The 103,545-nt window shown below is 39.2% G+C and overlaps 3 protein-coding genes across 5 annotated transcripts; 2 read left to right on the top strand and 1 right to left on the bottom strand.

Annotated features, from left to right (window-relative positions):
- The first annotated feature begins 23,369 nt into the window (after positions 1 to 23,369).
- On the top strand, positions 23,370 to 29,419 carry tmem230b (transmembrane protein 230b). Its single transcript, XM_057832055.1, has 3 exons — positions 23,370 to 23,634; positions 28,189 to 28,311; positions 28,392 to 29,419. Exons 1-3 carry the CDS (start codon positions 23,539 to 23,541, stop codon positions 28,530 to 28,532), a joined length of 360 nt encoding a protein of 119 aa, XP_057688038.1. The 5' UTR covers positions 23,370 to 23,538; the 3' UTR covers positions 28,533 to 29,419.
- A 2,591-nt stretch (positions 29,420 to 32,010) lies between these two features.
- Positions 32,011 to 89,128, top strand: igsf9b (immunoglobulin superfamily, member 9b). 3 transcript variants are annotated; one of them, XM_057831881.1, is made up of 23 exons: positions 32,037 to 32,110; positions 32,261 to 32,400; positions 42,505 to 42,597; positions 46,361 to 46,567; positions 63,184 to 63,330; positions 68,342 to 68,493; positions 68,617 to 68,734; positions 69,882 to 70,023; positions 72,366 to 72,511; positions 72,586 to 72,728; positions 72,826 to 72,966; positions 73,044 to 73,160; positions 73,265 to 73,415; positions 75,577 to 75,688; positions 75,776 to 75,951; positions 76,026 to 76,264; positions 76,424 to 76,508; positions 77,129 to 77,299; positions 77,386 to 77,422; positions 77,565 to 80,834; positions 80,985 to 81,157; positions 81,313 to 81,524; positions 87,136 to 89,128. In XM_057831881.1, the coding sequence occupies exons 3-22, from the start codon at positions 42,540 to 42,542 to the stop codon at positions 81,510 to 81,512; spliced, it is 5,985 nt and encodes a 1,994-aa protein (XP_057687864.1). In that variant the 5' UTR covers positions 32,037 to 32,110; positions 32,261 to 32,400; positions 42,505 to 42,539; the 3' UTR covers positions 81,513 to 81,524; positions 87,136 to 89,128. The 3 variants fall into 3 exon arrangements, with proteins under 3 accessions (XP_057687863.1, XP_057687865.1, XP_057687864.1); XM_057831880.1 differs by having other exon boundaries at positions 32,011 to 32,400; XM_057831882.1 differs by lacking the exon at positions 81,313 to 81,524 and having other exon boundaries at positions 32,011 to 32,400.
- A 703-nt stretch (positions 89,129 to 89,831) lies between these two features.
- Positions 89,832 to 95,080, bottom strand: gatd3l (glutamine amidotransferase class 1 domain containing 3, like). Its single transcript, XM_057831883.1, has 6 exons — positions 94,950 to 95,080; positions 94,832 to 94,884; positions 94,650 to 94,763; positions 94,437 to 94,568; positions 94,282 to 94,374; positions 89,832 to 92,278 (listed from the first exon to the last, which is right to left on the bottom strand). The coding sequence occupies exons 1-6, from the start codon at positions 95,061 to 95,063 to the stop codon at positions 92,086 to 92,088; spliced, it is 699 nt and encodes a 232-aa protein (XP_057687866.1). The 5' UTR covers positions 95,064 to 95,080; the 3' UTR covers positions 89,832 to 92,085.
- Positions 95,081 to 103,545: the final 8,465 nt, after the last annotated feature.

Below are 103,545 nucleotides of genomic sequence, written 5' to 3'. Positions count from 1 at the left end.
CTGTGAATGCTCATCTTCAAACTTATTCGCCCTCCCAGTCAAAATTGATTGGACCTGGATATGCCCTACAAAAGGATTAATCAAGATACATGCAGCCTGTTACAGCAAACACAAAAAAGAGGGCCATCTTGTTGTGAAATATTGTTTACATTTCATTTCATGCTCCCGTGTTATTTTAAAGGTAGCGACGGATAGAAAGACTTTTAGTTCTTAAAAGATAAGCGTTATTATAGGTTAAATAATTTGATATTGAAACCCCTCATGATGTTATCGTTTTTATACAGTTTGTAAAATTAGTTTGACAGAGGCGTCGTGTCCCATTAGGCAAACCAGGCAATTACCTAGGGCCTCCAGCCAGCAGGGGCCCCCAGAGGGCCAACAGATTTAGCACACGCAGCTTTACTGCACTGTCGCAGCGACAAGTGTAGGGAGTGTTTCAATATCATGGAATTATTTGGCGGGTTATCTATCAATTCTTTTATCAATCCCAATCAGCACTAACCATGTCACGTATATTATACATGTTTAAGAAAGTCCAATCAGCTATTAACACCACATAATTGTTTAAAGAGTGACTCACTAAGTACTCTCTGGATAAGTAATTGCCGAGTTGTTTTACTTTGATTTTCACAGGCCACCTCATTATTGCTGTGACTACTTAAAGAAATGGTGATTTTTCCCAAAAAGTGTACTATTGGGTCTATCGTATTCCTCGCCGAATACTCTATAAAAAAAAACATATATGCATCTAAAATAATCCTAAACAAATTTATTTGCAAATTTAATACTCATTGCGGTCGGCAGTCCACCAATCGGTGGTTTTTGCGGAATAATTTGAATTTGGCGGGTCGTAGGGCCAATCTGACTACTGATTTCACACAAAGGTATATACCTCAGCATCCGATGGTGGTATTTTTGTTTTGCTACTCTTTCTTCTATTGCTCCAACTTTAAGTCCAACTGTCACCCTTACTTGCACACACTCGAAGGGCCCCATGTTGCTTGTTGACTGGGGTCCCCCGGGGACCCTTGCTACGCCTCTGCTAGTAGGTCACCATTGTTGTTGACGTCGCAGGACAGTGACGTCACATGCTTACACTGCGGAGCTTCCAGAGTATGACTTTGGCGACGTAAACATGTCATCTGTTCAACCCTTTCAAACATTAATGAGCATGACACCACTGTCGATATTTCACAAAACGAGCAGCAAAAGGAAAATGAACAGGAAAGACTGGATGAGATGAGACGAGAGTAGGGAAAAAAAACGGTGTTCTGCCAAAATGTGCTACACCGGCGAAACGCTTTCAGCTTGTTTTGTTTAGATGCATACAGACAACATACTAAAGATGCCTGAAGAAAATACTTCAACTTAGTAATATCAAATAGGGGTGGTTTAAATATGCTACCTGACTAATGTGGTCAACAGATCAACAATCTGCTTTAAAGCTAACACAAGAAAACACAATGCTCAAAAGTATGAGAGGGAAACATGCAAAAAGTATTTTGAGGCAATGAAGAGAGAATAAAAGACTCAATAAAAACACAAATAGTAAGTAATCACCGCTTTTAACCGATGTGCGCGTGTGTTGGATGTCTCGCCGCGTAAAAAACCAAGGCAAGCAACGAAGGAATCGAGAGTGTTCGTCTAGTGACAGTGACAAACTATGTCATCACCCCGGGTGTCCATTGCGCGCATAAAACATGGCGCGCTAAGTCGGTCAAAACATGTACTAAATATCATAGCTTTTTCAATCAATGGCAATATTTTGTGTGTCTCTAATAACATATTTTAGAAAGAGAACAATCGTGGCTTATCAGAGCCTATAAGTCAGAGGTTCCCTTCAAAGCATGATACGAAGAGGACATGACAGTAGTGGACTGATGATCAGCATATCTTAACATTCTCCCTTTGCATGCACTCCAGCATCTCCAGAGAAAATGCAGAATAGGTTAATTAAATAGTTTAATTTGTCAACTTGTGTGATGTGTGGGTTTAAATAGAATGAGAGAGGTGCACCCTGCCTCTTGCCTAAATTTACTTAATTTGCTGGCTCAAACTCTAGCACAACATAGCATGGATGAATGGACAATAGCATGAGGACTTCAACATGCAAGATATGAGCAGAGGCAAGGCATAGGTTTATTTGTCAAAGCACTGTTTACATAAGAAAATCCACTACGCTTTCTGGAGGATAATAAATAAAAAGCAGGGGGAAAGAAATAAAAAAATGTAAATGTAGATAAACCCCAATAGATGAGAATAAATGAAAATAGAGGAATCAAAATGACAAAATTCCATTAGGAATCACAAAAATGCAAACAAGATGATGAAATAATATGTTGAGAACAATAGACTTTATTGTGTGAAGAAAATCTCGGACTCTTCATTAATAAGTGGAGGATTTTGTTGACATATTAAGTCTAACATCTATGGAGATTAGTTCCCACTATACTGCATGCATGACTCCCTTGCAAGCACACACCCAAGATGCTCAAATGTGTTATACATGAGCAGATCAATTGCTGTGAAACAACAACTGGGTAAATATTCCAACATAAAACACAAAGGAATAATCTGAATCTTGAAAATCTGTGGTATAATATGTATAGCATAGTCAGTATAGCTGCATCTTAAGGTTTTATCGTACTATCTCAGACCTGTTGGAAAAGCAATTACCTGTTTGTGCCGGCCCGGCGGTAGGGTGGGCTGACGACTTTTGAAAGATACCCAAATCAATATCACTGCACTGGCGGATACGCTCCCCACCATGGAGACAACCTGAGCCAACATTAGTGTGAATGCCTCACACTAATGTTGGCATTTACAGTGACGTTCGACTAATTGCATCAATTAATCAAATCTCCGATATGAAAGATGGATGAACATGTTCAAATTTCCATCTCTGAACAAATTTGTTTGCCACGTGCCGGACCAAAACAGAAAGCAAAAATGCTATCCAGTGTCACCTTTGTTGAGATTATATTCTTGAAGCCACTACTCCTCGGGGGTGTGACATTTTTTATAGAGTGCTCCGAGAGGCACTGGGCTACATCAGTTGGTTTATGAAGCTCCTGATATCGTGACAGCTGTCCACCTACACTCACCTGCTTCCTTCCACTCTGAGCCAAGCACCTATAACAGTGAACCACTTGAAACATATTTTACATATAATGGATTTAAAAGAAATTACAATGTAATTAGCTGCAACCAAACTGCATAATTATTAAGGGTGTAACGGTACATGTATTTGTATTGAACCGTTTCAGTACGTGGTCCTCGGTTCGGTACGGAAGCGTACCGAACAAGTTTCGGACGTAATGTAAAGTGCTGTCAAATTTAGCGCGTTAACGGGCGGTAGTTAATTTTTCTGAATTAATCACGTTAAAATATCTAACGCATTTAACGCAAGCGCGGAATGCCCGCTCATGCTTCCCATAATCCCACTGTTACGTCCCACGGACGGCTGCTAAGGACGTAACATAAAATGAGCCACGCACACAAGTTGCAAGTGGACACAAATTTATTCACACAAGTCGAACTCGCAATGAACAAAATATACAAAATGCGGAAGAAGCTGGCTTCAGCGTAAGCCCAGGCCAAAACAACAAACAAATAAAACTACACTTGAACCCCACCCGCTAAGTAAACCTTGATCGTAAAAAAGAAAAAACAATACAGCCACTACCCTGGCTTCTACACTAAACAAAACGGGTTGCACGAAAACGACAGTTTACCTCTACTGCTGCGGTGCTCTTATTCACAGTGGTGAACAAAAACGATCCAATAACGAATGAACACAAAATACCTCACCGAAAAAGCGGGAGTGTAACAAAATAGCGATCAAATGCACAGGTGAATGAATGGCGAGCAAACAGCTGGCGAGGAGGTACGCGGCACGTATGCTGTCAAATGCGAAGTTGCGAACTCTGAGTGTCGACTGTAAAATGACGAGCGGTCAGATGACTTATGTTAACCCCGCCTAACACACACGCGGGTATGCAAGCTCAAACAACGGCCTAATAGTATTAGCCAGAGCCGTATTACCGTGTATCAGATTAGCTGCCGTAAAGCAAGTGTCGTTATTGCCGCAAATGTAAACAAAGCGCTGCATAATGGATACATGTCAGACAGCGGCTAGTTCGGGTGGCCCGTCAGCGGCGGTGACGTCGTCTGCCCGTCCGGCGTCAATCAGAGTACGCCACAGTGGGATGGGAGGCAGCCAGCTGGCGGACGCGGCGATAAGATGACTGACAGTCTCAAAAAAGATAACAGTTAAACGGCCAGGGCCGTCACACCACTCAGAAGTGCAGTGAGCAGCGTGGGTAACGGTTAAATTTTAACATGAAAGATGGTTGGCCCTTTGGGTGGGGAATTCAAATGAAAAAAGAATATAGATGGAACAACTCTTCGCTTCAGTGTTGCAACTGTTCAGTTTTGCACATCAGATATTTATTTTAAAGAAAAAGTCTTATCCAAAGTTATTTTTATTTTGTTTTTCCAATTATCTTCATTTCAGAATATTGCATTTTCTATTTTTGAGCAGAATTCTAGCTTTGTGTAGGCTAATGTTCCTATTGTTGAAAGCACAAAAGTGTGTAATAAACAACTAGCACATTTATATTTTGCGTTTTGTTTTCTTACTGTACCGAAAATGAACCGAACCGTGACCTCAAAACCGAGGTACGTACCGAACCGAGATTTTTGTGTACCGTTACACCCCTAATAATTATTGAAAGGGCTGCTAAATGAATTGAATTTTCTTATGCACCGAGTGTGACAACGGTATCAGTAAAGTACCACAAATATTTCTTAAATTGCTTTTGGTACATCTTAAAAACATAGGATTCTTTTTGTCATTTTCTTTTTCACATTGAAGCTGCATAGATTCAATAAAGGGGCACATCCCTCTGCCAAATGATTTATTGTCTGTGTCTGTCTCACTGCCTAACAGAGAATAAAGACATTTTCTCTGCATTTGCATGTCTATTTTAAAATCTGTAAGACATTGCTCAGCAGCACCTGGGTCTGTACCACCCACAGGTTGCCGGCTTTAAAATATTTTTTCGGATGTTCAAGTGCTATAATGGTTCAGGCTTTTGTTGGGCTCTAATCATTGTGGCTTTGCGCAATCACTGTAATGAAGGGGGACCTCATTATCTCCGCAGACAGAACTTCACTCTGAACAGGTCTCTAATTATGGTCTAAATGCTATTCTCTTACTGCGAGGTGTCACCCCAAGGCTGTTGTTTCTCACCACTAACACATACTAAAAAAAAAAAAAAACACACATACACAGACGTGTTTAAAAGTTTGTTTCTTCAGCTATTGCAGAGTCAGAGATGAGCTAACATGACAACGTACAAGACTTTGTTCCCCTTTGACCAGGGATGACTTGTCTATCACCTAATTAATTAATCACACCTCCAGATGGCACCCCAGCAGTGTTGTTATGCCACATATGCAGCATCGATATTCACAGACCGATGATTACCAGTGAAGCAGCAACCTATGCGAAATGCAAGATTTCAAGAGACTGCGGCAATCAATATTTGGATGGGATATAGACACAACACAAAACAGCTGCAGGTTAAATAATAGGACAATTCGGGGGTCAGCAACCCGCGGCACTTTAGCACTGCCCTGGTGACTCCATGGAGCTTTTTCAAAAATGTTCGAAAATGGAAAAAGATAAGGGAGGGAAATACTGTATACTGTTAGTTTTAATATGATTTCTGTAGGAGGAAAAACATGACACAAACAATCTTATGATTTATTACTATTGTCATGAAGTTAAACTTGAGGTGGCATCGTACAATGGAGTCATCACGTAGTGCGTCATTCTCTATAGGATTCACTGCAGAGAAAATAAACATTTACTGTATTTTCCGCACTCTTAGGCGCATAGGAGTATACGGCGCACTTTCAATGAATTGCCTATTTTAAAACAGTTTTCATGTATAGGGCACACTGCATTATAAGGTGCAGTAGTAGTAGTAGTAGTAGTGGTTGTCATTGTGTTATGCATCCACAAGGTGGAGCTGAGCCCAACGGAATGTCATGCCATGATTAAGTAATATTGATCCATATAAAAGGCATATCAGATTGTAAGGCGCACTGCTGTCTTTTGAGAAAATTGAAGGCTTTCAGGTGTGCCTTATAGACCCTACTCACCAACGTCACAGAATGACGTGTCGCTGTATCCGGCCGCCATATTGTCCATCATTGTTTATCCGCATTCTCAATGGTTTCAATTTGTCGTGCAATTTATAGTGCAATTCATGGAAGCCCCGGTGCTTTCAGACGCTGTAAACTCATTGGATGCGTTGCATAAAAGGCGTTATGTGGAAAAGCTTCAGTCAATCCATGCGCCAGATCCATATTTGATGCCTAAATCGATATTTTTCGCTGTCTTCGCCCTCTCTGCCTGACATCTGCTACCCTGATATCTACAACTATCTTGTCCACAGAAACTTAGCCTATTCTCACGAAAGTTTGAAAAACTTTAAGAACACTCTAAGCAACATTACCCCGTGTGACCCTTTACTTCCAATTTTCTAAAATGGCGACAATCAATTAAAAAAAAAAGTTGACTGTGATGGCTTCAAGGATAGGAGGATATTGGACTATTTCTTCAATAAAACACGCAACAACTGTGTCTGCCTCATTTGCAAAGAGACAGTCGCTGTTTTCAAAGAGTTTGATGTGACGCGATAATGATATTACCGAACAAGACACGCTGACATGTACGACAACATTACAGGGAAGATACGCAGCGAGAAATTATAGCAACTTGAAGCTAGTTTAATTTCACAGCAGCAGTATTTCGCAAGAGCCCGAGTGTCGAAAGAGAACGCCACAAAGATGAGACTGTTGAAATTATGAATTAAAAAAAATAGTAAAGCAAATGTGACACACAGAAGTGCTTGCTAAAATTTGTTTAAATATATTGTTCTATGTAAATCAGCCAAGGTATCCCCCCGCATTTTTACCACACCAAATCTGGCCCCCTTTGCAAAAGGTTTGGACACACCTGTTTAACTGATGATCCGTAGACGAGGCCAACTTCTTTCACTTGGTACCAGCTGAATATTATTCAAAATGTAATGATGGTGGAAGAAATAAGCATCTTGAATTTGAAACTGTATGTTGTCGGCGATTAGCCTCGCAATGATCTTAATCGTGGTTGTCAGCCCAAAACCCTCTAAATATATATTAAATGCATCTTGCCAGATATAAAATGACTACGACACAATCTATGGTAATCGTTTGGAGCCCAGTTTTCTCGTCGAATTGCAGCAGTCCATCTCGCTCTCCTCTCCGGGTCTCTCGGAATACGGTAGAACTTCCAAGTCTCTTCGTCTATCTTCTCTGTTATTGCAACCAACCGCCACACACGCCTTCAACATTTTAATTATTAATGTTAACGAGCAGAAAAACATGCCATAATAGGAGGAATTTACGTAGCGGTAATGCGTCAACACGACGAGTTGACGGACAATATGGCGCGGAGGCGTGGTTGTGACGTCATGTGAGTAGGGTCTATAGTGCGGAAAATACTGTAATCATGAAGGCTGTATTTGTAACCAATTTAGTTATTTTGATAGTAGGCTAATGAAGCTAATATACTGTAGATACATACAGCATGTGTTGCTTTCATCATAAGACTTTCAATTTTTTGCGACTCCACACATATTTGTTGTTTTGGTCCAATTTGGCTATTTCAACATTTTGGGCTGCCGACTCCTGGGATAATCTATCCAGGTTAGTTGTAATATTTAGATAAATACATGACGACCTGGAACAAACATTAGAAACTGCACTAGAACTGTCAAATTTTACTAATTGGAATTATCAGTCCATTATCTGCAAATTAATGGACATCGTCATTGGTAGGATGTACTGTGTTGTTATTGTAACTGTGAAGACTTTTCAGATAGCTGTACTTTACTTGAGTTTCTTTTGACTACACTTTTACTCCCTTCATTTAAAAAAGTATTTGCCCTTTCTTCTTATGTATTGATTGTTTGATTGAGATGCTTGGTGCTTACATTGAAAAAAACCTCATCATCTTACAAAGTACATTGATCTTATTTCTTAAGCAAAGTTCTCGATAAAGGCTATACTGTATAACCATACAGTCTTTACTGGTTTTAACGCGATAAAATAGTATTTGAAAAATCTTATTGATCAATATACCAGTGTACTAGTTCCAGTGATAAAAATTTGAAAACTTATTTTACTCACAAAATGTCTTCTTATAAGAGAAAATACCTGCCGATGGAAGTAGTATGAATATGGGATGAGGCAGAAACATATCCTCTGTTTAGCCCTTTCAATTTGAACCAGAGAGGAACATTAATGACCATGACAACACTGTCGATATTTCACAAAACGAGCAGCAAAAGCAAAATGAACAGAAAAGACAGGATGAGACGAGAAGAGAGTAGGGGAAAAAAAAACTGTTCTGCCAAAATGTGCTACACCGGCGAAACGTCTACAAGAGGCAAATTTGATGCCCAAAGTACCGTGTGCTTTCAGCTTGTTTTGTTGAAATGCATACAGACAGAACATACTAAAGATGCCTTAAAAAACTACTTAAACTGAGTAATATCAAATAAGGGTGGTTTTAATACGCTACATGACTAACGTGGTTATCAGATCAACAATCTGCTTTGAAATGCGTTTGACAGGAAAAAAAAGTCTTAAACAGGATTATTATGTGAATTAGAATCATATTTTGAGAAGATTCGACTACATACAACAATTTAGCAAAGCGCAGATGACGAGAAATTAGTCTTTTAATCTGCCTGTTAGCCACGCCTATCATTATAGGGCTCTAGCGTCCCCAACAGGTGGATGACGTCAGCGGAGTCACGATTTCATCTGATTTAGTATGCAGCCCATTGAGGGGGAATTATTCACAACGAGGAAAACGTGATGAGGAGAGCCGCAAAATGTCATTGTTTTAGTCTCTCTACTCCAATATTTTTACAGGATATTCTTTTTATCCAAGTATTTTTCCCCAATAGCTAAATAAATGGCTTGAGAAGGACCAGTGAGCCGTTGAGGGGGAATTCTTCAGAACGAGGAAAACGCGACAAAGAGAGCCACAAAATGTTATTGTTCAGTCTCTGTACTCCAATATTTTTACAGGATGTTCTTTTTATCCAAGTATTTTTCCCCAACAGCTAAATAAATGGCATGGTCATGACAAATAACAGTCTTGTGCCAAATGGAATATGAAATAATACAAATGCATTTATTCAGGACGACATGGCGAAATTACTCCATAATGGTCAATACTGTCGACTTCACCTTTACTGTTGCACCTCCCGAACGATATTTTATGCCACCTAAATTGGGTTTATGTCATTTCCCTTCCCCGGCTTCGGAGAATGTAAACAAACCAAGAGGTGTGACAGCTAGGCGACATGCTTACCCAAACCGAGTGATGTTTCAAAGTCTCCGAAGCGGAAAATAACACATAACTAGCCCGGATCATTTCACATGATGACTTGGGTTGTCCATTGTCTTCACCGATCGCCAACCCAACCGGCGGAGAGCAATTTACAGCTCGTTCCCTTGCTACTACGGACAGGAGAGCTCACCAGTGAAGCAGCTGGACAATGACCGCTGAACAAATCGGCTGACGTTGGAGGAGCGTGTTGCTGCCAAATGGTCAACACGAATATGGCAAAATAATGCTTTAGTACACGGCGAAGTTGTAACCAGCGAGACTCAGTGGAGGGCGGCTGCAGTTGTTGTGCAGCTAACATGTGCAGCTAATGTATAAGAGGAGAGCTTTTTACATGACGATCCATGATCAAACGTAAGTAGTCCTTTATTTAAAGAAAGTTTGTAGTGTTTACTTTGTAATTGCTGTATTTGCAGCTATTTTTAACACAAAGTTGCAATTTCTGAAAATTTGACAGAACACCGAGCACATAAAGAGGGCAGTAAGCTGAGTATAGTGCTCTCCCGGCGGGGGGATGTGTGACAAGCCGCCGGTTGTCTGCAGAGGGGACAAGGAGCATGTCAGCCATAAAATGCAAGCCACTTACATATTAAAATGATCCCAGTATTTGACATAATACAAAACACGATGTTTACTCAATTCCTCATAAGTCCCATGGTCCCACAGTGGTAGCGCTTGATTTGGCCAATATCCACCGGTGAATGGGAACCTTCTGAAACCCCAAAAAGGCACACATGCCTCTCCCTCCTACAGCAAGATTTTTCTGCAGCCGTTTGGCTGGCGTGATGTGAAAAATAAACGTAATCAGCTGAATCCTTAGTCCTTCCAATACATCAGTACAGCTGTATAGTGAAGAGGACTCCTTCCACCGTACACGTCACAGCGCGCTCTTTCTCAACTCGAGACTGTAGCCAGAAGTCACTCATTTTCATGGCGCGGGATTAAAAAAACTAAATAAATATAGCGATCGTTTCCACACACATCCAAGCGGTCCATTTCATTCGGGAGTATAAAATACCGCGTGTATTACGAAATAAACATGCTTTTTCGTGTCACAGGCACTTTAAAGCAGATGCATCCAGTTGACTGTGCCTTAATACAGTACACAAATATGGGGATTTTTGTGTTCATGAAGGCAACAAATATGTTAAATTTGACTACAATTCTGTGTTGTGTCACAGCTGAGACATCATTAGCTCTGCATTAGCTTCAACTATAAAGAAATGGAAAACATTCATCGACTACAAGTCATCCACGGGCTTTTAACCCCAAATGCATAAATTCAAGTGTTACACATTGTTTATTCGTTTGTTTACAGGTGGAAAATGCTGTTAGGCAAGGGAAGACAACTTGATGTGCCTCACAACAACACTTACGTTGATGGATACGTATATATCGAGACTACGTGCATTCTACCTTGATGATGGAAGGCTCAATTTATGCTCCACCTTGTTAATATTTTTCTGATAATTTTATAAATTGTGATTTATTGACTTGTACCAATTGTTTCAAATAAAACAAGAAATGGAATCATGTTGTCCAAAAGTGTTATTGCGATCAATATCTGCAATAAAAAAAGAATGACATACTATTTGTGTTATTGGTCCATGTGCAATGAGCTCATAATACAGGACCATAACTACAACCTAACGAGATGGAAATTACCTTTTAGTATTTCCTTGTAACAATAAAATCCGTGTCAGCTCTTCTGCATTCGGCAACTGTAACATTGTAATTTCGCCTCATTTTGGTCACTCAAGTGGCCGGCGTATCAGTCTACACCCCATGTTAACACAGGCTGCACAGGTTGTTAGAATTTTGTCTACGAGCGATTAACGAAGTGATAAGAACAAACATGCAAACTTTTGGGTGGATCCTTTAGCTTTAAAGCACACCCTTAACTTATTATCTGCTCGATTAAAAAAAAATAATAATAATTATTGGAATTTTATTGTCATCATCATCGGTATCATTGACAATTATTGACAATTACAAAATGTGATATGATTTGCTCGAAGGAACCGAAGAAGAAGACAAAGGCGGACGGGATGAAGCATATGCTTATCAGTTTCCCGTCCCCCATACAACTAAAGACGCACATTCAGGCATGGAACATACATCAAAACTGTACAATAACACAGTCAACAATCTGGGTTTAGTAACTCATCGTCCAGTCAAGCAGCTCGATTCATTTCAGGGCATACAAGGTTATGGCTTTGTCATGTCCCTTACATTTTTGCATCTGTTTGCTGTGGAACATTTTGTTGTGGCTATGTGTGTGGCAAAAGTGATTATGTGTAGGGCTGTCCCAAACGACTAATTTTCTCCCGATTAGTCAGCCGACTATTTTTACGATTAGTCGACTAATCTAATAATTTATTTATTTATTTATTTATTTATTTATTTATTTATTTATTTATTTATTTATTTATTTAACTAATTTAGCAATGAAATTTTTGTTGACGCTTATCAATTTAAAAAAAAACATATTGGAACACTCAAATCATTTATTAAAGTACAAATAAACACGTAAATAACAATAATAAATCACAAATAAACAATGAGTTCAAATGCTGATAGAATTAACTATTGTAGCATCCCGATTGAAAAGATGGTCTCTTAAACTGATGGTTTACAACTTTTATTCCATCCTTGATGTAAACACACCGTAAGAGCTACGGCGCACACAAATAAAGCAACACAATTAGAAATTAACAAAAACTTTTCACCTTTTTCCTTTTAAACCTTATTTATATATCAATGAATTGCCTATATGAATTGCCTTTACCTTATTACCTTATCATTGACAATCTCTCCCTTGAGTGCAATCACTGTATATACTGTATATATTTATGACCTTTTAACCTTATATAATTTTCTATACCATAAAAGAAACCATAACATGAAATAAACCTTTCAATTAGCATTAAGAACAATACTAATAGCACTTATAGGCCCATTGTCAATGAAACATTATTATTTAGTAAGGCGACAGCACCCTCTGGTGTACAAAAAATGAAAGGGAAAAAAAAAAAAAAAACTTACAAACTGCGTGAAGGCGCTTGAGGTGTTTATTCACGGCCGACGTGCAGCCAAGCTTGGCACTGAAGAGACAGGACAGAAGAGTGTACTCTCCTTTGTTTCTTTGAAATAAGTCAATGTTTTGGACACTCTGGTGCGCTTTTTTTGGCTTTGTGCCGCTTTCCCTGCTTGCAAACAGAGCATCCGACATTCTAACTTTCCACGCATATATTTTTTTAACCCTTCATTAACCGTCGACGGCATGTTGTGCTCGTCGACGGATTTACGTCATCGATGACGTCGACTACGTCGACTAGTCGGGACAGCTCTAATTATGTGTTATCACAGCTGGTGTGAGTAGCGACTTAAAATGCTTTTCTTATAAGTCTCTTAAAAGGATACATTGCTACATGGTGGCAACAACTGGTGCACACAAAGGTCACGGTAACAGTTTCATCAGACATGAATGTATGAGAAAAAAATCAAACAACATGCTGTACATATTTTATCCCAAGATTAATGTCTCCACAACGAAAACAAGCTTATTATTCGTTTTATGCAGTATATTTTTCATATACTCAGTAAACTAGACATTTGAATCAGGAGCTCGGTAGACACAGCAGATAATTATGTTTTTACAATTGGGGATTAGGAGCTTCAATTGTAATACAATCCAGGAGATTGTCAATCATAATTGCAACACCCCCTCCTCCTTAGATGCCCGATTCATTTGTGTCATGTTATATCCGTGCAAATTAAAGTCAGAGCCTTTGTTATCTTTAGTAGATCATCCTTAATGTGTTTGAGATTCTTGTAGAGACTCCTGCCGTTGATAAGTTTCAGCTTACCGTCCACATCCACGAGTTGTTATACTGGTCGGTTGTGTAGCATTTACAGTTATCCAGCTATTGTAGTCAGTAGGTCAAGACTCGTAATAGCTTTAATCTTCATATCTTGTGTCTTGACAAGGATCCTGCAATCCGAGACCCAGGTGTTGGCTATTTTCCCAGCTTTCTTGAGTTGACGTGCTTTTCTTGCAATTTCGGCATTTCGGCGAGTCAAGTTGTCATTCAAAAAAATCTTCGACCCTTTCACGTGGTGGCGCTGGTTAAGCAGGGCAGTCTTGGTCTTGTGGTCTGCCAGCTTCATGAGCACCGTCGCCAGTCCTCTCCCCCCATTGGGAGCAGAAGGCAGTGACGGATGTCCAGCGGTTCCATGTTTATTCCATACTCTTTCAGCTTAGCAATTATCAGTTGCGCCACTGTGTCCCCTGGGCCAGGCGTCAGTTGTAATCCAGAAATGATGAGCTTATTTGCGCGTCGGCACTGGTCGAGATCGTCAGCCAAAATTTCCAGCCTCTTGATGCGAACATCTCTCTCCTCGACCGCTTGCTTGAGTTTCTCGTTTTCAGCGCGAATTAACTGGAGCTCTCTGACAATTTCTTGATTTCTAGCTTAAGATTTAAGGAGTATGGCAAGGTAGAGCCACACTGGCGCTTTGAAGCTGGATGCTGTTCAAAACATTCCACTTCAAACAATGGCGTAGCTTTGGTCAAAACATTGGTAGGGACAATATAACAGCATAACCTGCATGTACACTTTTTGCTGGTGTAGGGACATTTAAAAGACCAAACAGACTGGGTGAATGCGCTATGAGCAACATTTCTTGACATTATGAACCTAATAAATTGATAGGCTAAATGATCAATGCAAAATAAATCTGTATTGACTTATACTAATTTTCATGCGTATTGGTTCAGGTGATACACCGTTCGATTCAAACCTTTGTTTTCAAAAACTACTAAAGAAACATTTTGAAACCTTACAGAATAGATGCCTGGATTTTATTAGAAAATTTAAATTGCAAAATTTAACACAAATTATATGAACATACAAAAGAAATACAAACTTGTTCATCATCAATTAACTATTTATAAGGTGTTCATCCTTAGTTCACTACATTTCTTAGTTTAATTAACATTAACAGTAGAAAACAAACAGGAGGATATTTCTCTCACGCAGCTTCCTCCTCAAGTTCGGGAAATTCACATAGATTAATGTTATGCTAACTCTAATGCAGGTCGGACTTTCAGTAGCAAAATTAGTGGTGTGTTCCCCACCTCCACAACATTGGCGCCTTTTTACATTACATACAGAGCCTACTGTCAGCAGAAAAAATACTTCTAATATCCCTCGTCTTCAAAGGGGGCGGAGGAGGTTGTATTTCTGTTGGAATGTGAACGCCTCTGTTTTTGTGTTAGGGGCGAAGGGGGTGAAGGCATCAGCCAATCAAACATGCGTTTAAGGGAAAAATGGACTGGCACATGCAGCAAGTGAAAAGGGGGCAATGTAACTTTGAACATAATGAAAATACTGTAATTCACTTAATAATGGTCGGGTCAATTATATCCTTACAATGTATGGGAAGACAATCTAAATGACCTATATATCTGAAGTCATTATATAATGCAAATAAGGTTGCTCAAAAGTTGGTGGGGACAATTTGAGCATCCTGAAAAGTTGGTAGTGTTATGTCCCTACCATCCCTATGCAAACCCACGCCCTTGACTTCAAAGCATATGTATAGGCGCTTCCAGGAGTTCACACAACCAAGCACAGCACAGAAGGTCGCCGAGTCTCATCTACGGATGCTGAATCATTTTTTGGAGATTCGGTGGGTTCCTCTGATTTGATTTGGCAGTTTCAAACTTAGTCTACTTCAACCGCAATTCATGGGTTTCTGTCTAAATTGGAACTCTGTAGCAGAAATTGTCAAAGATGCCGCCGCCCGCGTTTCGCTCAGGAAATACACTGGATTTCACAGGGCACGTACAGTAAAAAGACATTAACATCCACAATCTCATAGATTGGGCAGTTAATCAAGTTGCCTGCAAGGAAGTAACGTGAATGAATGACTTCTAATTCAGAGACCCGAAACGTATCCATTTTACAATATTTTCGTAATTGTGTTTTGTTTCCATTGCTGCAGAGAGACAATGTATCATACTTAGGGCTGTGTTTGCAAAACATTAGAAAAAAACTGATTGTGAATTATTCGCTTTAAACTACAACCACAACAAAAACGCATTTACCGTATTGGAATATCTGTGACAGTTATAAACAGACCTTTTATTAATACATCTGTATTAGCTTAAAGTCAATTCTTTTTGCAAGTGGTCATAATGTTGTTGCCAGTCATTTTGAATGGAAACACATTTGTCTTGCAGAACATCAGATAAAGGAAAGACAGTGCTTCAGTTGGCTGGATGGCATAAATGATGATGGACTTGGACAAATGAAGCAACAGGACTGATAAGGTTGGACTTGGCACACAAAGGAGGGTGTGCCCCAGCAACAGTGTTTGGAGTGTATATTTGCATTGCAGATGTAGATGGATTTAATAGCCAATTAACACCCCTGCCACCAAAAAATGCAAATACTGTAATATAATCAAAATTCGGAGGTTGATTTATTGTCTTTTAGAACATATAAGTACTTACAGTTGGGCAAATAAGTATTTAGTCAACCACCAATTGTGCAAGTTCTCCTACTTGAAAAGATTAGAGAGGCCTTTAATTGTCAACAAGGGTAAACCTCAACCATGAGAGGCAGAATGTGAGAAAAAAAAACAGAAAATCCCATTGTTTGATTTTTAAAGAATTTATTTCCAAATTAGAGTGGAAAATAAGTATTTGGTCACCTACAAACAAGCAAGATTTCTGGCTGTTAAAGAGGTCTAACTTCTTCTAATGAGGTCTAACGAGGCTCCACTCGTTACCTGTTTTAATGACACCTGTTTTAACTCATTATCGGTATAAAAGACACCTGTCCACAACTTCAGTCAGTCACACTCCAAACTCCACTATGGCCAAGACCAAAGAGCTGTCGAAGGACACCATAGACAAAATTGTAGACCTGCACCAGGCTGGGAAGACTGAATCTGCAATAGGTAAAACGCTTGGTGTAAAGAAATCAACTGTGGGAGAAATTATTAGAAAATGGAAGACATACAAGACCACTGATAATATCCCTCGATCTGGGGCTCCATGCAAGATCTCACCCCGCAGCGTCAAAATGATAACAAGAACGGTGAGCAAAAATCCTAGAACCACACGGGGGGACCAAGTGAATGACCTACAGAGAGCTGGGACCACAGTAACAAAGGCTACTATCAGTAACACAATGCGCCGCCAGGGACTCAAATCCTGCACTGCCAGACGTGTCCCCCTGCTGAAGCCAGTACACGTCCAGGCCCGTCTGCTGTTTGCTAGAGAGCATTTGGATGATCCAGAGGAGGACTGGGAGAATGTGTTATGGCCAGATAAAACCAAACCAGAAGTTTTTGGTAGAAACACAGGTTCTCGTGTTTGGATGAGAAAGAATACTGAATTGCATCCGAAAAACACCGTACCCACTGTGAAGCATGGAGGTGGAAACATCATGCTGTTTTTCTGCAAAGGTACCAGGACGACTGATCTGTGTAAAGGAAAGAGTGAATGGGGCCACGTATCGAGAGATTTTGAGTGAAAATCTCCTTCCATCAGCAAGGGCATTGAAGATGAGACGTGGCTGGGTCTTTCACCATGACGATGATCCCAAACACACAGCCAGGGCAACAAAGGAGTGGCTTCGTAAGAAGCATTTCAAGGTCCTGGAGTGGCCTGGCCAGTCTCCAGATCTCAACCCCGTAGAAAACCTGTGGATGGAGTTGAAAGTCCCTGTTACCCAACGACAGGCCCAAAACATCACTGCTCTAGAGGAGATCTGCATGGAGGAAAGGGCCAAAATACCAGCAACAGTGTGTGAAAAGCTTGTGAAGAGTTACAGAAAACGTTTGGCCTCCGTTATTGCCAACAATGGGTACATAACTAAGTATTGAGATGAACTTTTGGCATTGACCAACTACTTATTTTCCACCATGATTTGAAAATAAATTCTTTAAAAATCAAACAATGTGATTTTCTGGTTTTTTTTTTTCACATTCTGTCTCTCATGGTTGAGGTTTACCCATGTTGACAATTACAGACCTCTCTAATATTTTCAAGTGGGAGAACTTGCACAATTAGTGGTTGACTAAATACTTATTTGCCCCACTGTATGTATACATAGCGCTGCCTGGTGCACATATGATTCATACTAAATGCACTACCTGCAGTACCATGGGGATATGAAACATAAATGGATGATTTTGTGGCTCTTTGTCCCCTTGAGAGTGCGGTGTGAAAATAGCAGATGTCTTTCTTTATAACATCATTTATAGTGTTGTTTATCGCTGCATAAAGACCTTCCTCCCCCGACACGTTTTGTCAGACATTGTTAATATTTTTCAGAGATGAGGTCGTTTGGCCAGAACCTCTTGATCACGCTGAGGCCATTCTGGCAAAGTCTGTTCAGAGTAATAGCAGACAGTCTCTTTCATCTTCATACGTATCAGAGTATTGTTTATGTTCTGTTAGTCTGAGGCCATTTGGAAATATTCATTTGCCTTCACAACAACAGAAGGGCTCTAAAAATGTACAAAGGGCCAAGGTCATCCATGAGCACCCTCTTGGTCACTCAAGACTCACTGTGTAGAGTGCAGTGCTTTTAGAGTTTGTTTTTGAAGCCACAAGCACTTGTAATATAAATGCGCATTTGGCACATTATCTCCATTGAGGAAATAGTGGTGTGTCTCTTTCAAAACTGGACATTTATCATTGATTGTAGACCTGCCAGAGAGTTTGGTTCATAACAATGGCCCCTCAAGGGCTACGCAGCAATCTGAATTCTGCCTACAGGGGAGCCTATATTTGTCCATCTGACAGCCCAGTTTTGCAACACACAAGCTGGGCAAAGGTGTGTGGGGGCAGCAGGGTCAGTGCTACAGTGACCTCAGCGGCAATAATTATTCTTTAGGGAAGAATTGTGGGCAAAGGTTATTTTTGTTGAGATTTATACCGCTGGCTGTATTTTTGGGGGGATGATGACGATGACAATAGCAATGGTAATATTTTAAACTGTGATCATATTTAGTAAAATGTAGCTCTTGTGAGCTATTCCCTCACTAATAAGTAATAATATTTTCACGGTTGTTATATTTTACAAAATGATAAGACTAATAACTATAGATACAACTATTTTGGGGATTCACTGAAAATGAAGAAAATTAATAGAAATAATAAAACCCATTACAGGCCCAAACAAAAACAACAACAAAATTGGGGGGGAGTTTTTTTTTTTTTTTTTTTTTTTTTTTTTTAAGTCAATACGAGTTTCACTTAAAAAATCAAAAAATGTCCTTTCGTGTGATATTTCAAATATTTGAAATTTCTGCATGTATTTATTTTTACTGAAAGTTCTATATTTTGTTATACAGGAGTGTCCAAACTTTTTTCCCTGAGTGCCATTTTCAGAAAAATTAAAGGATGCAAGGGCTAACTTGAAATTAATCATTCACTCCCAGCCATTTTCACCGGAGCAAGGCCCTTCGCTCCTGGCAGTTTTACTGGATTTTGACTGATTTTGCAAGGCCCACAGAAAATTCTTTTCTATTGCTATACAAACATGGAACCCACCAAAAGAAAGATTGGACTATTTTCTTTCAGCAGAAAAAAAAGTTAGTTCATATCTTTTTCCATTCTTTGGAAATCAGCATTAGAAAATAGCTTAGTTTGAGCAATTCTCCAATTTCTGATGAGAAAACAGAGAAATTGAGCTTTTTGTAAAAGCATACATTTCAAACATAACTTTGACTTTAACACAGCTATTTTTCGCTTTTGTGACATCCCAAACATCTGAATAACGTTTTCGTTCTACAAAATAACATAAACAACAAGACAAATAGAGCTTTTGATCGCAAAATAACAATTTATTTACACGTAACTAAACTATTGAACTGTTGAACTATTTGCGCACATAACAACGGGGAAGGCTCTCGGCTGCTCCCGGTTGAATGAGGTGGCTCCAAGTAATCTGATGAGTACGGATCAAGATCGGTCTCATTTTTATCATCATCTTCATCGTTGGTTTCAACCTCGGGCTCAGGAGTAACGCAACGTGAGCTCAGCAAAACGCGTGTGGAACCTGACGCTGTTGTAGCCGTCACCGTCTGTCTCATCAAGATAGATTTTTTGTAATCCTTCTTTGACGATGGTTTCGTTTTCTTTTCAAAACACTCCTCCAGTGTTGTTTGCCTTTTTTTTCGATCGTTCTCCACATTTTCCCCAAATTCTCACGCATCTTCACAAGATCCCTCCAACTTCCGTTTCCTGACTATTTTTCTTCACTTCCTTTCTTGGCCCGAGATGAGTTCTTACAAAATGCGCAACTGCCTTCCAGTGGCCAGTTTTATTGCTTTAAAATGAGTTTTGAGCATTGTGCATTGCAGTTTAGGTGCAACAGAACCTAGAGATGACTCTTATCAAAAAAAAAACAAACAAAAAAACCGTAAAAGACGTATAAATACGTTTTTGGGACACTGAAACAATTAAAAATAGAACGTATTTTTACGTTTTTGGGAGCAAATGGGTTAAGGGCGTAGGTAGGGACATAACACTACCAAGTTTTCAGGATGCTCAAATTGGCCCCAGCAACTTTTAAGCAATTTTATTTGCATTATATAAAGAGTAATGAGGTAATTTAGATTGTCTTCCAATATATTGTGAGGATAGAATTGACCCTACCATTATTTAGTCAATTGTTTATTTTCATTATGTTCAGACTTACATTTACCCCTTTTCACTTGCTGAATGTGCTGCTCCATTTTTTTCCCCCTCAAACGCACGTTTGATTGGCTGATGTGACTTTACACTTTTGAAACCAAATACCTATTAGTGCATCTATAGACATTATTAATTAAAAGTATTTTTATATTTTCTACATTATTTATTTAAAACCACTAATGCACTTTAGAGATGAAAATAAGGGAGAAGATGAAAGACACAACCAAATAAAGTAATGTCTTGTGGTGAACGACAATGGAGGCTAACGTAGTTTACAGGTTCAGTTAAATTCAGAAATTTATTCTGGAAGTTTTCAAAATGTGTTTTTTTTAGTAGTTTTGAAAACAAAGGTTTGAATCGAACGGTGTATCACCTGAACCAATACAGATAAAAATTAGTATAAGTCAATACAGATGTATTTTTGCATTGATCATTTAGCGTATTAATTAATTAGGTTCATATTCGTGAGAAATGTAGCCCTGACCCCCGTTCACCCAATCTGTTTGGTCTTATTAATGTCCCGTTCCCAGGAAAAAGTGTACATACAGGTAATGCTGTTATGTTGAGACCAAACCTACGACCTTGCTTAAAATCTTTCCACATTCTTTTGTTAAACAGAGGACCGAAATCAGTTAAAAAAGATTGATTTAAAAAAAAAAAAATTTTTATGTATTTATATTGAAGTCTGAATTTATTGGCTGCCACTGACAGCGACTGGGGGGGCAACCATCCCAGTCGAAATGAATTGAACGTCTATAATCTAGTGCAGTGTTTTTCAACCGCTGTGTGTGCCGTGAGAGATCGTCAGGTGTGCCGCGACAAATTTTCCAATATTGCTTTTTTTTTTCATGTCGTTGGGCGGAGTTGCAGTTGGAAGGAAGGAGTAGGTAGAAGGTTGCGGTCGTGTGCAGATGATTGAGGCATTGCTCGTGTCGCGTTCAAAAACTGCTCGGATTTCTAGCCATCAGCCACCTTGCTGTCCGCGACCATGTGGGCCCCAGCACGTCTAAGGTGCATCATTTGATTAGAATCATCAAGTGTCGATATGCACGGAAATGTCCTTTCCATTTTATCCATATGTGACGGCCATCAATCCTCCCCGTGTTTTATTCTAATGCATTGTCGAGGACGGCATGGTGGCTGATGGCTAGAAATCTGAGCAGTTCTTGAACGCGACACGAGCAGCTACCAACAGCGCCGTGGTGCCAAGCAAGCTTAAACGTCATTTCCAAACGAAACACCGATCGCTTCAAAACAAGTTGATGGACTATTTTATTCGCCTTGGTGAGTAAACAGAGAAACAGGCAACTTTTTACTACTTTAAACTGCAAAGGTATATGAGAAAGCCTTCAAAGTCAGTTACTTTGTTACTGAAGTTGTTGCTAAATCCAAGAAGTCCCACACTGCGGCAGAGACATAATATTACCTGCCTGCAAAGCCATTGTCAGCGACATGGTCGGCCCTGATGTGGTTAAAGACATTGCCAAAGTCCCCGTCTGATAATTCTGAGCTTTTCAAGCCTAACTGCTATAAAAAATAAATAAATAAAAACAGAGAGAGACTGAGAGCTGTTGAAGAATATTCCTGCCAGCATATTGGCTTTGTGTTCATCAAAACAGGCTCAAATTGCACACCGGGGAAGTATAAATATTGAGAAATAATGTTATAATTAAATAATTTGTAGAGAAAGTAATTTTTGAACATTTTTGGTTGGTGGTGTGCCGTGAGATTTTTTTTTCCAATGTAAAAACGTGCCATAACTCAGAAAAGGTTGAAAAACACTGATCTAGAGGTATAAGGATATTGCAAAATACATTACTGTATATATATTTATATTTACACGAATGAAACAAATTTTGCAGAACAAAGAGAAAATACCTAGCAACATAAAAAAGTCAAGAAAGTCACAACCAAGACAGCTCAATTTATCACATTGGATTATTTATTACGAACATTTATTAATTTCAAACAAAATATTTATTTTCGACAGTTTCTTGCATTGATTTCAACATGTCGCCAGGTTTTGACCCCTGAGCTAATGGAGAGGCACAGTTTATGTGACTAGCTCTATATAATGTGAAAGCTGAGAAGTGCAACAGAATATAAGAAAAAATAAAGTTTCTTTTGCAGGCCATATTCAATAATTGGGTGACCATATTTTGAACATTTGTTCATTCGCTGCCATCCCTCCCACTTCAAACGGACTGAACGTCTATGGCCGTCAGTGGCAGCCAATGCCAGGCAATGAGGTAATTTTGGGCCATTTAAGGTCATTTACCTGTTGATGTTCAGTTACTTCCTGTTGATTTTGGGGTATTTTATGGGTCACTTCCTGTTTATTTTGAGTTACAGAACAGGAAGTGACCTGGGAATCACCCAAATGAATAGGCAGTGACTCAAACTCAACAGGAAATGACCTGTAAATGCCCTAAAATGAACCGCAAGTGACCTGTAAATGCCCTGAGAATGACTGTGAATGCTCTGGTTATGAATGAACAAACGTTCCCAGTCTAAATGGACTGGGATTCGTGCACCATCAATGCAGCCTTAGAGTTAACTGAGACACTATTATGGTGGAAGATTTTGGTAAAAACTTGTCGGTTCCTTTTTATTTTTTACATTTTTTTCGACATTGACAACTTTTTAAAACGTTATCTCGATTATTGGCTGGAGCATATCGATAACCTTTTGGGATACAAAGTATCACGATATATCACCATTTCGATATTTTTTCACACTCCTAATTGAAACTGTAATATTCACATATTTTCAGACAAAATCGCTGGAATATGATCATCTATCATAGGGTTTATTAGCAAAATGGCAGCCTGGACGGAAACGTTATCTTGTGAGACGGAACCCATTGCGATAACAAAGCACACCAGAGAGATCCATGCGGAAATGAACACACACATACGGTATACTGTAAATCAAAGCTTTTGAATTCTCCAAGGCATTGTGGTATTGCTGCTGAAAACTCGACAGCGTACTCTCGTGGTTGAGCTGAAAAGCTTCACAGAATTGGGAATTTTAAATGTTTCATGCAAATTAATGCTACTGTTAGAAAATTAATTTATTTTTTCATATATTCAGTGAATTACTTGCACGATATGTCAAAACATATTTGTAAACAATATTTGCGATCCATTGCATTTCTGCGCATGCGTCCTGAAAACACGGAAGCGCCGCACAACAACTCGAATTATCTCATCCGTTCATGTTTGTATTTTTCTAGGCTGCGTTTTGTTTGTTTAATGCTTGCCACTCCACCGAGTTGATTTCCTCGATGTTCTCGTAGTAAGTAGCCGACTCTATTAAACAAGCTGTCAACAGCAAACCAAAGATGCCAGCTCGTAGCTTTGTGTCCAACGGCGCTCCTGCTAGTAAAGTGAAGTATTCCAGGTTGGCCACTCATGACGACGGCTACATTGATTTACAGGTAATAAGGGCACAGAAATTAGAAATATTATATTCTTATTTCAAACTATCTAGGTCACCACGTTAGTCAATGCAGTGACCTATTATAAAACACTAAATTTCCCTTTAATATTTGCAGTTGAATTTCATTTGACCTTTCAGTTTCTGAGTGTACTTAACCGTTGAATTAATTTTTGTAATGATAATCTTTCTTTTACAAGGAACAGAAATTCTCAACAGGTTACAGATGGCATATTGGAACTAGGGCTGCAACTAACAATTACTATCATAATCGAATAATCAGTCTTAATTAAACTATTATTCGATCAATCAGATAAATATTTTCATTTACCTTGAAGTTTTTTTAGGCATGTTGTAAGTAAAAATGAAAACAAAATGGACGACTATTTCCTTCAAAATCAATATCTTATAACAGCTTCCAGACTTGGAACTGTAGTCTACAACTGTATCGATCATCAAATTTGTTGGCAACTAATTATCAATCCATTACTTGTTGCAGCCTTATTAAGAAGCTAGTTCAGACAATAAGATGTCTGAAAATTTGCAAAAAATGGAATTGTTTTCCAAAGTAAAAGCAGATTTCTATTAATATCCTACTTTGACCTAACAAAAATATAGTTTGTTATTAAGGGTGTAACGGTACACAAAAATCTTGGTTCGGTACGTACCTCTGTTTTGAGGTCACGGTTCGGTTCATTTTCGGTACAGTAAGAAAACAAAATGCAAAATATAAATGTGCTAGTTGTTTATTACACACCTTTGTGCTTTCAACAATAGGAACATTAGCCTATACAAAGCTAGAATTCTGCTCAAAAAGTAGCGGGTATTTAAAGATAATCCAACAACAATTTGCTTTTCAGACCCCGCGTATTGGTCAGCTTTCTTTCTGAAAGAAAGAAGAAAAAGAAGTCCTGTGCTAAAGAGAAAAGCAATCCCAATGACAAAGATTTTAACATGTATTTTACAAATGAAATGCCTCAATGAATCATTTTTTTTTTCTAATGAACGGTTTTCAAAAGATTTATTGGTGGATTTTCTCAAGTTAAAGCGCCACGCAGAAATTGATCCATTTAATTGTGTAAGCAGGATCTGTGTATTCTTATTATTTTAGCTAGTTTTAGCTAGCTAGTTTTAGTATTAGTTTTAGCTCATTTCAATTTATTTAAATGGACTATTATTTATTTTATTATGTGTTTATATTTTACAAATGTGATGTAGTATTCATTTAAATTGTATAACTTTAGTTCCTATGTGAATATAAGTTCCTACTTGTTTTGTTGTGGTAGTAGGGTTTTGTATTGAACACGGGGCCATGTTGGTTATTATTATAGCAGAGAAGACAGCAGTAAATCAACAAAGACAAGTCAACTGTGCCCTGATCTACCACTCAAGAGATCTGATGGACTCAAAAGCAGTGTTGTTAATCTTACTGAAAAAAAGTAATTAATTATAGTTACAAATTACTTCTCCCAAAAAGTAATTGCGTTAGTAACTCAATTACCTGAATGTAAGAGTAATTAGTTACTTGGCAAAGTAATTGGTGATAATTACTCCCCCCCCCCCCCCCCCCCCAAAAAAAAAAAAAAAAAAAAAAAAACATTGGCCACACTATGTGAAGTTTTTTGTGGAGGTTTTTGGTACAATTGGCCCGAGCCCAATTCTTTACCCTAATTTACCCTTTACCCTGAATCAACTGTTAAAAGTTGTTAAAATTGCTCCCATTATTGCATTAGTTCCCTTCTCTCTACTTTCGACATATGAAAGTTTTAAAACTGTTTCATCATTTAGAGATAGATTCAAGTCAAGATTTTGCCGATTTAGAAGTATTTTAGATAAAAAGTTACTTAGGTTCGCTAGGAAGGTTCTCTACAACAGAGCCGTCCTAAAAAGCCTACTGCTTTAAGATGGCGGCTGTCTACTAACTCATTTAGTGCCATGTCTGTCATTTTGCATCTAGTTTTATCTATATACAGTACAAGTGATATCTACCATGTCTAACATATCTACCATAACATGCGGGCGTAGTTTGTCGGCTATCGGCTACAACATGTATTATTGGAGCTACCTAGCATCGCATTTGCTCGGCGTCACAACTTTCTTGCCTCCTCCCCGCTCCTGCTCTGCTCTGTCGTCTCGGTGAGTCCGTCTCCCTCAGACTTTTCGACCAATATAGTAACGCATAGTAACGCATGCCTTTCCGTCCTCAGTAACGGTAACGGCGTTGCCAAGATGAGAAAAGTAATTAATTAGATTACCCACTACTGAAAAAAATAACGCCGTTAGTAACGCCGTTATATTGTAACGCCGTTATTAACAACACTGCTCAAAAGGTGGATTACAATTGCATATTAGTTTGAAAAGCGACCGGATCCACCATATTTTTACACGAGTGACTTCCGGTCTGCCCGATCCTAGCTACCGGTAGTAATATTGACTAGAGGCGTGCGAAATTTCAGATTCTCAGATTATTCGCGATTCGGCCGTGGAAGATTCGAGAACGATTCACAAATATCCAAATTCCAATTATTGAATTATACCAGGTAAAGCGGAAGTAAAACACAGTCAGCGCGGTCTTTGGGACGCAATGAGGAACGGACCGAGAGTAAATATCATGTTCAACTCATGCCGCTAGATAAAAAAACAATCATACCTGACTGCGGCCGACAGCCGCTACAAACAACACCGAGTTGCTAGTTGCTACAAACATTGCTACAGTAGATATCATATATATGTAGAACTAGATGCGAAATGACAGACGACGTCGGTGTTAGAACATGTATTATTGAACGGAGATGCGAAATGACAGACTTTCCGGTGTAAGTAAACAGCCGCCATCTTAAAGCAGTAGACCTCTCTACAAGGCTCTGTTGTAGCGAACCTAATTAACTTTTTATCTAAAATACTCCTAAATCGGCAGAATCTTGTCTTGAATCTATCTTTAATTGATGAAATAGTTTTAAAACTTTGACAAAAGTAGACAGAAAGGAAATTATGGAATAACGGGAGCAATTTTAACAACTGTAACAGTTGATTCACAACGTTAGATTAATTGAATGTAGTTTAAAGCTGCTGATACAGAATGGGGACTGGAGTTTTTTTATTTACTGTTATTTTTGTATATTTGTTTACTGTTATATGTTAACTTGATACTGAAATAGTAGTTTGGTTTAGCCTGAGAGGATTTTTGAACAATTTTGGAAATAATGTACAAAACAAAAACAAAAAAATAATTTAAAAAAAAAAAAAAAAGGAGGTGGGTGCATCAATAATCGTTTTATAATCGAATCGGAGCCTCTGAATCGTAATCGAATCGTTAGGTGCCCAAAGATTCCCAGCTCTAGTAAGCAGGATCTGTGTATTCTTATTATTTTAGCTAGTTTTAACTAGCTAGTTTTAGTATTAGCTTTAGCTCATTTCAATTTATTTAAATGGGCTATTATTTATTTTATTATGTGTTTATATTTTACAAATGTGATGTACTATTCGTTTATATTGTATAACTTTAGTTCCTATGTGAATATTAGTTCCTACTTGTTTTGTTGTGGTAGGAGGGTTTTGTATTGAACACGGGGCCGTGTTGGTTATTATAGCAGAGAAGACAGCAGTAAATCAACAAAGACAAGTCAACTGTGCCCCGATCTACCACTCAAGAAATCTGATGGACTCAAAAAGTGGGTTACGATTGCACATTAGTTTGAAAATCGACCGGATCCATCGTATTTTTACTCGAGTGACTTCCGTCTGCCCAATCCTAGCTACCGGTAGTAGTATTGCCGCAGGAGGGTTGCGTCTCGCGTCAAATAATAAACTATGCCGTTCTTTTCGCGTGCGTCTGGGACCACCCTAACACGCGGCCGCACTGCGACTGGTGTGCATTGGCTGATTGACCTTAACGCCCGCGTTTCACTGCGTTCTCGCGGCGGCCACGTTGTCGCACTGTTGACGTTTCTGGGTTATACTGTCCTACCGTGTGGGTCCTCATTATAGTAGAGAAGACAGAGTAAATCTACACAAAGAAACTGTAACCCGATCGATTCACAGCCTCGAAAAGTAAGGGTTACATTACGTCAGAAACTCGTTCGGTATGCCTCTGTTCCGAACCAAGCACCACGTACCGAAACAGTTCATTACAAATACATGTACCGTTACACCCTTATTCGTTATATAAGTATAGTTAGTTGTTGATTAATCGATTAATTGTTGCACCTCTAATTGGAACAGCCACATAAAGTACATCACATTGTGATATTGAAACACAAAACATCACATAGGGAGATCTTACGAGTTAGTCATACATTTTAGAAATCTGCAGAATCCGATCAAATCAGCTACTGTTTGTTACTAATTTTGACTCTTGTTAAATGCACAAAGATGAGTTTGCAATGAGTAAAGTAAGCTATAAATATCTGTACTACTGTATTATTACTGTATTATTTTTATTTATCAGATAACACATGCAGGCCATTATCTGCATTATATTCCAAGGACACAAAATTCTAGTGTCATTCAGAGTATAATTAGGAATTGTCATTAATGCAACATTCTCATGTTACAGTTCAAAAGAAGCCCACCCAAAGTCCCATACAAAGCCATAGCACTCGCCACAGTCCTTTTTTTGATTGGCACTCTGTTAATCATCATTGGTTCTCTTCTCCTGGCTGGATACTTTGGAGTCACTGTGAGTAACAAGTTTTCACAGCACACAATGATATTCCAATACCATTTCGATGCATTGAAGTGCTTTACTAACTGTTTCAGCACTCTGACCGCACCGTTCCCGTCCTGGTGATAGGAATCCTTGTTTTTCTTCCTGGAATTTACCACCTGCGGATAGCTTATTACGCATCGAAAGGATACCCAGGATATTCCTATGACGACATCCCAGACTTTGATGATTAAATGTTTTATTTGTAACAAAATGATGTCCCCACATTTCTGACTTTCATCTCTCCATGACAGAGTTATTATTGTGTTTAAAATCTAAATTTTTACATTGTGTTGTAGCTTCCCTTGCCGCCGATATGAAGCACCTGATATGTACTTGTTTTGTTTCTCAGTAAATGAAAACGGCTACAATTTATGACTTTCTTGGTTCACTTATTCCTGAAGCAACCATTTTAGAATGGGTCCTACCCTATAATATTTCAGACAACATTTTTCCACAGCAGAAGATGGCTGTGCTAGAAATGGTGCGGGATAATGTAAAACTTAAGGATAATTTGTTATTAGCCCAAACGAATTGTGTGGCACAACCATTTACTTTTTGGTAGAGTGGTTAGCACGACCGGCTCACAGTTCTGAGATCAAGAGTTTTTGCTGCTTCGAGTATTCATTTAATAATGAGAGTGGCGTTGTAATGATATGTTTTGAAAGTGTTTAGTTTTACTGATTTAGGTGGATACACTCCCCTCCAGTGGCAACAGTGAATATTACATCACTCATTTAACATAGCTGAATCCAGCTTCTCCCTGTTAGGACCCACATAAGCCAATATGTTTTTTGTGTATTCGTAATTTAGTTTATAGGTATATTTAGCTGTTTTTTGTGGGAATATGTATGAATGACTTAAGCATATTGTTTTTGGAAGTGCAATCTTATTAGGCCTTTGCTTTCCTTCCAAAATTTATTCTACAACGCATTAAATGTTCCTAAACAGATTACTCGATTATCCAAACTAGTTGATGGATTAATAGACTACTAAAATAATAGATTCTGAAACCCTTACTACAAGTACTTAAGCATGATTGAGTGATGTACTGTACTCTGATGTACAAATTAGCTGTTGTGGGCAAAATAAACACTTTGTTACTGCACTTACATGGACTTTTTAGGTATGTTTTGAGTACTAATTTCTTTCCTGACCTCTGGTGTTACTTTTCCTCCCTATTTTTTAGATATCTAATGTTTACTCCTTTATCAAACTCCCTGTAATTTTTATCAACCTCCATGGAAGATGACCCATCAAAAAAGAAAAGCTAGTGATTCCTTTGTCTTTAAGCAACACTAGGTAACTTTTCAGTTTTGGTCGATTTTAGCGACGCCGGTGGACAAAATTGGTAGTGTTTCACCTAAAGGAAGACTGCGTTTCCCATGAGGACCAGCGCACACCCGCACAGTGACGTAAAATCATGATCTCCCAGTCGCCTGCAGATGGATTAAATAAGGGGTCCCCAACCGGTCCGTGGCGCATTTGGTGCCAGGCCATGCAGAAATAATAATTTATTAACGACTGCATTCTGGCCGATTGACTTTGGCCTGTGCCGCTTAACACACCAATATCCCTGTCTACTCTAAATATACACTTTCAGGATAGGAGGTCGTCATAGAAATGCATTGATTGGACTGTTAGCAGTACATCTTGTTTTGTATATCTGTACGCTTGGCCTCGATAATAACGTATGACGTAGGTCGTCGCTCATCACATTTGTTCCTGGATATAATTAGCTCCCACACTAGAATGACTGAAAAACAGACGTCTTTGGACAGATTTTTTACGGGGAAAAGGGAACCTGACGAACCAGAAGATGAGCCTACAACCTCGAAGAAAACAATCTATGCTACTTCCTAATCACTAAAGACCCACGAACTGCAAAGGAGTGGATTCGTGACCCGTACGTGAATAAACCGAGTGATTTGAGCATGTCTGTGCAACAGGAGGATCAGCTTGTAGAGATCGCAAATCACTGCGACCTTAAACGTACATTTGAGACAGCAACTCTACTGAGGTTCTGGATTAAAGTCATTTCGGAATATCCTGACATGGCTAGGAGAGCAATGAAAACTGTGCCACAATTTCCAACATCGTATCTTTGTAAAGCGGGCTTCTCGCACTCTCCCATCTCGGGAGCATCTCGGCCTCCCACTGATTCAGCGGATGAGTTGTATTTTCCCTGCACTTAACACGACGGGGCTAAAAACAAATGTTATTTTATATTTGCTGTATTTTTCTGCCACACATTGCCGGTGTTCTGACAAATTTGGCATGCGCGTAATGTTAAACATGACCGCGAATGCAGCGATTCCGAAGTAAACACTACAAACTTTCTCTAAAGAAAGGACAATTAACTTACGTTTGCCATGTTAGCTGCACACAACAACTGCACGCAGCTCTCTCACTTAACGACTTCGCCATGTCGTTAAGCATTAATTTACGCCATTTTCGTGTTTTACATGTATGTTTATGATGTAAATAGTTTTTTAGCACCGTTGGATAACATTGAAAGTCCAACTGAATATAAAAGAGGGCTTTTTTTCACCGCCACAAAAGCTTTAGGAGCAAAATTTTATAAGGGTGCAAAATTTGACAGAACACCGGTCCGTGGTGCAAAAAAGGGTGGGGACCCCTGGATTAAATGACATTTCTGTTTCCAGTGTCTGTGTGAAGGATGAATAGTAATAAGGTAATGAATCCAGTTGTGGCTAAACAATTGCATATGACGGTTAGCAACCGTCATATGCTATTGGGGGCATCACGCCAGCGAGTGAAAACCAAGCAAGTGTTTATTCTTGAGTGTCCTTTTATCCTTCTCAGACAAAACTTTTTGTCTTTTTTGTTGCACTGCCATCTTTGCAGAATTCGCGCGAAAGCGTTCGCATCGACTTCTCTCTTTATGATGAATACAGAATGGGGGAAGTGACTTAAGCTGTAAAGCAGTCAGCACATTTGTATTTTTTTTTGTTTGTTCCTGCCATCCTCCTCAAAGTTAATTAGTGCAGGTGAAAGCAATACAGACCCCCTTAAGATATAAAAGAGGTGTCATTCAACTGGTTGCCAGTTGACATATCATCACAAATGTTATGAAAATATTTTATAAAGGTCTGGTTTTAACGGCAACTTTAGTGTTTTTAAATAGCAAAACAAAATTGATTCATAACTTTGTTTTTTAGGGGCGTTTGGATGTTTATTGGGAAGCCTGGCCTGCGGCAAGTTAGTCCTTTTAGTGAGAGTTTACTTATTGTTATGTTCAAACTTCAAACTACGGCTCTTTGTAACGAAATGCGCTTTTGTGTACGGCGCCCAAATAGGCGTTTCATAAAATGTATGGTGATTAGTTGGTATTTAACGAAACGGACTAGTTCTCTTCAACGTAAAAGGCGTTTTGAGCTAGACTAAAACCTATATCGACGACGAACTCGCTTATGAAACACATAAACATATTGAGCATATTCGTAGTATGTATAAATCTGAATCTTAATTGAATAAATGTCCTTCAATTGAGTATAAAGTTATTTCATGGCGACGCTTAAAATTATTTTGAAATCTCTAACAGGAAGTACTACGGAATATGGGTATGAATACAGTAATGTAATGGGAGGAGGGAACTTGCTAATGGGAGGGGAGACTCCCAAGTATCAACATCCGGATTTGGCTAAAACGTGCTGGGTGCTTTTTCACCCCCTGCTGTTGAAACGAGCGGCCATACGAAGGGAAGGTGCACCGAGTAGTGATTTTTCGTCTCAGAAATCGCAGATATCAGGTTGGGTTTATGGTTTGGGCTACTTTTCAGTCAGTTTGAATGAAGAAGAAGTTTAAATCGACTTTAAACTGCCCGAGGCTGGACTCCATCGTTGCTTTTTGAATTTGTATCCTGAGCATCCTGAAGGATTCATTTTGGTTAATTTTTCAGGGGCTGAACATGTGACTACTTTTTCAACTCGTCTAAAATCTTCGAGGTGATTTCACTGAATGATGAAGTAAGAAATGAGGTGAATCTGCAAGAATGGATTGAAAAATTCAACTTCCAAGTGCTAAAGTGCCTCAAGCAAGGTAGGCATGTGCGTGTAGCATCCTCGCGTTCATTGACTTTATGATTAACTTAAAAAACAGAAACAAAACAGCTTGAATAATTTACATAAATTCTAACGATATTTGGGTTCAATATCATCTGCACTTCTGTAGCACTGTGGTTCTCAATGTGCCACAAGTATGCCAAACATGATTGTTGTTGGTCTTCAATAATATTTACAAACATTCAGATAACACATTATTTTTGTATCCGTGTCTGAAAATACATTGAGTCACAGCACCTTTATTTCTGTTGCCCTTATGTGATCCACTTGTAATATCCAATAATTGTATTTTCTAATATAACTGTAGCGTTTGAGTGCCTTACAGAGACAAGGTTCCTTGGATTTAAATAGTGAGAAACAAGTCATAGCAATATTGTGTTTTATTGCTCCATTTTTTCCAGTCAACTGAACAAGACAAAAGATGCGCCTGTTATGATTTACAGGAGGTCTTTAAGGGTGGTGCAAGGAGCACTGCACAATGGGTTGTAGGAATGCAGATCTATAGGGTTTGTTGCGTGTTGTCATGTTCACATGGACTGTAGTCATCTGTCTGCAGTAACAACGGTGCTATTACTTCTATTTCCAGTCTGGCTTTTTATTTCAAACTAAGGACACTCACAAATCAGTTTTTTCCCTTTGTCCATGGGGAATGTGCTATAAAGAGGCTCACATCATTCCGAACGCCTGTAATCCTTTGTGTTGTACCACAGGATTTTAGGGGGGATGCTGGCTGCCTGCTATATCTAACATATTACCTTCAGGTTCTTACTATCTGTAACACATCCTGCTACAAAACAGGAGAAAAAGCACCACATATTTAAAAAAAATCTACACTCTTTATATGGACAACAAGGTGACAAGCACATTAGTCTCACCATTGGAGTTTGAATGTTGACTCCAGCTTTCCTTGTTTGGTGTTTTTGTGTTTTCCTCGTGCTTGCATGGAATTTCTCAGGTACTCCGGTTTCCTCACACATTCCAAAAACAAGCACGCTAGGTTCATTGAACACTTTTAATTGCCGTTTAAAAAATGCTGAAATTTAGCACTTGTTTATAGCTCTGAAGTGTCCTGTGCAGTTTTTGCAGTTGCAGTTTTCAACCCCAGATTCTCCTCCTTATCTTGTCTGTAAAGTAGCTTAATGGGACTGAGCTGACCCCCGGGGTTTGGAAGCAGGTGGGACAAGGAGTTACAACTCGTGGCATTTTGTACTCTGTGATTTAAATTTCAAAAAAATGTGATGGTAACATACAAATATTTATATAATATACACTCTATTTATTTTGTAGGAAGGTAAATCCTGTCAGTGAACCTAATATTAAAAACTTACAAGCATTTCTCATCAGCCAGTATTGATACACCCCGTGGCGTCATGTAGAAATCATTACGTTAATCCATAAACAGCAGGCTTTCCCGCTCACGAGACCAGGCTTCCACGCATGTGCCCATTGCATGCCAAGTTCATTTCCTTTTGCGCTAGAAAATGTCAATACAGTTACAAAGTAGGTTGCTGTGCCAGGGTTGAGGGCCCATAAATCGACTGTCGTTTATTGGTCCAACTAGTAATGGCATGAGTGGTTGTTCATAGTAAAAAAAATAATAATAATAATAATAAACAAACTTTTTCTAAGTGTATGAGTTTTGAAAGTTAATTTTGACTTAAGGGAACCATGGACAGAAGGACTTGTAGTTCTTAAAAGATAAATGTTAGTATGAGTTATAATAATTTGATATTCAACCCCCTCTTAATGTTTTCGTTTTTATAAAATTTGAAAAATTAGTTTAACTAGTAGGTCGCCATTGTTGTTGATGATGCAATGCACTCTGGGCTGGATGTCACTGGGCAGCACTGCCGTACTTCCACAGTGTCATTCGTTAGCTACATAAACATGCCTTTTCAATTTGAACCCCAGCAGAAAATTAATGAGCAGGACAGGACTGTCGATATTTCACAAAACGAGCAGCAAAAGCAATTAAATGAAGGTCTCCAGTGGGATTTGAACCCACATTTCCCTTGCGACAAACGAAGGCATAGACCACAGGACTATACTTCCATGAGACATTAGCGTCATGATTTTCCTTATTAAGCAATCGCAACCCACATGCGTTGTATGTCTGTGCGGTAAAACCTGTAAGGGAAACGCAACTGAAAAGAAGTTCCGGCTGGCTTGACCACCGAATGAGAAAACGCGGCTAACTTCAGACAGCAAGCAGACAACAGTAACATAGGGATTGCGTAGAAGGGGTTTATTGAACAGACAAAAAAGCACGCGATCGCGAAAAGGGAGACACAAAAAGGGTCCGTGACAGTAGGTCGGGATCAATTAAAAAAAAAAAAAAACTCGAAAAACCGCAGTGAGAGGCAGACTAACGGAAAAAAAACAAGACAATGATGCTACTAGCGACGAAGGGATATACAAACTGTCAAATGGCAGCAAGTCAATATCTCGGCAAGCCGCCTAGGATCGGTTTAAAAAACACTGCTGATGAGCTGGAATTGGATGCAGGTACGACGTTGGGAACTCATGCCACATCTCTGCAGTATGTGACAAAATCATGCCAGTCGTCATACTAACTTCTTTTGTGTGGGATGCGCGCGTAAAACATTGCGCCCTCGATAGGTCAAAACAGGTACTAAATATTATAGTTTTTTAAATCAATGGCAATAATATATATGTTTCTCATAACATATTTTTATTAAAAGAGAACAATTGTGGCCTATTAGAGCCTACAAGTCTTTAAGTCCGAGGTTCCCTTTAAACCCATTTTGGGTTTTTTGATTCTGTAGAGCAAGCTCATAGAAACAAGTCAACCCAAAACATGCTCACGTGATGTCTCTTACAATTACGATTCGAGACAGTCATATTGTGACCTTAATAGGTCACAATCCAAGTCTGAAGTTTGTGTTTACCACAGTGCTGCTGGATGATTTATGCTTTCTTGAAGTGGAAGAAAAGATAGATAAGCGAATTTGACAAGTTTTGGGACCATTATGTCCTCATCTGTTTTACCTACCTTGAACGTGGCAATTGATATTACCCTTTCATAACTCCTTATCGCTTGTATGTGATAAGGCTGCATTCAAGAATGCTGGGAAGTTTGAATTTTCTACTTGGAGCTTACAAGGTTGACCTCAGATAAAAAAGTTGACTTCAGGTATAACATACTTTCCGCAAACAAATTAGTAATCAGATTCAAACTGCTTGCAACTCTCAGAATACTTGTGTATGTAATTGATGATACTTACTTGCCTGACTTGTGTGCAGGCAGTTCTGGTTCAATTCCAACACAGAGACAGAGCATGCGAATAGTCGCGCTTATACATATGCACTGGTACTGGTGAGTCGTGAACACCCCAGGTTTTACTCTGCCTTTTTCCTAACATCAGATGGGATAGACAACAGCCCCCCTTTGACCTTGATCTATGTTAGCGGTATAGAAAACAGATGGAAGAATACTTTGGAGTAGAATTAAAACCACAATCCCAATGACAATAGAGCTTTTAACATCACATCTTGGATAGGTCTGGTTTGAACAAATGGCCCTTGGATATTGATGAAGATTTCACAATTTTAGAATCTAATTTTTTGAGTAAAAAAACTGACACTTCTTACGTCAAATCACATCCGCGTTAACGATCATAACGATCATAAAAGCAGAAGAAGGTGCTGTGATTTTTGTCTTTGGTTGCCTTTGTGTGGCATCTTTTTTGTGCACCTGTGAAAGTGTTTACTGAAATGACACTTGCATTTCCCGACAGGCTGGTTTACTAAAACTACAGTCTCTTTCAGGATTAACAAGGATTAACAACAGAGTATTGCTACTGCTTATCATGCCTGAATCTGTCACTAACATCAATCATGGTCCTGTCTGACACATTAACTACACACATGTAAGCACCAGAAACTATACAGTCAAAGCAATTTTTCACTTATTAGATTTACAAATCAGTTTTAAAACACTTGACTTTTAGGATAACTCCATTGTAGTAGCCTATTGTATGGTCCACTGCAACTCTTTGCATTATTCAATTCATGAGTTTATTCAAGGGGAGATGCGTATGGACAGATAAAGCGCGCCATCTGTTATGACTACAGCAATCACTGTCATATAGTACACCACTTCATGGGAGTAATTGTTATGCTTTTTTTTTTTAACTATTCTGGAGCACTGATTCCCATCCAACAGAGGTGGGTAGCAAAGCATAGCCAAAAATTTTACTCAAAAGTAGCATTACTTAATATGACTCAAGTCATCCAAAAAATGTACTCAAGTACACGTAAAAAAAAGTATTTGGTGAAAAGGATACTCAAGTAATGAGTAACATTGTGAGTAACTGCTTATAAAGTTCGATTTTTTTTTTCTAAACAATGGTATTTTTTCTCAGCACAAATCTAGTTTTATGAACTGTTATTATTATACTTTGAAGGTGAATCGGATCAAATTTATTTACACAGCCCTTTACAAAAATCCGAGAGGTCCTCAAAGTGCTTTGAAATAAAGCAAAATATAGTTATTGATAAATACGCTGACCTCTTACATACTGCATTAAACCAATAAAAAAAAATGCAACAACAAAAATCATTGAATTTCGGCGAGAGAAAAAAAAAATACAGAAATGAAGCATCATTTGTCCAAAGAGCATGAGTGCCCGCTAGTGGAGAAAATATTATTTCCTATTATGAAACTAAAAGGATCGTATCCCTGGTTTTCCGTTGTCAGTCAGTGCCAAATAAAAACTGGGAGAGAGGTTAAAATCCGCGCTTTCGAGTCATGTTGATGGCAGAATTCTATTTGCCTGGCACGGCCAGACTGTTCTCCCTGTATTTTTCAAACACTGAGAGAATAGTCTGGGACCCAGCCCATTAACGGCCTCTCGAGCAAGTACAAAATCAATCGTCAAATCAGATTCGTTTATTTGTGTTACGTGTTCTTAATGAGCGACGTCACTCTTCCGCGTCGGAAGTTGTCTCCACAACAACACAGATGGCGAACAGGAGAGCCGAGAATACGTTCCAATCCACGGTAAAATCAGTTTTAAATTACCAAAAACACATCGACACAAGTCATTGACAACAGTCTGTCTCGCGCTAGCCATGTTGAATAAACTCCGCTCTCCTCGTATGCTTACTTCCACGTGCAAGTCCCTCGTCACGTTTCTAACATCACATCCGCCTGTCGCTGATTGGTCCACTCCGCTGTCTGTTTGCTGTGGCTTGCTCCGCCCTGGAAATTTTATCCGCTTAATGGTGGCCAGACTCAATAGCTGGAAAAGCGGTGAGTCTGGAGTACCAGGCTAGAATTTTATGTCAAATATTTAATTTTTTACAATGCTTTAAAGACGCCACATGATTGAACAGGCTGGCGTTATCATAGAACGGCAAGCTTCAGTCTGATTGGTATAATGGAGTCATGTCATTATTATTGCGACGTCTCATTGGTGAACCTCTGCCAACCAAGGTGTCATGAGATATCAAGAGGGGTCCAATTTAATTATATTTGTCTGAAAATTATTATTTATTAATTACTTACAGTACAGGCCAAAAGTTTGGCCACACCTCATTTAATGCAACACAAATGGAGGTAACAACCCCATTGTAAAAGCAATAAAATCCACTAATCAACCCTGAAAAGGCATAACTGTGATGCCAAAAACCATTTTAGGTGACTCCCTCTTGAAACTCATCAAGAGAATGGCAAGAGTGTGCAAATCAGAGCAAAATGTGGCAACTTAAAAGATACTTGAATACTATACATGTTTTTAGTTATTTCACCTTTTTTTTTAATGCTAAGTACATAATTCCACACATATTCATTCATAGTTTGATGACCTTCATTGAGAATTTACAATGTAAATAGTCATGAAAATAAAGAAAACACACAAATGAGAGGGTGTGTCCAAACTTTTGGCCTCTACTGTATATAGCTCTGTTCATCTGCTTCACTAGGCAGGGGGACACTATTCCATTAGATGCCAGATGGTAGAATAAACCCACTGAGACAACAGAATAAGTCATGGTGTCCTGCAAGTATACAATATCAGCTTTGTGCTTGATTCAGAAGCCCCAGGTTTTACACTGAGTAAGTCCCTTTTGAGTAAATTGAGACAAGATCATCATTATTTCAGTATTCACACGTTTTGTCCAGTGGTGTGCCATGAGATATTCCTAATTTAAAATTGTGTGTCTTTTCACATCAATGCGGAAGTTCAGAATTTTTGACATTAGGCCTAATCTTCGAGTTACTGAGGTTTTAAGTAGTTGGTGGAGTTGATTTCAACACATTCCGTGCAGTTTGTAAGTTATTTGTTAGTTTCAGGGCTCCGGATTGGCTAAGCTAGCGTGAGTCAATGGAGCCAATTTAGCATGCCGATAAATAAACGATACAAATCTACGAACAGATCCAATCATCCAACATAGTCAAATGAATTCAAAATGCAGGTCATTGTTCCAAAACACCTAAGAGGCCAAAATAATGTCACAAAACACTGCTGTAATTCATTTAATTCTGCAGGACTATGTTTTTAGATGCGTAATACGACCACAAAAGTGGCCACGCTGCATTCGAGGAAGGTGGGAAGTCGGATTTATTTATCCCGCTCGGAGGGTACCAGTTGCGACCTCAAAGCGTTCCAAGCGAATGTAAACAACAAAGATGGCTGATCGCGACAAGTGTTTTTTTTTTTCATTTTGGCCATCAAAAAACATTTTGACCTCCAGCAAACCTGCTTGTAAGCGATGAAATAGCGGAGGCATTCAAATCCAGATAGGAGGTTAGAACCTCTGACTTCCCACCTTCCTCGAATGCAGCATCAGTCTGCTGAGTTAACTGGCAACCGGCAACATGGCGAAACGTGCAATCAGAAGCAGTGGAAACAGACAGAAGAAATGGGCACTAGAAGGTTTCCACAAACTCCCAATGAAGAATGAGCAACAATATAAATGAATGTAAAAATAAACATAAATAAAATATAAATAAATGTATAAATGTATACGTAATATATGGTTACTTGCTACTGACTACGACATTAAAAAAAAAATCAGCGGTGAAAAAATCGATGTGATATCACTCTGCCCTGCTCCTCTGCAGAGCTTCTGGATTCAAATGTTGCTGTTCATACGACAATTATTGACATGCAATAGTAAGTTCTAATAAATTTATCCTGAAAATAAAGCCAACACTTAATTGCATGGGTCATTGATGATTTTCATGTGTGCATATATTGTTTTTTATTAGCATGCAAAGTCGGCCCAATTAACTGGTGCAAGCCTAGCCTCTCCGGAGCCCTGAAACTATGCAGAATTTGTTGAAATTAACTCCACCGACTAATTAAACCCTCGCTAAGTCGAAAATTAAGCCTGATGTCAAAAATTCTGAACTTCTCCTTGAAAGTTTGCCCTGGACAGCAAGGCTTAAACGCAATCAGACTGTAGATATTAGACATCTGCAGAAGCAGAATGCCCAGTTTGCCTATAATACAGAAATTAAGCCTCATTAATGAATGCAGGAAAAAAGCACTTTGTGAATTAATTCAATGCCCTTGATTGGTTTCACTATTTCATCGCTAATTTGATTAGACTATTAACACTCAGAGCAGCAGGTTAGGATTACTCGAGGTGCCACAAATGTACAATCCAGAAGGCTAAGTCATGACTAGATCCAAAGCAATTTGTGTCAGTGAAATCCAGTGAAACATGGGAGCACACTTTGCACATGCTGCAGGTGTATTAGCTGTTTGGCTTATGTTACTTTTTTTGGAGAAAGGTACTTAGGGTTTGGAGTTGTTTGTGGCACCAAAATGTCTATGAATGCATTGTCAGGTTGAAGTTCGAAATATAATATACAGCTACTTAACTAAAAGGTCTGGCATCAAACACTACCGTTGCCGCTTGCCATGATGCCTGAGGAAATGGCATAGTTTGTCTTCTTCATCTTGTCTGTCTTTTGCACCTGCAGGTTTGTCTGTTCACACGACAAGGGTACGGCTGTCTCACTTTGTAGCTTTGTGAGCGGTTTAAAAGTTTTTTGATCTGAAATTTTTTATTGTCATGACTCTTAGAAACTAACCTGACAAATAACAAACACCTAACTACTTTTCATGAATGACAACACTCTTTCGTATTGTGTTTGTCCGGTTGTTATTTTTACCGAATGATCGGAGAGGAGGTTGGGGTTGAGTTTTAGATGAACAGGTTAGCACTTTGCCCAATTTTTGTTAGTGATGCACAACTCATAATAAACAGCTGAGTCACGTTGCTAGGCTAACGTGTACAGTTTTTCTAAACAAGAACAAAAATATTTGATGATTGTTAAAACGCTAATCTGTTTATAAAACTGGCTGGACGTGTATTCTGCTCAATAAAATTCCAAGCCAGACATGCAATTTTTGTCATAATAGTTACAATGATTGAGAAGTTTGTCACGTTGAGGGTACAGTGGTACCTCTACATATGAAGTTAATTCATTCCAGGACCTCGTTCGTAAGTCGAAATGATCGTATGTCGAGCAGGATTTTCTCATAAGAATACATTATAATTCCATTATATCATTCCACAGCCCGAAAACATAAATGCAAACAAAAACATTATTAATAAAAATTGGAATAATAATATAATAATTAGGGATAGGGACTTCTTGGTACCTCCTGATACGATACAAGTTGCGATACAATGCTCATGATAACGATGATCTCATGATATGGCGATAAGACAATTATGATACACTGGTCAGGAAATCATTGTAGGATATTCTATACAAAGCGACTAATAAACAGCAAAAAACAAGCTATTTTCATACTTCTACTGTGAATTGGAATGAATAGCAGTCAACGGCAACCAATTAGTTTAAATTGGGTGCATTTCATGCCATTTGCTGTTGATTTTTTAGTCACTTTGGGGCATTTATGGGTCACTTCCGGTTTATTTTGGTTTACAGAACAGAAAATGACCTAAGAATCTCCCCAAATGAATAGGCAGTGACTCAAACTCAAACAGAAAGTGACCTGAAAATGCCCTAAAATGAACAAAAAGTGAACTGTAAGCACTCCAACGATATATCGATTCTTGGCAGGAGCATATCGAAAACCTTTTGGGATACAAAGCATCACGATATATCACCATTTCGATATTTTGTTAAACTCCTAATAATCATAGTAATAATATTAATACCTGTAATAATGTAACGAATCGGGTTCTAATGTGGCTGATTTTGCGTGGTGTGCATGAACGCACCGCGTTGCTGACTTGACATTTTTATGTCCAGCTCAGGCAGACAGTAGGCATGGTGTGTTGCACAAGTTCTGAAATAAATGATTAAAAATCTGACGAAATTGGCGATTTTTTTGGCGATGTTACCACAATAATAATTGTCACCTTAACTTATAAAGACTGGCGAATGGAGGTCGGAGGAGGACCGTCGAGATCGTAGACCAGGGGTGGGCAAACCGGTCCTCGAGGGCCGCAGTGGGTCCTGGTCTTTGTTTCATCTAACCCAGCACAGATAGTTTAACCAATGCGGTTTCAGCAGAAATGAGAAACACCTGACTGCAATCGACTGATTGTACTTGTAAAACAGCAGATTGGTGAAAAAGTGTCCTCTTAATGGGTTGCAACAAAAACCCGCACCCACTGCAGCCCTTTGTGGAATAGTTGGCCCACCCCTGTCGTAGACATTCTACGGCTGTTTTGTCAAGCCAGTTCACGGTTATTAGTTTCAGTTCAGTTCATAGTACAGGTCATATTTTTCTATCATTTCCATCTTCATTTCATTGGTAAGCTTGACCATTTTCCTTTTTCCCCACCTGCACTAAAATTCTTGGAACCCATGTTGATTTCTGTCTCAAGAAAAAAAAGAAACTGCGGCACTGTCATAAATCGTTGTAATTCGACCATGTCGTCGAATGTAAAAACAAATGGCGAGTCAAATTTTACGTCGGATGTCGAAAAGATCGTGTGTGTCGAAGCAATCGTATATCGAGGTACCACTGTATTTGAAAAGAGCATGTGACTGGCATCTCAGTGCATTGTAAAATTTTAGAGTTGAAGTATTTGTACTAGTATTTCAATTTGTGGTCTTATCTTTCAGGTCGGGAGATGTGTGAAGCAGTGTGACAGACGGCCATGGGACTGGAGAGACAGTGGCTTCAGGCGATCACTGCTCTAGCCATCTTTCTGCTAAGTAAGTATGCTAATCAGATGTGGATTTTGCACCGAAGACACAAATAGTTGCACATATTTTGCAGCTTTCATTTCGCTTCGGCAATGATTTACAAGACGACAGGTCGATAATTCAAACAGCTGGAAATGCCAACTACTAAAATATGTGTCTGCTTCATGCAAGGACTACAAAAACACAAGTACTAAACCTACAATAATCTACTTCGTTGTAAGCCGAGAACTAAGCCTTTTCCATTACCAATGAAACACACTAAATATTTTTAAGCACACTTGAAAATGAAAAGAGCATCATTTATTTATTTTGAACTTAACGTTTTAATGATTTAATGAGCTTAACATGACAAATCCAAGTCCTATTTGGATCTTTCTACTAGTTTAATACTAGGTTTTCTTGTAATTGTTGGGCAATTTGGCTTCATCACCAAATTGACCGCCATGTCAAAGCATCGTTTAGCAGTTGGCACACGTTGCTGTTAAACTATCCCTGAGCACACTGGCACAGCTCCCTCTGTAAAGAGGAAGGGTTATCACACAGCAATTTGCTTAAATGAGTGAGAATTGGGGCCAAAATGCAACTTAAATAACATCTCTGGGTGTGGAATTAGATCAATCTGGGATTTATGCTGCTCTCAACCGCAGGCACGCTTCTTTTAGTGCATATGTGTGTGCCTGCGTGCGTAAGGGGGGTCAGGGGATTGATTGTGCTGGTCCTCTAACCATGTGTGTACCCCAGTGGGTGGTGGGAGGTCGGCTAGAGAGAGCACAGAGAGGCCTGCTGCCCTCTATCAGAGTATCAACCCCCCCCGGCCCTACCCCCTGTGGGATTAAAGTAATGACCAGGCCAGATGAGCAGTAGAGCAAACACTGGCACCCAGTAGCGCACACGCCCACGTGAGCACATGGCAGCAAGGGAGTTTTCTGAGATGGGGAGGAGAGGCTACTCCAGGTGTCACTAATGGGATTGCAGTGTGTTTGCAGGCTTTGCCACCACAAGATCTTGTCACCAAATGGCACATCGTTGTTTTACATCCTCTCGCTACATGCCCCTGGCTGTTCACCGGGAGCGCAAAGGGGAAATGCGCGATCACCCAAGCTTTGCTTTCATAAAGAATCAGTTTAGACCTTTCTTTTTAGCTATTTTTTTCTCTCAATACAAATCACATTTTAAGACCACATTAATACAATACATTAGCAAGCACTGCAGGTCCAGGTCTGGCTGCCATTACGCTCTTTAACTGGCTCAGAGTCATTCGCTCATTAAAATTGTACTATAAAATGTCATGCATATATTCGCGTACATATACAGTATATATATATATATATATATATATATATATATATATATAATTATTTATTTTTGCAATATACCTCGGGATGATTTTGTTAAATGTAGTCATTAATTTATTCACTGCCATTAACAGCTGTAGACATCAAATCCGTTTCAACTGGGTAGGCTGGCATTGATTGATTATGTTTCACTGCTTCTGATGGCGATGGACGTCCATTCCAATTTGACTGTTGAAAGGGTCCGTGTCCCTTTTGGCCATTCGTTTTTCCTTCTAATTTTGGAAAACTGAAAACAAGCCCAATTCCGTTTTTGTTTTTTTGTTTTTTTTTATGTGTGTTCACAAAAAATTAGAAATGAATCCTCTCCCGTTTCCCAATTAAAAACTGCTAATTCAATAACAGAAAACAAGCCTTGATCCGTTTTTCCAATATCAGTTAATTGAGCTGAAGTGTAAAAACAAAATTCGTCCAATATTTGTATTTTCAGCGACGTTCACTTACCATGAACCATAACGCAGACGACGATGTTCTTCCGTTTTAATTAATACTATGCAGCTGCAGCAGGGTCTTGTTGAAGAAGAACATTGTCTCCCAGGTCAAGGCTCATTGTAGAAGCGAACTTGGTGGACAACAAATTTTGGGTGTACTGTATTTTGTTTTTCGACTTCAGTTCAATAAACTGATATTGGAAAAAAGATGGATTAAAGTAGGGCTGTCCCAAACGACTAATTTTCTCCCGATTAGTCAGCCGACTATTTTTACGATTAGTCGACTAATCTTATAATTTAAAAAATTTTATTATTATTATTTTTTTTTTTTACTAATTTAGCAATGAAATTTTTATTGACGCTCATCAATTCACAAAAACGTTTAGGAACACTTAAATTCTTTATTGAAGTACAAATAAACAGATAAATAACAAAAATAAATCACAAATAAACAATGACTTCAAATGCTGATAGAATTAACTTGTGCTAAAGAATGGAATTTAACAGATTCAGAACACTGACTTCACCTTTCCAACATGATTCAAAAAAATTCTTAAAAAAAATACCTAGCATTAATATTATAGTATACTGTAGTACTATATATAATAGTATTATAATAATTATTCATTGCCAATCACTTTTCATAAAGGGTGTCATTTTAAAGGTATTATTAGTGTAGAATCTGAAGTATGTGGGATTAACTCCAGAAATCGTTATTTATATGACGAACATGACATGCTTTTGTTTTGAAATTTTTGCCGGAAGTACGTTTGCTAAACCGCTAATTTAAGCTTTACACTCCGCAAAAAAGCACTTTTTGTGATTGCATGTGGTGTCAGTAATAGATTTTTTTCCTTTTGCAAATGCTGTTAACCAGCGATTTTTCATGTTTGAAGTGTCACCTTTTAACTGCAAGTTTTGGGGAAGGCTGCCTGTTTTATAGCCGGCTAAAGTAGGTCGTCTTTTTTCCCCATTCACCTCAATGTAGCAATGCTAACCTAAATAGTGTTTAATATAGATGTGTTTTCTTATTTTGTATGTCTGAACTTTAATTCTACAGCGTGTTGATGAGAGAAAAGAACTAGAGTCTCATATGCCATCAGCATGCACGCGGAAATGAACGCGCGCGCAGCGATAAAACACAGCCGTGAAAATGACCGCCCTCATTTTTATTTACCATGCGATAAATGGACTCATTGCATATCGCGACAGGCTTAGCAACTTTAATAAAACATGTCATTAGTTAGTTAAATGGACTTACAATCTACTGTCGTTATCATTCACGGCCAACGTGCAGCCAAGCTTGGCAGAACACAACAGTGTACCCTCCTTTGTTTCTTTAAAAATAAGTCAATGTTTTGGACTCTCTGGTGCGCTTTTTTGGCTTTGTGCCGCTTTCCGCGCTTGCATACCAAGCGTCCGAAATTCTGAACGTTCCACGCATATATTTTTTTTAACCCTAAATTAACTGTCGACGGGATGTTGTGCTCGTCGACGGATTTACGTCATCGATGACGTCGACTAGTCGGGACAGCTCTAGATTAAAGCTCGTTTTCCGTTATTGAATTACCAGTTTTTAATCAGGAAACTAAAGAATAGTTATTTCATGAAACAAAAAAATTGAGAAATGGGCTGATTTTTCATGATTTGTTTTCCAAAATTAGAAGGAAAACAAATGGCCAAAAGGTACACGGACCTGAAAGTCAGTCAAAATGGACTGGATCTTTGTCTCCGTCAATGGCAGCCAGTGAATTGATACTCAAAAATCAAAGTAAATAGATATATTTTAAACCCCAATTCCGATCCTCTGAAAATGATGTGATTGTGGCCAATTTCTGATCTCGACTACTAGATAGTGATTTGGAAGTAACTCTGAAAACAGCCATAGTCTTATTTAACCACTCACAGATTATAAATACGTTATGTATTGGAGTTATCAGTGCAGAATGCACTCATCTTCTTTGTATTGCATCGCATGTGTCATTCCAGGTGTGTCTCAAGGCTTGTCGTCAGTGGTTCGTGGCAGAGAAGGGGGCTCTGCAGAGCTGGGTTGCAGTCTCACACCAAAATCTGTTGACGCCACCAGCCCAAACCTCTTTCCATTACATGTGGTTGAATGGGTGCGGCTCGGTTACAACGTTCCCATCCTCATCAAATTTGGAGTGTATGCTCCTCGAGTTCATCCCAACTACAAGGGTAAGATCTGTTTATGTGGTGTTAAGTCTTATTCAGCAAACAAAGAGTTTTATTTTCATAAATTTTGTGCCTCACTGGAAACCTTGAAACTTTTGATGTCGGCCGAGATATCTTACATTACTTGTTTGAGTTTTCTTTAACACTAAGGGCACTTTCACATTATTCCAAGAGGACCAGGGTCCGGTTGGAGAGCTATCTCGCAACAACACTTGCAAATGACTTGTTGAAAAGGTTCAGTATTCAAACTGTGCCAACCGAACTTTAGGAGTAGCATCACGTGGACGAAAGGCACACTCATTGATTGGACACATTTAGAAGAGGAAATACCTTCCTCATGGGAGGGAAGGGTGCATTGAGCGTCACAGCAACTGCACGTAATGTAGCCTAAGCGTACCGTGGTCCGCTTGCATTCACCTGCGAAGCAGGGTGCACTTAAAGCGGACTAGGGCTGCAGCTATCGATTATTTTAGTAGTCGATTATTCTATGTAATCGTTAGATCGAGTAATCGGATTACGAACATTTAATGCTTCGCGGAATAAATTTTGGGCGATGTAAAGCAAGGGCTTGCTAAGATTGCACTTTGATAAGAGCATTAAATGCCAACATTAAAAAAAAAATCCCAAGTGTTTCTTCAAACTGCAGGATTGCACTTTCATTTAAAATATAAATTAAAATACCTGATCTTACCCTCAAACGTTATTGAAAAATACAGCTCAGAAAATGAATGAATGAATAAATAAATGAGCATCTGAATACAACAAAAGAACAATTGGCTAACTTGCATAGCCAAAGTCCGTTAGCTTAAATGCTGTAAAATGCTCACTTTTTTTTCACAATATGCATAACAAATGGTTCAAAGATATATTCCCACAAAAAAAACGCTAAATATACCTTTAAACTAAATTACGAATGCACAAAAAAACATCATCTTATGTTGGGCTTAACAGGGAGCAGCTGGGTTCAGCCATGTTAAATGAGTTATATCATATTCACTGTTGCCAGTAGAGGGCAGTGTATCCACCCAAATCAATAAAACTAAATGCAAACACTTTCAAAACAAACCATTACAATGCCACTCTCATTAAACGAATACTCAAAGCGGCAAAATTTGATTCAAAGCTTTTTTTCTAATCAAATTACTCGTGTTAATCGATGAATCGTTGCAGCACTAAAGCAGACCGAGAGATTTTTGAGCAGACCAGAGTTCGTTTGTTTGGTCCGAACTACAGTTCGGATGCGTGTTCACATTTACAAAATGGACTACTGAGAAAAGGAACTCTGGTCCATTTAAAAAGGACCAAATAGTGCAGTGTGAACTCGCCCTAAAATGAAGAGTGAGAATCATAGCAGGTGTTCAGTCTGTGGATTTCCTGTCTGCTTTAATAGCACAAGCACTGAGAAAGGGGCCGAGAATGCCTATGTTCCAATGGGGGCTGCTAAAGGGGGTGGGGCAGCTCTGCAAAGATCTAAGGGGGAGGGTACGAGAAGCAATGCGCATGGTAGGATTAAGTGTGCAGGTGGGGGCCCGGTTGTCCGATGACAGTGTTTTTTATTAGTATGCAGAGGGGTGACCCAGTAAGAGATTGTGAGTGGAGAAGGAAGGATGGAGCATGGCGGATAATGGGAGTTTTCTTGCTGGAGCCCATTAATCCCGTCATTGTCTACCCCTAAACAAAAGACAAAGAGGGGTATCACAACCTCCCTTTGCGTTACAAAAACCAACAGGACCACTGGAACACCCAAAATCCCATACTGTCACCTACAAAAAAAAATCAATGCAGTGTGCTCCGTTACATGTATATTGCATTTATCTAGCTAAAACTGCTTCAAACGAGAATAAAAGCCCCTGAAGTATTGTAATATGCACCTTAGTGGAATTTAATGACACTGTATTGATTGTGTGCAGAGACAGCTCCAAACAAGCTGCTTTCACTGAGCAATTGGGCTACATGTGTATGCATGTTAGGCCGTTAACCGAGCTATTGTTTCTGAGCAATCATCTGAAGCTTTTGCTGCCCTAACGGAGTAAATAACATTCTCTGACACTGTTTGGCATATCCCAGGGCTGTATTTTGGAATAGCCATCTCGTATGTGTTATCTGCTTTGAGCTTTACCGCTGTCTGCTTCAGATCCTTGTGCCTCCACTCCCATTGGAGGCAGATGGCAGCATGTGGAGCGTGTCAGCGTTGCTGCTCTAATGTATCTTAGCCTCAAATTACAGTGTTGGGGGTTTTATGATGACTGCTGACTTAGTGACAGTTCCCAGAACGTTGCCTCGTCTTGTCTGAGATAGGCGAATTAAAACAGGATGTTACTGATAGTTTCAAATTGAAAATCCTTGAATTTCCTGATTGTTTAGAGGTGGATTTGTGGAAGAGCTATATTGGCAGTTTATAGCAGGGCTATGGCGTCACATTAGACTGATAGAGTTTGCGGTCCACCTTTGGTACACTCAGTGCAGGTAAATAAAGATATGCAAACATTTAAAAGGGCAAATAAGTCTGTTGTTTTGTTGAGTATCACAGTACTCATTGCAATACCTACTGTGATTGTTTAAGGACATTAAATTTATATTTTTATATCAACCATTTGAGGAGAATGCCATCCTTCCTTAAAGACTCCAGTCATGGTTGTTTGCACCACATGAATCCGACAAGTATTAGTATCCCTCAGCACTCTCATGTTCCACACCCAGCATGCCCTGCGGGGCTGAACATCATTGAACACATAACAGAGGAAACAGCCAGATCAACTCTGACTAACATTCTATTATGATCTGTTTGAGATGAATTTGTTGAAAAAAAATGTGGGGGACGGGGGGAGTGGGTGTCAGGCAGGTTTACTGTTGCAAGGCGAGATCAAATGGCTTCTGTGTGCTGAGGAAAATCTTCAGAGACGGTGAGCGGGAGAGTTTGACCTGAGGCCTAGGGCAACAATGGGCAAACCCCCCTAAGTTTCTGTAGGCCTTCATTATACTCTCAGTGGATCCTTTGAGCATGGGAGAGGTTCTGGCATTTTCGCACGCACATAAACCTACACATCATGGACATCAGAACCACTTTAGTGCTGCAACGATTAATCGGTTAACTCGAGTAATCGATTAGAAAAAAATATTCGAATTGAATTTTGTTGCTTCAAGTATTCGTTTAATTAAAGTGGCATTGAACTGGTTTAGTTTTATTAATTAGGGTGGATACACTGCCCTCTGGTCTGCCTCTTTGCATATGGATGAATCCAACTGCTCCCTGTTAAGAGCAACGTAAGCTATGTTTTTGTTTGAGCTAATATTTTTTAATGCATTCATAATTTAGTTCATAGGTATATTGAGCCATTTTTTATGGGGGAATATGTGTCTGAACCTTTTGTTAAGAGCATTGTAAAAAAAATAATAATAATCAGCATTTAAGCTAGCAGACTTGTTCTATGTAAATTAGCCAATTTTTCTTTTGCTGTACATGCTGTAGATCCTTATTTATTTATTTATTTATTTTAAATCCCGTTTGAGGTTCTGCTCAGTTATTTTAATTTTTCATGTTCCTTGTCCGATTACTCGATTATTCGAACTAACTAGTCCATTGATTAATCGACTACTAAAATATTCGATAGCTGCAGCCCTAAACCACTTTATTGTACTAAGCACACAAAAGTGTACGACATAATTTTAGTGGAGATAGTGCAGAGTACGAGCTTCAGCTTATTAAACATGAACTGACCGCTAAAAGTGACAATAAAAGTATTAAATACATACTGAAGCTACCAGGAACTACACATGTGTTTATGTGTACACAATGTGTTAATCAATTAAAGGACACCTGAGTCAATGTGAAGCACAAACAGTATTCTTAAATCTTTTCCCCCAAAAGTGTATTGAGCCAAAGCATGTTTTACAGTAGAAAACCTCCACAAGAAATGGCATGAAAAGTTTAAATACCGAAATAACAACAATCTGGTCTCTTTTGTTTTTTTAATAAATAGACGAATGATAAAATATGGACGTGTTTCATTGAATACAAAGTATGATCTCATGAAGCCATTCTGAATGACTAGCATGCCGTGGACTCATTTTTATGATGTCTCCTGCCAACTAATGAGCATTTACTTTGTTCTGCTTGTCACTGCTTGCATAGACACAGTGAATTTGATGCACTGTATTTGTAATTCATAAATAATAATTAGGAATGTCCTGATCGCAAATTTTTGCACCCGAGTTTGAGTCTGAGTCACCTGATCTTGTGAATCTGTCAATATTGAGTCCCAATTCGACACCGAAAAAAAACTTAAAAAAAAAAATAAAAATTTTTTTTGAACAAACATTTCAAACATATTTCAGTACTTTAATTTATACAGTACTTTCTCTTTTTGCGTAGTATAAAACGTATACATTTTTGTATCCTTTGGCAATGCCATTTTATTTCTGGATTATTTTGTTACTTTTTAGCCCTTAAAATATATACTACTATATAAATGAGGCCTGAATGAATGAAAGAATATTGGAAAAAAATAACATTGCATAATACAGTAATAACAGTATATTGCCAAGGCTCCACACTTACTTTTTGCATTGGTAACACTGGTGCACCTAACTATTTTCTAATGGTGCACCAGCACAAAGTGTAGGCGCACCCACACTTTTCATTACATCACCTTTAGCGCCATACTTTACACTCAAATTCACTCACGCTGCCGGGAACAGCCTCTAGACAACAAAGATTGAATAAATGATGAGTAACACATTTGTGCCTTTGATCGTAGAGCTACAGAGCCTTCACTCGCCAGATCAAAGCTACAAACCTGTCAATCATCGTTAACTTTATGTAGGAACCTCCTTGCCTGGTACCGCGAGACTATTCTACCTGTATTTTGCAAACACTGTGAGAAGAGTCTGGAACCCATCTCCGTATTGGCGTCTCAAGCCAGAACGAAATCATCCGTGCAATCAGATTCATTTATTTGGAAGTCGTCTCCACAACAACACAGATGGCGAACGGGAAAGCCGAGAATATGTTCCAATCTGCGGTAAATTTAGTTTTAATCTCGCTCTATCTTGCGCTAGCCATGTTGGATAAACTTCTCGGTTCTCCGCTCTTCTCGTGTGTTTATTCCCTCGCGCTAGAGTTTCTTGTGCTTTATCAACGGCACGTCCGCCCGTCGCTGATTGGTCCACTCCGCTGTCTGTTTGCTGTGGCTTGCTCCGCCCTGGGAATTTGATCCGCCGAACGGTCGCCAGACTCTATAGCTGGAACAGTGGTGAGTCTGGTGTACCAGGCAAGGAACCTCCAGCTGCCTGCTGACCAAAAAAAGCAGCAGGAGGGAGAGTGAGAGTCTGTACGAGCAGTGTTGTTAATAACGGCGTTACAATATAACGGCGTTACTAACGGCGTTATTTTTTTCAGTAGTGGGTAATCTAATTAATTACTTTTCTCATCTTGGCAACGCCGTTACCGTTACTTAGGACGGAAAGGCATGCGTTACTATGCATTACTATATTGGTCGAAAAGTCTGAGGGAGACGGAGTCACCGAGACGACAGAGCAGAGCAGGAGTGGGGAGGAGGCTAGAAAGTTGTGACGCCGAGCAAACGCGATGCTAGGTAGCTCCAATAATACATGTTGTAGCCGATAGCCTACAAACTACGCCCGCATGTTTTGGTAGATATGGTAGACATGGTAGATATCACATATACTGTATATAGATATAACTAGATGCAAAATGACAGACATGGCACTAAATGCGTTAGTAGACAGCGCCATCTTAAAGCAGTACTTTTTAGGACGGCTCTGTTGTAGAGAACCTTCCTAGCGAACCCAAGTAACTTTTTATCTAAAATACTTCTAAATCGGCAAAATCTTGACTTGAATCTATCTTTAAATGATGAAACAGTTTTAAAACTTTCATATGTCGAAAGTAGAGAGAAGGGAACAAATGCAATAATGGGAGCAATTTTAACAACTTTTAACAGTTGATTCAGGGTAAAGGGTAAATTAGGGTAAAGAATTGGGCTCGGGCCAAGTTTACCAAATACCTTCACAAAAAACTTCACATAATGTGGCCAATGTTTTTTTTTTTTTTTTTTTTTTTTTTTTTTTTGAGGAAAAAAAAAAAAGTAATTATCACCAATTACTTTGCCAAGTAACTAATTACTCTTACATTCAGGTAATTGAGTTACTAACGCAATTACTTTTTGGGAGAAGTAATTTGTAACTATAATTAATTACTTTTTTTTAGTAAGATTAACAACACTGTGTACGAGCATGAAAAAGAAAAACATAAATATAATTTTTTAATTAAAAACACGATCCTTTTCACCTGATTCCGATCCTCTGAAAAATGGCGCGATCGGCCCGATTTCCAATCACGTGATCGGTTCGGGACATCCCTAATAATAATCATTTTTGGACAAATCTAATGCAGTATATGCATTGCGTGGACAAAAGGTTATTTGCAGGGTAAAAGTGATCAAAGTGTGATTGAAGACCACACATTTGGTTTTACCCGTGATTAAAAGTTCTCCAGTGTTTTTTTGCCCCTCTGCTAAGTAGTCAAGCTTTGGGTTTCATAGGTGTTGGAAACTAATAATCCAAGTCTCGTGAAATGAATCAGCCTAATGTTCTGTAAATACTGTAATGCTAAAAGTGAAAAAAAAAACATTGAACAACTTATGATCTTTAAAAGGTTCAATCAGACCAACATCATTAGACATGTGAAACTGATTACCTTTTTTCAGCAAGAAACTGTTTTTCACACTGAAACTATATCAATATGATAAGTGGGAAGAATATTGTGTACTAAACCATGTAGCAGCTGCCAATTGCTCCGTGGTTTTTGTTTGTCCCTGATTATGTTTTACAGTGCCCATATCAAGTCCATCCTCCCTGTTTGCATACATTGTTGATATGGAAATCTTGCTATCAAGGACAACAACTCCCTCGGGAGAATTGTACACGCTGCTTCCAGGGTGACTGGTGTGAATTTTATCTGCCTAAATCAGGTTTTTAACACTCAGATGCTTAAAGGGATCCACTGATAGAAAAGCTTGTAGTTCTTAAAAGATAAACGTTATTATGAGTTAAAATATTTGAACAATTAAGAATATTTGATATTGAAACACCTCTTGATGTTTTCGTTGTTATACAATTTGTAAAATTAGTTTGACTAGTAGGTCGCCATTGTTGTTGACGTCGCAGGGCAGTGACATCGAATGGTAACGCTGCCGGGCTTCCAGCGTATGACTTTAGCGACATAAACATGTCATCTGTTCAACCCTTTCAATTTGAATCCGAGAGGAGCATGACAGCAATGTCGATATTTCACAAAACGAGCAGCAAAAGCAAAATGAACAGGAAAGACGGGATGAGACGAGATGAGACTAGGGGGAAAAACATGGTGTTCTGCCAAAATATGCTACACCTGCGAAATGTCCTACAAGAGGCGAATTTGACACCCAAAGTACTACCGTACGCTTTCAGCTTGTTTTAGTTGCATACAGACAGAACATACTATCGATGCCTTAAGAAAATATTTAAATGCAGTAATATCAAATAATGGCTGTTTAAATATGCTACATGACTAATGTAGTCAGCAGATCAATAATCTGCTTTAAAGCTTCCACAAGAAAACACAATGCTTAAAAGTATGAGAGGGAAACACATGCAAAACATATTTTGAGGTCATGAAAAGGTAATAAAAGACTCAATAAAAACACAAATAGCAAGTACTCGCAGCTTTTAATCGATGTGCGCATGTGTTGGACGTCTCGCCGCGTAGAAGGAATTGGAGTAACCCGGTAGGGTTCGTCTAGTGACAGGGGCAATCTATGTCGTCACAACGATCCTCCATTGCGCACATAAAACCGGCACCCTCTGTAGGTCAAAACATATACTAATTATTATAGATTTTTAAAGCAATGGCAATATTTAATGTGTTTCTAATAACATAGTTTAGTAAAAGAGAACAATTGTGGCTTTTTAGAGCCTATGAGTCTTTAAATCTGAGGTTCCCTTTAAGAAAGCAGCAACCATCGGAGGAGGTAAGTCCCACCCCTTGAATGCCAGATTCTTCTTTTTCGACTTCATTTAACTGTTCCCACAGCTACAAAAAATGATATAAATTCTTATTCAGGCCTCTCTCCATCTTGGCTATTAATACTATGGAGAAGAGGCGGTAGCCTTTTTCTTCGCTTTCGTATTTTATCCTATTTATTTTATTTTATTATTGTATACATGCTGACCAGCTACGATTTGTTTCATGTATTAAATTTGACCCAATTCATTTTATTTCTTCCTTTATACTCCCTAATTGTCATTTCATGAATTTCATTTATTTTATATGCAGCTTCTGTACATGTGTTGACCAGAAGTACGCCATACTACGTTGCTACAAAATAGGACCCACTTTATTTTACTATGTGTTTGTGTAGCATATCTAATGCAGGGTCCTGCTATACATTAGTATTTCTGTTGTTATTTTTGTACATATATGTACATGTTGTTCTGTGGTGTGTATGTGACCTGCAGCAAAAAAATTGCCCATCAAGGAACATCTAATTAAAAAAATGAACTCAACTGAATTGTTCCGACAACAATCATGGATCCAAGTCATGGAAGTTGAAACGGATAACAAATATTTTATATCACGTTAGAGTGTCAATGCCTGTGGTGAAAGTTGGCACGTGAGGCGGGTGTGCTTAATGGCGCAGGGGTTAACAGAGCTGGACAGAGTGAGAGGGGCAGAGTTAACTGTAATCTATATCACGACAAAGAGCTATTCATAAGAGGCTTAAACTGATTAGGGGGACAGGAGGATTGAACAGGGAAATTTGGGGGAACGCGAGGGGGGAGCTGTCAGAAGCATGGGGCCAGGACCCAGACTTATGATTGTATTCAAATCAAAACATATCCCACAATGCACCTCTGCCCGCTTTCTTACACACATACGGATGGGCAAAGAAAAGCAGTGCTGATGCTATTCCTAACTAAATAAACTTTCTTCCTCTGTTACTATTGTGTATGTCATAAAATTATCTCACAGGACCACATGTAAGATTTGGGTAGTAATAGCTCAGACTAATTAACTTATTTGTTTACTTCATTTTGGTTTTATCAAACATTTCCAAGTGCATCTAGTCAATGCATGTATTTGGTGAATTGTACAGTGCTGGCCAAAAGTATTGGCACCCCTGCAATTCTGTCAGATAATGCTTAATTTCTCCCAGAAAATGATTGCAATTACAAATGCTCTGGTAGTAGTATTGTCATTTATTTTGCTTGCAATGAAAAAAACACAAAAGCGTATGGGGGAAAAAAAATGAAATCATTATCATTTTACACAAAACTCCAAAAATGGGCTTGACAAAACTATTGGCACGCTTTGAAAAATCATGTGATGCTTCTCTAATTTGTGTAATTAAAAGCACTTGTTACTTACCTGTGGCACATAACAGGTGCTGGAAATAACAAAATCACACTTGCAGCCAGTTAAAATGGATTAAAGACTCAACCTCTGTCCTGTGTCCTTATGTGTACCACATTGAGCATGGAGAAAAGAAAGAAGACCAAAGAACTGTCTGAGGACTTGAGAAGCAAAATTGTGAGGACGCATGGGCAATCTCAAGGCCACAAGTCCATCTCCAAAGACCTAAATGTTCCTGGGTCTACCGTGCGCAGTGTCATCAATCAGTGTAAAGCCCATGGCAATGTGGCTAACCTCCCTAGATGTGGACGGAAAAGAAAAATTGACGAGCGATTTCAACAAAAGATTGTGCGGATGGTAGATAAAGAACCTCGACTAACATCCAAACAAGTTTAAGTTGTCCTGCAGTCCGAGGGTACAACAGTGTCAACCCGTACTATCAGTCGGCGTCTGAATGAATGGGACTCTATGGTAGGATACCCAGGAAAACCCCACATCTAACCCAGTGACATAAAAAAGCCAGGCTGGAGTTTGATAAAACTTACCTGACAAAGCCAAAAACGTTTTGGAAGTATGTTCTCTGGTCGGATGAGACAAAAGTAGAGCTTTTGGGAAAAGGCATCAACATAGAGTTTACAGAGGAAAAAAACGAGGCCTTCAAAGAAAAGAACATGGTCCCCACAGTCAAACATGGAGGAGGTTCCCTGATGTTTTGGGGTTGCTTTGCTGCCTCTAACGCCGGTAACACACTAGAAACGTCAACGTCGCGTCAATGATCCCGCCGCGATAACGCACCAGTGACGCTCGGCGTCAATTTCCATAGGACGCGTTTCACGAGCAGCGCGTCTGTGGAGCGGCTCGATCGGTTCACGCGAGGATTGCAAGATCGCGCGAGAATAGCGGGTATTTAAAGGTAATAAAACAACAACACTTTGCCTTTCAGACCCCGTGTATTGGCCAGCTTTCTTTTTGAAAGAAAGAAGAAAAAAGAAGTCATGTGCTAAATTAAAAAGCAATCCCAATGACAAAGATTTTAACATGTATTTTACAAATTAAATGCCTCAATCATTTTTTTTCTTATGAACATTTTTCTAAGCTTTATTGATGTTTTTTCTCAAGTTAAAGCACCAGACAGAAATTAATTGATTTAATTGTGTAGCAGGATTTGTGTATTATTGGTATTAATTACCGGTGTTTTAGCTCATTTCAATTTATTTTATTTATACAGTAAGTTACGATTGCATATTATTTTGAAAATCGACCGGATCCACCGTATTTTTACACAAGTGACTTCCGGACTGCCTGATCCTGCCTAGTAGTATTGACCCAGGGGGGCCGTGTCTCGCGTCAAATAACAAACTCTGCTGTTCTTTTCGCGCGCGACGCGTTGAGCACTTCTGGGATGCATCCAACACGCGGCCACACTGCGACTGGTGTGCATTGGCCGATTGACTTTAACGGCCGCGTTTCACTGCGTTATCGCGGCGGGATCGTTGACGCGACGTTGACGTTTCTAGTGTGTTACGGCCTTAACACTGGACTGCTTGACCATGTGCATGGCATTATGAAGTCTGAAGACTACCAACAAATTTTGTGGCATAATGTAGGGCCCAGTGTGAGAAAGCTGGGTCCCCCTCAGAGGTCATGGGCCTTCCAGCAGGACAATGCCCCAACACACACTTCAAAAAGCACTAGAAAATGATTTGAAAAAAAAGCACTGGAGACTAAAGTGGCCAGCAATGAGTCCAGACCTGAATCACATAGAACACCTGTGGAGAGATCTGAAAATGGCAGTTTGGAGAAGGCACCCTTCAAATCTCAGAGACCTGGAGCAGCTGGCCAAAGAATAATGGTCTAAAATTCCAGCAGATCATTGTAAGAAACTCACTGACGGATACCGGAAGCGGTTGTTCGCAGTTATTTTTTCTAAAGGTTGTGCTACCAATTATTAGGCTGAGGGTGCCAATCTTTTTGTCCGGCTCATTTTTGGAGTTTTGTGTAAAATGATAATGATGATTTTTTTAAAATTCATTCTCTTTTGTATTTTTTCATTGCAAGCAAAATAAATGAAGATATTACTACCAAAGCATTTGTAATTGCAGGCACTTTAACGTTTACATACCAAGGTATACCTTGAAAAAGGTAATCGGTAATCTGACGAGAAAAACAATACAGACAAAGAAGAGCAAGCGTATGAGGCTTTGCTCGGGGGAGACACATCTATCCTGTCTGCCATTTTCTCTGTTGTCCACCCTATAGTCTAAAGATGTTTGTCCTTTGAAGCAGAGGGAGTGATGAATGTGTCTGTGGGGGAGTGACGCAGGATAGAGGTCAAAAGGGTCCACGCCTTATTGGTTGTCAGTGGATTATTGATGCTCACAATTTAAGTAACCTCTCCATAACCTCACATTCACTTCCTTGGTTGTTGTTGTACTCATATGATGGATGATTGTTATTGCTTGTGTTTAAGTATTTCCTTCAAATGTGGGCATCAACCCATAAGTAATGCATCCTTCTAACATAGCACCTGCCAAATGCCAATTTCAGTTCAAGTTCAGAGACTAAGCCGCGAATTGTGAAGAAAACATTTGTCACTCAGTGTCAGTCTTTTGTCTGTCCGTAGGCTGAAAAGAAAAAGAATTCCTATCTCTCTTCCGCTCTCTTCCAATGTGCTGCTGTGCAACAATTTGGGGGTTTTGGCGGGTTTTAAATCCAAACACGTGTTTTCCCTTTTGTAATTCTCCCAATTTTCACCCGTGCGGTCAATACTCCCCTACCCGCACAGCCACGGTTCTACAGCAAATTAATTCAAATCTAAACCTACTGTCCGGGGTTTCCTTGGGCTCGTCGCTATGGTAACAAGGGAGAATGCAGCGTGGGGGTCTGTCGTCCCTTTGTAGTGATAGACAAGACTAAGGCAGCGGGAAAGGGTTAAAAGTCCAATAGAGGAACAGCAGTTTCTCAGCGGTTAGCATATGCAGGGAGTAATTTTTGAAAATCAACATGCTACCACGTGACGCCTAACCTGTGAGATCAACACGGTTTTTAGCCATTAGGAAGCTTAGTGGTGTTTTTGTGATTTTCACATTATTCCTCTCAAAGAGCATTTAATTTTATATCCAATTAGAAGGGGGCACCTGGGAAATGAACAGTTGAAGTGAGGAGCTTCCTTTCTGAAATAAGAGGAGCATGCCTGAGGTTATGCTCTCACCTTCTCTCTGTGACCTGCCCGTTTGTTTGGTCAATACTGTTATTCAAGGTATTTGATGGAGCATCTCAGAGAAGTATTACCCGTCCAATATTTGACGAAGTAAGGTCAATCATTAAACGTGACCATTAAGCACAGCAACAGCCCCTGTCTGGAATGTGGGGTTAATTATAAGCCATTGTTGCCTGTCTATGCTCACAGCATGTGCTTCACCCTGTCTTGAGGCCGTGTCTAAAGTTAAATGAATTTCATAGCTTTCAGGCTCTGTTCCAGACTGTGCTGTCTGGGAAGAGAAGGCTAGAGTAAAGATATTCTGATCCTTTGAGCTACACTCTTCATTTTTACACCCAGAAAATGCCCTCACATAATGATGTGTCAAGATATTTTATTAAGTTGATATTGCAATTTTTGCTATCATACCTTTTATGAACGAATAAACAAGGATAAACAACAAATAAACGTGTGTGAAACAACCCCTCCCCCTGCAAACAAGGGTAGCCCATTGATGGGAACTTCCCAATATTGTCCCTGTTTACTTTCAAACTGCTTCAGCCACAGCCTGGTATGAACAACGTGTGTGTTTCCCCCTCCTGCACACACCCTCCTGTCGTTAAAAGGGCTGAGATTGAAGGGGGTAAAAAGGAGTTCATTGAGAGACGGAATAAAAGAAGAGAAAGTGAGGAGGGGGGTAACTTCAGGCTGCAGTCACCAGGCAACCGGCAGATCAAGTTTCAAAGCCTAAAACCGGCATTTTTTTGGGGGGGGGGGGGGGGGGTGGATTACAAGGAAAGGTTAGTAGAGTGGATACTGGGCATTATGATGGAGAGATGAAATGTGTGTCAGAGTGTGTAGGCACGCACACCTGCAACCATGATTTTAAACATGTGCATTCACTAAACATCACAGTCATCACACAATTTAATAGTACACTCAAATGTGTGCAAATTTTGTCCTCTTAATAGTCTATCCTTTTTTCTACCTCTCTCATACCAATGATTATTATTTGCCACCAGTGTTGTAAATCTTTGTTTAAAAAAGTAATTACAGTTACAAATTACTTCTCCCAAAAAATAATTTAGTTAGTAACTTACCTCATTTTAAGAGTAATTACACTGCTGGCCAAAAGTATTGGCACCCCTGCAATTCTGTTAGATAATGCTCAATTTCTCCCAGAAAATGATTGCAATTACAAATGCTTTGGTAGTAATATTTTCATTTATTTTGCTTGCAATGAAAAAACACAAAAGAAAATGGAAGAAAAAAATAAAACATGATCATTTTACACAAAACTCCAAAAATGGGCCGGACAAAACTATTGGCACCCTTTGAAAAATCGTGATGCTTTTCTAATTTGTGTATTTAACAGCACCTGTTACTTACCTGTGGCACATAACAGGTGGTGGCAATAACTAAATCACACATGCAGCCAGTTAAAATGGATTAAAGTTGACTCAACCTCTTTCCTGTGTCCTTGTGTGGACCACATTGAGCATGGAGAAAAGAAAGAAGACCAAAGAACTGTCTGAGGACTTGAAAAGCAAAATTATGAAGAAGCATGGGCAATCTCAAGGCTACAAGTCCATCTCCAAAGACCTGAATGTTCCTGTCTCTACCGTGCGCAGTGTTTTAAATAAGTGTAAAGCCCATGGCACTGTGGCTATCCTCCCTAGATTTAGACGGAAAAGAAGAATTGATGAGAGATTTCAACGAAAGATTGTGCGGATGGTGGATAAGGAACCTAGATTAACATCCAAACAAGTTCAAGTTGTCCTGCAGTCCGAGGGTACAACAGTTTCTACCCATACTGCCCGTAGGCGTCTGAATGAAAAGGGACTCTATGGTAGGATACCCAAGAAGACCCCACTTCTGACCCGGAGACATAAAAATGCCAGGCTGGAGTTTGCCAAAACTTACCTAAGCCAAAAACCTTTTGGAAGAATGTTCTCTGGTCAGAAGAAACAAATTTAGAGCTTTTTGGGGAAAAGCGTCAGCATAGTTTACATTAAAAAAAAACTATGCCTTCAAAGAAAAGAACATGGTCCCCACAGTCAAACGTGGCTGAGGTTCCCTGATATTTTGGGGTTGCCTTGCTACCTCTGGCACTGGACTGCTTGACCGTGTGCATAGCATTATGAAGTCTGAAGACTACCAACACGTTTTGCAGCATAATGTAGGGCCCAGTGTGAGAAAGCTGGGTCTCCCTCAGAGGTCATGGGTCTTCCAGCAAGACAATGACCCAAAACTCACTTCAAAAAGCACCAGAAAATGCTTTGAGAAAAAGACCTGGAGACTTCTAAAGTGGCCAGGAATGAGTCCTGACCTGAATCACATAGAACACCTCTGGAGCGATCCGAAAGGGCAGTTTGGGGAAGGCACCCTTCAAATCTCAGAGACCTGGAGCAGTTGGCCAAAGAACAATGGTCTAAAATTCCAACAGAGCATTGTAAGAAACTCATTGATGGATACTGTGGAATTCAACTGATATTTTCCATTTCCCCCCAGCATAGCTCACACTTTGTACATTATCTTTTTTTAAATTTCACCTAATTAAGTGTAACGGTATACAAACATTAACTTTCCATTGCTGTGAGAAAAAGCCCTTTTTGTTTTTCCTGTTGTGCTGAACCCGCACGAAACCTTGATCTCCGTACCGAGGTACATACTGAACCGTGACTTGTGTCACTCCCCTTAAATATATATAGATATATTTTTCAATATGTAGGTGAGGCTCTGAATCTCCTGCACCTCCTTTCTTTGCTCTCGTTGTTTTGATTAAAAAAACATCACACAATGTTCATGGATACATCATTCAAGAAAAGTTTTGGGCAAGTGATTATTTTTGGTAATTAAAAAAATATATATATATTATTATATTGTAGCATCTACAAGCACCCAACTTGGTGAGGATAATGCATACTCAGAAGGAAAACAGTGCATTATCTTCAATTTATTGTATCCACCTGGACGCCTCGAACTGTATGCAAAAAAGAGTTGCCCGAGAGTTTAAGATGACGCTCGCCATGCTAAATGCTAATGGTAACGAGAACGTGAATGCTATGCTAATGCTCCAAGCTACCTAGCATCGCCTTTGCAACGGCATCACCTTGGCCCGTTATGATAACAAATTTTACTTGCCGATATATTATCTCATGAATTTTTGCCGATATGCGATATTATCATTTTTTTAAACCAATTCAATCAAGGATGTAGTAACAATACATCCTAATAAATCACCTCTTTCAATGTAATAAATTGCTATTCTTAAATAAAACACAAATTGTCTTTTTTCCATTAGCCTCAACGTAGCAATGCCACCGTTTTGCAATGTTTAATATAGGTAGATGTATTTCCTTATTTTGTATGTCTGAACTTTAATTGTACGGTATGTTGATGGCCAATAAACATCTGTGAAAAGAACCAGAGTCTTTTGGAGTCATATGTAATCAACACGCACGTGTGCCGAGTGCACGCACGCACAAATGTATGCACGCGATGATAAATCGCAGCCGGGAAAATTACCGCCCTCATTCTTATTTACAGTGCGATAATTTGACCTGTTGCATATTGGGACAGGCTTAGCATCACCACCCCTTTACCTCTTCATCCCTCCGAGGCAGCTGTGACAAAATCAGACAACTCACGGTTCATTTAACCAAATAGTAACGCCTCTAACGCGCCCCTTCACATCCTCAGTAACGGTAACGCCGTTGCAGAGATTAGAAAAGTAATTAATTAGATTACTCACTAGTCACTACTGAAAAAAATAATGCTGTTAGTAACGCCGTTATACTCTTAACGCTGTTATTAAAGCAGTGTTTGCCACTGCATTTTGTTTGTGGGCAACTGGGCATTAAATTTATGACTGGCCAAGGCCTTTGTGTAACGATCCTGTGTCATCGAGACCGTAAGCTCCATTCCTGCATATGCTGACTGTGGTGGTCTGACTGCATGAGTGCACTGACTCCCTCATATCTCTGTCCCTCACCCCTCCTCTCACAGGGCGTGTCTCCCTGACCCGCGGCGCCTCCTTGCTGGTGGAGCGGCTGACCCTTGAGGACGAGGGCTGGTTTGAATGCCGCATCCTGCTCCTGGACAGCAAAACGGACGACTTCCAAAATGGCACGTGGACATTCCTCTCCATCACAGGTGCGGCACTGCAGGGTTTTGGAAGATCAAGTGCTGCTCATTTGCTGGGTCATCACTGGCACTTTGATTGTTGACATCAGCGGTGGCATGTGGCTAAAAGGCACTGGCAAACCAAATTCATACAGTTACACCAGATGACATTCTGTGTACACAATTGGCTCAGCTTGTCTTTATACAATGCAAATTTATAACGTCTTAGTCAGATTTTTTTCCTGAAATCTAGTCAAATAATTTTCTCCAGATTGTTTTGAGTGTTAAAAGACTAGTAACACATTACTCTGTCAGATTATTCCTCCTACTTTAATCAAATATTACTATTTATTCTTATTAAGCCCATACATCTAAAAGTAAAAAGTAATTTTTTACCTAAATCAAGAAAATTTTGTGCTTTCCAAAAATGTTTTGAACAATGTCTATTCTTGAAATAAGAACATTTGACATTTAAAAGCATATACAGTGGTACCTCGACATACGATCTCACCGACATATGAGCCTTTCGACATCCGACGTAAAATTTGACTCGCCATTTGTCTCAACATATGACGACGACATGCTCGGACACACGGCGGAATTTCTTGTGAGAGAAATCAACATGGGTCCCAAGAAGGTTAGTGCAGGTGGTGAAAAAAAGGAAAAAGGTGATGCTTATCATTGAAATTAAGAAGGAACAGCATGCAAGACACAACTGCCACATCTAAATAAAATTTAAACAAATACAACTTATAGACTAAACCCACAGCCACAGCTGAAGTTGCTAAACAATAGAACAAAAATAATTATTTTATATAAAAAAGTGAAAACACTTCTAAATAAAATTTAGAATATATGTATCCGGAACTTCACTGACTTTAAAGCTCCATATCAACATTTCTAGGAGACTTGCTCATTGTCTACATATTTCTCTCTCAGTCCAAGTTATTATGCAGGAATATGAGTATGTCAACCTTCTCTGGTTTAATATTCTATGACAACTATTAATATTAATTAGTTGAATATTAATGGAGAGCGAGTGTTAAGAGATGGAGCGCATGTGTATGACTCGTGTATCATTATTTACACATTATACACATACACACACACACATACACACCCTCTCTCAACAAAGAAAGTCACCAGAGAGAAAAAACACAGCTCTGTTATGAAAATGTTATTCTGAAAAGATGTTTACAATGGCCAAAGACTTTACAAAAGTACGCTTATAGTGAGGTTAGGGAGGAAACAAGTTAGCCGTCTTGGCACGCTAACTAGCCACGTCAATAGCCTCGTTAACAAGCTTACGTTATAGCATTTTTTTTACCGTCGTTAGACACACGAAACATGCTGAAGTGAACTCTTGTAGCTGGTGGAAAATGTTCATGACAGCGTTTACTTACCTTCAATTTTGTGTAAAGTGACGGATGATGGTCACATTAAGGTGAAATTATGTTGGAGGTGTAGCCTGCACGTCGTATGTCCTTCTGCCTCTAAGCTGCAACCATGTGTTTCTTTTCGGTAGCCGAAATACTCCCATACTAGATTTTTGAGGGTTTTTTGAAAAAGCTCAGGTGTAGTTTCAACAGCAACAGCAACGTCAGTGACAGAGCAACAACTGGAGGGGAAAGAGTGAGCGCTGCCGCTCCAAGCCGTTTCTCGTTGCATTTTGGAGACATAAAAAATAGCTAATACCGCACTACGGTATGACTGAAAATGAGTGGTTTTGTATCCGTGACGTTTTCATACCATGGTAAACCTTGAAACCGGTAACCGGCACATGCCTCGCTATGACATTACAGGTTATACGATGCTTTTTGATGGCCTCCTGGATCCCTTTTAAATACAGCAATCTTCAACATTCCCAGATAAAACCAATTAGCTTAGATTCAATGGTATTATATGAATACAATGTGGTCATGGTGAGCCTACCAAACGGAGGTATTCAAGTCATCTGGTGAAATTTCTTTCAGTTTTAATATCGCAATATTTATCATAATATATTGCGAACCCCCACAAAGTCACAATATCAGTTTTGTCCAATATTGTTCAGCCCTAACCTACAGTATTTATGAAGGATTTAGCCTAGGTTTTTGGGCTGCGGAACAAATTAATCGAATTATAATGTATTCTTATGGGAAAATCCCGCTTGACATATGATTATTTCGATTTACAAACAAGGTCCTGGAACGAATTAAATTCGCATATAGAGGTACGACTGTACTAATTTATTGCTTAAAATAAGTCTGGTAAGCATATTTTCAGCTAGTTAATTTTCATATTTCAATAAATCAAGAGGGTAACATTTTCTTGAAGCACTGGCAGATAATTTCACTTATTTCTAGAACAGTGGTGCCTCTTCTTAGGAACGTCTCTACAAATGGTATTTTCAGGTTACAACACGCTCAACGAGAAAATATTGCCTCTTGTTAAGAAAGAAATTTCAGGTTACGAGGAAAAAAATACTACAATACTGTAAAAGATACATACAGTTTGTACTTCACTTCCTGCTTTCTGCTTTTAAATGTTGCGCCATAAGATCCTGCTGCCCTATTGGTCATAATCTTTCCCATCATGCTTCAGAAACGCAGTTCTGCTATCCTGTTGGCCTATTGTTGATAACATTTCAGTTTAGATGTCACAATATGATGACTTGCACAGGCGCGAAGGTGTTGTTGTTTTTATAGCGGGTCGATGTCTTCGCCAAAAGAGCTCAAGTCTCTTCACGTTTTTGTCTCACAAAGAGTTTTTGGATGAGATGGAGAGACTTCTCCTCTGGATTAAAGAAAAGGAAATCGCCAAGGAGTCTGCCACAAAGCTAACGCCATTTTAAATTTCGTGATAGAGGAGGACATCTCCTAACCCGAAAGCTAAAATATGATTTTTTAAAAACTTTGCATTATGTTCTATTACCTACTTCACAACAGATATTAACAGTTAAGTTAGGTGTATGGAATGATTTAAATGTGTTGGGCTGTTGTTTTGTTCCAGTTTAACCCTGATTACAAAATTTAATATGGCGTTTCAGTAGTGCATGGAACGGATTAGGGCATTTGTATGGAAAACGCGTCTGTACTTACGGAAGTTTCAGGTTAAGAGACACCTTCCAGAACCAATTAAGTTCGTAAGTAGACGTACCACTGTAGATTTACACTGAAAGCAATAAATAATTTTAAGGAGGTGCGTTTTTGCAGTGTATATGTCTTCATTGAAGCAATTCTGGCAAGGGAACATTTGCCAAAACTGCTGTACAAATGAGTGAAGGAAACACTTGCCATTGTTACAATTGTGCCACTCTTAGAAGCAGATTTTATTCACCTTCAGTGAATGAAAAGCATCATTGTTGGGCATCAGGTTGCAAATAGAACTGGGGACTATTCATTTTTGTAGATAATAGTGGTGCATGAGTGCACATATTGTATTGCATGCCACAAAAGAATTGGTGAGGTAATCCCAATATGGAATGAAGATTGCGTTTTAGATTAAGTTATTTATTATCATCTTGGATGGGCCAATTAGGTAATAGAGACCATTTGGTCTTTTTCCATAACAAACCAACTCTCAAACCAAGCACACTTACAAGGGATGGAACCAAAATTGAAAATGGCAATTTAATCACATTGCTTCTCCTTGAAATTTAAGGAAATGTAATATTATGAAAATGGTGAAAAAGCTGAAAAATTAGACTTTTGCCTTTAAAATTGCCTCGTAACCATGCTTTTTTCATATCGTATAGACAAGTTTCCTCATGAAATATGGGTGGCGCCATCTTGGAAAATGTCTGCTCCGAACCTCCACTTTAGAAAGAACAACACGAATTGCATTTGAAGTAAGCAGTGGGTTGACTAAGTTAAAACTGCAAAATTAAGGCAGAGGAACCCACGGAATCTCCAAAAATGGATTCAGCACGACGTAGATGAGACGTAGATGAGATTGTATGATTGTTCTTATCACTTCGTTGATCATTCATGGACAAAATTATAACAACCTGTCAGCTTGTCTTCCCTTGCATAACAGCGTTTTCCACCAGTAAACAAACTGTAAAAAAAAAAAAAAAAATTGTAACAATTGCATTTATGCGTTGACATAAATGTGCCATCCAACACGTACTGATTAGAAACCGGTTAGCAGCAGATACAGTAGTTGTAGTAAATAATATTAAAGATCATCATAATTACGTACAGTCATCATTGAAATAACAATATCAAAGTCAACAAGTCGTTTCGTGCGCAAGATTTTAGCTTTATTATTTTTTGAGCACCGGACACATGAAAATGCAGGGATAGGAAGAACATACCTTCCATAACACAGCGGCAACATGGCTACAAAAACACCCGGTCTAAGTGGTGGCATGAGCTTGGTTCCACATCTGCCTTCATGAACATGTTGTCCTTCCCTGTTGTGATGATGGCAGACGTTATTCCACGTTATTTCCAAATTGTCTTTTTTAAGGGATTTTGATTTTGATGATTTTGATGTTACTCCAGCTCCACTGTTGTTATGGATTGAGAAATTCTAAAACGGAAGTTGCTTGCAGACATAAGGAAATAAAGCGGAAGTACCTCGGAAACTTGTCTATACATTCTTTTTCTTCGCTTTTACTGTAAACTTCGCACTGTATTTGATCCTCTTTATTTTTTTTATTATTGGATGCATGCTGACCAGCTACTTTCGTTTTGATTAGTGCCACCAACCTGCCCCCGGGATATTGCATTTAACAGCTGATAACTGTAAACATGATGAAAGTCGATTAAAATTGGGAAATTTGTGGGTATTTTTTCCCAAAGTGAATGTTTTTGAGGTTCGGGTTTTTTCATTAATCATTTAGAAATGAATAAATAAAATAAGAAGAAGATCAAAACACATTGCATAGTGGGTGTGACACCTCATTTTTTAAAAGCTCACATTTGTGAGATGTTCTACTGGAACCAGATGTTTCCCACATTGTGTCCAAATCAGATATGGCGCCTTCTAGAGCCAATGTGTTATATTTGATGAATTTTACCAATATGCTGTTTCATCTGCGCTCTTAATATTTCAGCTCCACCCGTGTTTATCAAGACACCACCGAGTTTTGTGGAGGTTCTGCTTGGAGACTCATTGACACTCAGCTGCGGCGCTCATGGCAACCCCCGCCCAACTGTTGTGTGGCACAAAGATGAAAGCCCAATTGAGAAACATGAAAAAATCAAAGTGAGGGAGATGGCCGAATCATATGTTAACTAAAACCTGACCAGAACTACCACTCAATGATCATCTTTTCTCTTAACCTTTCTCCCTCTGTCATTGTCTTTCTTTTCCGTTGGCTACTTCCAGGTGCTTAACGGTACCTTGTCTTTGACCTCAGCCACAAGAAGCATTTCAGGAGTGTACAAATGTCACGTTTCCAATTCAGAAGGCAACCTTACACACGCAACACAACTGCAGGTCAAAGGTGAGTGTCAGAATGCTAAGAGACAAATATGTACACTGCAAATTTATAACGTTTTAAACTCTTAAGAAGATTATTTTTGTTAAATTTAGTCAAATATTTTTCTCCATCTTGTTTTGAGTGTTAAAAACTAGTTAACAGATTAATGAGTCAGATTATTCCACTTACTTTAAGTAAATATTACAATTTGTTCCTATTATCCCAGATATCTAAATGTCTTGTTGGTAATTTTTGACATTAAATCAAGAAAAGTTTGCTTTCAAATAATGTTTTGAACAATATCTATTCTTAAATTAAGAACATTTTTGACACATTTACTCCCCCCTCCCTTAAAATAAGAAATACTCCAATATAACTTGAACAAATCACTTTTATTGACAGTTCATCTCAAACTTTCGAACAGAACTGATGTTTTTTAAGGTTAAAACAAGTAACAAATATGACATTTTAATCTTAGAAACCAAGTGTTTCAAGTTTATTTCACGCTTTAACTGAGTTCTTTTGCTTTGAATGAGCAATTTAAACTTTTTAAGGTATAATTTAATAGATCTGTTGCTTATAATTTGTGATTCTTTTGTTGTTGTTGTTGCTTAAAGTGAAGTAAAGATTAATTATACTTGATTTGTTGCTTGATATAATTGATTGGGTCTTTTTTAAAAGATTTAAAGTCCTTAATTTGCTGTGTGATTTTTGCTTATTATACACAAAATGTTACTTAAAATGAGTGTTTAAAGCTTTTTTTAAGATAAGTATACAAATCTATTGCTTGAAAAAGGCTGTTAAGCTTATTTTCAGCTTAACGAAAGCCTAGCTATTTTCCTTATTTCAAGAAATCTGAGTAAAATCTACTTGAAGCACTGACAGATAAATTCACTTATTTCTAGTAGATTTGCACTGAAAATAAGGGAAATTTACTAGTTTTAAGGATGTGTGTTTTTGCAATGTACTTGCTTATTAAGCAATTGCTACTATGTGCTTGCAAAACCAGAAGCCTCAAGCATTTTAAAAAGTACTCTTCTGTAACCCAACCTTAACAGGATAAATAAGTGCCCCATAGTGCCTCCTTCTGTCCATCTGTTGTTATAACTACAATGATCGTCAATCTGTACAGGTGCACATAGTGAAATTCACGTGTGTGGTTTTCTTAAAGGTCCCCCAATCATCATCATCTCACCAGAGGACACCACTCTCAATATGTCTCAGGATGCAGTTCTGCAGTGCCAGGCTGATGCTTACCCGTCCAACCTGACATATGAATGGATGAAACAAGGACAGAATGTTTACCATATTGAGTGAGTCTTGTCTGTCAAGATAGCATTATAAATAAATTCACAAACAAAAAGCCTGCATCTGATCATAGGCTTCAGTATCATTTTATGGGAAACGGGACACGGGGCCGCTCCTAAGGGGGCCTATTTTCAAAAACTTAAAATTCTAATATTTTCAAAGCCAAAGCTGCTAGCGACCTAAAACCAAAACAGGCACCTCCCTTAGGCATATATGAGTCCCCATAAGCAGCAGCATCAAAAAATACAAAGTCGTTTCCTAATAAAATCCTGCTTAATTACTTTTATAAGTATAGCAAAACTTTAAATGGTTATAAAAGTCTCAGATTTTACGCTAGATGCACAAAAATCACGAAATGCAGATATAATCACCTATATTTTCAGGATCAATAGCAATATTTAACATATCATATAGGTTTTTGCCCGAAATAGCGACTTTTTTTTGTGTGCAATTTACACATATATACATAAATAAAACAAGTAAAAGCCGAATTGTTTTTTGTATGGACGCAGAAATGTCTTAATTACTAGTTTTTTTGCACACAAAAAAAAACTGGCAGTTGGCCGAAAATCTGATTATTTCAATGTAAAGTTACGCTCTTGTGTGTGGATACAAAATCCAACATGGCGGCCATCACGAAACAAAGAGCTTTTTAAGTTGAAAATTCTTGTAGATAAATGCAAAAATCCTGGAATTTCTATAGATATGAACGTAAAACAGTGTAGATTCTTGGTTAAAAGCAAAAAACTGGGCAGTTATCATTCATTTTACGTAAGTATTTCAAGCTAAAGTTACGCTAATTGTTTCCATTCATTTCATTTCTTTCCCGCAACATCTCAAAGTGCATGCATGGTGCTATTCTATATAATAATTGCCTTGAATCCTCAACCAAATCACTCTCGAGAAACTCGCTTGTATGCACTAAAACTTTCGTCCTGTTTCCACCTAAATCCGGCATTAGAACGCCATGTGTGTTTGAGTTTATCTCAGTGAAAGCTGCCACAATGCTCTGCCTGGCCCGTCTCACTAGCACAATGTCTGGCTCGTCAACTGAAAATGAAGTCTATGATCTGACTTAATAAAGAAGCAAAATATTCTTTAGGTATGGGATATGATCACGACTTATGTGTGATTATTTACGGTCGAGTTGGCCGACTTCTCTCTCGCTAACTTTTTTTAAATAGATATACATTTATTTATACTAATACGATGTATGGATGTTAATTAAAATAAATAATTGGGATTAAACAAAGAAAGTGCTGTGCATGCCTGCGCACGTGAACGCAGTGGCTCTCTTTTCAATCTTCCCCTCCTGCGTGCCCTCCGCGAGCATCCTGGTATTTCCTTTTCGATATGGAGCAGCTATAGGAATGAAAAAAAAACTAAAGACAGGGGAATTGAAAAGCAAACAACTGCGGTAGGAGTGGGATATGGAAAGGATTCAAATTGATTGTTGAAGGTGCTATACGGAAACCTGTGTCAGCTACGAGAAATATATTTAACAAACTTTTCCAGCGTTATTTCGTTGTGTAAATGCATTTACAATGATCATAAAAATATGTAGACTATTTCAACATTGAGAAAACTTGCATTTTTTTCTGCCAATTCGAGGAGATTAAAATAAATATCAAATCCACTATCCGCCTGTTAGAACAGAAACGCAAATATAAAAGATATAAATATTTATTGAATATCCATCTTACAGTCTTGTTTAACTGGGAGAATTCGTTACAAAAGACGGGCTTTAATTTGTTATCATTCTGCATATATGCACTGGCATCGTTGCAAACGTGATCACACAAAACGCAACCATGCATTGCATCCCCGCATTTCCTCCTTCTCCTGAGTCCTCAGAAATAAAACATAAATTTCGTTTTTTACGGGCTCGTGCCTACAAATAAAACATAAAATTTTGGGTTTTTTCGGGCTCGGGCAAGCAAATCAAGTTAATTGATCGGCCTCGGGCCGCGTCGGGCTTTAATACCCGCGGGCCGGTCGGGTCGGGCTGGATTTTTTAGGCCCGATATAACTTCTAGGTTCATGTAATGTTAGCATACCGTACACCTATTTAGCCTGTTGTTCTCTATTGTATTTTAAATTGCCTTTCAAGATGACATATCTGTTCTTGGTGCTGGATTCTATCAAATTTCCCCCCAAAAATGCGATATATACGCCGGTGCGAATTATATATGTTGTTTTCCTTTTCATTGCGCATTTTTTGGCTGGTGTGACTTATACTCAGGTGCGACGTATAGTCCGAAAAAATACGGTATTTAGCTATGCAAAGCACTGATTCGACAATTAATATAATTATATCCTGATAACAAACTGTTTTGGGTTTTTACAGATCTCTAAAATCCAGAGTGAAGGTTTTGGTGGACGGAACCCTTTTAATCCCTAATCTAATCCCAGAAGATGCTGGAAACTACACATGTATCCCAACAAATGGGATATTGACTCCACCCTCAGCCTCAGCTCATCTGAAAGTTAAACGTAAGAATTTAACCAATCTTTGTTTACTGCCTAAAATGTATTATTTGTATTGCAAATTCTCAATTCCATGCTAGATCCTGCTCGAGTTGTACGAATGCCCAGGGAAACCTACTTGCCCTCTGGCATGGAGGGGGTGATTGTATGTCCTGTCCAGGCGGATCCCCCAGTGCTTTACGTGAACTGGACCAAAGATGGGAACAACTTAAATCTAGATAATGTAGGTTGAGCTGCTCTCTCTCTTGTAATGGATGTTCTTGCTTTTCAAAGACGAAGTGGAAGGTACTGTATATTATTGACATCTTTGTCCAATCCAGTTTCCAGGGTGGATGGTGAATTCTGAAGGTTCGGTTTTCATAGCAACAGCAAATGACAATGCTGTGGGCATGTACAGTTGCACCGCATATAACAGCTACGGCACAATGGGTCAGTCTGACCCCACTCAGGTCATTCTGCAGGTATGCGAGGCTGCTTCTACTGTGTTTTCTTCCTACTGCATGGCATGAACTGAAAAAGGCTATCGCTTATGTTCCAGGATCCACCCACATTCCTAGTGCCTCCCCGGCCTGAGTATCTTCAGGAGGTGGGCAGAGAGTTGATCATACCCTGTGAAGCTGGTGGCGATCCCTTGCCAAACATAACATGGAGCAAGGTGCACATTTTTTGCTCATAAATGCAGAGGATTTGTACTGTACAAGTGTCATTGTATGTTCTTTTTTATTGTTATTGTTAAACTGATAACATCTTCTCTGCTAGATTGGCCGAATTCCTCGTTCTCAGTATTTTGTGTTGGCCAATGGCTCCCTCATGCTGCAGCCTCTCAGTAAAGACCATCACGGGGGCTGGGAATGCTTGGCCTCTAATCGTGTAGCAACTGTCAGTGTGGGAACTGTGGTAATGGTGCTGGGTAAGTGGGCCCATGTCAAAAGAAGTACCGTATTTTCCAGACTGTTAATTGCATGTTTTACATTTTTTGGTTGGTGAGACTTACAATATTGTATATTGAGATCCGTTGATTTGAAGGCATATTAATTTGCATGGTCAGTGGTACCTCTACATACGAAGTTAATTCATTCCAGGACTTGTTTGTAAGTCGAAATGGTTGTATGTCGACCAGGATTTTCCCATGAGAATACATTATAATTCCATTATTTTGTTTCACAGCCCAAAAACCTACACCAAATCCTTAATAAATACTTCTTGTACTATGACAAATGGCAGTTACACATAGCAAAAGTGATAAATTATAAATAAGAATCGGAATAATAATACCGTATCATATTAATAATTCCTGTAATAATGTAACGAATCATGTTCTAATGTGGTGGATGTGTTTTGTGTGCTGTACCTGAATGCACTGCGTGGCTGACGTGACAGTGAGATAGGTGCGGTAGAGATTTTACTTTCTCTTTTAATGTTGTTGGCCTCAACTGCAGCGGACATTAGGCCTGTTGTGTTGCACAAGTTCTGAAATAAATGATTAAAAACCTGACGAAGCTGGCGATTTTTTGGCGATGTTACCACAATAATAATTGTCGCTTAACTCATGGGGTCACTAGGTTTGAAGAACAGGGTGGGCTTAGCCCCCAGGAGATGACCCGTATGTAAGTGAACGTAGCGTACAAGCACTATACTTCAAAATCAGCTAACAAAGACTGATCATTTTTTCATTATTATTATTTTTGTTGTTGTTTCAGTCATTTTTTAATATAGTAGAACAACAGGAAAAAATGGCTACAATTGCAAGTTACTTGATACTAGATGGAAGCATCAAACACTGCTGTTGTCATACCGTTTTTAAGAGTGGTAAATTGGTCTACCACTCTGCTCTGACTCATTCAGGTCAATAAAGGTGGTGGAGTGATTTTTATTATTAGTGTATTATACTGTATTATATTGACTATTCACTCATGATAATCATATGTGAATGAGCTCAGCTCCTGTACTCATCTATACGTAAAGTGAGAAACACAGCCGATACTCCAGAAGGAAGTCAGCCCAAAGATAGTGGTAAAAAGACTGCACACCTAAGTCTATAAACAGCCGGGACCCTCACAATGCATTTCAGCCTAACTATCTAGCAGCAGGTAAGTAGCAGCGTTATTTTAGAGCAGGGAAGTAACTTTCGACCGCAAAAAAGCAAAGGTAAGATATGCGCAGAGATTGTCTGTAGTGTGCTAGCCAGGTTTTTATGTGTCAAACACAGAGCAGTTGGTTTATTAATTGCATGGTACTTTCTGCTGTTAGTCGGGGGCTGGAGCTAACGGTTACTACCAGTGATAAATACTCATTTTCTTGGAAAACCTTCTTATGTCCATCCTTCATCCATCTATTTGCGCTCTGCTCTATCCAGACAACTGGCAAAATCAGACACTTGCCTTCATTCAACCAAATTGTAGAAACGTACCCCTTTACATCCTCAGTAACGGTAACGGCGTTGCAAAGATGGGAAAATTAATTAATTAGATTACTTACTACTGAAAAAAAAAAACGCTGTTATACTCTCACGCCGGCCGGTACTGACTTCGAGTAACATCACAGGGAAATCACGGAGTGCATTTTCAGTGATGTGGACGTTCTCAATATGAACAAGTGGAATGGCCCCCCTAAAATATCCATAACGACGCCACTGCCTTAACTTATAAAAACTGGCGAAAGGAGCTCTGAGAAGGACCATCAAGATAGTAGACATTCTTCAACCGTATTGTCAAACCAGTTCACGGACACGCACATCACTCATATTTTTCTGTCATTTCCATCCTCATTTCAATGGTAAGAGTCACCTTTATTCACCACCTGCACAAACTTTCTTGGAACCCATGTTGATTTCTCTGACAAGAAAATCGCTGTGCGTCCGTCTTGTGGGAACACATAAAAAAACTGTGGGGCTGTCATAAATAGTCATATTTCGAGCATGTCGTCAAATGTAGAAACAAATGGCAAGTCAAATTTTATGTCAGATGTCGAAAAGATCGAGTGTCGAAGCAATCGTATGTCGAGGTACCACTGTATTTGTATCTCTGTGTCTTTGCACACTGTTGCATAAACTGATTCTCTGTGCTACTCAGGTACAAGCCCTCATGCTGTGTTTTCAGTATCTGTAAACACAGAAATAAACCAAGCTAATGTGTCATGGGTCCCTGGGTTTGATGGTGGATACACCCAGAAGTTCACTGTGTGGTAAATAACAAATGGCATGAATAGTGTGCTTGCTATTACTTAAACTGAAAACACAGTGGTTAATTTTCCTCTTCTGTTTTTTATCAGGGTCAAGCAAGCATCCAGAGGTAAACATGAATGGGCATCTTTACCCGTACCCACATCTAAGAACTACCTGTTGGTCACCGCTCTGCTGGCTGCAACTAGTTATCAGTTCAGTGTTCTACCTCAGAATAAACTCGGCTCTGGACCTTTCAGTGAAATTGTTACTGCAAGAACTCAAGGTTTGTAAATATTTGAGGAGCCTCGACATTCACTTTTGTGTGGGCATCTGCTATAATTTGATTTCTCCTTCTAGCTTTTCCAACAGAAGCCCCAACCATCGTCACCACTTTAGTCGCACTTGAACCGCCCTTAATCTTGTCTGCTAACCGGACCACGCTTGGTGTTCTCCTCCAATGGTCAAATCCTGAGGCTCCATCCTCTCCGTTGACAAGTTTTGTGCTGCAGGCTCGTCGAAATCAGGGCCAGTGGGTCATCCTTAGCAGCAACATCAGTGCCAATGAGAGCGAAGTTCTTGTTCAGGGACTGCTTCGCGTAAGGCTCTTTGTAGTATTTGTTGACGTTTAGACTTGTAGTTGCGTTTAGATCTCATGTCACTGTCATGTTACCTTAGCTAAAATGGGTATGTGCATGCTATGAGGTTTAAAATACTTTTTTCATGTAATGACAAGGAAATAAATCTTCTGTCTCCAGGACTCCAGTTATGATCTGAGGCTGATGTCCCGTAGTAATCAAGTGCGCAGCGAACCAAGTGATTTTGTCAGTATATCTACGACAGGTAAATTACAGGAGTGGATTTGACATTAGGTGATTCCTCGTTTTTCGTGGTTAATGGGGACCAGAACCTGTCGCGATAAGTGAAAAACCGTGAAGTAGCGCCCCCTGCCGACAAATTATGATAAGTTTTAAACATGTTACTGTCCCACCAAATTATTTTTAAACAAGAATAAAGGAGAACAATGTTTGTCTTTATTAAATGCTTCATTGAGTGAGTCTACTCAAGCTGCTCACTATTTGCACACAATGAGTTGCCACAGCAACTCTTTAACAAGTTAAACCATGATTGACGCATGCGGCGCTTTGAGGCTTTGCCTTCCTGGCATCTGTGGTGAGATCAAAGCGAAACATTGGTCAATCACCGTTAACGTTAATAAGCAACTCCAGTGCACTGCCTGACCAACAAAGAACAGCAACATGGAGAGTGAGACTACATGATCAGCTCAGGACAGCTCATCTGTATTCATTTATTTATTTATTAATTGGGGGGGGAAATCCTCGATGACTTAAGAGCGCGAAGTTTCAAGCGCAAAGTAGCGGGGGATCACTGTATAATATTTGAATTGTATAGGAATTTTAAAATATAAATGAGAAACTGGATTCTGATTCCTGGGTTTACAGGGATGCAGATTTACCCACTAAGCCCGAGTTTTTTGGAGCTCCTTCCTGCACCTCTCCTAGCTGGTGTGATCGGTGGAGTCTGCTTCCTTTTCATGGCCATTGTGCTCTCATTAGTAACAGCTTGCTATATGAGAAATTGGCGAGCACGTCGGCGTAGGAAGAGACAACAAGGTAAAGCATGATTGACACATGTAGGTGCAATACAGTGTTCACGCTCATCATTTGACAACAATTTTTAATGTGTTATTCTTTTTTAGATGTCCCACCTGCTTTCCAGAAGAGTCCATCTTCAGAGTAAGTGTCTTAACTGATTTAATGTGTGTTTAGAAATATTATTATTCAACTGAGGAAAAATATAAGGAAATATTTTAAATGCTGATTGTCCTGTTTGAACATATTACACTTCTTTATTCATTGCCTGTTTTTTTCCCCTCAGAGCTCGCTCGCCTCCTCGCAGTCCAGACAGTGTCTTGAAGCTAAAGCTGTGTCCACCCATTCCCTTCTTCCCAACGTCCTCATCACAGTACGATCGCTCCTCTTTTGATAAAGGCAGTCGAGGAGAATATCAAGATCAGCGCAAGCAGCTTTTAGCCAACTCATCTCCACCACCACATTACACACTCTTTGAGAGCCACCTGGGGTCCCAGGCTCCCTCTCCAACATCTTTGGAGTCTATTCACAGAGGCCCAGATGGACGTTTCATTATCCAACCTCTGATCGAGAATTCCAGTCCCTCCAATAAGAAAAATCTCAAGGATATCTTGCAAAGCAATGGTGGTGCAAGTGGCTCAGGAAGCAATCGTACGTCCTTTAGGGACTCCCCAAAGTCAAGTATCTTGAGTTCTGACAGGGATGTGAGGAAAGATTCTCCACTTACTGTAGATGTCCTGGCGCTTAATAAACCTCCTCAATCTCCGGGAAAAGTACGAACCCTTGCTCGGAATTTCTCCCGTCATGGCTGCTTTTACTCCGATGATGAACATGGCTCAGAGAACCTCCTAGAAAGAGCAAGCTTTTATTCTGATAACAGTGATAAAAAACCTAGTGATTCTCTGAGAAGGCATCGCAAGGCAGCTCGTACTGAAGACCTTTTCCCTATTTTGTCGAGGAAAACCTACATTTTGGATAGAGAGGCAGACAGACCGCAGTCCTCAGCTTATCAACCCATGGCCAGTCACCTTACTGATGATAGCACGCTAATCACACAACTTGATAGCGACCTGGAGAATGACAGCATAAAAAAGTGCATACAGCTGGCCAGGGAGAGGGAGGAAATGGAGCGTGAGCTCGAACGCTATACAACCAATAACAGAAACCGAGATGACGGGAAAGGGAGCCCGCAGTGTAGCGTATCCCAGTCAGATGAAGACCCTGTATGGAAATTACAAGATGTAACCCTTCGTCAAAAACACAAGCCCTCAGGCCACACAAGTCGGGTAGCAGACTATCGAAGAGCGTGCTACTTTGGCAGCACAAGTAGCCCTACAGACAGAGTTTGTTCATCTCACATTCAATGGGACATTAGCCCTGTTACAGCCATGACAAACCTTGTTCCAGTGAAGAGCCCCTGGGAGACCACATCTGTACAGCATTCTCATCCGTCTGTAGAAACTACAAACTCGTTTGGTGTTGATTCATCTCATACTCAGGTGACTCAGAACACATCTCTTCCTATGCCTTCTATGGATGTGACATTTGAAAACCCCACAGTTCAATGTTTAGCGACATCACCCAGAGCCAAGTCACTGAGTCCTCACAGAGATTCAGATATATGTAGTAAGACCTTAACAGAGGGCTTAGGGGAAAATATAGGTGTTGGTGGTGCTCCCTCTCGATCCAGAAATTCATATGCTTATGGCACTCGGAATTGGGATCCAGCTTCTCGAACTCCTTTAGTCTACAGTAAGCGGTCTGAGAGTCCCACTTTTACCGCTTCAACATCATATGGGGCCACAAGGGATCCTGGTCCTTCAGGTATCGCTACCTTACCCTATGAGCATCAAGTTAAATCGAATTGCAAAGACGGCAAATATCAAAGCTGTGATGACCGTCTCAGCTCTGGATCAGAAAGAGAAGGTGTTCGAGGACGCTCCAGGAGGAGTGAAAAGGGGCAATTCTCTCATAGCCCTAGCCCTGTGTCACCACTAACCCTTGTAGAAGAATCTAAAAGTGATCGATCCCAATTTTCTATCCCCAGAATGTCAGGGTCTTTCAAGACCAAACCAGCAGCATCCCCTTCTAAAATAACAATGCAAACAAGTGCAATTCTGGAATATCTGAGCCTTCCAGGTTTTATTGAGATGAGTGTAGATGAACCCGAGGAAGAAGCTGAAGTTACAGACAGTGCTGGACAATGTTATGACAAAAAATCTATTCAGTCAGTTGTGGCTAAGCCTGACGTAGTACCTAAGAATTGGGAGGTTCATGTACAGGAAATTGCTGAAACTGAAAAAAATAGAGTTAAGGTTTGCTTTGAACCATCACCAGAAACAAATGCCTCCAGGGCTCAAGTTGAAGCAAGGGAGGCCCAACCTCGAGTAAGGTTTCCGGACCACATAAGACCAATATCGCCTGCTCCAGAAAAAACTAGTAAACAGCTATACAATGAAAAAACCCAGATACGAGCAGAAACAAAAAGCACTGAGTCAAGACTGGGTTCCAGACCCGCACATACCTTGCTTAGTGCCGCTAAAGGCATGGTAGCTATCATGTCAAAACATTCTCCGAGCTTTACTGACAGTAGTGAGTCTTTATCAGAACAACCCCAAAGACAAAGTTCTCCTGGCAATCGGACCAATAACATTGCATCACGAATAACTCAAGCCCCAGTCCCGTTTCTAAGGAAATCCTTAAGTGTTGGCCCTTGTAGAACACTGTCAGGTATGGTACCCCCTCAACCTTTCCTTAAGAAATCTATCAGTTTTGGCTCCCCCAGATGGGAACACTTTGAGAGCCCAAGGACGTACATCTCTGAGAAATGTTACTGGGATGAGTTCCCGAACCCAGATGTCAGGGTGAAGTCTTACAGTTTAGGTAGGACTCCATCTTCCTTTCAAAGACCTGGCCCTTCCTGGAGAGAGTACATCCCTGTCAGGCGTCCCACGATGGGGAGCTTGGAGAGGCCCCGATGTTCACAAAGATCCAGTCCCTCTTACTTCACTCCTTCCATGTACCCACCCAGAGAAAGCTCAGCATCACCAATGCCGGAACACTGTGATCCACGACGGCACGCGGCGGTATTCCCAGATTCCTCAAGCTGGTCCCCTTCTTATCCAGAGACACTTAGATCTACTCAGTACAAGTATATCCCCATGCACACTTCCATCCCATTCCCCAATAATCACCCCTGGCCAGGACCCAGACCAGAGAACATGAGGCTGATGGACCCAAGAATGGGCCCCCCGAGGCCTTACCTTCCCAGAGGTATCAGCTGGCCTTCACCATACTGCATGCCTTTCCCTCAGAGGGAGGGTGACGGTTACAGACAGTCAGAAAGAATGACAAGGAGGGCAGGTGATGTGGAGAGTCGAGAGGTCCGAGAAGGAGGGAGGGCCAGCTATGCCAGTCAGAGCAGTGGGAGAGGCAGTGCCGGTCTTTTTCGCCAGTCGCTGTCCATCACTCCCACACTGCTCAGCTCTCCCGAAACCACGGAGGAGAGTGTGAGGCACAGATCTGAGCCGGATCCAACTCTAAGGAGATCGAAAAGGTGAAACATTACCTCACTGGGAAGTAGAACACAAACAGGACTTTTCTCACAGTGGAGGATTGATTCTTGTTGCCAAAATAACAGTTTTTGTCTCGCTCTGTATGTTTGGCATTGTATCATTCTGACTTTTTTTGCTTTTGTGTATTCCAGTAGAAGGAACACGTCAGTAGATGAGAGTTATGAGTGGGATTCTGCTGACGCATGTGTGGACTCTGAAGTCCTGGAGGCCTTGAGGTTTGATCAGTCACAAGGAGATTTTCAGACAAAGAGGGGGAGGCTTGTGTGCGATCAACCTGCTGGCCTCCAGGACCAAAGAAACAAAGGTGATGTCACTTTCTTGATGTTTTCAGACATGTTGCATGTGCCATTGTAAGTAACATTGACGCTGCATGTGCTTGGCCCTTACGTGCTGTGGTTATTGTAAGCTTTACCCATGACATCCATCCATGCATTTCCTGTCCCCCGTGCACTCTCCCAGGCCCGTCTCCCTCAGCCTGCCAAACTGTTTCCGACCCACCATGCAGCCAGTCCCACCAATCTCTTAGCGAGCTGCGTTTCAACGCTCTCCGGGAGGAGTACCAAGAGTACAGGCGGGCTCAGGAGACCACTTCTTCCCAGGAGCCTTACCACAACCACGGACACGATTCGGACTCTGACACCAACTCAGCATTGCTCTAAAAGGGGAACTCGGTCCGTCACTCTCTGGCAGCCCTCTCTTCCTTAAAGGGATCCACGGATAGAAAGACTTGTAGTTCTTAAAAGATAAACATTATTATGAGTTCAAATAATTTGATATTGAAGCATATGGAAAGAAAATCTAAATCACCAATATAACTGAAGTCATTAAATAGCTTAATGCAAATAAGGTTGTTTAAAAGTTGGTGGGGACAATTTGAGCATCCTGAAAAGTTGGTAGCGTTATGTCCCTACCGTCCCTATGCAAACCTACTCCCTTGAAGAGATTATTAACAAGTTTGCATTAATTTTGTATGTTAATATAATTTAAATATGTTCAAATGATGCACTTTAAATTTTTTAGTAAAATCCAGATATTTATTCTGGAAGTTTTCAAAATGTTTCTTTCACAGTTTTTCGAACGGTGTATCACCTGACCCAATATACGTTAAAGTTAGTATAAGTCAATACAGATTTATTTTGCATTGATCATTTAGCCTATTGATTAATTACGGTAGGTTCATATTCCTCTTAATGTTTTCGTTTTTATACAATTTGTAAAATTACCTTAACTAGTAGGGTTACGCTGCCAGGCTTCCAGAGTATGACTTTAGCGATATAAACATGTCATCTGTTCAACCCTTTCAATTTGTACCCGAGAGGAATATTAATGAGCATGGCAGCACTGTTGATATTTCACAAAACGAGCAGCAAAAGCAAAATGAACAGGAAAGATGGGAGTAGGAAAAAAAAAAAACGTGTTCTGCCAAAATGTGCTACACCGGCAAAACGTCCTACAAGAAGCGAATTGGACACCCAAAGTACTACCATGCGCTTTCAGCTTGTTTTGTTTAGATGCATACAGACAGAATATACTACCCATAGCAAAGCAAAATTGAAGGTGGGATCTTGTTCATGTCTCATTTACATCTCTGAGAAGTGAATCAGCAATAATCGAGAGCAGAGTGGTTTTCTCAGTTTTCTCAAATTTGTCTCGTGAGAAGTAAGTCTCACATACCCCTTTCCCACTGGCCAAAAAACCCGTGTCAACCCACTAACAATCGGCTTTTGGTGGCAGTGTGAAAGGTGCAGCGACCCGCCTCGACCCGTGTCAATCAACCCCCCAAGCGACCCGTGTTAAAATCACCTCGGCTCGGATCGTCATGCAGTGTGAAAGCAAAACCCCGGGTCAACGGTCAACACCCTAATCTACGTGGTGACGTAGGCTCTTACGTGATGCGTCATAACAACGTGCCAGTCGCCTCCCATTTAACACGCCCCACAACCGTAGTTACGTTGATGCTCATAACAAAGCTAGTAGAAGAAGAAGAATTCACATCGCCTACGTTGCCTCAGCACAAGCAGAGTGTTGATCCTTTGCTGCATTTCGATCATTTTGAGGGCAGTAAAAAGCATGAAAACGGAGAACACAAACGGAAAGGAAGCTTCCATGTTGCTCTGCATTGTTTACTTCCTTGATCTGAATGAATTGTCGATGCGCATTTTAGCGTGGTGACGTCACGTAACCTTACGCACAGCTGAGGAGGGGTGGGGGGTTAGACGGGTGGGGGAAAAAAAGACACGGCTTTTTTTGTCAATAGGAAAGATGCCAATTGCTAGTGGGTTGCATCGGCTTGGAAAAAAACGCGAGTTGACCCACTAGTTTCAGTGGGAAAGGGGCAACAGTGAGCATTACACGAGAAGGTCTTGAGAATAGTTCTACTACAGTAGCTTGCACGATTTCTCAGTAATGTCTCACAGCTGTCTCCTTTCAGATCTCACCAAGAGACAACTATGAGATCTTGTATTGATCTCAAATGCATCTCAATTTGATCTCCTTACTTGGACTCACGATCTCAGTCATTTCTCAGTGAAAGATAAGGATGAGCAAAGTATTTATTTCTTAAACTTGCCTCAAAGCTTGCCAAGCAACCCTATATTGTGTCAGTTACAAATATTTCTCAATTTGCTCTCCTTCCAGTCTGCAATTGCTCATTTTGGGTTTTAGAGATTCTTTCCTTGTAAGAAAGAGTAGTGTCTACTCTGACATGTCCAATCACATCTTAATTCATGTCGTGCCAAAATCTGAAAAATAATATCGGTCAAGTAATTAAATAACATCTGGTTCAATGTAAAAATTAGAGATGTGACCAAAAATTTGGTGCTGAAAACTATCGGCGGCTACAAATGCATTATCGTTTTTTTGTTTTAAAAACCGAAAGTTTACCACAAAATAGTGGAAGAACCTTAGTCCTCTTGTTTGATGACATAATCAAAACACGCAACACGCTGGCCTACCCTGTCTCGCAAAACTACTGGCTCACAGGCAACATGTCCGCGTTTTTTTTTTTTTTTTCAGTGTCAAAGCATCAAAGAAATATATAAATTATTAAATGAAGCAAAATAAAATACATTTGCTTCATCGCTGCTACACATTCTTTCTGAAGTTGCTTTCCATTGATGTGCCGCGTCACATTGAGCACAGTGCGTTTATATGTGGCTCTGGTAGAGAAGTCGTTCCCCAACCCACAGGTTTTGTAAGGCTTTAGCAAATTAAAAAAAGGCTCCAAAGACTGCCAAAATCCACTCTACTCATTTTACGCTGCCTTCTATCTCTATATATAGGCAAAACAGCGCCATTATAGATTGAACGCGACAATGCGTGAGTGGGTCGTGCAGCGCATGCGTTAATTGCGTTAAATATTTTAACGTGATTAATTTTTTTTAAATTAATTACCGCCGTTAACGTGATAAATTTGATAGCCCTACTTTAAGCCAAAACTAAAGACTCTGGATGAGTGTAAGACATTTTGTCTGTAACGTTAAAAGCAATTAGAAAACAATTTAATTAAAAAATATATATATATTAAAAAAAGGCATGTCCGATATTTTTTTGCCGATTCCGATACTTTGAAAATGACGTGATCGGACCCGATGCTGATCGATCGAGGCTTCTTTAGTTGTGAGTTCAATTCTCTCTCCTGATAAATTCATCAAAGTATCCTTGAGCAAGACACTGAACCCCACGATGCTACGTCACCAGTAGGTAGATAAGGATATAGTGTCAAATCGCTTTGAGTGCCTCAAAGGTGCTATACAAGTATAACTCCACTTTCAATTATGAGAATTTCTATTCTCAAATCTGTTCTCTCAAATCATTCTCATTTATCTCAATGATGTCTTTGCTCATTTTGACTCATCACTTGCTCCTAAGGGTACCCTTTGGAGCACAAACTCAGAACCAAAAAGTAGAGAATGAGATAAATTTGAGATATCAAATTCGTCTCACAAGACGAGATTAAGCAACAGATTCGTAGCAAATTTTTGCTATAGGTAAAGATGCCTTAAGAAAATACTTCAACGTAGTAATATCAAATAAGTGTGATTTAAATATGCCACGTGATTAATGTGGTCAACAGATCAACTATTTGCTTTAAAGCCATAGGCGGGGAGTTTGTCGTTTGTGGCGGGGGTGGGCAAAAATGTTGATGACCCGAAACTTAGTGTCAGCAACAAAATGAATTTACAAGATTTATGCTCGGATAGTAATTTAGCCCATGCTCGTACATACAGGCATCCCAGCTGTGTGTGTGTACGTGTGCGTTTTTCTGTCTTACCTAGTGGAGAAGTAGATGCCGCATCATTTTTGACTGAATATTCCAGCCAGGAACATTTGCGTTAAAAATGAGCTTTTTGTTTGTTTCCTATCTTTTTTGAGGGTTGATGTCTTAAGTGGAGCAAACTGAAACTCCGCTCACCATTTTGGTGGTGCTCTCCAGTGTTTTTTGGTCCGCATCTTCAATCTTTGGTTCCCGCTCAGTAGCTGTTGTCGCTTTTGAAAGCTTCGATATGAAAAAAAAGACCCCCAGTTTGGCCAAATTTTAAATTTGTCCGATATACATGTGTGATATATCATTGGAAAGCTTAAAATCTCCATTTTCTGGGGGAAGAAAAAATTTGGACAGAAGGGCATTTAAAAAAAAAAGAAAAAGTTTTCTAAACAGCAAAACCCTATCTGGAGGCGAGAGCAGAATTACAGACGCCATGACTTTAACACCATGACTTACCTTGTTTTGATCCAAGTTGTTCCTCCATGTCTCATGTATCTGTCAAGACACAACTGTGAATGGCCACAGCCGGATTTTGGGGGGATTTTATCGGTGAATCATGGTCATATAACAAGGGTCGCGATGCAGAAATCGCATACATCAATGAGTGGTCGAGATCTTCTTTTTCATATATTTACCCTTTTAAAAAAAAAATCCAATTCTTCGTTGTTTGGATCGATTATTTATCATCTAGCATATCGGGGAAAATGCGACAGAAACAAAAAAATACAATTTAGTGATAGTTATGAGGAAGCTATCAGTGACTTTTTTACAGACGCCATTTTTTTCATTGACGTACAGTGACGTAATTTGTTTAAGTTTAAAATATGCGAGTAAATAATTTTTTCAAGTCTTTTTTTAAACAAAATATTAGACATCAATTCATGATTCTAAGCTAAAAATGACAGACATTTTGTTTGTTGTTTGTTTGTTTTCATGGCTGGGTTGAAACAAAAACGGTTGCGCGACTTCTGTAAACGAGGTTTTCCTGGGTAAAACAGGCAAATTAAAAATAGTTCGGGGGCTTAATGTGCCATGAATCTGCTATGGCAGCATATAGACATGTTGTTCTATCAAACACAACAGTTGTTTTGGATTAAAACACAGCAATTCATTTTAAAGAAGAGTGCAAGAGCAGAAACTGCTTTTTCAGTCTTGTCTGTGTTTTCTGCCATATCTATCTTGCCTCTTCTGTCCTCAAGTGTTATTTATTTATTTATTTATTTTTTTTGGATAAGCAAAATAAATTACCATCTCTGAGGGGCTAGTCACATGATCTGTTTGAAAAATAATTTTGACCCATTATAAAATATTTTTTGTTAATTTCATTGACTTTAGTTGTTTTATTGCTTTACAACTTTTATTGACAACATTTTACCGGCAAAGTCTTAATTTTAAATTCATATATTGGAAAGTCAGTTATATGCAATGACATTTTCGGCTACCGGGGGGGGGGGCTATCTCCACGTATGTTTAATGCTACCACAAGAAAACACAATGCTTAAAAGTATGAGAGGGAAACACATGCAAAAAGTATTTTTGAGGCATTGAAAAGGTAATAAAAGACTCAATAAAAACAAAAAGTACTCACCGCTTTTAAACAATGTGCGCATGTGTTGGACGTCTCGCCGCGTAAAAAACCAAGGCAAGCAACGAAGGGATTGAGAGTGTTCGTCTAGTGACAGTGGCAAACTACGTGATCACCCCAAGCGTCCATTGCACGCATAAAACATGGCGCCCTCCGTAGGTCAAAACATGTACTAAATATGATAGATTTTAATATTTTATTTGTTTCTAATAACATTTTATCAAAAGAGAACAATTGTGGCTTATTAGAGCTTATAAGTCTTTACGTCTGAGGTTCCCTTTAATTTCCCTTCATTCCTTGCTTGCCTGCCTCTTGCCTGTCACTCACACCTTTTTAGGTTTAGTCAACTTCTTATTGCATGCAAATTCATTAAGAAAAGGTACATTTTTTCAGTGCTATAATTCAATGCTGCAATTCTCTGTTTCCACAGGTGCATCTGAGAAAGACAACAAGTAGCAGACATCAGTCATAATTCATGTGAAAGAACTCCAGTAGTCTGTTCGAGCAGACTAAAAGAATCCAAGACTGTATTACTGTCAAGTGGTTTGTCCACATTCGTCATCTAATGGCATTGTCTTGTCTTTGTTACTCCTGACAAGGGATTATTTAATGTTATAAAAGATTGTGCAACTGTGTTGAGGTTGTTTTGACAATCAGACACTGGCACACTTTTGAAGTAAAACTGGATACAAACATCACTATCAAGATGTTATTTCAAGTTACGATTTTTTTTTTTTAATGAAAAACAAAGCTTATGACAATTATTTTGTTCCAAAATGGCATTGTGTTCTGTTCAAGCCTTTTCCCTACTACTGACATTCTTGGTCTCAAATCTAATATAATTAATGTTCTTATCCTTTAGTTTTAAGCACCTCAGGGCTATTGGTGATGTTTTATTTTTCTCAATCGATATATTTTTTTTCCCCCTTTCCTAGTCCCTTAAATCTTTTGCTCTCAGAATGTTTATCTGTTGAGGTGTGCAAGCGTTTACTTGCATTGAAGCAAAAAAAAAATTCACTGGACGGAATTTGTAGTTGAATGACACTTTGTAAAACAGGAATATGTTGTATGCCTTTTTCTGCTTTGAGCTTTGCTCACGTTTTTTGAAGTGAGTTCTAATATGCAAACATGTTTACAATTCACTGATGTGAAGACAGCACTGTGAATGATTCAGGCTTTTATGAACTGTTCTTTTTTTTTTTTTTTTCAACTGAGAACAACAGCTGATTTGGTCAAATGACAAGCTTTGAGATCGTAATGTACTTTGTGAACTCTATGAAAATATCCCCAAATGAGAAGCCACATGTGGAGTGATGAGTTAAGAGGTTTTTGTACAAACTAAAAAGTTTTATATATTGTTTGTTTTTATATGTTTGTTATGAATGAATTGTATTATTAAAAAAAACTCAATGGTTCTTGAATCTGTTGTCATTTATTTTTTATAGATGTCTGATTGGGAAACAAGCACAGAAGAAAAATATGCAAATACATGATACACATGCGCCATCTTTAACTTACTGTGTATCACAAAAGTGAGTACACCCCTTGCATTTCTGCAGATATTTAAGTATAACTTTTAATGGGAAAACACTGACAAAATGACACTGTGACACAATGAAAAGTAGTCTGTGTGCAGCTTATATAATAGAGTTGATTTATTTTCCCCTCAAAATACAGCCATTAATATCTAAACCCCTGACAACAAAAGTGTGTACACCGCATAGAAACTACGTACATTCCTAAATGTCCAAATCGAGTGCTGCTTGTCATTTTCCCTCCAAAATGTCACGTGACTCTTTACAGGAGTCCTGTCAGCATTGCTGCAGAGATTGAAGAAAGCCCGCAAACAGTTTGCTGAAGACATGTCAACAAAGCACATGGATTACTGGAACCATGTCCTATGGTCTGATGAGACGGGCTGGCTTTCTTGTGTACCGTCTTCAGAAGAGGCTTCCTCCTGGGGTGACAGCCACGCACCAATTTGATGTAGAGTGCGGCGTATAGTTTGAGCACTAACAGGCTAACCTCCCACCTCTTCAATCTCCACAGCAATTGATTGATTGAATAATTTTATATTTCGAGCAATAATAACAAAAACAGCAAGAATAGGGGAAAACAAATTACAGTAGTACCAGTAATGTTGATTATAACAAAAATTAAATACATACATAAGTAGCTCGAAAAGGAGTGGGAAGAAGCCGAGCTTTTTTTTGGTCCCACCCCCAATTCACTCCCAAAAAATTCAATGTAAATACAGTCACTTCCCAACATCGTCATCATCATTGCACTATCGCCACCACCATCACTACCACCGCTATCATCGTCGTCATCACCGCCGTCCCCATATACTGATTGTACATTCAAAGTCATAATTTCTGTAATAACAGCTTTACTGGTGCTAATGGTGATAATTGTTAAATTTAGAGATGTCCCGATTGATCGGGTCCGATCACGTCATTTTCAAAGTATCGGAATCGGCAAAAAAATATCGGCCATGCCTTTTTAAATTTTTTTTTTTTTTTTTTTTTTTTTTTTATTAAATCGTTTTCTAATTGTATTTATCGTTACAGACATAATATGTTACACTCATCCAGAGTCTTTAGGCTTAAGGTAGGGTTATCACATTTATCCCGATAACGGCGGTAATTAATTGTTTTAAAAACGTATCACGTTAAAATATTTAACACAATTAATGCATGCATTGCACGACCCACTCATACATTGTCGCGCTCAATCTGTAATGGCGCCGTTTTACCTATATAGAGAGATAAAAGACAGCGTAAAATGAGTAGAGTGAATTTTGGCAGCCTTTGGAGCCTGTTTTTAATTGGCTAAAGCCTTACAATCCCTCTCCCTACGATTAGAAATATCATGGGAAGCAATGTGGGGAAGCAAGGTAGCAATTGATCTTTTTCTTAACACTTTATGTTATTTCCCAACGCAGAGAAGATATATCAATTGGTAGACCTACGCACAGTCATGGTTCCACTTCCCATCATGCATTTGGGCATGGCTACAGTATCATTTACTGAAAGCTCAACAAATACACTAGATGGCAATATTTAGTCACAATATACAAAGTCACAGGTATATTTGTGGAAAGTGGATCCCTCTCACAGAAAGAATTTATTGTCATAATAAACAAATACAATACTTATGTACTGTATGTTGAATGTATATATTCGTCCGAGTTTTATTCATTTTTTTCTTAATGCATTGCCAAAATGTATATGATCGGGAATGATTGGAATTGAATCGGGAGCAAAAAAAAAAAGCAATCGGATCGGAAAATATCGGGATCGGCAGATACTCAAACTAAAACGATCGGATCGGGAGCAAAAAAACATGATCGGAGCAACCCTAGTTAAAATGTGATGTGTTAAAATGTGTATTATTCATTATCCAATTATTTGTGGATCTGCTGCCTTAGGGAAACAACCCCCAGGCAACAGGACCACTCATTCATACGTGTCCTAGTTGTGCATTAAAAGACGAGATTTGGGAACCTGAGCCAAAAGGTTAACAACCTCTTGCATCAGAGCTCCCACTTGCCAGCCCTATATTTCAAGTTACGTATATTGAATGTGTAGACATATAAACATGCTTGCGTACTAGTTCATCTATATAGATATGTATAACCATTTAACTATCACCATCAGCACCGGCATTCTATTTTACTCAAAGACTTGTTCATAAAAATAAAATATGGACTCAGTTTGATTAGAGCAATAGTGACAACACCAACGATGAAAATGACATTTATGGCCACAACAATAATGACAACGATGCAATAACAGCCATGATAACAGTTATGACATCAATGAAGACAACAAAACACTTATACGACAACTCTACTAATCATAATGATTACACAGATAATAACAATAATAGTTGCAGTGATAACACCAATATATCAGTAATAATATGTATAAGTAACTATAACGCATATAATAATTATATATATATTCCCAATGCTAACAGCACTCCTGTAACAAGTTACATGTCATTTTGGAGGGAAAATGACAAGCAGTACTCAATTTGGACATTTAGGGATGTACCGTACGTAGTTTCCATGCGGTGTACTCACTTTTGTTGCCAAGGGTTTAGATATTAATGGCTATATTTTGAGTTATTTTGAGGGGAAAATAAATTATTATATAAGGTGCACACACTTTTCATTCTGTCAAAGTCATTTTGTCAGTGTTGTCCCATGACAAGATATACTTAAATATCTGCAGAAATGCGAGGGGTGTACTCACTTTTGTGATTTACTGTAAATGACCTTTAACCTTGTATCTATTACACACCTGGCACATAAAGACAACAGACCATCTGCTATGACTAAAGCTTTTACTCAAAATGTGAAATCTAACACAAGAGTTGGTTACCGTAATTTTCGGACTATAAACCTCTACTTTTTTCCCCTCATTTTTAATCCTGCGGCTTATATCCAGTGTGGCTTATTTGTTGATTTATTTGGGTTATTAGGTAACACTCTATTTGATAGTGGTGTCATAAGACTGCCATTAGACTGTCATAACTATGACACGACACTATCATGGGCATTAATGAATGCTTATGACAGATGTCATCCGGCCAATTATGTCACTAACTCCATTTACGTTCAGCTCGGATCTTTTACATCCATTCAAAAGTGAGATAATTTGACGGATGACACAAAATGACATCCATTATTTACTGTAGCGTTGCAGTGCATGCTAGGAGGAATGTTGGACGACAACAGTGTCCAGAGCAGGTGGCAGCAGAAGTTAACTGTCTCCCCCAAGGGAGCAGTGTTGGCCAAATGAAGCTTCTTGAAGCCATGAAGCTTTGCAGCCAATTTAAAGCTTCATGGTGGTTCATTTGGTGTTATGACAGTCTTATGATGCCGCTGTCACAAAATTTTACGGGTTAATATCTTTTGGTGTAAATATCACATAATACAGTGTGGACAGCTGCGGCTTATAGTCCGCTGCGGCTTATCGATGCTGTTTTCGTGTCAAATTTGGTGGTGGAAGTCGTATAATCAGATGCGTCTTATAGTCCGAAATTTACGGTACTTACTTCCTACATGACAGTGGCATGACATCTTTGACAATGTCAGTCAAAAGGACTTATACAGGACATTTTCTCTGTCCTCAGATCAACACTATCTCCCACTGTCATAAATGGGATATTGCTAGATTGACATGCGCATTACATGCTTGACCATATTTCCGATGCCGTCAAATACATAGTGATAGTGAAGCTCCGTCTCCCACATGAAGGATGGCGTGCTAACCACTTTGTTCTTCTCATCCACATGGGCTTCGTGCAAGAAAATGTCAAGGTCACAACAACAGAAAGCAAAACTTACATCAAGATTTGATTGGATGAACTACTATGTCATGGCTTTTTGGAAGGATATATATGGCTCACGGACAAAGTGACGGGCACCCATGCTTTTAACAACCTGGACCAGATTTGTGTGAGGCCACTTGCCCCAGAGGCTTTTGTCGTCACGTTCATAGCCCAGAGTCACCTCCAGGCCAGGCAGCACACGGCACGCCAGCACAGGAGATGTGCTGGACAGACTAAATTAGGGAGCATTTCATGACTTAACAGTACAGGTGCTTGTTTGGTCTAAATGACATATGAAAAAGCAAGAGCGTAAGTTTGGTCTCAGCAATGGTAGGGACGACATAACAGCATAACCTGCATATAGACTTTTTGCTGGGGACGGCACATTAATAAGAACAAACAGATTGTGTGAACGGAGGTCAGGGCTACATTTCTTATGAATATGAACTTAATTAATTGATAGGCTAAATGATAAATGCAAAATATATCTGTATTGACTGATGATAACTTTCACATGTTCACATGTTTCACATGTACACAGTTCGAAAAACTACTAAAGAAACATTTTTGAAAAACTTCCAGAATAAATATCTGGATTTTACTAACAAATTTAAAGTGCATCATTTGAACATATTTTAAATTATATTAACATACACATTTAATGCAAACTTGTTAATAATCTCTTCAAGGGCGTAGGTTTGCATAGGGACATAACACTACCAACTTTTCAGGATGCTCAAATTGTCCCCACCAACTTTTATACAACCTTATTTGCATTAGGCTATATAATGACTTCAGTTATATAGGTCTTTTAGATTGTCTTACCATATGTTGTATGGAAAGAATTTACCCTACTTTTATTAAGTGAATTGTTTTCATTATGTTCAGACTTATATTTACCCCTTTTGACTTGCTGAATGTACCGGTCAATTTTTTCCCCCGCAAAAGCATATTTAATTGGCTGATGACTCACCCCACCTCCCCCCGCGAAAAACAGTATTTCGCAGGAAAGCGGGGGAATACAGTGAATTCCTTTTCGCGGCATTCCCTCGTTTTTCACGGTTTTTCGCGATTTTTCGTTTTTACTCGGAAATGCAGGGAATGCAGTGGCGGAAAAAAAAAAATCGCAGCATTCCCTCGTTTTTCGCGTTTTTCGAAATATCGAACATCAAAGCAACACTCGCAAAACACCGAACTTGTTTTTTCTACCAGATGGCTTAAATATTAAATCCACACCCTCCTATGTAAACGTTTTGCTTTTCTTTTTTTTTTTTTCTTTTTTTTATTTTTTAAGTGAGTCCAAAACTTTTTGCAGTTTAAAAAAAAGTGGGTTCAAAACCTTTTGCATTAAGAAAGTATTTTTTTTTTAAAAAATATATATTATTTTTAGAGTAGGGCAATTTTATTTCTGCAAATGAATTTTCTCTTTGATTGAAAATGCTTTTTTTTTTTTTTTTTTTGATTGAAGCAACTTTTTTCGTGATTGAATGATTTAGACACAAACGTCCTACCCATAACATGGCCTAAACACAAAAAGGATTGCTTCTATTAAAAAACATTTTCAATGAAAAATTAAGTGTTCAAATGCAAATTTTTGAGTCTCAAATATTTTTTCGCATTCAAAAACTTTTTTTCAAGGATTGAAAAAAAATTTGGGGGGATTGAAGTGATTTTTCTTTTGAAAATATTTTTGTTCGAAGCAACTTATTTTTTTGATTGAATGATAAAGACACAAATGTCCTAGTCAAAATGTGTCTAGTTAAAAACAACATTAGTTAAATCAAAAAAAGTTATTTCAATTAAAAAAAAAAAAAAAAACATTTTTTTTTTTGTTTTCAAATGCTATTTTGGATTCTCAAATTCATTTTTGCCTTCAAACTATTTTTTTTTTTTTTTTTAATTGAAGTGACTTTTTTAAAAATTGAAAATACTATATATATTTTGATTTTGGTAACTTTTTTTTTTTTTGATTGAATAATAAAGACACAAATCTTTCTCCATATAAATTTCGGTCTTATGTCAGAAAATAATTCCCTCAGTAATGGTAGGGTCAATTCTATCCTTACAACATATAGGAAGACAACCTAAATTACCTATCTAACGAGACTCTTTATATAAGTCAAATACAGTTGCTAAAAAGTTCGTGGGGACAATTTGAGCATCCTGAAAAGTTGCTAGTGTTATGTCCCTACCGTCCCTATGCAAACTTACGCTCTTGCGAAAAAGAGATACCCACCCGATGGGTTTACGTAAGCGATGGAAATCTTTGAGCACTCTCTCGACATCAGGGTGCAGCTGGCAGTCTTTACCATCCTTCACAAAAGAGGACCTAAAGAATAAAAAGTAACATTGATCTTCATCACCTCTATCCCCATTTAGCCTGCTCCTCACAGGTTCTTGATGACTCCGTGACCTCCAGGAAAGATAACAGCATCAAAGGCATTAACGTCCAGCTTGGCCAGATCCTGCATTTGTGTCATTCCTTCATTATGACCGAAGCGGGCAGACTCCACCATCACATTCCTGTGCAAAAGCCAAACCTGAGAACACATCCACCGAAATACATCTCAAACTGGATTGCGTATTCATACGTGCGAGTTGTACCGGTTGTCTCCAGAGACAGGCTGCTTCTTCAAATGATCCAACACTTGAGTCTGCTGTTGATTGAGAGCAAACACCTGGAAGCGAGCCCCGTTGCGACTCAGGTGGTACATTGTGCTGACGAAGGCCGTGTGAGTTAAACCTCTGCATGGTAATAAAAATGAAAAGGAAACAGCAATACTCACTAGACACCCTCGTGGACGTCGGTCCCGTCCCACCGGCCACATCCCGACAACACCTGGATAGATTTCACAGAGCATGCACGCACCGTATTCATACGTAAAATTGGTTTGTGTCACTTACCACAGCGATATTGGCATTCCCCCAATGGCCTTGGTTGCCGTGATGGACAAACGCTGTCTGTTGAGTAAGAACAGCCAGTGTTTGTTTGGACAACAGCACTCTGTTTGCAATCATGTTTGGTTCAGCCTGAATCTTAAAGGCCTTTTGAACTTCTGCCTCTGGCCATGTATATATCACCTCAATCCAGAGTGTGACGTCACTACGTAAGCTGCGTCTTCCACGAAGAGCACTGACAGTTTCACCTTTCCCTGCCCGGTCAACCTCAAGTGCGACCTCCCTTTTTAATACTTTGTTTATTTGTCTCATCAACTTAAGTCACTTTGGCAAAATGCCATTGTCCAGCTTTAGATACTACATCTAATATATAATACTAACCTTCAGTTTTTTTGTGTTTGAGGAACACACCAAAACTGCTAATCTACAACTAAGTTAATAGCAAAGCTCCTACACACCTACCCAAGATGGCTTACCGAGCCACTATTATAGAATTACTGATCACTCTCGACTTTCCTGTCAACTATAACCAATCTGAAAAGCAAAGTGATATTCCACCCAACCAATACACCGGTTAGGTCAATGCAGTACTTATACGTAATAAATTGGATTTCATGCTGCATAGCAAAGCTAGCCGTATGTCCTTTTAAGATGATTAAGGTGTAAGACTCTTACTAGAAGTACCTTCTTTCAACTTGAACCTACAATGTCTAGACTGGCGTTCGACACACAAATAGCTCTAGGAGTCGCGGATGTCAAATTCAATATATTACGACCAGAGGTGGGTAGAGTAGAACAAAATTTTGCTCAAGTAGGAGTAGCGTTACTTCAAAATAATATTACTCAAGTAAAAGTATAAGTAGTCATCCAAAAAATGTATTCAAGTACACGTAAAAAGTACTTGGTGAAAAGAATACTCAGAGTAACATTCTGAGTAGCTGCTTGCATTCGTTTTTTCTTTTTAACAATGCTATTTTTCTTCTCAACTGTTTTTACAGTTGTGGTCAAAAGTTTACATACACTTGTGAAGAACATAATGTCATGTCTCTCTTGAGTTTCCAGTTATTTCTACAACTCTGATTTTTCTCCGATAGAGTGATTGGAAAAGATACTTCTTTGTCACAAAAAACATTCATAAAGTTTGATTCTTTTATGACTTTATTATGGGTGAACAGAAAAAAGTGATCAAATCTGCTGGATCAAAAATATACATACAGCAGCGCTAATATTTGGTAACATGTCCCTTGGCCATTTTCACTTCAATTAGGCGCTTTTGGTAGCCATCCACAAGCTTCTGACAAGCTTCTGGTTGAAACTTTGACCACTCCTCTTGACAGAATTGGTGCAGTTTAGTTAAATTTGATGGCTTTCTGACATGGACTTGTTTCTTCAGCATTGTCCACAAGTTCTCAATGGGGTTTAAATCAGGACTTTGGGAAGGCCATTCGAAAACCTTAATTCTAGCCTGATTTAGCCATTCCATTGCCACTTTTGATGTGTGTTTGGGGTCATTGTCCTGTTCGAACACCCAACTGCGCCCAAGACCCAATCTTCGGGCTGATGACGTTAGGTTATCTTGAAGAATTTGAAGGTAATCCTCCTTCTTCATTATCCCATTTACTCTCTGTAAAGCACCAGTTCCATTGGCAGCAAAACAGCCCCACAGCACAATACTACCACCACCGTGCTTGACGGTAGGCATGGTGTACTTGGGGTTAAAGGCCTCACCTTTTCTCCTCCAAACATATTGCTGGGCATTGTGGCCAAAAAGCTCGATTTTTTTTCCGTCTGACCACAGAACTTTCCTCCAGAAGGTCTTATCTTTGTCCATGTGATCAGCAGCTAACTTCAGTCGAGCCTTAGGGTGCCGCTTTTGGAGCAAGGGCTTCCTTCTTGCACGGCAGCCTCTCAGTCCATGGAGATGCAAAACACGCTTGACTGTGGACACTGACACCTGTGTTCCAGCAGCTTCTAATTCTTGGCAGATCTGCTTTTTGGTGATTCTCGGTTGAATCTTCACCCTCCTGACCAATTTTCTCTCAGCAGCAGGTGATAGCTTGCGTTTTCTTCCTGATCGTGCCAGTGACAAAACTGTGCCATGCACTTTATACTTACAAACAATTGTTTGCACTGTTGCTCTTGGGACCTGCAGCTGCTTTGAAATGGCTCCAAGTGACTTTCCTGACTTGTTCAAGTCAATGATTCGCTTTTTCAGATCCATGTATGTATATTTTTGACCCAGCAGATTTGATCACTTTTTCTGTTAACCCATAATAAAGTCATAAAAGAACCAAACTTCATGAATGTTTTTTGTGACAAAGAATTATCTGTTCCAATCACTCTATCGGAGAAAAATCAGAGTTGTAGAAATAACTGGAACCTCAAGAGAGCCATGACATTATGTTCTTCACAAGTATATGTAAACTTTTGACCACAACTGTATAATGATGCTGTACAATAATCCATTACATAACTACATTAAGACCAAAAAATACACACAAAAAAAACATAGAATCCGGGGAGAGAGAAAAAAAATACAGAAATGAAGCATTATTCGTCCAAAGAGCATGTGTGACCTCTAGTGGAGAAAATAGTTCCTAGTTTGAATAGTGAATAGTTCCTTCATAGTTCCTATTATGAAATTAAAAGGATCATACCTCCAATTTTCCGTGGTCAATCGGCGCCGAATACAAACTGGGAGAGGTTTAAATCTGCACTTTCGAGTCATGTTGAGGGCAGTGCTCTATGTCAAATACTTTATTTTTTATGGTGCTTTAAAAACGCCACGTGAATGAACAGGCTGGCGTGATCATAGCATGGAAAACTTATGTCTGATTGGAAAAATGGAGTCATGTGATTATTGTTGTGACATCTCATTGGCTACTCTTGGCATCACTGGCAAAAATATTTTGAATAAAGAGGAAAAATATAACGACTCGTGTGCAGCCCAAAGTAGCAAAGTAAGTGTAGCGTTTTTTTCTTCACAAATCTACTCAAGTAAAAGTAAAAAGTATGACTGAGTAAAACTACTCTTAGAAGTACAGATCCCTCTCAAAAAATTTGCATATTGTGATAAAGTTCATTATTTTCTGTAATGTACTGGTAAACATTAGACTTTCATATATTTTAGATTCATTACACACAACTGATGTAGTTGAAGCATTTTATTGTTTTAATATTGATGATTTTGCAAAAAAGTCAAGAAAAAAAAAATCCCCATCTCAAAAAATTAGCATATTTCATCCAACCTCCATTCTTTATGGGGTTCAGGTCAGGAGAGTTGACAGGCCAATTGAGCACAGTAATGCCATGGTTAGTAAACCATTTACCAGTGGTTTTGGCACTGTTAGCAGGTGCCAGGTCGTGCTGAAAAATGGAATCTTCATCTCCATAAAGCTTTTCAGCAGATGGAAGCATGAAGTGCTCCAAAATCTCCCGATAGGTAGCTGCATTGACCCTGCCCTTGATAAAACAAAGTAGACCAACACCAGCAGCTGACATGGCACCCCAGACCATCACTGACTGTGGGTACTTGACACTGGATTTCAGGCATTTCGGCATTTCCTTCTCCCCAGTCTTACTCCAAACTCTGGCACCTTGATTTCCGAATGACATGCAAAATTTGCTTTCATCTGAAAAAAGTACTTTGGACCACTGAGCAACAGTGCTGCTTCTCTGTAGCCCAGGTCAGGCGCTTCTGCCGTCGTTTCAGGTTCAAAAGTGGCTTGATCTGGGGAATGCAGCACCTGTAGCCCATTTCCTGCACACGCCTGTGCGCGGTGGCTCTGGATGTTTCTACTCCAGACTCAGTCCACGGTTTCTGCAGGTCCCCCAAGGTCTGGAATCGGGCCTTCTCCACAATCTTTCTCAGGGTGCGGTCACCCCTTCTGGTTGTGCAGCGTTTCCTGCCACACTTTTTCCTTCCCACTGAGGTGCCTTGATACAGCACTCTGGGAACAGGCTATTCGCTCAGAAATTTCTTTCTGTGTCTTAGCCTCTTGCTTGAGGGTGTCAATGATGGCCTTCTAGACAGCAGTCAGGTCGGCAGTCTTGCCCATGATTGCGGTTTGGAGTAATGAACCAGGCTGGGAGTTTTGAAAAGCCTCAGGAATCTTTCGCAGGTGTTTTGAGTTAATTTGTTGATTCAAATGATTAGGTTAGTAGCTTCTTTAGAGAACCTTTTCATGATATGCTAATTTTTTGAGCTAGGGATTTTTGGTTTTTCTTGACTATTTTGCCAAAATCATAAATATTAAAACAATAAAAGGCTTGAACTACTTCAGTTGTGTGTAATGAATCTAAAATATATGAAAGTCTAATGTTTATCAGTACAATACAGAAAATAATGAACTTTATCACAATATGCTAATTTTTTGAGACGGACCATACATTTTTCTCAAAAAGTTACTCAAGTAAATTTATCGTAGTACATGTAATGCGTTACTACCCACCTCTGATTCCGACTTCAGGAAGAACACTTACTGTGGATTAGTGACAAACTGTCATTTTATCTTTCTGTACCACCACAATGATTTTGACACAAATTCTATTGTGTTTGTACATTTGGGTGACCAAACATCCTCTTTTGCCCGGACATGTCCACTTTTCACATCCTGTCCGGGGCGTTCGATGGGGTTTTACAAATTCATAAAAATGTCCGGTTTACATTATTTTTTACGGGACCAATTCCTGTGTGTTGAAATTGACTGACGCTTTGCACAGAATACTACGGTACTGTGCTGCCTGTGATGTGTTCCCAGAGTGCCTGCCCAGTGTTTAAGACTTTTATTAGGATCATTGCGTATATAATCAAATGCTCATGTACCCAAAAGAGTGATTAAGACGAAAATAGCTTTATGCTATTTTGGGTACAAATTTGCGCATGCGTGCGCAGTCACAGACTGGCTTTATTGTGGAGTCAACTGTCAATTCTCATTCACGACAGGAGCTCACAGGCTATCACTGTTAACTATAACTGTTGACTTCTGTCCGAGCTTTGTACTGGTGTGCAGTGTTGGGCACGTAACTTTAAAAAAGTTATTAGTTACATTACTCACTACTTCTTCCAAAAAGTAACTGAGTTAGTAACTGAATTACTCTATAGTAAAAGTAACTAGTTACCAGGGAAAATAAATATTTCCGTTACTTTAAAAAGAACTTGTTGTATGTCAAAGAATTTGAAATTTTCTGAGCAGTATTCGAGTCAGTGGAATAGAGAAGAACAGATAGGTAGTTAACTTGTTAGGTGCTTCAGCAGATTTGAATTGCTTTGCCCCGGGACTTAAATTACACATTACATGCAGGTTCTTTCCTTTAATTTCGACAAACTTGAAATAGCTTCTATATCTCCACCTCTTAAAGGACAATTTTTCTTCTGAATGCTCTGCCATCCCGACCCTGTGCATCTGTTTTGCGTGTGTGTTTGTCGCACGCGCTGTTCCGGTTTGCTTGTGAAATCACCGGCTCTGATTGGCTTACCACGACACATGACTCTAACCCTCAGCCAATCACAATCACTTCCATCGCATCTCTCGAGGGGCTGCATTCAGGTAGGCTGGTTTCCCGACAATTCACGTCATCTTCAAAGCATCTGCCGTCCTCAAGATGGAAGCAGAATTATTGCTGGCTGACAGTGAGAGATGGGAACGAGGCTAGCATCAGGTGTAGCAAACAAATAAACGTTACCAAACTTTGGAAAGCATTGTCTAATTGAATGAGCAGGGACAAACAGCTTGGAGTCAGAAGTACGTACGCTATTCTCGAACCTGAGCGCACCCCAAGTCTTGGATGACAAATCAACAGAGCAGAGAGTCGACTCGACACTGCTGGTAGTTTCTTCAATTTATTCAGAGTAAGTAACGCACCGCTTTTGACCGTCAGTAACGGTAACGGCATTGTAACGGCGGAAAAAGTAATTTATAACGGCGTTACTCCCAACACTGCTGGTGTTATCTGTAAAATCCTGTTTGGTGTCGCATCGTTGCGCTGCTGATGATTGTAAACTTTTATAGACAGGTTTCTGAGGTACTTCTGCTTTGCTTCCTCATTTCTGCTCGTGACTTCCATTTTACACTTTTTCTAACCAAAACAACAGTGGAGCTGGAGTGGCATTACTCATCAAGATCCCTCATCATGACATGGTAGGACAACATGAAGAAATGGCTAAGAGTCGCCACAACCAAAATAGTTTTGTGTTTTATTAATTTAATGGCAGGGGCTGGAAACGCAATCAGGGACCTGAAAAACGCCGAAGCATCCAGTTGAGCGGGTCCTAATACATGAATTTGGGAATTTTATGTTCATGAAGGCAGATGTGGAACCAAGGCAGTACCACCACAAAGCAATAACAGGTGCAATTGTTATCAATTCGACTACAATTCTGTGTGTTGCGCCACAGCTTAGACATCATAAACTTCAACGATTAAAAAATGGAAAACAAACATTAATCTACTACAAATCATACACAGGCTTTTTACGCTAAATGCATGAATTCAAGTGTTACACGTTGTTTGTTCGTTTATTTACAGGTGGAAAACGCTGTAAGGTAAGTGAAGACAACTTAATGTGCCTCACAACACTTGCATTGATGGACTACGTGCATTTTATCTTGATGATAGAAGGCTCGATTTATGCTCCACCTTTGTTAATGTTTTCCTAATACTTTTAGAACTTGTGATTTATTGACGTGTTTTGCACATGCACCAATTGTTTTAAATAAAACAAGAAATTGAATCATTTTCTCCAAAAGTTTTCTTGCGATCAATATCTGCAATAAAAAAATATGAACATACTATTTGTGTTAATATGTACATGTGCGATGAGCTCATAATACCACAACTATAACCTAACTAGATGAAAATTACCTCATGGTATTTCCTTGTAGCAACAAAATCTGTGTCAGCCCTTCTGTATTCGGCAGCTGTAATATATAGGGTTGTTCCGATCATGTTTTTTTGCTCCCGATCCGATCCCGATTGTTTTAGTTTGAGTATCTGCCGATCCCGATATTTCCCGATCCGATTGTTTTTTTTGCTCCCGATTCAATTCCAATCATTCCCGATAATTTTTCCTGATCATATACATTTTGGCAATATATTAAGAAAAAAAAGAATAAAACTCGGACTAATATATACATTCAGCATACAGTACATAAGTACAGTATTTGTTTATTATGACAATAAATCCTCAAGTTGGCATTTACATTATTAACATTCTTTCTGTGAGAGGGATCCACAGATAGAAAGACTTGTGACTGTACTGTATATTGTGACTAAATATTGCCATCTAGTGTATTTGTTGAGCTTTCAGTGAATGATACTGCAGCCATGCCCCAATGCATGATGGGAAGTGGAACCATGATGGGAAGTAAAACCATGACTGTGCGTCGTGCTACCAATGGATATATCTTCTCTGCTAAGGGAAATAACTAAAGGTGTTAAGACAAAGATCAATTGCCACCTTGCTTCCCCACGATATATCTAATCATAGGGAGAGGGATTGCAAGGTTTTAGCCAATTGAACAAAGGCTCCAAAGGCTGACATAGTTCACTCTACTCATTTAGCACTGCCTTTTATCTCTTATATAGGTAAAATGGCATCATTACAGATTGAGCGCGACAATGAGTGAGAGGATCGTGCAGCGCATATATTAATAGTGTTAAATATTTTAACGTGACACATTTTTTAATAAAATAATTGCCGCCGTTATCGGGATATTTTTGATAACCCTACCTTAAGCCTAAATTAAAGACTCTAGATGAGTGTAACATATTATGTCTGTAACGTTAAATACAATTAGAAAACGATTTAATTAAAATATATATATATTACAAAAAGGCATGGCCGATATTTTTTTGCCGATTCCGATTCTTTGAAAATGACGTGATAGGACCTGATCGATCGGATCTCTAGTAATATTATTTGTAATTTCGGTCACTCAACTGGCCGGCATATCAATCTACACCCCATGTTAACACAGGCTGCACAGATTGATACAAATTTTGTCCAAGAACGATCAAAGAAGAGATAAGAACGAACATCCACAATCTTTTAGATGGATCCTTTAGGGTTAAGGCATATCTTTAATTTATTGTCTGCTGCTGGTTTCGATTTAAGGCGTATGGCAAGGTAGATCCACACTGACGCTTTGAAAATGGACGCTGTTCAAAACATTCCACTTCCAAGCAGATATAAAGTCGCTTCCAGGAGTTCACACAACCAAGCACAGCACAGAAAGTCCCGGAGTCTCATCTACGTAATGCTGAATCCATTTTTGGAGATTTCGTGGGTTCCTCTTGTTTGATTTGACAGTTTAAAACTTTGTCTATTTCAACCACAATTCATGGTGTTCTGTCTAAACCGGAACTCCGTAGCAGAAAATATCAACGATAGCGCTGCCCAATTTCTGCTCAGCAAACTTATCTATAAGTTTCCGAGGTACTTCCACATGTCTGCTCGCAACTTCCGTTTTACAATTTCTCCATCCAAAACAACAGTGAAGCTGGAGTTACATTACTCATCAAAATCCCTTAAAAAAGACAATTTGGAAATACCGCATCCATCTGCCATCATCACTACATGGGAGGACATGTTCATGAAGGCA

This window comes from Corythoichthys intestinalis, chromosome 3, assembly GCF_030265065.1.
Source record: "Corythoichthys intestinalis isolate RoL2023-P3 chromosome 3, ASM3026506v1, whole genome shotgun sequence".
Lineage (NCBI taxonomy): Eukaryota > Metazoa > Chordata > Actinopteri > Syngnathiformes > Syngnathidae > Corythoichthys > Corythoichthys intestinalis.
The sequence above is the reverse complement of the archived record's forward strand: the minus strand, read 5'-3'. Positions and strand labels throughout refer to the sequence as shown.

Bases quoted from the DNA above. Each gene is read 5' to 3' on its own strand.
- tmem230b (XM_057832055.1), top strand. From the start codon at position 23,539: ATGCCAGCTCGTAGCTTTGTGTCCAACGGCGCTCCTGCTAGTAAAGTG. The intron at 23,635-28,188 runs GTAATAAGGGCA...CTCATGTTACAG, and splicing joins ACGGCTACATTGATTTACAG to TTCAAAAGAAGCCCACCCAA. The intron at 28,312-28,391 runs GTGAGTAACAAG...TAACTGTTTCAG, and splicing joins CTGGATACTTTGGAGTCACT to CACTCTGACCGCACCGTTCC.
- gatd3l (XM_057831883.1), bottom strand. From the start codon at position 95,063: ATGATTGCAAACAGAGTGCTGTTGTCCAAACAAACACTGGCTGTTCTT. The intron at 94,764-94,831 runs GTGAGTATTGCT...GGCCTTCGTCAG, and splicing joins GACGTCCACGAGGGTGTCTA to CACAATGTACCACCTGAGTC. The intron at 94,569-94,649 runs GTACAACTCGCA...GCTTTTGCACAG, and splicing joins CCTGTCTCTGGAGACAACCG to GAATGTGATGGTGGAGTCTG.
- igsf9b (XM_057831880.1), top strand. From the start codon at position 42,540: ATGGGACTGGAGAGACAGTGGCTTCAGGCGATCACTGCTCTAGCCATC. The intron at 72,729-72,825 runs GTAGGTTGAGCT...TGTCCAATCCAG, and splicing joins ACAACTTAAATCTAGATAAT to TTTCCAGGGTGGATGGTGAA. The intron at 73,161-73,264 runs GTGCACATTTTT...CTTCTCTGCTAG, and splicing joins CAAACATAACATGGAGCAAG to ATTGGCCGAATTCCTCGTTC.